The sequence below is a fragment of the Lacerta agilis genome, chromosome 5, assembly GCF_009819535.1.
Source record: "Lacerta agilis isolate rLacAgi1 chromosome 5, rLacAgi1.pri, whole genome shotgun sequence".
NCBI lineage: Eukaryota > Metazoa > Chordata > Lepidosauria > Squamata > Lacertidae > Lacerta > Lacerta agilis.
In genome coordinates this window covers 89,716,134-89,838,029 of record NC_046316.1, presented here as the reverse complement: position 1 = coordinate 89,838,029, position 121,896 = coordinate 89,716,134, and the positions used below count along the sequence as shown (strand labels likewise).

General features: G+C 44.8%; 2 protein-coding genes across 2 annotated transcripts; both read right to left on the bottom strand.

Annotated features, from left to right (window-relative positions):
• Positions 1-460: 460 nt before the first annotated feature.
• Positions 461-56,413, bottom strand: LOC117047551 (cytochrome P450 2J6-like). The gene is made up of 18 exons (XM_033150827.1): positions 56,160-56,413; positions 53,572-53,734; positions 48,411-48,560; positions 48,048-48,208; positions 43,556-43,732; positions 40,936-41,077; positions 39,410-39,597; positions 38,872-39,013; positions 32,022-32,188; positions 18,330-18,431; positions 15,273-15,435; positions 11,072-11,221; positions 10,567-10,727; positions 9,220-9,396; positions 3,613-3,754; positions 2,128-2,315; positions 1,475-1,616; positions 461-945 (listed from the first exon to the last, which is right to left on the bottom strand). Exons 1-18 carry the CDS (start codon positions 56,325-56,327, stop codon positions 758-760), a joined length of 2,871 nt encoding a protein of 956 aa, XP_033006718.1. The 5' UTR covers positions 56,328-56,413; the 3' UTR covers positions 461-757.
• Positions 56,414-86,841: 30,428 nt separating this feature from the next.
• Positions 86,842-107,536, bottom strand: LOC117047554 (cytochrome P450 2J2-like). The gene is made up of 9 exons (XM_033150830.1): positions 107,233-107,536; positions 101,351-101,513; positions 98,840-98,989; positions 98,341-98,501; positions 93,405-93,581; positions 92,482-92,623; positions 90,657-90,844; positions 90,090-90,231; positions 86,842-87,363 (listed from the first exon to the last, which is right to left on the bottom strand). The coding sequence occupies exons 1-9, from the start codon at positions 107,398-107,400 to the stop codon at positions 87,176-87,178; spliced, it is 1,479 nt and encodes a 492-aa protein (XP_033006721.1). The 5' UTR covers positions 107,401-107,536; the 3' UTR covers positions 86,842-87,175.
• Positions 107,537-121,896: the final 14,360 nt, after the last annotated feature.

The window sequence follows — 121,896 nt, the reverse complement described above, 5'->3', positions numbered from 1 at the left end:
TTTCCTGAATATTTAATAGAAGAGAAGGATAGTGGAAGTTGGGTGAACGTCTGTTTCAAACTTCTCCCCCTTGCATTCCTTAACTGTGATAAAGGATGCGAAGCCTTCAGATATTCCATAGTGCCTCCACACAATCTATCCTGATACCATGTCCGGTCCTCAACATGAAGTTCCGGGTTCAATGTGCTGATATAGAGTATATATTTTATAATCAAGCATACATGTACAGTAGCCATCAAAGGAAGTTAACCTTCTTCAACTGGAGAAGCTGACAGTCTTGCTGTTAGGAGTCTATTAATCTTAAAGATGCAATAGCATATCTCAATATCTCAGCATGGGGGGGTGTTGGAAGGGGGCTGGAGAAGAGGGAGGGAGGAAGAGGTGTGGGAATGTGTGTGTAAGGGAGATTTGAAAAAAGTAAGGGGGCGGGGGGGAAGGGGAGCGAGAGTAAGAATGGAGAAGCAAAGAAAGGCGCTGAAGAGGAGGGAGTAAGGAGGCATGGGGATAGGGATGAAGATGAAAGCAGGGGCATGAAAGGGCTTGAAGAAAAGGAGGAGATGGGGTGAAGGGGGAAATGGATGCAAAGCAGAAAATAAGAGAGAAGAGGCTTCAGAAATAGAGCTGCAAAGGTGAAAAGAGACCTCAGTAGTTGCGTGGGATGAGATGGGAAGGGAAGGGGAAATGCTAGGGTGTTCATGTGTCAGGAGCGGCAAAGGGGTCGCTGAGTGGAGGAAGCCCCTAATATTTTCCTGTTTTATTATGTGTTGCAACGAGGAACTGCACAGAGTTTATAAGGATGGGGATGTGTTGTAGCCCCTATTACAGCCTCTTGATTGAGTTCTTTGACTCCTTCTGGCAGCCGGAAGCTGAATGCCCTCAGCAAGCTGGTTAGGAAGATGAACATTTCAATCATTGCCAGCTGCATTCCCAAACAAATGCGAGCCCCTGAAGAGGAGAAAAGGAGAAGGCAGCAAGTGAGCAATAATTTACTTTCCCGTGTTCATTGCTTTGTTGCTATAAACATTCCACATAACACTTTGGCATACTAGAAATAGGATACGGGAATCATCAAGGCTGCTGTCAATTTCCAAGCCTGGTCACTGCTAACCTTTCTTCCTTCTTGTTATACTTAAGTTTTGTTCTGTAATTTGAAGTTCCCTATCTCATATCAAGGAAGATACATTCAGGAAGAGGATGGATGGCAGATGAAGGGCCCTGTGTGAGAGGCAGGGCAGAGAAGATTGTGCAGGGCTAGAAGCCGTGGTAAGAGGGTCTAGCTCTCAAGTGAGAACTGGGAGGGCTCACTTTTCTGTGTGCAGAATAAGGATGAATATTTAATTTTGTTAGAGGACTTTGTAATTTCCTTTATTTCTTTTATTTCATTTCTTCCTTTCCTAATCTTTTTTATATTTTCCCTTTTAGATTAGCATGGTTTATATTGTTTCTCACGGTGAAAAATGTCTTCTGCATTTACCTGCACCAAATGGCAGATATTCTTCTCTGTTCACGAATTGTCCATCCTTGTCCAAGAAATGATTTGGGTTGAACTCTGCAGGTGTCTCCCATCGTGTTGGATCAAAAAGAACAGAGCGCAGATCTGGAAAAATAATAGTCCCCTGCAATGAAGAAACAATTGACTTGGGATGCGTTCAGATCAACACATTTCTGGAATGTCCCACACTAACCCAAGACTAATCCTTGCAGAGACCAATCTGAATAATAATAATAATGCATTCAGATCAATACTTTTTTTGGGGTCCCACACTATCCCAAGACTAATCATTGCAGAGACTGAACTGAATTATTATATTTTTTTGGTGGGTGGCCATAAAAACTTTCTGTACAGGCAGGAACACAGGAGGACCTTCCCCCACCTCTTTTAAAATGAAAGCTGACAGCCAGGCTGAGAGCTCTGGCCACTACATGCTCCTCCCCTGCTTCAAATGCCCCATGGAATGGCACTTGCCAATGGTGAAACATGTCTGCAGGTGGAGCTCCTGCTCTTGCCCTTCAGATTTTTGACTAGACAGGGAATTCCTGTATGGCTGGCTGTATCTCTCAATATGCAACCTTCTGCTGCTCTTTGCTCTTGGGCTACAGGAGTGCAGCAGTATCACACTTTTATACCTTGGGAATGAGAAAACCACGCAGCTTCAAATCCTTTGTACTTTGCCTAGGGAACCCAAAAAAAGGGACATATTTAAAGCGCTGCATTTCATGAATCACAGCATTGGTGTAGGGCAGTTTCTTCTTATCTTGATAGCAGATTGAGTGATCAGACCCTAAAACATCTTCTATTTCCTTCTGCATTTTATCTGAAGAGAATGATGGAAAAGGAAGGTTTATTGTGAATACTGCATTTTATTTCAGATGGACATTTATTTCCCTTCAACATATTCCAAATATCTCTGTGAATGACTCCCAGTTTCTTGCATTTATAGCCCACCTGGTCCTCCAAGGAGCTCAAGTCAGTATACATGGTTCTTACCCACTCTAGATCCCAGGTGTGAAAAGGTTGAAAGTGAAGCTAATCTCAGTTGTTTCTGGGTTATCAGAGCTGGCTGGATTTGCTGAAGGGCTCGGATCCAAGGCTTTTTGTAGTGTGTGTGTGTGTGTGTGTGTGTGTGTGTGTATTCTTCACCCCAGCCCCCAATATTTCCTACTTTGTTTCATTAAGGACCTCTGGGCTGTTAAGTCCAGGAAGGAGCTGAAGGAGCCCATGTTTATTCATAGACAGCTTTCCAGGTCATGTGGCCAGCATGACTAAACCACTTCTGGCACAACTGGACACCATGATGCGTGCCAGAGCGCATGGAAACACGGTTAACCTTCCTGCTGCAGCACTACCTCTTTACTTACACTGGCATGCTTTCCAACTGCTACATTGGCGGAAGCTGGGACAGAGCAACGGGAGATCACCCTGTCATGCGGATTCAAACTGCCGACCTTCTAATCAGCAAGCCCTAGAGGCTCAGTGCTTTAGACCACAGTGCCACCTGCATCCCTCATGTAGTGGAGCACGGGGAGGCAGGGATGAGGCTCTGTTACTTATTTCACAGCAGCAGCATTCTTGTACATTTGCAGCATAAAGAAACTGCTAACAGATTTGCAAAACAAAGCAGGTTGTGGTATGGTTTCAAACTGGATGGGGGAACATGTTGATTCCTGCATTTCCGGGGGTTGTATTAGAAGACATTTGGAGTCCCTTCCAACCCTATCATTGTAGGCTTCCATGACGACAAATGACAGAGCATTGCCATTAAACTCATGTCCAACTATCAACTTCCTAGAGACATTTTTTTTGTTACTTGGCTATTCTGCTCATTCGGTGAATTTAGGGCAAGGCCCATGGTTTCCCCCAGTCCCAGCTTTCTGGGCATTTTACATTTTTGCTTCTGTTATTTATAGGTTCCAGAAACTATGTAGGAAAATGTTGGTGGGGGGAAATTATCTTTCCAGACATGTAATTCAAAAACATTTAGCTTATTTCAATATTGTTTGCCTTCCATAATTTACATCATAAACTCACTTTTAACTCTTTCCGACATGAAACCTTAAAAAAATTGTGCTCCACCATAGTGAACAAGAGGCGTCCTATCTCTTCTCTCTCACCTTGGATATCTGGATGGCTTGCCAGGAAGAGAAGTGCCCATTTCAGAGAACCGGTGGTTGTGTCTGTCCCTGCTACAAAGAGGTCAAAAATGCACTGAGCCAAGTTTTCTTCATCATAGGTGGACTCTGGGTCATTCCTGCTCTGGTGTTGAAAATGGGGAAAGTGACAAGTCATTTACATGCATTACAATCTGTCCTTCAGCACTTACTTTATCTTCTTTCTCCACTTATTACCATATCACCCACACATGCTTCATGAGAGGTGGGGTGTCTTCTTACCCTGCCTGAGTGGGAAGCTCCTGCCACCACCACCCTACTGTTGCTGCCGTCACTCACTGGATCATCACCTTGTCGTGGTGAGTGGGCTTGTATGTTCCTATGACCCTTGTGAGTGAAGCTGTTGGGAATCTTGTACGCCCAGCAGGGTCACCCAAGGCGGTAAGGTCAAAGGGGAGGAGCTAGACAAAGAATGATCCAAGAAGTCGTCAATGGCAGAACAGACGGGTGATAAGTGGTATGTTACAACAGCTGTAAAGGTGGGTGAAGGCTGCAGCAGATAAGAATTTATCGGTCATTGTGACTACTCATGCCATTGGAATAGAGAAACTTGAATTCAAGAGACTCGAAGAGCAGGCAAGGGACAACTGAAGGAAGAAAAAGGAAGTTACACATTCTCCTGGAAAGGTCTATCTGAACAAGAACGTCAAATACATGGAGTAGGCTTCGCTATAAAAAAACAATCTTGTGAAGCTCCTGTCAGAAGTCCCTACCAGACTTCTGGTAAACTCATCAAAAACCAACAGGCTACTATTACCAACACACTCATTTGACAGAAAAATAAATTTAAAACTTCATGGAGGCATCCTCAGTCAAACCACTGGCACCTCTTAGACTATGTAATTGTCCATGCTAGAAATTTCCATGATGTGCTCCTTAGCAGAGCTATGAAGAGTGCCAACGTCTGCTGGACAGATCACCAACTAATACGCTCCACAATAGCTATCAAAATTATACCTCAACACAGGCTTCAAGGAAGGAAACCAAGGTGCCTTTGGCCCAACATTTGTATGGCTCACAAATTGGACTCTGCCAATCTTAAGATTCTCGAAACAGTCCAATCAAAATTCCTTAGATCCTTATTTGGTACCCCTAAGAGTACACCTAATGTAATACTAAGACAAGAGGCAGGACTTCCCAGAGTTGAATTAAAAGTCTGGGAACAAGCAATATCCCTCTGGTTGAAAATTCATTATAACCCAAAGGGAATGTTATCTCATTTCCTGGCCACAACCCCTTATCCACCTTGGTTTACGCAAATTGTTAACAAGATCAAACTAAATCCTGAAGACCTTTTTAATGGAACTCTGAATAAAGCAAAAACAATTATTACCCAGAGACCTTCTGACATCGAATTGCAAAAAGAAGATGCCCCTCTCCCTGAGAATTACAGGTGCCTAAAATCTTGGCTTAACTTTGCAGCTGCCCCTTATTTATCCAATATCACTTATGAATCATACAGATGGGCTTTCTCTAGAGCCCGATTTGAGGCGATGCCTACAGCTGTATTGCACGGCAAATTCTTGCGGGTGCCAATTCATGAGCGTCTTTGTCCATGCATGTCCAATAAGGTGTAATCTGTTACTCACATTCTTCTATTTTGTGAACTTTATAGTGAAGAGCGATCTCGTCTTATACTACCCCTTTTATCAAAATTTATACCCTTGCAATATTATTTGGAATTTTGTCCCGGAATTTTACGTAAATTCCTTTTAGAAGACTCTTCAAGCTCAGTATCTTATGCTGTGGCCAAATTTTGCACCCTAGCTATTAGAAAACGTAAATCTTTTTATTGAATAATATACTATAAATTCTTTTTGTGCTATTTTCTCTCTGGCCTTTTGGATTTTGTCCTCCTGTGATGATGTTGCTCGTCTTTTGATTGGAGTTGTAATAAAACTGAACTGAAGGAAACTGTGCCAATAAGAAAAGAAATCTATGCCAATGCTAAAGCTGAGGTTCAAATAAGAACCAGAGAACAAAAAAACACCTGGTGGATTAAAAAATAATAATCTGAAGAGATCCAGCACTTAGCTGACATTCATGATGCACAGAATTTCTTAAAAGCCACAAAGATCATGTATGGGCCAATAAATCATGGCATATGCCCCCTACGCTCAGCAGATGGTTGTTGTTGTTCAGTCGTTCAGTCGTGTCCGACTGTTCGTGACCCCATGGTCCGTGACACCAGGCACGCCTATCCTTCACTGCCTCTCACAGTTTGGCCAAACTCATGCCAGTCGCTTCATCCTCTGTCGTCCCCTTCTCCTTGTGCCCTCCATCTTTCCCAACATCAGCAGCAGATGGTACCACACTTCAAAAAGATAAAGAAGCTATTGCACTGCGCTGGAAAGAACATTACCAACATCTCCTTAACTGCAACTTCCTCATAGCTGCTGAGGTCCTCTCACAAAAACAAGTTAGAGATGAGCTCCAAATCTGGGAGAGTTGTGTATAGCCATTACCCAAATGAAAAACAACAAAGCCAGCGGACCTGATGGGATAGCTGCTGAAGTCTTCAAAGTGGGTGGAATTGAACTTACACAATAACTTCACAAGCTCATAAAAAAAAATCTGGGAGAGATAAGAAATCCCAGCAGACTTTAGGGATGCCAAAATTATCAATCTCTTTTTAAAAGGTGACAGAATTGATTGCGGAAACTATTGAGGCATTTCTCTATTAGCTGCCGCTGGCAAAATTCTTGCAAGGATCTTAGCAAACCGTCTCTTAACAATATCCAAGGTGACCCTTCCTGAATCCCAAAATGGTTTTTGGCCTTCTAGGGGGAGGGTGGACATGATTTTCACCACTTGACAGCTTCAAGAAAAATGCTGAGAGCAAAACCAACCCGTGTATATGGTGTTTATTGACCTAACTAAGGCTTTTGACACTGTAAATCGTAAAGCCCTGTGGACTGTCCTTCTGAAGATTGGCTGTCCAGATAAATTTGTGAACAACATTCGGCTCCTCCATGATAATATGACAGCAACAATCGGGGATAACAATGGCTCTCAGAGTGATCCATTCACATAGAATCATAGAATCCTAGAGTTGGAAGAGACCACAAGGGCCATCCAGTCCAACCCCCTGCCAAGCAGGAAACACCATCAAAGCATTCCTGACAGATGGCTATCAAGCCTCTGCTTAAAGACCTCCAAAGAAGGAGACTCCACCACACTCCTTGGTAGCAAATTCCACTGCCGAACAGCTGTCACTGTCAGGAAGTTCTTCCTAATGTTTAGCTGGAATCTTCTTTCTTGTAGTTTGAATCCATTGCCCAGTGTCCGCTTCTCTGGAGCAGCAGAAAACAACCTTTCTCCCTCCTCTAGATGACATCCTTTTATATATTTGAACATGGCTATCATATCACCCCTTAACCTTCTCTTCTCCAGGCTAAACATACCCAGCTCCCTAAGCCGTTCCTCATAAGGCATCGTTTCCAGGCCTTGGATCATTTTGGTTGCCCTCTTCTGGACACGTTCCAGCTTGTCAGTATCCTTCTTGAACTGTGGTGCCCAGAACTGGACACAGTATTCCAGGTGAGGTCTGACCAGAGCGGAATACACTGGTACTATTACTTCCCTTGATCTAGACGCTATACTCCTATTCACAGTGGGATCAGGTGTTAAACAGGGTGGTGTTATTGCCCCAACTCTATTCATTATTTTCATTGCCATGATCCTACACTTTGTTGAAGGGAATCTCCTTTCCAGAGTAGATATCATTATCAAACAGATGGAAAGCTGTTTAATCTGAGCAGGCTGAAAGCAAAGATCACCAGTGTTGAACCAATGATTCTTCAACATCAATTTTGTTGGACTGGTCATGTTGTGCGGATGCCTGATTATCATTTTCCAAAGCAACTACTGTATTCTGAACTTAAAATGGAAAGTGTAATGCTGGTGGTCAACAAAATAGACTGTCTTAAGACAAATTTTTAAAAATGTAGTATTAACACCAACAATTGGGAAACTTGCCTGCCTGCAAGCGCTCCAATTGGAGAACAATTGCCACCCCTCCTCGCTGGCCTGCCCCTCTCCATGCCCCGGCTCCGCAAGCCAGCCAGCGGCGGAGCTCGGCATTGAGGCAAGGGGTGGGTCAGTGAGGAGGGGGTGGCACCCCTCCGCGCTGGCCCGCCCCTTGCCTCCATGCCGCGGTGAAAAAAGCCGCTGGAAGGGGGGACTATTTTCGGCGCTGCCGGGGTGGAGCTGCAGGGGGGGCCAGCGAGGGGGGGTGACACCCCTCCTGGCTGGCTGCCCCTGCAGCTCCACCCCGGCAGTGCTGAAAATAGCCTTTAAATTTTTTTAAAAAAAAATTAAAGCCCAGGGGCGAGGCCACCGCCCGAAGTGTCAGCCCCAGCAGGGAGCTGCCGCCCCCTTGCTACGCCCCTGATGGGATGCAAACAAAGCGGTCCTGAGTGTGAAGGATAACAGAGCTTAAAGAGTTAACAGCTCTGCTATGACGCTCTGGCCACTGGGTGGGGCTGTTCACAGTTGACAGTTGGAAACAGTTACTGGTTTCTTTTGGCCAGGAGAAAGCAATGTCAGAAAGTTCTACAGGAAGTATATCATGTTACTAATAGAAGTTAACAGTTTGGAATAAACTGTGTCAGCGTTGTATTGCTGAGAACTTTTCACACAGGGAGGCTGCGAAACGCTGCGGTTAAAGGCTGCTGAGATAGAAGTAACTCTGCTACGTTTTATGAGCCAGCAAACATGAGAGGCGCAGGAGAAACGTGCGGGCGACATTTTTAGGTTCCAGTTTTCAATCTTTATTTAAAAACTTTCACTGGTTATGGCTGACACAGTTTATTCCAAACTGTTAACTTTTGTTTGTGTAGATTTTTCATTTTTGTGACTGTAGGTTGTTTCTTGTTTTATGATTGGTTGATTTGTGACTGTGGAAATGGATGAAAGCCCGCCATCCAAACAATGACTATCATCAGTGCAGGTAAGAAATAAATTTAATTTTAATTTTTTATCAGCTACAATAGTGTCTTATTTATTTTATAGTACAGTACATTGATTATTGCTTTCATTTTATGAATCAATGGCCGCATTAGATAGTAAAATTCATATTAAATTGCTGTTTTAGGGGTTGTTTATAAAAGTCTGGAATGGATTAATTCGTTTTCAATTACTTTCTATGGGAAAGTGTGCCTCGGTTTTGGAACGCTTTGGTTTTGGAACAGTCTTCTGGAATGGATTAAGTTTGCGAACCAAGGTACCACAGTACTGGTTTCCAGCCTAGGGATTAGTATTCACATATAACAGGGAATATAATGATTCCTTGAATGAGCACTCTACAGTTTTGAAGCAGATACGCATTCACATTCACATTTGTACATGAAAATATCTATCCTTTCCTGGCAATTTTAGTAAATGCCTATGTAAGGATGTCAACTCACTTTAGCAATTAAAATGATTCTGAGGGATTTTTTTTTGGGGGGGGGAGATATTGGTGTCCTGGCAAGATATTAGTATTCATTTATAACACGGAATATAATGATTCCTTGGATGAGCAGCATTCAGTTTCAAGCAGATACTTACTTTCTCCATCTGAAATAGATAGAAATCAATGAGATCCTGTGGCTCATGCAGAGACTGATTCTCCTTATGCTTCTCTATCTCCTCCTTTGCAAAAGAACGCACTATCTCCAGGCAGGTGAAAGCCTTCTTGTGGGGCCCTGGGAGATGATTCATGAGCCATGGGAGCATTTCATAAAGCTAAAGGGAAGATAGCAGAAATGCTGCCATTACCATGAGGAAGCTTGGTCACATTGTTTGTGCTTTGGGTTAGCACTTTAAAAACATGATCTGCATTATTCTTCAGGGCTAGCATATTAGTTTGAGTGTCACTAAGAAGAAGAAAGGTGTCTATAGCTTCTCTGGAATCCCACAATGATTGGATTCTGTGATTGGTATCTGAAGAAGTGTGTATGCACACAAAAGCTCACAACAATAACAAACTTAGTTGGCCTCTAAGGTGCTACTGGAAGGAATTTATTTATTTATTTATTTATTTATTTATTTATTTATTTATTTTTCAGCTACGGCAGACCAACCCAACTGTAACTGGATTCTGTGAATTATCACTAGCTGAAAATGTGAAAGAAAACTAAGGCTCAAAGTATTTTCCCAACTCCTAGGTATCATTCCAAAACTGGGCAGAATCACAGGACCCCTCCTGGAACAATTTAGTGCCATTTTCTGGTAGGTGGAGGTGGGTGGAGAATAGGGATGAGGGGAAATTCAAGTAAGTTTCATGAGTACTTTTTTTTTTTACTGATTATTAATGGATGTAGAAATGTGGAGAGCTGAACCTAAATTTGTGTAAAGGGTTTAGTTGGGTCATACAGAAGGGGGCTGCTTTCCTCAGCAGTAGGGATAGTGCTTGAGTTGCTGGTCTCCCTTTCATAAAAAAATAATTCCAGCCAAGGTGGGGGCTGCAAGGGCCTCACCATGGACGCCATCATGATTGCCATTGCTAAGTGGGTAGAGAGTAGACACGTTTAGTTTTACATGATGGCAACAAAACTATGTAATTCCCTTCTTGAGATTATTTTGTTCACCTCTGTTCCCCTTGGTGGGCTCTAGATGACCTGTTCTGAAGGTCATTGTTCCATTTTTATCCCATCTTTTCTCCAAAGAGTCTCCTGTGGTGGAAAAAGTCTTCTTTTGTTTGGGCGGGGTTGTTGTGTGTGTGTTTTTATCTCAATGATTATCATGAGAAATTGATCAGGCTGTGAGATAGTAAGTAGCCCTTATCTCAGATCAATTTAAACCTGATCTCACTTCTCCAACCCTCTATCCTCTATCATAATGGATTCCAAAATACTGCTGTGTGGTATTAAGGGAGATCTGTTTGGCTTAATAGGAATGGAAATGACTACTCACAGCATGAACGAAGCCACATATAAATTTTAGGAGAAAATCCATAGCTTCCATCAGCTTCTGGAACCTTTCATCTTCAAGAGCAAACCGGTGCCCAAAAGCCACAGCACATATGACATTTGAGACTGAATTAGCGATGGGCATGGAGGGGTCAAATGGTTGACCTGCAAAATAAAGTTATACTTACGTTAGTTCAGAGAAGGGGACAACAGAGGAGGAGATAGTTGGACAGTGTTCTCGAAGCCACTAACGTGAGTTTGACCAAACTGCGGGAGGCAGTGGAAGACAAGAGTGCCTGTCGTGCTCTGGTCCATGGGGTCATGAAGAGTCAGACAAAACTAAAAGACTAAACAACAACAACAACAAGTTAATTCAGCTGCTCGTGTTCATACTGAGAGTGGGATTTCATGGTGGCCATGGGAAACTGCTGGGATCTCTATTAGGACAGAGGTAGTACACCAATACATCTCCATATGCCAGCTCAGTACCATCACCCATCATCACATACCCTTTGAACGTGCAAAAACCTCCACAAGCTGATGGGCCTCCTCTGCTACTTGGTGCTCCATGCCTTTCTTCCCCAGCCCCAGCTTCCGCATAGTAACTACACCAAAGCGTCTCTGTTGCCTCCAGGTGTGACGATTTGAAAATATAATACCTATGCAAAATCAATGATAAATAATTACTTACAGAAAAGTTACCATCTCATAACAAATAATGTTTACTGAAGTTAATGCCCTTGCATTTAAGAGCTGTTTAGTCTCTCTAAAGCAATAAATTACAATATGATGCAGAATCTGTCTTAATTTATTACAGAAGTATTTCTATGAAACAGGCCAGCATTACTTGCTTTACACAATGCCTACCAGAACCTCACTTTCTATTGCCTTTTATCATTCAGAAACTTCATCACTGGTTCATGCAAAAGTTTTGGCTTTCCCAAATAGAACAGAAGTCAAGTGGTCCCAGAAGTTCCTGCACTTTACAGTATCAGCAAAAAGTGAGATTTCTCAACAGCTGTACCATTTTGATTTTTGAAGAGAAAACTGGTATCTGATACAGTGGTAATTCCCCCCCCCCCCCGGGTAAAATCCGCACAGGACTGTGCCTCAAGTAGCTTCCTTTTTTAATGAATAATTTTGTATTGCCATACATACCGGTATATGAAATCTTTACATAATAATACATATACATTATATTTGGACATTTACATTGCATTTATAGATTTACAATTTCACATTCCCTCCCCCCCTCCCCCCTTGTTTCTTCCCCTGTACCTTCTTTCCACCCGTGTGTGACTTCCTTATTGATTTATGGTCTTCTTATTGAGATTATTTATTGTATCTTAATAATTTAGACATAAATTGTGTATGGTTGCTTAGCTTAACTTAACTTTGTGAACTCAGTCTATACATATCAATAAATTCTTTTTGGAGCATCTTTTGATCATGTATTCATCTACACACTTCCATTCTTGTTTGAGATTTTGATTAGATTGCATTGTAATTGCTGCCATCATTCTTGCTAATTCAGTCATTAAAAAAATTATTCTGCCAATCTTCCAATGTTGGTACTTCTTCTGATTTCCAGTTTTTTGCAATGAGTAGCCTTGCGGCAGCTGTTGCATATTGAAAAATTCTCTTCAAGTCTCTGGGGATGTCATTTGTTATGATTCCTAAAAGGAATGTTTCTGGTTTCTTACCAATTTTTTTAAAACATTTTTTTTCAATTATTCATGTATAATTCCCCCAAATTTCTTAATTTTATCACATCCCCACCAGACATGATATAGGGATCCCTCTGATACCGTGTATCTCCAACACAAATTTGATGTTAATTTATAGATTTTTGCCAGTTTTACAGGAGTTAAATACCACCTGTAAAACATCTTCATTATGTTTTCTTTGATAGCAATGCATGCAGTGAAGTTAATATCTGATTTCCAGAGTTTTTCCCATTGATCTAATGGAATCACATATCCAAAATCCTGTTCCCATTTAATCATTACTTCTTTAATCTGCTCATCTTTAAGTTCCCATTCGAGTAATAAATTATACATTTTTGAGGGGGGGGGATTATTCAGAAGTTCTGACTGGAATTTGGATTCTTCTTTTTGGAATCCTACTTTGTTGTCAGAATTAAATTTATCATATAATTGATAGTATTGTAGCCAGGTGATACAAAACTGTATAAGTTCTTCATATGGTTTCAAATGGAATTGACCTTGCTCCTCCCTTACGAGTTGTTTATAATATTGATAAAGGTCTGCCAGAACATGAGAGTGGAATGGAAAAGCGGGGGGCAGCAGATGAAGAAACGGAGAGAACCTCCACACAGGTGCCTGGAGGAGTGAAAGAGTCAAGTGATGGAGCTGTGATGTGAAGGAGAGGAATGAAACCACTGACAGAGAGATCAAGAAATATTCTGAGAGTGGAGAGAGAAAGGATTCTGTGCACAATTTGGAGGGAATTTAGAGGGAAAACCTATCAGGTTTCTGGCGATGCTATTGGGAAAAGAATGGAAGTGGTGGAAATGGAAGGAGCTCTTTTCTTTCTCTCTTGCTAAATTAGGATGGAAAATCACTGCCTACAGGAAATGGGATCACAAGATATAAAACTGGGTGTAAAATAATGAACATACAACAAGTAAATAACTATGGATTATTTTTTAATATTGTATATGACTACAGTGGAGAAATTCCTATTTAAATAAAAAATGAAGGATTTGTTTTTTAAAAACATAGAGGAATGGTTGGAATTTTTTGGGAGATAAAGTCACCATACTGGAATGGAGGAAGACTATTGGGTACATGCATGAAGGGGATAGCTGGCCTGTGTGAGAGGCAGAGAAAGAAAGATCTCCCAGAGTGGCAGACTGGGAGAAGAAAGGGAAGCACCCAGGTGAGAGCTGGGAGGGTCCACTCCCTTCTGTGTGAGACAAGAGTTAAGACCTACCTTTAAGAGAGGGCTTTGCATTTCTTTCTCTCTTTCACTTTATTTATTTATTTATTTATTTATTTATTTATTTATTTATTTATTATTTAGATTAGTTAGTGTTGCTGAAAAGTTTCAATAAAAAAATATGGAAAAAGAAACAAACCAAAATCAGCCAATTATTCCACACTGTTTTTAAGGATATAATGTGTGCTGTCAACCAGTTACTACTTCTACTGATCCAACCAGACAGTTTTTGTTTTTGTTTTTAACTGAGGATGGATTCTGCACCATATTCTTTACAAGAATGTAGTGCATCAATGGTGAATTTATTCTGCTTTGTTAGTTCTTCTGCAACGCTTCCTGAACACTACCACATTATTGTTGTCTGGGGAAACTATATGTATTGCAACAAAAGTGGGACAAAAATAAATTTGTGCATTTGTAGTTTTCAGCAGAAAGTTAAAGGATGTGACAGAATGGAAATGAAACTGTATGACCACTTCAGAATCTTTGCAGGCATAAATAGTATTGAAAATGGAGTTGGATATAACCACCTTGAAAGTATCATGTGCATAAATCATTATGAATGTGTAATCAAAAAGTTTTCTGGGGGAGCCCTTATCACCAGCAACAAACTGTGTAGTTAGTGATGGGAATTATTGGGAAAGCCAGCCCCATGGTAGTAACTCACATCAGGGCTTTCAGAGTGACTGTCCCTGTTCTTTGGAACAGCATTCAGAATATGACAAGCACCCGCTCTCTGTACTTTCAAGAGAGAAATGAGGACATTTTTGTTTCAACAAGCTTTTCCAGCTGGGTGAAAAGGTCTCTTCAGTAGGTGTATACTTTGTGAGAGTGTGTGAGCTTTCAAGGTTAAAAGCTCAGCAGTGCGTCCTGCGTCACAGGGTGTCGTTTCACACATCCGGGTATTATGTACAGGTATCTGTGTAATGTGAGATGCTGTATGATAGTCTGTTGTCGGCTCTCAGCCAGGATTTAAGTGTTTTTGCCTGGCTGAGTGCATTTTTACTGCTTTTAATAAATCTTTCGTTTAACGAGCTGGGAGTTGCCGTGATTTATTGAAAGAGCAAAACACAGATGCAAGCTGCTGCTTTCGCTCAACTCTGCTTTGAAGGAGAAAGGAGAAAGACTTTAAGGCACAGCGGAATGGGCAGGACATGTAGTGTGTCGCAGCTAAAATGCCGGTGCTCATGGAGGTTTTTTCATCTCATGGCTCTGCTGGCTGCATCGTTAACCAGGAGGGTTAACGCCAACATACTTTGTATGGTTTTAACCCATATTTAGGTGTGTGTGTTTTTGCACTGTTTTAAAACCTTTAAACTGTTTTTATATCTCTGTTAGTTGCATTGAGACATAGATGCAAAAGGCAATTCATAATTTATAATGATGATAGTAACTATGTGATTGCAAAGTTCACATGTTATGTTTGCCACATGAGTCCATTCCCCAAAACATGTTGGAAGAGCTTGCTGAGAGAAGCAGTGTTTTGTGCTTCTTAGAGATGTCACAATCAACCAAATCTTCACATGTGCTGAAGCCAGGTTTTCATGCACACAAACGAATGTGTCCTTTGATAGCATGAGGACTAGCCACTCTGAATGACCTCAGCCCCTAGGTGTTGGCTCCTAGGTAACCCATTTCCTGTTGTGTGTGCAACAATAACAGAGAACCTTTGTTCTGTTTTTCTGGACAGCCCTTTGAAATTTCATCTTGGGAAAATACCAATAGAAATTCTCATTCTTCACTACTTACCCTTTCCTTTAGCTATAGTCATAATGAAAGGAGTCTGCGGTCTCTCATCAAATTCTTCAGAGTGGTCAATGAGAGCTTCTTTCACTGCTTGGAATCCAGACAGTACTACAACGGGTAGATGTCCTATCCATAGGGTGAAAATATTTCCGTGTTGCTTTCCCAGCTACCATTTGGGTCAAAAGAGAGGAGAGAAATGATGTGTTCAAAAGACATAGTTGGATATTTCAACTTAATACGTGAGCTTGAGCCTCCCTCCCCTCTGCAGCTTCTCACTATGTGCAGTTCTCTTGCTATAGATTGAGTGTTGGGCGGGGGGGGGGGGGAGGCTCAGTTAATTTCATTGTACACAGGTTGTATATTGTACATTGACAATAAGGGTATCATCATCGTCATCGTCATCTTTTCCCTTCCTCCTCCTCCTCCCCTGCCTGCCTCCCTCCCTCCGATAATTCCAACCCATTTGTTTTACTCCCTCCTTTCCATGTTGCCTCTGAATAGGATCAGAGCAGCAGAGACACTTCATAGTGACCAGCCCTCCAAAGACAGACAAGTAGATGCACAAGTCATTGCCAGAAAATGATCTTGCCACAATCTTTGTGTGCGCAGGGATGTGGAACCTGTAGCCCACCATATGCTTTTGAACTATAACTCCCACCATCCCTGACTATTGGCCACGATGGTTGGAGCAGATGGGCATCATAGTCCAAAACATCTGGATGGTATCAGGTTGGCATAGGATGGGCTAGAGCACTGGGTCAGTTTTCAGACCTACAGTGGATCATCACTACAGTGGAGCATCACCACCATACAAATATATGGCAAGGAATTAAGATGATACATGTCTGGGCTAGAGATTATTACCAATTCCAATGTTTTAAAAGTGAATATGTTTATATCTGACGGTTGAGTAATTTTGTATTTTTTGAAGAATTTTCACTGAAAAAAGGCTCATAATTGTATTAAATAAACAAACAAATAAAATAAACTATGGTCTGACAAACAGAAAATGCTTGTGGAGGAGGCAGTGTAAAGGTGCCTGTTCTGTTTGTCTCTTGTCTTCTCTAGTTACATGTGAGCTGCTGCTGGGAAAGGCTGATGTGCTCCTGCTTCATTGCCAGTTGAACTTGTTGCCCTTCCATCTGTTGGAAGGGGAGAAGTACAAAGTGTAATAAAAAAAAATTAAGGTCTTATATATATAATAAATGTTCATAAATGTACCAAGCAAACACATACATAAATATATAAACCACATGTCTGAAGCAGCACAGGAAGGCAGTCCTGAAACCATTTTGACTCCCAAACTGACCAAATGTTTCTCTGCAAGGAGGGAGGGGGTGAGGGAATCTTCCCATTGTCTCAGGAATTAAAGTGATTACCATGTCAAAGGAATGGCCAGACTACCAGGAAAGGCAATCAGATAAGGCATTATCAGATAACCTGACTGACAGGAGGTAAGCAACACACTCAAATTTCTGTTGTAGACCGCCTTTTCTGTGATGTAGGTATGATGTATATGGTGGAAGTGGTCTAGGGCTACACCCCTTCTGTGATGTATGTATGATGTTTCTGGGGGTGGTCTTGGACTCCAGGGCCAGCAATTTAAATGTCTATATAAAGGCAGGCACACCTTTGTTCTGGGTCCTTCTCCAATCTCCTGTGTGTGAGGGGAGCACTCTATTGCAACAGCTTTAATAAAGATCAGGCTTACTAGTTGCTTTGCTTCTTGATATTCTCTGGTTGGGCTCTGTTATTTTTGCCTACTGATGGAGAACCTACAAAGGACTCTGTAAGGGCTTTTTTGTACCCCATAAGGGAATAAGGGCAGATTTTGTTTACAACAGCAGCATTCTAGGCCATGTGGCAATATGCAATAGAACAGAAGGAAGACAAGATCAAGAACATATTGTAATAAGCTGTTTTATTAATTCAGCTTCTTGTGTTTTGTGTTTTGGAGATAAATGCCCTTCAACCAGCAGCTATAAACAACACACATAATGACATTAAAACTAATATAAAGGGGCAAGATTCTGAATAATACTGAAAAGCACAAAACCATACAAAGTAGGATAATGGCAGCATGGGTAGCTATGGGAAATCAGGGGAAACCACAAGACAACATAAAATACAAGTTCAACTTTAAGTGGTAGCAAGACTTCCTTTCCAAGTGCCATTAGTTTCAATGCAGTTGGTGCTTTCTAAATGGCTCTCTCACAGCCCTGCCCTTGTAATCTTGGTGAGAGTATTGCCTGGAGATTAGCACTTACTGTAGGCTTGCCATACATCAGGAAAATTCCTGACATTTCCTGACAGGAATCGGCAAAATGTTAGGGAACACCCAAATGTATGGCAACCTGATCAAAAAAGCTCAACAATTTCCTAAAATATGGCAACTCTAGTTTACTGCAGAGATCCTTTAAGAAGAATTTGGTATTTTAGTTTATAATTTGTTTTTTAAATGTGCTTCTGGTTTGAGTGAAAAAGGTTAAAACTTCCCCAGGCTTAAGAAATTGAATAGCACATGAAGGTTGGTACCTGCTGAGAGGCTGCCATGAATAAATGCTGAGAAATTATGTAGTCAGTCTTTTTTGTAATAATAATGTTTTTAAATATATTCAGCTGCTTTCGTACACTTCAAACCCCACTGTGGTCTTTGCATATGGGAAATAACTTTTTTATATAGACTGGGAAGGATTTCCAGTCTTCTTTAAAAGATTCTAAAGTTGTATCTTTTATCAATTTTTGCTATCTCTGCATATTCCAAGATTTTCATAAACCATTCTTCCTTTGAGGGTGTTCTCTCCTCCTTCCTCAGTTTAACAGTATACAATAAATATTTTGATCAGTAATTTTTAATGTGTATTTTCAACTTTTATATGGTTTGTGCTTTTCAATATTATTAATAATATTATTTATATTATTACTATTACCGGTATTACTTACCACTTCTGACAATGAAGGCTTATGGCATTTACCATTTTAACCCATGCTATTGTTTAAGCTGAAATATCACAATTGTTGGGGGAAATAGATAAAACAATTACTGACATCAATAAGTACCTGAACGAGAGTATTTTCATGAATCTTGAATGCAAACAGCCACATGGCTCCAACGAGAGGAAGCTGGAGAGGTCCTGGAGGGTAATGTCTGCGGGACCAAAGCTGTTTCAGGTAGTGCAGAATCAGAAGAACCACCAGCAGAGCAATGAAAAATGCCCACATCTCCATCCTTCTCTTGCTGTCTCTTTGTCCTTAATTCTTTCTTGGTTGCCTGCTCAGGTTCAACTCTCTTTCTCTAAGGGCTTTTTGCTTTCCTCAGAGACATCAGCAGTACTCTCTGTTTATATTAGCTCAGTTATTAAAAACAAATAAGCAATAAGGGGTGTGACACCATATGCAAGGAGCCTTGGAATGTGATTGCAAGTCATGTAATACAATCAAACACTATAATCATTCTTATATGAGTCACGCAGATAAGAGGGAGTGTGATTTACACCGGGCACGTCAAACTCCTAAGAGACGGTGATCTACTCCCATCATTAAAAAAAAACTGTCATTGGAGGGAGGTGGGGTGGGTGGGTGGAAGGGAAGGATTGCCCAGAGTTGTCAAGCTTTGTTGGGGGTGGATTGACCAGGCTTTTGGGGAGGATGCAGACATTCATTGCCCACTTTGATTCATCCCGCGACCAACCAGGTTCAGCAGGGCATCTACCAGTTGGACAGGACTGATTTATATGAATTGCAATGAGAATGCAGGCTATCTTAAGACTGATTTTGTGACACAAATATTTGGGAAATTATTTTGTACCAACCATTCATGTAATAAAAATGAATATGAGAAAAGCCTTGCCAGATTACACCACAATCCTCACTAGTGCAAATGCCCATGGGAAGCTCTCAGGCAGGACTATAGAACTCACCCACTATTGCTCCCCAGTATTGGGTGCTGAAAGGCATCAAGTGTCTGATCCTGGAAGTCCAGCGTTGTCCATGGGTGCGATGGGAAGCCTGAGCCCTTTGGCCCCTCCCCCCTCTTGCTGCCTCCTTGGTCTCTTTTCTCCCTTGAAAAGTGCATAGAGCTGAAGGAGGAATTTGAAAGAGTGATAGGATTTCCTTCTTCCTCTTTCTGATCCATATGTACTGGATCAAACTTTTACCCAGACTCTTAGGAAAAGCAAAGTGTGCATGTGTACATTGTCCCTCCCTCCCCCTCTTTGGAGGGGTCTCATCTGGGAGAGTGGGGACTGACTCAAATGCATGGTTCCCACCACACTAAATTCACTACGCTAATTCATTTATTCCCTCTTTATTCAAAATTCCAAATGTGCTCATTGGCTTTAAAAAGTTGGTGATTCCCTGCTCGAAGTGGAAGAGTAACACCCCTGAATAATTTCACTCCTTATAAAAATTAGATCTCCTTTTATTCCTGAGTTACACCAAGATTCCGAATGTTCCTTATTTGTCAAGGCTTCTATCGCTAAACATGGGGAAAAAAATGTTTGTTAATATAGTTCAGAGAAATGATGGGTAAGAAGCATAGGTGCCAACATCTATTGGACCCCCCTAATAAAATATTTTGAGGGACCTTCTCCACCCATGTTCACTATACACCTTTAGGCGCCAGGCAAAAACATTCCTTTTCAACCAGGCCTTTGACTGACTTGATCTACATGCGGGGTCAGCAAACTTTTTCAGCCATGGGCCAGTCCACTGTCCCTCAGACCTTGTAGGGGAACAGACTATATTTTGAAAAAATATATGAATGAATTCCTATTCCCCACAAATAACCCAGAGAGGCATTTTAAATAAAAGGACACATTCTACTCATGTAAAAACATGCTGATTCCCGGACCGTCCGCCGGCCACATTTGGAAGGTGATTGGGCCGCATCCAGCCCGCGGGCCTTAGTTTGGGACCCCTGATCTACATCTTATACCCTTTTAAAAATGCTGGCTCTTTGGGGGATTTTATTGGGTTGTTTGGTTTTGTTTTCATTTTATGTATTTGATATTTTATGTGAACTTCCCTGAAACCTTTAGGTATAGGGTGGTATAGAAACTGAATGAATGAATGAATGAATGAATGAATGAATGATGTTGACCATCAGGGGTGGAGAAGGCTGAGAAGCTCTTCCTCCTACTGCAGTGGAGGGGAAGGGTGGAGGAAGCAGTCTTGATGACCTAGAAAGTCCAGGAGTGGTCAAGGAGAATTAACAAAGACACATTTCCACTGTCTCTCTCCTGACAGAGGTCACCATACAGGGCAAAACAAGCAGTTTGTGTGCCAAAGCTGTGCCTAATCCGGGATTGGAATGGATCTAGAAAATCAGTTTCCCCCAAGAGCTCCAAGTGAACCATAAAAAAGGAATGAAACTGATAAAAGGTTAGTGGGACAAAAAATAGTTTTTAGGGACTTCTTAAGAACTCCAAGAAAGTGGGTCAAGCAACAATCAATTGTGGGGCCACCACTGAAAATGTCATTTGTCACTGGTACTCATCAAGCTGATTGACCTTAGTGCACAATATCTAAATCTGGGAGGTTCTAAGGCCATGGTGACCTTTCTAGCTATGTCTCAGGGAGCCACCCAGCAATAAATCACGTAGAGTATGATAATAACTCTTTACTAGAAGATAACTCCTATTAGAATAATTGGAATATTAGAAGAAGCAAGGCCTGCTGACAGGTGCCAGGCCACAGCAACTCTCTTCAGTAGGACTTGCCCCCATGAGGCAGTTGTGGAGGATGAAGACCCCCTCCTTCCCACAGCTGTTTAGCTCACGTCCTTCCCCAGGTCCTTTCCAAGCAATCTAAGACTCCACTGATGCGCCTGTCTCTGCTCCTGCCTCTTCATCCCTCTTCTGGTCCTGGGAGACACCAGGAGAGGGGAGCTTGTTGCAGCCGGAGGGGGAGACACCCTGACTCCCTCACTTGCCTAACTCATCTCTGCCTCTTGGCCTCCCCTGTCTCCTACTTCTGCCTCTTCTGCTTCTGGACTTCTCTCTGCCACAGAGTCTCCCTGACTCACCACCAATCCCCGGGCTCTCAGTCTTCATCCCTTGGTGTTCAGCTACTGCATGCCATCCTGCCTCAAAACTCTCAGTGATCCCTGGCCTATGGACTTGTGCCCATAACATATGTGCTTGACTCACGGTTTATTATGTTCCAATGAGAAACAGAGATTGTACTAATTCTTACTATGGTTACTACTTCTTTGTGGGGTGGGACTTCCGCATTTGAAAGATATTTTGATTATTATTAATATTTCACCTCCTCCATTTTGGCCCTGCATATTATAGATCAGATTCCAATTTGCCATGTTGATTTGGTAGTTTGGGCCAGCTACAGGCCTTCTTGATTGGCACAGGTCTTGTTAATCCTTGTAAATCTGGTTCTTGGGATGGGTTGGCACAGGTCTTCTTAATCCTTGTAAATCTGGTTCTTGGGATGGGTTGTGGATGGAAAGTGCCTCTGATTCCATGTTAGAGTACAGCAGTAGAGAAGTACAAGGACAGTGCTTCTCAGAGAGACTCCATCAGGCAAGGCCTCCTTCCACCTGCCTTCCTTCCACCTGCCTTGCTCCACCCCTGCCATGGGACTCTTCATAAGGGAACTGTTCCTGAAGGAAGAACTGTGAGGGGAGAGACTCCATCAGGCAAGGCCTCCTTCCACCTGCCTTGCTCCGCCCTCTAGTCTTTGCTTCCCAATTTCATGTACTGTGGCTTGCCGTTGTTTTATTTATTAGTTTAGAAATTGTTTGTTGTAAATGTTGAGTGGATTTCTGTTTAACTTTTATATGTTGATATTATTTTATATTACTCTAATAATTGTTGAATGTTACTTTTTGATGTAGGTTGCTTATTTTAAAGTTTTGTTTTATTATCACATTTTTGTATTGCATTAGATTGTTATAAGATGTACATGTTTTGTTTCTTCTGATTGTAAACCGCCTTGAGTATAGTATGCAAATAATAATAATAATAATAATAATAATAATAATAATAATAATAATAGAAACTGGCTTCGAGCAGAAATATTAGTATTGTAATCACTCTGTGAAAGCAATGTATGATCAGAACTGCCTGCATGCTGTGCTGACCCCAGTGGGTCTCTACATTTGGTTTTATGTCATGGCATTCACCTGGGTCCCAGTGAATTGCATTGTAAACTTCATATAGGGAAATTCCTTTGGTGAAAAATGGCACTCCAATGCGCCATCTAGTGTCATAGTGTTATAATGCATAGAAAGAGCTTTATCTTTACAAATGTAGCTGAGTCCCAGGAAAAAAATATTTCTTCCCTTGATCTGGACAGTGGTACCTCTGGTTACGTACTTAATTCGTTCCGGAGGTCTGTTCTTAACCTGAAACTGTTCTTAACCTGAAGCACCACTTTAGCTAATGGGACCTCCCGCCACCGCTGCGCCACCAGAGCACGATTTCTGTTCTTATCCTGAAGCAAAGTTCTTAACCTGAAGTGTTATTTCTGGGTTAGCGGAGTCTGTAACCTGAAGCATATGTAACCCGAGGTACCATTGTATTTCTGTTGATGCAGCGTAGAACAGCATTAGCATTTTTGTTGCTGCATCACACTGCTGACTCACGTTAAGCTTGTTGTCCACCAAGACCCCAAGTGAAAGAGACAGTGTTGTTGCAGAGAGTTTCAGAAAAGCAAACTGTTTTACACTTTTATTTTTTTCAGCCCCAAAATTGTGAAACAGGAGACATGACCATGTCTTGCCATGATAAAGTGTACATGAGAAAGTTGCTTTGCAAATGTGCTTTGCCAACTGCAAGCAGCAAGTTGCATTCAGCCCAGGGCAAATTCATTTGCTTCACAACTTAACTGTTACCTGGTCAAGAATCTAATATAAATTGCACAAAACCGAGAAAGACACTACAATATGAACTACGAGAATATTATGAAAATATTTAAACTAGAAATTATTTATATCAACAAATAGACTGAAATCATATAAAACATGTATACAAGTATCTACTCGAAGGCATGATCTATGGCTTATTATCCAAACTATCAGCTCTGAAGGTGCAGAGTTTGATGTGCAATATTTATATACTGTAAAGTGATAGTGCAAAGTCTCTCAGGCGTCCTCGTCTGTCCTCCGACAGGTGGCTAGCTTGTTGTCCCCCGTTTCATGGGTACGGTTTCATCAAGGAACGGACTTCATCAAGAGGTATTCAAGATTAACCCTGACTAAACAACTCCAACACTTCAATGGTTCATTTCACTATCAAAGGCTAGTGTTCCTCCACCCATTCACTATTCTAGGCTCTGCCGGAGTTTAAAACCCCACTTATCTCAGTTTTCCTCCATCTCCATTTTACTCAAACTTCTTCCATTGAAGGAAAGGATAGTGGAAGTCAGGGGAATGTCTGTTTTAAACTTCTCCCTTTTCCATTCCTTAACTGTGATAAAAGATGTGAAGCTTTCAAATATTCCATAGTGCCTTCACACAACCTCTTTTCACTCCTGACACTATGTCTTGTCCTCAACATGAAGTTCCGGGTTCAATGTAGTGATTTAGAAGAGATATTTTATTAACAAGCATACATGTACAGTATCCATCAAAGGGATTTTACCTTCTTCAACTGGACAAACTGACAATCTTGCTCTTAGGAGTCTACTCATCTTAAAGATACAATAACATAGCATGGGGGGGTGTTGGAAGGGGGCTGCAGAAGAGGGAGAGGGGAGGAGGTGTGGGAATGTGTGTGTAAGGGAGAATTGAGGAAAGTGGGGGGCAGGGGTGGGGGAAAGGGAGCGAGAGTAGGAATGGGGATGCAAAGGAAGTTGTCAAAAAGGAGGGAGTAGGAGGCCTGGGGATAGGGATGAAGATGAAAGCAGGGGAATGAAATTTAGCAGTGAGGATGTGTGCTGAATCTCTGCAGGAATAATATTCTTTTGAGCAGGGCCGGTGCTAGGGTTTTTGGCGCCCTAGGCGAGATCACCTTCTGGTGCCCCCCTCCCCCCAGCCAATCATATTGTAAACACAGATGTATTATAGGAAGAATGAAAAACACAAAATTTGAAATTGTTAATTTGTTTTTTTAAAAAAAAAATCGTGAAAACAAGTCATAAAACAATTTCTGATTTATTTTCTCAAACGGAACACAGTTTTAGCACAGAAATCAAATCACTTTGAAGAATGTTAAACGTGATGCTGAAATTTAAGTCAAAATGAAGCAATAATTTTGGTGTGCATAGAGTCCCATTCCTCACACATAAATGCATTTTGAACCCAGAGGTCTTAGGTCAGCCAAATTATATACTGGAGGGAATGAGAGAAGCAGCCTGACGACCCAGCATGCAGCTTCTAAAATGAGCTCATTTTATAGCACATCTCTATGTAGTTCTTGGGGGGAGGCACCCTACCACCCAGGGATGGGGGCAGAGTGGGCATCGCCGCTTCCCCCGAGGGGGCAGAGATGGGGGCAGGGTGGGCAGCAGGGATGGGGGCAGGGTGGGTCGGTGGGCTGTGGCTGCTTCCCCTGATGGTGCAGGTGCTGGTTGCTTCCCCCGAGGGGGCAGGAATTGGTGCATGGTGAGCTGCAGGTATTGTTGCAGGGTGGGCAACGTTTCTCCTCTTTCCATCCCCCCACAACCAGCATGTAATCTTCCCTCAAACCAGCTGAGCTGGGGATCTCTGGGCAATGCTTCTACTCCCCCCCCCCCAAAAAGCACACAATCTTTTGATCTCTCCCCTCAAACCAGCTGAGCTGGGGTTCTCTGGGTAACGCTTCCCCCCCCCAAAGCACACGATCTTTCAATTTCTTCCCTCCAGCGGTGGCAGAGGGATTCTTCGCTCCCAGCTGCAGCAGGGGCAGCGGGTTTATCAGCTCCCAGCTGCACTGACAGGGCGCTTCCCCGCTCCGCTCACAGATTCCGCAGGGAGGCATGCAGGCAGCAACACAGCCAGAGAGGGGCGCCCCGTGCCTGCCCCCGATCGTGCCATCAGGCACCCAGGCAGGAGATGCAAAGGGGCTTCCCTGAGCTGGACGCAGCGGCTGAGAGGAAAATGTCATTTGCCACTGGTACTCATCAATGAAGGAGCGTCTCCACCCCCATCATTCAGCCCGGACACTGAGATCTAGCGCTGAGGGCCTTCTGGTGGTTCCCTCACTGCAAGAAGCAAAGCTACAGGGAACCAGGCAGAGGACCTTCTCGGTAGTGGCGGCCGCCCTGTGGAACTCCCTCCCTTCAGATGTCAAAGAGATAGGCAACTACCAGACATTTAGAGGACATCTGAAGGCAGCTCTGTTTAGGGAAGGTTTGATGTGTGATATTTTAATGTATTTGATTTTTGTTGGAAGCCGCCCAGAGTGGCTGGGGAAATCCAGCCAGATGGACGGGGTACAAATAATAAATATTATTATTATTATTAAGCTGATTGACCTTAGTGGTGCAGATCAGAGAGCAGAACATCTAAGTCTGGGAGGTTCTCAGGCCATCTTCAAGCCTCAGCTGGTTGACATGGGTAGAGGTAGCCTTTCCAAGGTCTGCCCTTATGAGTGCCTGGCTGACCTTTCCAGCTATGTGTCAGGGAGCCATCCAGCAATAAATCACATAGAGTATAATAATAACTCTTTAAGGTAAAGGTAAAGGGACCAGTCGTGTCCGACTCTGGGGTTGCGGCGCTCATCTCGCTCTATAGGCCAAGGGAGCCGGCGTTTGTCCGCAGACAGCTTCCAGGTCATGTGGCCAGCATGACAAAGCCACTTCTAGCGAACCAGAGCAGTGCACGGAAATGCCGTTTACCTTTCCGCTGGAGCGGTCCCTATTTATCTACTTGCACTTTGATGTGCTTTCAAACTGTTAGGTGCAGGGCTGGTGCTAGGGTTTTTTGCGCCCTAGGCGAGATCACCTTCTGGAGCCCCCCCCCCATGGTTTAAGGGGGGGAGGAATGGAAGGCAATAGTCCCCCCTCCAGCTAGCCCTCTCTTTCTCTTTCTCATTCTCTTTCTCTCTCTCTCTCTCTCTCTCTCTCTCTCTCTCTCTCTCTCTCTCTCTCTCTCTCCCACCTGCATGTTTTATGTTTTCCGGCTTCCTGTGTGTCCCTGGAATGCTTCCCCGGATGCAGCAGAAGCAGCACCAGAGCACGGAGAGGAGGAAGAGGCAGCTGCAGGTTGCAATCAAATGTTGTTGGAGAGGAGTTGGAGTTGGAGAGGAGTTGGAGTTGGAGAGGAGTTTTAAGTGGGGAGGAAAGGAAAAACACTGAAGGGACAAGGAGCACGCGTGGGGTGTGTGGAGAAGGAGGTGGCTAACGATGCAGGAGCGGGGTTTAAGGGGAGGGAGGAAAGGAAGGCAAAAGTTCTCCCCCCCCCAAGCCAGTTCTCTCTCTCGGAGCACGGAGAGGAGGAGGAGGAGGAGGAGGAGGCAGCTGTCAGTTGCTGAGCAATGGAAGGGGGAAGGATCGTGTCCGCCTGCTAATTCCTTCCTAGCCGCGATCTGAGCAAACACAGCAACCGAAAACACAAGTGGGTGGGCAGTAAGACCCTGAGGCAGAGGCAGGAAAGGAATTCACTGCAGCTGTGTGCTCCCTATCGAGGCGGCGGGGCAGCAGGCAGCAGAGGCTGCAAAACGGAGGTGCAGGGGAAGGCGGCGGGGCTGAGTGGGTAGGGGCGCCACCCCTCGACGGAGGCAGCTCCTCTGCCACCGCTGCCAGGAAAGGCCAATGAGAAAGATGCCCCTGCAGGCTGGCCAGCGCCCCCTCCATTTTGGCGCTCTAGGCAATTGCCTAGTTTGCCTTAATGGACGTGCCGGCCCTGGCTAGGTGGGCAGGAGCTGGGACCGAGCAACGGGAGCTCACCCCGTCGCAGAAGATAACTCTTATTAGAATAATTGGAATATTAGAAGAAGCAAGGCCTGCTGACAGGTGCCAGGCCACAGCAACTCTTTTCAGTAGGTTTTTCCCCCATTAGGCAGTAGTGGTGATGCTGTAACCAATCAGTTACTAAATGTCTTATATCATCAGTTTTTTCTTCATTTTTATTACTGATATCCTTCTCCACTTAAACGCATTGTAAATGATATACATGGAAGTTCCTTTGGCGAAAAATGGGACTCCACTGTGCCATCTGGTGTCATAGTGTTATAATGCATATAAAGAGTTCATCTTTACAAATGTAGCTGAGTCCCAGGAGAAAACTATTACTTCCCTTGATTTGGACACTATACAGTGGTACCTCACAAGACGAATGCCTCGCGCAACGAAAAACTCGCTAGACGAAATGGTTTTACGATTGTTTAGTTGTCTCGCAAGACAAATTTGTCTATGGTTGTGCTTCGCAAGACAAAAATGAAAGCAGAAAATGCTAAGAGATCAGCAGGAGGGGAGGAGCGCATTCTCCAGCGAGTGCGGGGAGAGAAAGAGAGGACGCAGGGACTCTCCTTCACTCCTATCACTATGGCTTATTTCTCGCAAATGTGGAAAAAACCTGCTACTGTACTGTATGGCTTACTTTATGACTACAGTACAGTGGTGTCTCGCAAGATGAAATTTTCGCAATACGAATCGACGCGCGGAACGAATTAATTTCGTCTTGCGAGGCACCACTGTATTTTTGTTGATGCAGCCTAGAACAGCATTAGCATTTTTGTTGCTGCATCACACTGCTGACTCATGTTAAGCTTGTTGTCCACCAAGACCCCAAGTGAAAGAGACAGTGTTGTTGCAGAGAGTTTCAGAAAAGCAAACAGTTTTACACCTTTATTTTTTTTCAACCCCAAGGTTGTGAAACAGGAGACATGACAATGTCTCACCAGCATCTTAACTGTTCTCAGGTCAAGAATCCAAGCAGTTTTCTTGGAACACCCCCAAGAAGAAATGGGAATTTGCTTTCTATCATCATCTTCATCATCATCAACCATCATCATCATCATTGAATTTATATATCGTGCAGTGCCTGAGGTCTCAAGGCGATTCACATAAAAAGATCATTTTTTACATTCTCTGCATTACAGAGGGATGCCCTGGATGAACCTCAGGAGTCTCTTCCTGTTCTGCAGTTTTCTTGATTGTAGGATGACAGGCAGAAGAAAGAAAGAAATTTGTCTGGATAAAAATCCAGTGTAAAAACAGCTTCATGAAGTAGCCAGCTTTTTGCCACACCCTTAGCCTTCTCTCCATGAGAAGCATCAAAGGGATATAGGGAGGTGGGATAGGTTTCAGAGCCCAGGACTGTGTTTAGAAAAGCTCATAAGATACCCTAAACCAGGCACAGGCAAACTCGGCCCTCCATATGTTTTGGGACTACAATTCCCATCATCCCTGACCACTGGTCCTGTTAGCTAGGGATGATGGGAGTTGTAGTCAGTGGTGAAGCTGCATGCTCCGACACCGGGTGCAGGGGCATGGCTGGCTCATGTGCTGGGGTATGGCACACGTCCTGAGGGCATAGCACATCGCCCTGTGAGGCGCGGTGCACATCCCAGGGGCGTGGCATGCCGCCCGCGGGCACATGAGGCACTGCCAGCGGGGTGTTGTGTGCTCGCCGGCTGGGGCATGGTGCCCGACACGGGGAGACACGGTGCTACTCTGGGCGGCGGCCATGATGGTACCCCACTCCCAGATGGTGCCAGGGGCAGTATGCTCCCCCTGCCCCCCGTCCCTCCACAAGTGGTTATAGTCCCAAAACATATGGAGGGCTGAGTTTGCCTATGCCTGCCTAAACACACATAACTCCCCTTCCCCGGAAGACATTTGAACTGTAACTTTGTATGTGTATCCAGAATGGGAAAAGACAGGCCGCCTGTCTGACCCAGAAACTGAATAGCTAGAGGCCAACAACCTACATCTTGAAAGACTGACTCCTGTGACTAAAGGATTAAAAGAGCAGCAGTTACTGCTCTTCTTGAGAAAAGCACTGAGACACCACTCAGTGTGTTTTGGCATGTAGGTTCTAGACTTCCCTGTCTTCCAAGAGCAGGTAATGTTTGGCTTACTAACTAACTAAAACAAAATCGAAAATTCTTTCTAGTAGCACCTTAGAGACCAACTGAGTTTGTTCCTGGTATGAGCTTTCGTGTGCATGCACACTTCTTCAGATACACTGAAACAGAAGTCACCAGAACCTTAAATATAGTGGGGGAGTGGGGAGGGGTATTACTCAGAAGGGTGGTGGGAATTTCTGTTTCAGTGTATCTGAAGAAGTGTGCATGCACACGAAAGCTCATACCAGGAACAAACTCAGTTGGTCTCTAAGGTGCTACTAGAAAGAATTTTCGATTTTGTTTTGACTATGGCAGACCAACACGGCTACCCACCTGTAACTGTAACTAACTAAAATGAGAGTACCTCTAAACATTTCTTTAGAAAATAAGCACTGCTTATTTTGCTCAGTGTTCCTCCATCCCTCCATTATTGTAGGGTCTGCTAGAGTATAAAGCCACAGTCATCTCAGTTTTCCTCCACCTCCATTTTACACAAACTTCTGCCATTGAAGGAAAGGATAGTGGAAGTCAAGCGAACATCTGTTTCAAACTTCTCCCCCTTCCATTCCTTAACTGTGATAAAGGATGCGAGGCCTTCAAATATTCCACAGTGCCTCCACACAACCTATCCTGATACCATGTGTGGTCCTCAACATGAAGTTCCGGGGTCAATGTAGTGATATAGATTATATATTTTACTAGCTGCCCGGCCACGCATTGCTGTGGGTTTTTTTTGCTTTTTTAAATTCTGACCCCGAAAGTATTCTGGAATCTCCTGTTTTCGTTCTTCCCTGTCTCTGTAGAGTAGGGGTCAGCAAGGGGCTGGTCCGGTCCGGTGGTATTTATCACTTGGGACTTTGTGTGTTCATCCAGCGAAGTTGCGGTGGCCATTTTAGGTGAGGGCACTTGGGAAATTTTAAAATGCCTGTGAATGTGCAGTGGCCATTTTAATTGAGGGCACTGGACACTTTATGGAGGCCTACTGCGGGGCTTGCTCTGGATTTTTTTAATGTAAAAGCGCACACACACACCCCCACACACCCTCCTCACAATTAACTGGCCCCATGCTCTACGCCATTAAAAAGAGCATTCTCCCCCACCCCAGTCCCAAAATTACGCACCCCAGCGACAAAATCCCCTCAGAGCCGGTCTTACTCACTGCGACCTCTCAGGCAGCCTTGGGCTTATTTTGCTCCCGCATCCCCCCCCCCTTCCGTAACTGCCCTGCCTCCTGCTCCATCTTTTTTCCACATTTCCACTAAGCAGTTTGTGTCAGAAAGTCCTTGGGTGCTTACAGATGGCAGTTATAAAATGTTGGACGGGGTTTTCTTTTTGGCGCAGGTCTGATGACGTCAACAGGCAATCCACCTTTCTATTGAGAGCCAGTGTGGTGTAGTGGTTAAGAGCGGTAGACTCGTAATCTGGGGAACCGGGTTCGCGTCTCCGCTACTCCACATGCAGCTGCTGGGTGACCTTGGGCTAGTCACACTTCTCTGAAGTCTCTCAGCCCCACTCGCCTCACAGAGTGTTTGTTGTGGGGGAGGAAGGGAAAGGAGAATGTTAGCCGCTTTGAGACTCCTTCGGGTAGTGAAAAGCGGGATATCAAATCCAAACTCTTCTTCTTCTTCTTCTTCTTCTTGGGTGCTGTTGGAGTCTTCATTCCTTTTGCTGGTGAGGTATAATAGGCGCACCATTTTTTGCCTTTATTCTATATTTTAGGCATGACAAGTGTGTGTGTTTTTTTAATTTTTATGATGCCAGATCCTTCCTCCATGGTCATGTTACGCTTTGTCCTAAATTTGATGTGATTTGGTCCAGTGGTTACGGAACAAGGTGGTGTCGGGTGCGCAAGCAATGGGAACATTTTAATATATACAGATAATCAAGCTTACATATACAGTATCCATCAAAGGATACACAAAGTAGCTGACAGTCTTGCTATTAGGAGTCTACTCATCTTAAAGATAAAATAACACATCTCAGTATCTCTGCATTAGGGGGGGGGTGTTGGAAAGGGGCTGCAGAAGAGGGAGAGAGGAGGAGGTCATAGAATCATAGAGTTGGAAGAGACCACAAGGGCCATCCAGTCCAAGCAGGAAACACCATCAAAGCATTCCTGACAGATGGCTGTCAAGCCTCCGCTTAAAGACCTCCAAAGAAGGAGACTCCACCACACTCCTTGGCACAAATTCCACCATCGAACAGCTCTTACTGTCAGGAAGTTCTTCCCAATGTTTAGGTGGAATCTTCTTTCTTGTAGTTGGAATCAATTGCTCCATGTGCACTTCTCTGGAGCAGCTGAAAACAACCTTTCTCCCTCCACTATATGACATCCTTTTATATATTTGAGCATGGCTATCATATCACCCCTTAACCTTCTCTTCTCCAGGCTAAATGTGAGGTGTAGGAATGTGTGTGTAAGGGAGATTTGAGGAAAGTGGGGGGGGGGAGCGAGAGTAAGAATGGAGAAGCAAAGAAAGGCGCTGAAGAGGAGGGAGTAAGGAGGCAAGGGGATAGGGATGAAGATGAAAGCAGGGGCATGAAAGGGCCTGAAGAAAAGGAGGAGATGGGGTGAAGGGGAACATGGATGCAAAGCAGAGCTGCAGAAAATAAGAGAGAAGTGGCTTCAGAAATGGAGCGGCAAAGGTGAAAAGAGACCTCTGTAGTTGCATGGGATGAGATGGGAAGGGAAGGGGAAATGCTAGGGGGTTCATGTGTCAGGAGTGGCAAAGGAGTTGCCGAGTGGAGGAAGCAGGGGTGCAGTCCCTAATATTTTCCTATTTTATTATGTGTTGCAATGGGGAACTGCACAGATTTTATAAGGATGGGGATGTGTTGTAGCCCCTATTATAGCCTCTTGATTGATTTTTTTTACTCCTTCTGGCAGCTGGAAGTTGAATGCCCTCAGCAAGCTGGTCAGGAAGATGAATATTTCGATCTTTGCCAGCTGCATTCCCAAACACATGCGAGCCCCTGAAGAGGAGACAAGAAGAAGGCAGCAAGTGAGCAATAGTTTGCTTTCCTGTGTTCAATGCTTTGTAGCTAAAAACATTCCATATAACACTTTGGCAAACTAGACATAGGATAGGGAAATCATCAAGGCTGCTGTCAACTTCCTCCTTCCCTCCCTCCCTCCCTCCCTCCCTTCCTTCGTTCTTTTTAAAAATCCATTATTAAACATATTTCACAAATTTATACAACAATCTACTATATTATAGTATGTATCCCATCCCCTACTAGAAAAAGGGAAATTTTAAAATACAGAACATTTAAAGACATACAATGACCTAAAATAGACATCCGATTGTTCTAAAAACAAACAAGCCAGATCATACTTATTATATCTTACACAGTATCGTGTTATCATATTACTTCCTGATATAATATAAAAAACAAAAAAGGACCAAGATTAAATAGAAACATTTGTTTTTTAAATATATTAACATTGCAAGACTCATTCAAGATCTGCTTGGAGGTTTTTGCAATCACAGTAATTCTTCATATATTCTTTAAATATAATCCATTCTTGGTTTACTTTTTTGTTGAATATCATCTTACCCTCCCCGTCATGTTTGCCATTTGCAGATATTCTAACAATCAACTTGCTATTCTGATTTTGTAGGTATAGTTTCATTCTTCCAATTAGAATTCTAGCTGCAGATGTAGCATACATAAAGAGTGGTCTTACTTCTTTTTTAATTTCAGTTGACAATATCCCTAATAAGAAGGCTTCTGGTCGTTTTGTGAATGTGATATTTAACATCTTTTTTAGTTCGTTATACATTTCACCCCCCCCCCTTCATGGATCACTGCCTTGTCGTGGCGAAGGGGCTTGAATTACTCAGGCAAGCTATGGACAGGTCAAGATGGACAGGTCATAGCGGAGAGTTTGGACCAAACGTGATCCACCTGGAGAAGGAACTGGCAAGCCGCTCCAGTATCCCTGCCAAGAAAACTCCATGGACAAAGACAACAGGCATATAAAAGATATGACGCTGGAAGATGAGCCCCTCAGGTCGGAAGGCGTCCAACTTGCTACTGGGGAAGAGCGGAGGACAAGTACAAGTAGATCCAGAGCTGATGAAGCGGCTGGGCCAAAGCCGAAAGGACGCTCAGTTGTGGATATGCCTGGAAGCGAAAGGAAAGTCCAATGCTGTAAAGAAAAGTATTGCATAGGAACCTGGAATGTAAGAACCATGAACCTTGGTAAGCTGGATGTGGTAAAAAATGAGATGGCAAGAATAAACATTGACATCCTAGGCATCAGTGAACTAAAATGGACAGGAATGGGTGAATTCAGTTCGGATGACTATCATATCTACTACTGTGGGCAGGAATCCCGTAAAAGAAATGGAGTGGCCCTCATAGTCAACAAAAGAGTGGCGAAAGCTGTACTGGGATGCAACTTCAAAAATGATAGAATGATCTCGATACGAATCCAAGGCAGTCCTTTTAACATCACAGTAATCCAAGTTTATGCACCAACTACCAGTGCTGAAGAAACCGAAATTGATCAATTCTATGAAGACTTACAACACCTTATAGAAATGACACCAAAGAAGGATGTTCTTCTCATTATAGGGGATTGGAATGCTAAAGTAGGAAGTCAAGAGATAAAAGGAACAACTGGCAAGTTTGGCCTTGGAGATCAAAATGAAGCAGGGCAAAGGCTAATAGAGTTCTGTCAAGAGAACAAGCTGGTCATCACAAACACTCTTTTCCAACAACACAAGAGACGACTCTACACATGGACATCACCAGATGGGCAACATCGAAATCAGATTGATTATATTCTCTGCAGCCAAAGATGGAGAAGCTCTATACACTCAGCAAAAACAAGACCTGGAGCTGACTGTGGCTCAGATCATCAGCTCCTTATAGCAAAATTCCAGCTTAAACTGAAGAAAGTAGGAAAAACCACTGGGCCAGTAAGATTCAATCTAAATCAAATTCCTTATGAATACACAGTTGAAGTGAAGAACAGGTTCAAGGATTTAGATTTGGTGGATAGAGTACCTGAAGAACTGTGGATGGAGGCTCGTAACATTATACAGGAGACAGCAACGAAAACCATCCCAATGAAAAAGAAATGCAAGAAAGCAAAGTGGCTGACCAATGAGGCCTTACAAATAGCGGGGGAGAGAAGACAAGCAAAATGCGAAGGAGATCGTGAAAGATACAGGAAATTGAATGCAGATTTCCAAAGAATAGCAAGGAGAGACAAGAGGGCCTTTCTAAACGAGCAATGCAAAGAAATAGAGGAAAATAACAGAATGGGAAAAACCAGAGATTTATTCAAGAAAATTGGAGATATGAAAGGAACATTTCGTACAAAGATTACCACAATTAAGGACAAAAGTGGAAAGGACCTAACAGAAGCAGAAGACATCAAGAAGAGGTGGCAAGAATACACAGAGGAATTATACCAGAAAGATATGGAGGTCTCATACACCCCAGGTAATGTGGTTGCTGACCTTGAGCCAGACATCCTGGAGAGTGAAGTCAAATGGGCCTTAGAAAGCCTTGCTAACAACAAGGCCAGTGGAAGTGATGATATTCCAGCTGAACTATTTAAAATTTTAAAAGAGGATGCTGTTAAGGTGCTGCACTCAATATGCCAGCAAGTTTGGAAAACTCAGCAGTGGCCAGAGGATTGGAGAAGATCAGTCTACATCCCAATCCCAAAGAAGGGCAGTGCCAAAAAATGCTCCAACTACCGCACAATTGCACTCATTTCACACGCTAGCAAGGTTATGCTTAAAATTCTACAAGGCAGGCTTAAGCAGTATGTGGACCGAGAACTCCCAGAAGTGCAAGCTGGATTTCGAAGGGGCAGAGGAACCAGAGACCAAATTGCAAACATGCGCTGGATTATGGAGAAAGCCAGAGAGTTCCAGAAAAACATCTACTTCTGCTTCATTGATTATGCAAAAGCATTTGACTGTGTCGACCACAGCAAACTATGGCAAGTTCTTAAAGAAATGGGAGTGCCGGATCACCTCATTTGCCTCCTGAGAAATCTGTATGTGGGACAAGAAGCTACAGTTAGAACTGGATATGGAACAACTGATTGGTTCAAAATTGGGAAAGGAGTACGACAAGGCTGTATATTGTCTCCCTGCTTATTTAACTTATATGCAGAATACATCATGCGAAAGGCTGGACTGGATGAATCCCCAACCGGAATTAAGATTGCCGGAAAAAATATCAACAACCTCAGATATGCTGATGATACTACCTTGATGGCAGAAAGTGAGGAAGAATTGAAGAACCTTTTAATGAGGGTGAAAGAAGAGAGCGCAAAATATGGTCTGAAGCTCAACATCAAAAAAACTAAGATCATGGCCACTGGTCCCATCACCTCCTGGCAAATAGAAGGGGAAGAAATGGAGGCGGTGAGAGATTTCACTTTCTTGGGTTCCATGATCACTGCAGATGGTGACAGCAGTCACGAAATCAGAAGACGCCTGCTTCTTGGGAGAAAAGCAATGACAAACCTAGACAGCATCTTAAAAGCAAAGACATCACCTTGCCGACAAAGGTCCGTATAGTTAAAGCTATGGTTTTCCCAGTAGTAATGTACGGAAGTGAGAGCTGGACCATAAAGAAGGCTGATCGCCGTAGAATTGATGCTTTTGAATTATGGTGCTGGAGGAGACTCTTGAGAGTCCCGTGGACTGCAAGAAGATCAAACCTATCCATTCTCAAAGAAATCAGCCCTGAGTACTCACTAGAAGGACAGATCCTGAAGTTGAGGCTCCAGTACTTTGGCCACCTCATGAGAAGAGAAGAATCCCTAGAAAAGACCCTGATGTTGGGAAAGATGGAGGGCACAAGGAGAAGGGGACGACAGAGGATGAGATGGTTGGACAGTGTTCTTGAAGCTACTAACATGAGTTTGGCCAAACTGCGAGAGGCAGTGAAGGATAGGCGTGCCTGGCGTACTCTGGTCCATGGGGTCACGAAGAGTCGGACACGACTGAACGACTGAACAACAACAACATTTCACCCCAAAACTTCCTGATTTTTCCACATTCCCACCACATGTGCATATATGACCTTCTCTCCTCCTTGCATCTCCAACAATTTTCCGATCTGCTCTTATACATTTTAGCCAGTCTGGCTGGGGTGAGGTGCCACCGATATAGCATTTTCATAATATTTTCCCTCAGGTTGTAACATGCTGTGAAACTGATGTCTTCCTTCCATAATTTTTCCCATGGGTTCATGTAAATGTTTACATATAGAAAGCTGCTGTCAATTTCCTGCAGCTGACGACAACGACAACCGAAGGCCCCATGATGGGTAACGATCTTCTGTGCCTCAGCATTGGGGTCGTCCACCGGCAGCTGCTGGTATGCTTGAGGAAGGTCGAGTTTCGCAAAAACCTTGCCTTCTCCCAGCAAGTGCAGTAAGTGTTGGATGACTGGGACGGGGTATGCATGCTGTTGGAAGGCCTTGTTTATCATACACTTATAATCAGCACAGATGCATGCTGACCCATCAGCCATGATGGGCCTCACAATAGGAGTCTCACACTTAACTTTGTCTACAGAATCCAGGACCCCCTGTGCAATCAGCTTGTCCAATTGTTCATCCACTTTAGGCTTGAGGGCGAACGGTACTCGTTGAGGCTTGACTCGGATGGGTGTCACTAGCGGGTTGAGATTAAAGGATATGGGCGACCCCACATACTGTCCCAAGGTTCCATCGAACACCTCCGAAAACTAGCCTCTATTTCTGATTGTGGCATCTATTTCTGGTTGTGAAACGCTGTAGATACCTGTAATTCCCAACCCCAGGGACGCAAACCAGTCCAATCCCAGTAAGCTGGGCTGATTCCCATCGACCACAACTAGCCCCAAAAAGTCTCTGAAGGCCCCAAAAAGTCTCTGAAGGTCACTCTGAACCTCCCCACACCTACAACTGGAATGTTATTTCCCTGAAAATCTCTCAAGTGTAGGTGGTGGGAGTCCAGTTGTTTCTTGGATACTTTGGGAATCAACCTTTTTGATGGTACTCCAAGAGACGATGGACAGGGAAGAGCCCGTGTCAACTTCCATGTCACATGGTTTGCCCTGAATAGTCATGGTGACATAGATTTTCCAGTGCTCAGACCCATCAGCCCGGACAACTGTCAGCTCAGCCGAATAGCGGCAGTTGGTGAAGGTGTGGCAGTCCTTGTTAGCATACCTTGCCAATGATTTCTTGTTTCCTGGTGTCGGTAGCATATCTGCTGGCATAGGCGAGCGGCAAACCCTTGCCATATGACCCTTACGAGAACAACGCCGACAGATGGCATCCCTGAAATGGCATTTGGACTGAGGATGGTTGCCACCACAACCCACACAGTCTGATTGGTCCATTGTTCGCGGTTTGACCTTTCCATGTTCCTGCTTGATGTGGCAGATGTCATCCTCTTCGTCTGAGCAGCTCTTGGATTCGCTGATCTCTCCATGGTGGACCGGCTTCTTTGGAATTGTTGGGCTGTTGCCCTTGCGGATCTCTGTTGTTGAATGTTTCGCTGCCTCCACGGCTTGGGCTTCCTCGCTGGCTTGTTTGAGAGTAAGATCAGACTTGGCGAGGAAACAGCACTGTAATTTTTCATCCCTCACACCACACGTGATTCAATCCAGCAGGGCATCAACCAACTCCCGGAATTCACAGTGGTATGCAGCCTTCCTGAGAGAAATTCACAGATTGTCTCATCCCTCAATTTGGATTTGATGATGGAACACGTGATGGGCAGTGATTCTGGAGATTTTGGGCACATAGTGTCCCTTGAGTTTCTCCATCAGCGTGTCCCAAGGTGCAGCCTGCACAGCAAGTGGGGCAACGAGAGCCCGAGCCGTCTTGAAGACTTCTGAGCCACAGACAGTGAGGAAAAGAGCTCTCTCCTGATTGTCTGTCAGATTGGTGAAAGCGTTTGCCTTGAGGTAGCATTCGAATTGTTCAAGATAAGACTCCCAGGACTCCGTTGTTGGAGAATATGAGGGTAGAGGCAGTAGTGAATCCATGGTTTCCGATGCATATAGGATGGTGAGGAATGGATATCTCAGCGATATCTCAGCTCTTGAGTGTTCAGCTCAGTAGTTCAGTTCTGTGTCCTGTTTCATCTGATCCCATCCTTGTTGCCAGTGTTAAGTTGTGGGAAAGATGGACGAAGAACACAGCTCTTTTAGATCAACATCTCTGTATTACAGCAGTTAGAACTGCTCATTGTTCCACTGACAACAGCTTCGCTGGCGGCTTTATATAATATCTCATGAAAAGATAGCTGTAGCCTTGCTGCCTGAAAAGACGTTGGATGACTTTCAAGGGTGATGTGAGACAGGGAACAGCAGTATCCTGGTGCTGGCAGTGCTGCCTCTCTCAGGGACAGGGCAGGGGTGAAAAATGTAGGGAGGTCCAGATGGTAAACAATTGAGGCCCCATAGATGTATGTGCACTTGTGGGTCCCAAGCCACCGACCCAGAGATCACCTTAACATGCCACTGCCTTGCCCCATTCTGCTGACCAGCAGTGCCACTCCAGCCAGAAAGACACTGCTTCTGCTCTGGCCAACTCCCTCATGTGCTGCTGCTGATGTCATTTCCTGAAAGCAGACAGATAAGTACATCTGCAGATCACAACAAAGCTTGGTCTTCTGCATTTACCTTCACCAAATGGCAGGTATTCTTCTCTGTTCACGAATTGTCCATCCTTGTCCAAGAAATGATTTGGGTTGAACTCTGCAGGTGTCTCCCATCGTGTTGGATCAAGAAGAACAGAGCGCAGATCAGGAACAATAATAGTCCCCTGCAAAGAAGAAACAATTGACTTTGAATGCATACAGATCAACACATTTCTGGAATGTCCCACACTAACCCAAGGACTAACCATTGCAGAGACTGATCTGAATAATAGTTGTTATTATTATTATTATTATTATTATTATTATTATTATTATTATTATTTTGGTGGGTGGCATTGTATTCATCACCGTAAAAACTTTCTGCACAGGCAGGGACACAAGAGGACTTTCTCCCACTTGCCAATGGTGAAACATGTCTGCAGATGGAGCCCCTGCTCTTGCCCTTCAGATTTTTGACTAGACAGGAAGTTCCTTATGGCTGGCTGCATCTCTCAATATGCAACCTTCTGCTGCTCTTTGCTCTTGGGCTACAGGAGTGCAGCTGCATCACACTTTTATACCTTGGGAATGAGAAAACCACGCAGCTTCACATCCTTTGTACTTTGCCTAGGGAACCCCAAAAAAAGGACATATCTAAAGCGCTGCATTTCATGAATCACAGCATTGGTGTAGGGCAGTTTCTTCATATCTTGATAGCAGATTGAGTGAGCAGAACCTAAGACATCTTCAATTTCCTTGTGCATTTTATCTGGAGAGAATGATGGAAACAAAAGGTTTAATGTGAATACTGCATCTCAGTTGTTTCTGGTTACCAGAGCTGGCTGGATTTGCTGAAGGGCTGTGATCCAAGGCATTCTGTGATATATATATATATATATATTCTTCACCCCCGGCCCTCAATATTTCCTACTTAGTTTCATTAATCTTCATCTCCTCACCTGATCTTTGGCTAATGTAATGGTAAAAGTAAACCACCTCTGGACAGTTATGTCCTGTCAAATGAAGGAGCTGAAGGAGCCAGTGTTTGTCCACAGACAGCTTTCCAGGTCATGTGGCCAACAAGACTAAACCACTTCTGGATTCAGGTAGGAAGCCATGTTCATCTGACACAGTAGAAACATATATATATATATATATAATATTTTTAAAAATGTCCTGTAGCACCTTAAGGCAAAGGTAAAGGGACCCCTGACCACTAGGTCCAGTCGTGTCCGACTCTGGGGTTGCAGCGCTCATCTCACGTGACTGGCTGAGGGAGCCAGCATACAGCTTCTGTGTCATGTGGCCAGCATGACTAAGCCACTTCTGGCAAACTAGAGCAGCGCATGGAAACACTGTTTACCTTCCCACCGGAGCGGTACCTATTTATCTACTTGCACTGTGTGCTTTCAAACTGCTAGGTTGGCAGGAGCAGGCACCGAGCAACTGGAGCTCACCCCGTCGTGGGGGTTTGAACTGCCGACCTTCTGATCGGAAAGCCCTAGGATCTGTGGTTTAACCCACAGCGCCACACAAAAGCTCATACCAAGAACAAACTACGTTGGTCTCTAAGGTGCTACTGGACAATTTTTAAATATTTTTTATATATAAACCACTTCTGGCGCGACTGGACACCATGATGAGTGCCAGAGTGCACAGAAATGATGTTTACCTTCCTGCCACAGTGGTATCTATTTATATACTTGCACTGGCATGCTTTCAAACTACTAGGTTGGCAGAAGCTGGGACAGAGCAACAAGAGCTCATCCTATCACATGGATTCAAACTGCGTACCTTCTAATCAGCAAGCACAAGGGGCTCACTGGTTTAGACCACAGCGCCACCCATGTCCCTCATGTACTGGAGAACGGAAAGACAGGGGACCCTTGGGGTCCCATCCAACCCTACAATTATAAGTTCCATAAACTATGTGAGAAAATCTTGGTGGGGGAAAATGATCTTTCCAAATATGTAAGTCAAGAAACTTTAGTTTATATCAATAACATTTGCCTTCCAAAACTCTCTTTTAACTCTTTCCAATATGAAACCTTTAAAGAATTATGCTACACCCTATTGATCAAGAGAAGCCCTGGCTTTCCTCTCTCACCCTGGATATCTGGATGACTTGCCAGGAGGAGAAGGGCCCATTTCAGAGAACCGGTGGTTGTCTCTGTCCCTGCTACAAAGAAGTCAAAAATGCACTGAGCCAAGTTTTCTTCATCATAGGTGGATTCTGGGTCATTCCTGCTCTGGTGTAGAAAATGGGGAAAGTGACATGTCATTTACAGTACATGCATTACAATCTGTCCTTCAGCACTTACTTTATCTTCTTTCCCCCACTTATTCCCATACAACCCACACATGCTTCATGAGGGATGGGGTGTCCTCTTACACTGAGGTGAAGTGGGAAGGTGCTACCACCACCGCCCTACTGTTGTTGCTGCCGCCTGCCTTACCTGGGTTGCACAGCAGTGCCCACAAACTGGCAACAACAACCGAGGGCTGGGTGAGATTTTGGTGAAATCTTGCCAGATAAGCTGCCCCCTTTGCTTCTCCACTAGCAGCTGGCTAGGCAGCACACAAAGAGAGATTCCTCCTGTTGGCATTCCACTGCCCAAGGCAGCTGCCACAGCCTGCCTCATGGGTGGACCGTCCCTGTGCTTCGTAGCTGGTTATGATAAGAAACACACACACACACTTTCCTGTATTTACAGTGGTAGCTGCTGGTGCTAGATTTCAGGATTTGCGTGTCGAGACCCCAAAGCCGCCCTCCCGGGAATGAAATAAAACACCAGGACACAGAATATAAGGTTAATGTGCTTGGGGAAAAATTTGGCCACAACTTTATTGGTTACAGCATGTGAGCGGTATTGGCTTAGGCATTGAGTAGACCTGACTATATCTGACTCCTGCCCGCAGAGCAGGAAGTCCAGTAAGGGTAAACCACTGATAAGGGGAGCCCCGTCGATTCAGACCAACTCGAGATCCCCTTGGGTTCCAATGGGGTCGTGGCATGGCCCTAGCCCCGCCCCGGGCTTCGGACAAGATCCCATACCCCCGGATTCCTTTAACGGACTACCCTTAAGCTTGGAGGGGCAGGCGATGGCCAGGCCTCCCCTCCCCCAACATTAGGTCACTCAATGCCTAACCGCCACAAGAGTCCCGAAAGGGGCTCGCCGCCACATACCCTCACAGCTGCAACCAATACTTCAATCCCTCCGCTATATCGGCCAGCCAGATGTCATTTCCCCAATCAGAGAGGTGAACCCCATCGTCATGAAACAAGGCCATCTTGCTGTAAACTATTTCAGGATGCGTAATCACTTGGCCACCAAACATGTGCACCTTTTGTGCCACTGAGCGATTTATGCGCTTTCGAGCATGGTCCGTTGCAGCTGGGTTAGTGCTGTCGCGCCAGAAGCGCCTCTCCAACATCTGTGACCAGATAACAGTCATTTTTGGGAAGGTCACAGCCAAATAGTCCAAGTCCTTCTTAATATTCAGAAGCAAGTCCACGCCCTTTTGGCCAGGCAAGTCGTTCTCGCCCAGCTGCACGACCAGCGCATCGGGGGGGGCCTTCGGCATCAGCCCTAGCCGTCACAATTGGCAACATCTCCCTCCATCGCATCCACGCCCCCAGCCGGCTGATTGGCCGGTTGCCTGCTGACGCGACCGGGGACTCCTCCGAGCAGCGTGGGACAAAGTCCCCCGCCCACAAGAAGTGGGGAGAGCGGCTCCGCGGTCCACCGCAACTCCTCCCCACGAAGAGGTGGAGCGGATCTGTGGGTTGGCGTAAAAACCCAATACTGGCATGAAGAGAGGGATCCAACGGAAACTCTGGCAGCAGATATTCCAAATGTGTGCTACCATATTTCACTACCTAGTGGTCAACACCTCATAATAGTCGAGATCCATTATTCAAGCCTTAAAATCAGTCCCAAAGCATTTACCACATAATAGTCACAGGGCATTTTCAGTGTGCATGAGTTTGCCTTGCCCTGATTTGGACTACCTTTACCTGTTCACAAGTATTCTGTGCATCCTGATCACACCAAAAACAGTTAGTAACAAGTAATAAGCAATGTTAACATAAGTATGTTTGTTAATAAAAACCATTTCCTCGCATAAGGGTCATGCCTTGGTTTTTCACCACATAATTGTCACAACTCCCTTTTTTGGAAAGAATAATTGGCATAAAAATGTGACAATTGTGTGGTGAAAAATCGTACTTCCCACTAAACATATTTAACCATTCTTTTGTCACCATAATAAGCATTGTTCAAAGAGGGAAAGATGAAAATATATTTTGTCGTTTCTAGTAAATGAAAATGGATGAGACAAAGATTTGAAGTCATACTCTAGTTTAAGAGCATTTTGTTTAGGATTTTCTGTTTTATCAGTCCACATCTGAATATGAGATGAACATCAATCCAAAATAATTTATGTACAGAAGGAATTCTCCAAAGCAAGACCTTAACACACTTAAGTTTCTACTCCTTTAAGCTCACATTTCTTAACCATTTCTATACATGCTTATGGATGGATGTCAACCCACTTTAGCAACTAAAATGACTATGAGAAATATTTGGTGGGAACTCAATGCCATTTTCAACTGAGATTCAGGAAAAAGGATACTTTTTTCCAGGCAAGAGATTAGTAGTCACTTATAACAGGGAATATAATGATTCCTTGGATGAGCAATATTCAGCTTCAAAGCTGATACTTACTTTCTCCATCTGAAGCAGATAGAAATCAATAAGATCCTGTGGCTCATGCAGAGACTGATTCTCCTTATGCTTCTCTATCTCCTCCTTTGCAAATGAAAGCACCATCTCTGCACAGGACAAGGCCTTCTTGTGGGGCCCTGGGAGATGTTTCATGAGCCGTGGGAGCATTTCATAAAGCTAAAGGAAAGATAGCAGAAATGCTGTAATTACCATGAAGAAGCGTGGTCACAGGAAGGTGGCTATAGCTTTTCTGGAATCCCACAATGATTGTATTCTGTGAATTATCCCTAGCTGAAAATGTGAAAGAAAACTATGACTCTAAATATTTTCCTAGCTCCGAGGCATCATTCCAAAACTGCACACAATCACAGGACCCCTCCTGGAACAAGTTAGTGGCCTTTTGTGGTAGTTGGGGGTGGGTGGAGCATAGGGATGGGGGAAATTCATGTCAGTTCACATTTAAAAGCAAATTTGCCTAGTACACAAATGGAGAGCCATCGTTCAAAATGTACACTTCTCCAGTTTTTAATTTTTTAATTGTATTTATTAAATCCTCCAGTTCGCCAGTCATTTAATGCTGATCTTTCCTCTCAAAAGATTAAACCTTGAAGAAAGGTGTTTTTTCCTCCTTTTTTTAATTAAAGATCAGTTATATTCATTTTTCACATGGTCTAGACCTCATCTGAAGACTGCACAAAACAAAGCCATGCTTCCCCTACCTGACCCCCTAATATTCTTAAGAGTGTCTCTTCTCCAGTCTTCAGAGAGTGGCTGGAAGTGGGGAGGAAGAAAAGATTCCCCCTTTCCTTCCATTCTGCAGTTTTAATCTGAAATCTTAGCCTTAGTACTGTGCCCAGAGCTCAGAAACTGCTCACGCTAATAAAATTCATTTTGCAAAATGCGCGTTGAACACTGATACATACATACATACATATCCTTTATTCGACCGATAGTCAGAAAGGAAAAAAAAAAAACATTTCTCAATACAAAATTATAGAACTAAAAAAAATCAGATGGATACACAATTAAAATAGGACAGCACTAGTAAACCTCATACACCCTACATCGCCTACAGACAGCCACCCAATCTCAAACAGCTCCTCACCCACAATAATACTACAACAGGACTCAACATGGACACTGGTACCAGAGCCTGCAATAAACCCAGATGCCAACTTTGCTGCCACATAAACCCGGACAACACCATTACTGGTCCCAACAACATCAAACATACCATCTCAGGACTATTTAATTGCTCATCTTCCAACATTGTGTATGCAATCAAATGCCAACAGTGCCCTTCAGCTCTCTATATTGGACAAACAGGCCAAACCCTACGCCAAAGGATAAATGGACATAAATCTGATATCAGGAATCACAAGACAGAGAAACCAGTAGGAGAACACTTCAATCTCCCAGGACATTCTATAAAAGATCTCAAAGTAGCTGTCTTAATACAAAGAAATTTCAGAAATAGACTGGAAAGAGAAGTGGCTGAATTACAACTAATCACCAAACTTAAAACCACGGAGAAACCTGGTCTGAACAAAGACATTGGATTCTTATCTCATTATACATAACAAAGCTATCTTTAGCCATCTCACCACTTGCCTTTCCCTGCAAGACTAATTACAGCCGTTAAGAGTCGTCAACAGGTTTTCCACACCTATCAGCTGATCACCCATTCCCACCACCCTTCTGAGCAATACCCCTCCCCACTCCCTCACTATATTTAAGGATCTGGTGACTTCTGTTTCAGTGTATCTGAAGAAGTGTGCATGCACACGAAAGCTCATACCAGGAACAAACTCAGTTGGTCTCTAAGGTGCTACTAGAAAGAATTTTCGATTTTGTTTTGACTATGGCAGACCAACACGGCTACCCACCTGTAACTGAAACCTCATACAGATAACCCACATCGAGGCATTCGATTTTGCGCTTCCGACACTTGAGCGCCAGGAAGAGGAATTTAGCTACAGATATGGCTATTTTCCCAGTGGGCTTATTCAGCAGATATGCTACCTGCCTTTCTCTTAATCGAGAGCTAAACTGAGATAAATATGGGGCTAGAAGATATTGCCTTAAATCGTTATAAAAGGGACAACTCAGTAGAATGTGTTCTGTGGATTCTACCTCTCCTATGTCCTCGTGTCTGGCGATATCCCCCAATCTCTGAGTGATCATCGCTTTAGCATGTCTATACGTCATGGACTCTTTATAAAGGGAGGACAGTCCGCACTTCTGCACTTCCTCCACCACCTCCCCTTCCCATGGTGATTTAAAATTATCCCTCAGTATCAGAGGGGCCAAACCCCCCAAACCGCGGGTGCGATCTGAAGCATAACTTGAGCCATAGACATAATTTCGCTTTCAGGGCCACATACTTAAAGGCTTGGCAGCCGGTCTCTAATCTCATGACCGCACCCGCAACAGAAAGGGGGATCCTGAGAATGGCCCTGAGGAATTGCGATAGGATAGATTCCAATCTTACAAAGTCTCTACGTGAACCCAAAGCAATGCCCACCAGTAGTAGTGGAAGGACTTTCATTTGGAAGAGTCTCCGGGCAACTTCCACTGTTTGTGCCTGTTTCTTGGCATACAGGGATCTAATCAGCAAGGCTGCTTTAGATGCGGCTATGTATTCTCTGTGTGCCAAGAAAGACCTGTTTGATTGTACTACCTGGCCCAGGTATTTGAAGCAACTAACCTGTTCTAGAGGAATACCATTAATCGACCACGAATGGAGTTTCGGTCGAGCAGCAAAGACCATTATTTTGGTCTTGGCATAATTAAGTTGGAGCTCGTGTTGGATCTCGTATTCATGAAGTGCTTGAAGCATCCTCCTCAGCCCAATGGGGGAGATAGCTAAAAGGGCAGCATCGTCTGCATACAGGAGGACATTCAAAGCTTGACCTGCTAGTTTTGGAGGATGGAAAGCAGCATTGGCCATATGAGCCACTAGCGAATTAATATAAAAATTGAACAGGGCAGGGGCAAGCAAACAGTCCTGTCTTACCCCCCTGGTGGTGGCAACCGGATTGGAAATTAACCCCTTATTATCTAACCTAATTCTCAAGAAGGTATTTGTATGCAGGTTGATAATCAGGAGAAGAAGACGGCGGTCGATAGATGTCACTGCCAGTTTTGTCCATAGCTGGTTCCTGGGAATTTGGTCAAAGGCTTGCTTATAGTCGATAAAGGTGACATGGAGGGCTTTTGGGCCTTTGCCAGCATACTTGTCAGCCAAATGGTTCAGGATTAGAAAACCCACCTGTTCCTCTGCGATGATATTATTGCTCTCCATCCAGATCGTTAGTTTGTTGAGCAAATATCTTGAGTAAATCTTCCCAATAACGTTCAGCAGGCTGATTGGCCTAAGTATAGAGTGCTGCTAAGAGTGGGCACCACCAATCATTGTTGGCTTTGATGGCATCAATGGATATAAGGTCATCTCCAGGTGCCTTGCCCATCTTAAATTGGTCTATAAGTGTTTCCACTTTAGAGCGGGTACCTGGGTCCCACTCAGGCAAAGGGGCCAATTCTATCCTTCCTCCGCCAGCAGCGTGAACGCTGATATAAACTTGTCTGTAGTTTCCCAGCCAAGTGATGCTTACAAAAATGGAAATGCAAATATATGGTCATGTGTGCCTTAAAATGCAAATATTAGTGAAAATAATACACAACCCTACAATATATTGCTTTGGAAAAATGTGTATATTAGGCAAAATTGAACAGAATGTGTGCATTAGGAGAAATTAGCACAAAATGCTGATGAAGTTTAATAAGTAATTTTTTTTAAAAAAGAAAAGATCAGAAATGGATGTAGAAATGTGGAGGTGAATGGAGAATAGAGATGAGGGGAAATTCAAGTAAGTTTCATGAGTACTTTTTTTTTTTACTGATTATTAATGTGGAGAGCTGAACTTAAATTTGTGTAAAGGGTTTAGTTGGGTCATACAGAAGGGGGCTGCTTTCCTCAGCAGTAGGGATAGTGCTTGAGTTGCTGGTCTCCCTTTCATAAAAAAAATAATTCCAGCCAAGGTGGTGGCTGCAAGGGCCTCACCATGATTGCCACTGCTAAGTGGGTAGAGAATAGACACATTTAGTTTTCCATGATGGCAACAAAACTATGTAATTCCCTTCTTGAGATTATTTTGTTCACCTCTGTTCCCCTTGGTGGGCTCTAGATGACCTGTTCTGAAGGTCATTGTTCCATTTTTATCCCATCTTTTCCCCAAAGAGTCTCCTGTGGTGGACAAAGTCTTCTTTTGTTGTTGTTTTTATTGGGGGGGGGGGAATTGTGTGTGCTTTTTATCTCAATGATTATCATGAAAAATTGATCAGGCTGTGAGATAGTAAGTAACTCTTATCTCAGATCAATTTAAACCTGATCTCACTTCTCCAACCCTCTATCATAACGGATTCCAAAATACTGGTGTGTGGTATTGGGGGAGATCTGTTTGGCTTAGTAGGAATGGAAATGACTACTCACAGCATGAACGAAACTACGTATAAATTTTAGGACAAAATCCATGGCTTCCATCAGCTTCTGGAACCTTTCATCTTCAAGAGCAAACCGGTGCCCAAAAGCCACAGCACATATGACATTTGAGACTGAATTAGTGATGGGCATGGAGGGGTCAAGTGGTTGACCTGCAAAATAAAGTTATACTAATGTTAGTTCAGCTGCTCCTGTTCATACTGAGAATGGGATTTCATGGTGGCCACGAGAAACTGCTGGGATCTCCATTAGGAACCAAGAAAAACATATCACATTTCTTTCTAAAATGGACAGAGGTAGTACACAAATATATCTTCATATGCCAGAACAGCACCATCACCTAGAATCACATACCCTTTGAACGTGCAAAAACCTCCACGAGCTGATGGGCCTCCTCTGCTACTTGGTGCTCCATGCCTTTCTTCCCCAGCCCCAGCTTTCGCATAGTAACTACACCAAAGCGTCTCTGTTGCCTCCAGGTGTGACCATTTGATAATGCAATGCCTATGGAAAATCAATGAGAAATTATTACTTACAGAAATCAATGTGAAAAGTTGCCATCTGAGAACAAACTGTGTTTACTGAAGTTCATGCCCTTGCATGTAAGAGCTGCTTAGTCTCTCTAAAGCAAAGAATTACAAGATGATGCAGAATCTGTCTTAGTTTATTACATGGGTATTTCTCTGAAACAGGCCAGCATTGTTTGCTTTACACAATGCCTATCAGAACCTCACTTTCTATTGCCTTTTATCATTCAGAGACTTCATCACTGGTTCATGCAAAAGTTTTGGCTTTCCTAAATAGAACAGAAATCAAGTGGTCCCAGAAGTTCCTGCACTTTACAGTATCAGCAAAAAGTGAGATTTCTTGACAGCTCTACCATTTTGATTTCTGAAGAGAAAACTTGTATCTGATACGGTGGTAATTTATGCAATATTTAGTTGTTGTTTGATTTTTATTTTTGATATTTAGTCGTTGTAGTTTTAGTCATTGTTTGAGGACTATCCCTGCCTCCAGGTCTGGTCCTGACTGGACAGATACTGGAATCAGCAAGGGATACCCACATGACCTGAAGGTGCTGCTGTGCAATGCCAGGTCAATGATGAATAACACCACTGCCATCTACGACTTGATTGTGGATGGAGGTCTTGACCTGGCATGTGTAACAGAGACTTGGTTGGATGAAGCAGCTGGGCCTGTCCTTGCCGCTGCTTGTCCACCAGATTTCTCTTATGCACAGCAACCCAGGCCTTGTGGGTGGGGGGGGGGGTTGCTGTGATTTTTAGAAAGTCATTAGTTTGCACCAGGCGTCCTATTGGGAAGACCCAGTTTTCGGAGTGCATGTTCTGGAAGTTGGGCAATAGGGGCAGTACAGGATTCCTCTTGGTGTACCGACCTCCCCTCTGCACCAAGGATTCCCTGCCCAAGCTGCTTCAGGTCATGGTGGATGTTCTCCTGGAGACACCTAGTGTGGTTTTTCTAGGAGATTTTAACATCCATGCCGACATGCAGCGTACGACTTTAAGAGCTTGCACGTGCTCCGTTGAAGCACCGGATGGAGATGAGGACACACCTGCTTCACTCCCCCTTCCATTGGCCTCTTTCTGAGCAGCACAACGATCTTGCTCATTAAGCAACGTCGAAAAGACTCTGGCAACGGTTAAGTTTTGAGCATCCAAAGCGCCAAGCTGCGATGCAATAGCACTAAAACCGTCATGTAGGCTGTTTAAAACCATGAAACAAAACACATCTTCATTCAGTTGCACGTTACGCTGTGCCAGTTCACTTCTTAACTCCTTCATGTGATTAAGATGCGAACGCAAATTGTCTCCGATTTTTATTCGAAGGTTTGTGAGACGCTGAAAATGCAGCATTGAACTTCCAGCCGCAATTCTTAAATGTTCAGCTTGTAAAGCAATCCAAAAATCATTAGCGTGAGGCAAATCTCTTACTTGAATCAACTGAGACGTGTCTAGATGCAAAACTAAAGTTGCTTTTGCCTGTTGGTCCCTGTTCAGCCAACGTGGCACAGGAAACAGTGGAGGGGCATTAATCACGACATCAAGCAGATTTTGCCTGGTCAGCACTGCCTCCATTTTAACTCTCCAGGTCTGATAATTCTCATCAGTAAGCAACGGACACAATGAGCTGTTCTGCTTCCGCTCTTTTGCCATTGTGGAGAAAAGAGCTTTTACTCTCTGATTTCAGAAAGCACTTCATTGTCCAAGCAAACAACCCTGGCCTTCAGAGGTTTATTGCCTCGTAAATCAGTCCGGTTACTCACAGCTCCAATAACGCGCCTCCTTCTCAAGCGGGATATGGCTTGCTTCAGCACGAACTCCCCCAGAACTCAGGAACGCTGTTTTCGGCTGCTTTCTTCCCAGCAGACAGCATCAGTCAGAGGTCTCCGACGTCTCCGGAACTGTAACTCTGCTACCAATGTCAGCAAACGTCCCGCGGGGGCAAGTTGTGAGACTGACCCCCAGGTAGGGACGAAGCCTGCGTGCACTCCTGGCTACTCGAGTCCAGGGGCACATTGATATGCGATTGTTCCCCAGCGTGAAGAACAACACACACAAGCCATTAAGGCTAAACTACTTTATTATAGATAAAATGCAGAGTATGTCTCTGCTTGCCAGCTCATTAAGTCAGAGCTGTGCATTAGCATGTCCGGCATCTCTCGAGCCAGAAACGAAAGTAAAATACAGTACAATAACATCACATGTGTGAGAAAGGACTGGTGGCTTTCTCACAGGATGAAAACAAACACATAGTCACATGAGCCTCGCTGCTGCAGCTTTTGCAGCTCGGCGTGTAATAATATCCTGACAACAAGGGGCCGCTCGGGACTTCATGGAAAGCATGGCCTCCATGGGGCTGTCCCTGAATAAGTCTGGCCCAACTCATAGCCGAGGACATGCCTTAGACCTGGTATTCACTTCTATAGATGCTGGTGATCGGACATTAAAAGAAAGTGAAACTAAAGAAGTGCCATGGTCAGATCACTTCCTGGTGCAACTGGACTTCTCCACGGCCCTTCCCCTCTGCAGGGAGGTGGGACTGATTTGGATGGTCCGCCCCCGCCATTTAATGGATCCAAATGCTTTCCAGAGATTGGTAGGGGATGCTTTATCCCATGTTGATGGCCTTTCAGCTGATTCCCTGGTGGACCGCTGGAATGTGGAGTTAACCAGGGCTATTGACTGTTTTGCTCCAAAGCGCCCTCTGCAATTGCATGGAGCCTGGACAGCCCCGTGGTTTTTGCCGGAGCTGAGGGTGATGAAACACCCTCAGCTCCGGCAAAACTGAGCGCCGGTGGCGGAAAACTCATTCTGAATCAGACCGGACATGGGCTAGAGCTCAACTTCGAGCCTACCAAGTGGGAATGGCAATGGCAAAGAGGAGCTTCTTCACTGTTTCTATTGCATCTGCAGAAAACAGCAGCAGGAGACTCTTCCAGGTGGTTCACAATCTATCAGAACCACCTTCATCACCGGGACCCCAAAATCTCCTGCAATGCTTTTGCAAAGTTTATTTGCAGATAAAGTTGCTCAGATTCGGAAGGAAGTAGACTCCATCGTGGGAGCAGGGCCGGGGCAGGAGAGTGCTAGGGCTCTGTCTAGTCATGTTTCATGGGATCAATTCCAATCTGTTAACGTCTGAGGATGTGGACAGGCTGCTTGGATGAGTGAAACCGACCACCTGTTTCCTTGATCCTTGCCCATCCTGGCTAATGAAAGCGAGCCGGGAAGGGCTTGGCGATGGGCTTTGCAGGGTGGTGAATGCTTCTCTCTGCAAGGGAGTCTTCACAGACCCGCTGAAAGAGGCGGTCATTAAACCACTTCTAAAAAAAATCTTTAGACCTGGCCAATATGGCCAACTATCGCCCAGTCTCAAATCTACCATTCTTCAGCAAGGTAGCTGAAGCGGGTGGCAGCTGAACAACTCCAATCACACCTGGAGGATGCGGACCATTTGGATCCCTTCCAGTTCGGATTCAGGCCTCATCATGGGACTGAAACTTCCTTGGTCGCGCTGGTCAATGATCTCTGATGGGCCAGGGACCAATGTGAGAGCTGTTTCCTAGTTCTGCTGGATCTCTCAGCGGCCTTTGACACCATTGACCATAGCATCCTTCTGGACCATCTAGAGTGGTTGGGAGCTGGGAGCACTGTTATACAGTGGTTCTGCTCCTTCCTGCTGGGCCGTGTTCACAAAGTGGTGGCTGGGGGGTGAGTCTTCAGACCCCTGGGCTCTCACTTGTGGGGTGCCTCTGGGTTCCGTCCTCTCCCCCATGCTTTTTAATATTTATATGAAGCCGTTGGGAGAGATCAGGGGGTTTGGGCTGGGTGTTCATCACTATGCGGATGATACCCAGCTCTACCTCTCTTTCAAATCAGAACCAGTGAAGGTGGTGAAGGTCCTGTGTGAGTGCCTGGAGGTGGTTGGAGGATGGATGACGGCTAACAGATTGAGGTTGAATCCTGACAAGACAGAAGTACTGTTTTTAGGGGACAGGGTGTGGGGGAATCCCTGGTCCTGAATGGGGTAACTGTGCCCCTGAAGGACCAGGTGTGCAGCCTGGGAGGCATTTTGGACTCACAGCTGTCCATGGAGGTGCAGGTTAATTCTGTGTCCAGGGCGGCTGTCTACCAGCTCCATCTGGTACGCAGGCTGAGACCCTACCTGCCCGCAGACTGTCTCACCAGAGTGGTACATGCTCTGATTATCTCCTGCTTGGTCTACTGCAATGCGCTCTACTTGGGGCTACCTTTGAAGGTGACCCAGAAACTGCAATTAATCTGGAATGCGGCGTCTAGACTGGTGACTGGGAGTGGCCGCCGGGACCAGATAACACCGGTCCTGAGAGATCTACTTTGGCTCCCAGTATGTTTCCGAGCACAATTCAAAGCGTTGGTGCTGACCTTGAAACCCTAAACGGCCTCGGTCCAGTATACCTGAAGGAGCGTCTCCACCCCCATCGTTCTGCCCGGACACTGAGGTCCAGCGCCAAGGGCCTTCTGGTGGTTCCCTCACTGCGAGAAGCAAAGCTACAGGGAACCAGGCAGAGGGCCTTCTTGGTAGTGGCGCCCACCCTGTGAAACGCCCTCCCACCAGATGTCAAAGAGATAAACAACTACCAGTACCTGACATTTAGAAAATACCTGAAGGCAGCCATAGTTTAGGGAAGTTTTTAATCTGTGATATTTTAATGTATTTTAATATTTGTTGGAAGCTGCCCAGAGTGGCTGGGGAGACCCGGCCAGATGGGCGGGGCACAAATAAAAATATTATTATTATTATTATTATTATTATTATTATTATTATTATTATTATTATTATTATTATTTTGACTGGCCACTCTGAATGACCTCAGCCCCTAGGTGTTGGATCCCATGTATCCTGTTTCCTGTACAGCAATAATAGAGAACCTTTGTTCTGTTTTTCTAGACAGCCCTTTAAATGTTTCATCTTGGGAAAATACCTGTAGAAATTCTCATTCTTCACTACTTACCCTTTCCTTTAGCCATAGTCATAAGAAAAGGAGTCTGCGGTCTCTCATCAAATTCTTCAGAGTGGTCAATGAGAGCTTCTTTCACTGCTTGGAATCCAGACAGTACTACAATGGGTAAATGTCCTATCCACAGGGTGAAAATATTTCCGTGTTGCTTTCCCAGCTACCATTTGGGTCAAAAGAGAGGAGAGAAATGATGTGTTCAAAAGACATAGTTGGATATTTCAACTTAATATGTGAGCTTCAGCCTCCCTCCCCTCTGCAGCTTCTCACTATGTGCTATAGATTGGGTGTTTGGGGGTTGGAGGCTCGGTTAATTTCATTGTACAGAGGTTGTACATTATACATTGACAATAAAGGTATCATCATCATCATCATCATCATCATCATCATCATCATCATCATCTTTTCCCTTCCTCCTCCTCCTCCTCCTCCTCCTCCCCTGCCTGCCTCCCTCCCTCCCTCCGATAATTCCAACCCAATTGTTTTACTCCCTCCTTTCCATGTTGCCTCTGAATAGGATCAGAGCAGCAGAGACACTTCATAGTGACCAGCCCTCCAAAGACAGACAAGTAGATGCACAAGTCATTGCCAGAAAATGATCTTGCCACAATCTTTGTGTGCACAGGGATTTGGAATTTGTAGCCCACCTGATGCTTTTGAACTATAACTCCCACCATCCCTGACTATTGGACACAATGGTTGGAGCAGATGGGCATCATAGTCCAAAACATCTGGATGGTACCAGGTTGGCATAGGATGGGCTAGAGTACTTGGTCAGGTTTCAGACCCACAGTGGGTCACAGCAGGAACATCACCACCATACAAATATATGGCAAGGAATTATGATTATACATGTCTGGCCTGGAGATTATTGCCAATTCCAATGTTTTAAAAGTTAATAAGTTCTTATCTGATGGTTGAGTAATTTTGAATTTTTTGAAGAGTTTTCTCTTTAAAGAGGTTCATAATTGTATTAAATAAATAAACAAACAAATAAAATAAACTATGGTCTGACAAAGAGCAAATGCTTGCGGAGGAGGCAGTGGAAAGGAGCTTGTTCTGTTTGTCTCTCCTCTAGTTGCACGTGAGCTCCTTCTGGGAAAGGCTGATGTGCTCCTGTTTCATTGCCAATTGAGCTTGTTGCCCTTCCTTCTGTTGGAAGGGGAGAAGTACACAGCCTTCTAGAACAGAAGGAAGACAAGATCAAGAGCATATTGTAATCTGTTTTATTAATTTAGCTTCTTGTGTTTTGTGTTTTGGAGATAAGTGCCCTTCAACCAGCAGCTAGAAACAACACACATAATGACATTAAAAGTAGTATAAAGGGGCAAGATTCTGATTAATACTGAAAAGCACAAAATCATACAAAGTAGGATACTGGCAGCATGGGTAGCTAAATCAGGGGGAAACCCAAGGCAACATAAAGCAGTGTTTTTCAACCTTTTTTGGGCAAAGGCACACTTGTTTCATGAAAAAAATCACGAGGCACACCACCATTAGAAAACGTTAAAAAAGTTAACTCTGTGCCTATATTGACTATATATAAAGTAATTCTCTTGAATTTTTCAATTTTTCCCACGGCACACCAGGCAACATCTCGCGGCACACTAGTGTGCCGCGGAACAGTGGTTGAAAAACACTGACATAAAGTGTTGTTGTATTTTCTATAGGTCAACTTTTAAGTGGTAGCAAGACTTCCTTTCCAAGTGCCATTAATTTCACTGCAGTTGGTACTTTCTAAATGACTCTTTGAAGCTGATTTCACAGCCCTGGCCTTGTAATCTTTGTGAAAGTTACCGGGAGATTAGTACTTACTGTAGGTTTGCCATACATCAAGAAAATTCCTGACATGTACTGACAGGAATCGGCAAAATGTTAGGGAACAACCCAATGGCAACCCAATAGAAAAAGATCAACAATTTCCTAAAATATGGCAGCCCTAGTTTACTGCAGAGATCCTTTAAGAAGAATTTGGTATTTTAGTTTATAATTTGTTTTTAAAAAGTGCTTCTGGTTTGCGTGAAAAAGCTTAAAATGTCCCCAGGCTTAAGAAATTGAATAGCACATGAAGGTTAGTACCTGCTGAGAGGCTGCCATGAATGAATGCTGAGGATCTATGTAGTCAGTCTTTTTTTGTAATAATAATGTTTCTTAATATATTCTGTTGTTTTTTACACTTCAAACCCCACTGTGGTCTTTGCATATGGGAAATAAATTTTTAAAGGATTCTAAATTGGTATCTTTTATCAATTTTTGCCATCTCTGCATATTCCAAGATTTTCATAAAGCATTCTTCTTTTGAGGGTGTTCTGTCCTCCTTCCTCGGTTTAACAGTATACAACAAATATTTTGATCACTAATTTTTAATGTGTATTTTCAACTTTTATATGGTTTTGTGCTTTTCAATATTAATATTATTTAAATTATTACTATTATTTGTATTGCTTATAGCTTCTGACAATGGAGGCTTATGGCATTTACCATTTTAACCCATGCTATTTTTTAAGCTGAAATATCTCAATTGTTGGGAAAATAGATAAAACAATTGCTGAAATCAGACTGAGTTATTACTAAACAATAAGTACCTGAAGGAGAGTATTTTCATGAATCTTCAATTCAAGCTTCCACATGGCTCCAACGAGAGGAAGCTGGAGAGGTCCTGGAGGGTAATGCCTGTGTGACCAGAGCAGTTTCAGGTAGTGCAGAATCAGAAGAACCACCAGCAGAGCAATGAAAAATGCCCACATCTCCATCCTTCTCTTGCTGTCTCTTTGTCCTTTATCCTCTCTAGGTTGCCTGGTCAGGTTCAACTCTCTTTCTCTAAGGTCTTTTTGCTTTCCTCAGAGACATCAGCAGTACTCTCTGTTTTTACATGCTCAGTTATTAAAAACAAATAAGCAATGAGGGTTGTGACATCATTTGCAAGTACCCTTGGAACATAATACAATCAAACACTATAATCATACTTATATGAGTCACACAGATGAGAGGGAGTGTGGTTTATATCGGGCACATCGAACTCCCAAGAGACTGTGATCTACTCCCAGTATAGAAAACTGTCATTGGAGGGAGGAGGAGCGTGTGTGGGGTGGGTGGGTGGATGGGAAGGATTGCCCGGAGTTGTCAAGCTTTTTGGGGGGTTGATTGACCAGGCTTTTGGGGAGGATACGGACATTCATTGCTCACTTTGATTGATCCTGTGATCGACCAGGTTCAGCAGGGGATCTACCAGTTGGACATGTCTGATTTATATGAATTGCAATGAGAATCCAGGCTATCTTAAGACTGATTTTGTGACACAAATATTTGGGAAATTATTTTGTACCAAATGTTCATGTAATAAAAATGAATATGAGAAAAGCCTTGCCAGATTAACACCACAATCCTCACTAGTGCAAATGCCCATGGGAAGCTCTCAGGCAGGACTATAGAACTCACCCACTATTGCTCCCCAGTATTGGGTGCTGAAAGGCATCAAGTGTCTGATCCTGGAAGTCCTCCTCCCTCTTGCTGCCTCCCTCGTCTCTTTTCTCCCTTGAAAAGTGCATAGAGCTGAAGGAGGAATTTGAAAGAGTGATAGTATTTCCACCTTCCTCTTTCTGATCTATATGTACTGGATCCAACTTTTACCCAGACTCTTAGGAAAAGCAAAGTGTGCATGTGTACATTGTCCCTCCCTCCCTCCTGCCTCTTTGGAGGGGACTCATCTGGGAGAGTGGGGACTGACTCAAATGCATGGTTCCCACCTCACTAAATTCACTATGGTACCGGTAATTCATTTATTCCCTCCTTATTCAAAATTCCACATGTGATTCCTTGTTCGAAGTGGAAGAGTAACACCCCTGAATAATTTCACTCCTTATAAAAATTAGTTCTCCTTTTATTCCTGATTTACACCAAGATTCTGAATCTTCCTTGTTTGTTAAGGCTTCTATCGCTAAACATGGAAAAAAAGGTTTGTAAATATTAAAATAGTTTAGAGAAATGATGGGTAAGAAGCATAGGTGCCAACTTCCATTGGACCCCCCAAATAAAATATTTTGAGGAACCTTCTCCACTCATGTTCACTATACACCTTTAGGCGCCAGGCAAAAACATTCCTTTTCAACCAGGCCTTTGACTGACTTGATCTACATCTTATACCCTTTAAAAAAATGCTGGCTCTTGCGGGGGGGGGGGTTAATTGGGTTGTTGGTTTTGTTTTCATTTTATGTATTTGATATTTTATGTGAACTGCCCTGAGACCTTTGGGTATAGGGTGGTATAGAAATTGAATGAATGAATAATGTTGACCATCAGGGGTGGAGAAGGCTGAGAGGCTCTTCTTCCTCCTGCAGTGGAGGGGAAGGGTGAAGGAAGCAGTCTTGATCCAATGAGAAACAGAGATTGTACTAATTCTTACTATGGTTACTACTTCTTTGTGGGGTGGGACTTCTGCGTTTGAAAGATATTTTGATTATTATTATTGCACCCCCTCCATTTTGGCCTTGCATATTATAGATCAGATTCTAATTTACCATGTTGATTTGGTAGTGTGGGCCAGATACAGGCTTTCTTGAATGGCATAGGTCTTATTAATCCTTGTAAATCTGGTTCTTGGGATGGGTTGGCACAGTTCCTCTTAATCCTTGTAGATCTGGTTCTTTTGGGATGGGTTGTGGATGGAAAGTGCCTCTGACTCCATGTTAGAGTACAAGCTGTAGAGAAGTACAAGGACAGTGCTTCTCAGAGAGACTCCATCAGGCAAGGCCTCCTTCCACCTGCCTTGCTCCACCCCTGGCCCTGGGACTCTTCATAAGGGAGCTCTTCCTGAAGGAAGAACTGTGAGGGGAGAGACTCCATGAGGCAAGGCCTTCTTCCACCTGCCTTGCTCCACCCTCTAGTCTTTGCTTCTTAATTTGTATTGTATTATTTCATGTACTGTGGCTTGCCATTGTTTTATTGATTAGATTAGACATTGTTTATTGTAAATGTTGAGTGGATTACTGTTTAACTTTTATATGTTGATATTATTTTATATTACTCTAAAAATGGTTGATTCTTACTTTTTGATGTAGGTTGCTTATTTTAAAGTTTTGTTTTATTATCACATTTTTGTATTGCATTAGATTGTTATAAGATGCACATTTTTTGTTTCTTCTGATTGTAAACCGCCTTCAGTATAGTAAGATAGAAAGGCGGTATACAAATAAAATTATTATTATTATTATTATTATTATTATTATTATTATTATTATTATTATTATTATTATTATTATTGTGTCGTGGGTTCTGGTAGCAATAAGTCCAGTAACACTTCTTAGTGAACAGCTCTTTATTAAAAGGATTGGACAAGACTGGGGAATAGGGGGTAGGGAAAGCTCTATTTATAGACACATTGGGACAGAGGGAAAAGATACATTTTAGCGGGAACCAATAATATTCAAACTTTCCGGCGGGACCCAATCAGGCTGTGGATTGTGATTGTACTCTTCAAAATGACCAATAACATTACTTTACCCGGCTGACAGAATATCTTATTTAATACACAACACTCCCCCACACCCAGTTGATACTATACACGTAATCTTTCAAGTGTTGCGGAGGTCTTCGAATCCTACCGGATCGCCTAACCCCCGGTGTGTCACTCCTTGGACTATCCGTGGTCAGACTTCTCTCCCCAATAACATCGGGTACCTCAGCTGGAACTGTGTCACTAGCTGACTCCCTAGGCTGACTAGTTGTCACCGGGTTTGATTCATCAGTGGTGATCTCAGCTTCTTGACTCTCTGAGCCCTCCACCACCTGTGGCCCGGAGCCATCCTGGCCAGACTGCTGCGATTCACTGAACGCCGGCATAGTTGTGCGCGGCTCCTCCCCACTCGGGCTTACCCTGCTTGGAACCCGGCGCCTTAGCTGGTCAATGTGGCGGCGCATTACTCTGCCATCCTCTAACGTCACAAAATATGACACTGGCCCACTGGGTCGGGTAACCACCCCCGGCACCCATGCTGGTCCCCTTGCATAGTTCCGGACCCAAACCAAATCCTCTGTTGTCAGGTATCGGGTTCTATCAACCTCGGCAGCCGGTGGCTCTCTTGCATCGCGGCCCGGCACCTTGTCAGGGTGGACGTAGTCTAGGATTGTGGCTAACCTCCTCCCCATTAATAACTCAGCTGGGGACTTGCCTGTAGATGCACACGCCGTTGTGTGCTGCAGGAACAACATCCTCGCAATGCGAGCAGAACAATCCCCTATTGCACCCTTGGCTGTGCGCACCATCCGTTTGGCTTGTCCGTTCGAGGATGGATGAAAGGGAGCTGAAGTTACCCCTCTAATGAAGTTATCGGCCAGGAATGCCCTGAACTCTTGGGACACAAAAGCCGCCCCGTTGTCTGATACAATGGTCTCGGGTAACCCATGCGTTGCAAACAAAATGCGAAGGGGCCTGATTACAGCAGCTGAGGACATGTTAGGAACAATTGAGACCTCCAGCCATTTCGAGTAGGCGTCTACTACGATTAAGAACACCTTTCCCTGATACGGCCCTGCAAAATCTACATGGAGCCGGCTCCACGGGTTCTTGGCCCACTCCCACCAATGCACTGGTGCCCTGGGCATTTCTGGGTGCACCTCCTGGCACGCTCGACAGGTGCGCACCCATTGTTCAATGTCCTTGTCCATGCCTGGCCACCACACATAGCACCTGGCTAAAGATTTCATCTGAACCATGCCCGGATGACCCATGTGTAATGTGTCTAACACCTCATTCTGTAGAGACCTTGGAATAACCACCCTATCGCCCCACAATATGCAACCCTTATGGATGTGGGAATGTTTAGGAGTGTGGATGAGTATATATTATTTATATATCTCAATCCCAGCTTGTGTGAGCAAGCTCCAAACTTAGCAGAGTTTACATTCCCTTTTAAAACACAGCAGAAAACGTTTGCATAGGCTTGCTTAAGCCAGCTATATTCCTGGTATATTCCCCTTGTTCCCTCTTAAAAGTAAAGATACAAGACAGCACTGATTATTAGATTTAAAAGGAGTTTACTTACAGACATCCAAGAGTTACAGTACATGCTTCAAGGAGGCAGACAAACTTAGATAAATGTATTTACATGCAGTGAAGCTGCTTCCATGAGGGAACAGGCTTCACCTCTGCTTCTCTCAGCTGCAGGCTGAGAGAGAGCATGCTGCTTCTTCAAAGGATGAGGCAAAAAAGGAGAGTGATCTTTGGGATGTTGTTCCCAGGTAAGACCACACCTACTTCTGGTTCCTGTAACTCAGTCCAGGTAAACAGGAAGTTAAGCCTGGAGGACTGAGTTACCTTCATGTCCTCTCTAGGAGTGTTGTGTTTGGCTGCTCTGTGTTTACATCCCACAATGGAGGGACAGCTCATTTTGTCTTGCCATGAAATTTCTCTTCCTGAGTCCCACTTGGCCATCCCCTCCCCACCCACACAAGGACACGGGCGAGGACAGGGTCCCTTTTTGTTCTCGCAGCGATTTCGACGGCAGTCACGGGTGGTCCGGGAAGTGTCTCCATCATCATGACGTGCTCGGCCGGAGCTGGGTCGTAGTCAGCTGCTCCAGGTAGTGGTAGACGACTCAGCGCATCCGCATGGCACAACAGCTTACCCTTCACATGACACAGTTCGTATTGAAATCCATTCAAAAAGATGGACCATCGGAGCATACGTGGAGACAAAATTTGAGGCATTTGTTTATGCGGGCTGAACAGACCCAGCAAAGGCTTGTGGTCCGTTTGAATTGTGAAAGGGCGGCCGTACACGTAGTCATGGAACTTCTTGATTCCTGTGACTATAGCCAGTGCCTCCTTATCAATCTGGGCGTAGTTCTGCTCTGTGGGGCTCAAGGTTCTGGAATAGAATGAGATTGGACGCTCCGACCCGTCCGCCTCCCTGTGACTCAAGACAGCCCCCACGCCATATTGTGAGGCATCACACGCCAGCACCAATGGTTTAGCAGCATCGTAGTGGGCAAGTGTACTTTCCTTTGACAGCACGCCCCGCAGCGTTTCAAAAGCTCTCTGTTGCGGTTGCCCCCAACGCCATGCACACTTCTTTTGTAGTAGCCGATGCAATGGTTCGGCTATCGATGCCTTGTGTGGCACAAAGGCGTGATAGAAATTGACGAGGCCCAAGAAGGACTGCAGCTCAGCCTTGTTACTAGGTGTCGGTGCTGCGGCGATAGCCTTAACCTTGTCTTCCATGGGGTGGATGCCAGCAGCATCAATTCTGTATCAATTCAAGTTCACAGCTGCTACCCCAAAACTACATTTCTCTTTTTTTAGTTTTAACCCCGCATCCCTGAATTTGCATAGGACTGTCTGGATGCGTCCCAGTAGCTCTTGAGCATCCTTGCCCGCGATTAACACATCATCAAAATACGGAAGGACGCCTGGCAGGCCCCGTAACAGGCGCTCCATAAGACTTTGAAATATGCCAGGTGCCACGCAGACTCCAAACTGTAGCCTATTCACCTTAAAGGCGCCCTTGTGCGTCACAATTGTCTGGATTTCTGCGGACGCTGGAGTCACTGGAAGCTGCTGGTATGCCTGTGCCAAGTCAATCTTTGCAAACACCTTGCCCCCAGCCAGCTTCGCTAATAGTTGGGACACTACTGGAATTGGATAAGAGTTGCCCCTGATGGCCTTATTAATCGTACATTTGTAATCCGCACAAATTCGTATTTCCCCATTAGCCTTCAGGGGTGTGACAATGGGTGTTTCCCATTTAGCAGAGTCCACTGGTGAAAGCACCCCTTGCTGTATTAGCTTCTCCAATTCAGTCTCTATTTTAGGCTGTAGGGCAAATGGAACCCGCCTGGGTTTAAGGCGGATTGGCGCAACCCCCGGGTCCAGTTCTAAGTCAATTGAGGCCCTTTATAACATCCTAACTCTCCATTAAATAGCTCCCCAAATTCCATGTACAGGGTGTCAAATGTCTCGGAAGCTATCTGGACCGTGTTGAGCCCTGAGATTCCCAACCCTAAGGCCGGGAACCAGTCCGTACCCAGCAGGCTAGTGTGCTTCCCTTTTGCGATCACAAGCTTTAATACGGCCTCCCTCTCGCGGAACTGTACGTTAACTGCGCACATACCCATAATGTCTATGCGGCCGGCGGAATAGGATTGTAGAGTAGCCGGGAAGGGCTCCAATCTCGGAAGCTTACCTCTAGGGAATAACGATCTGACCGTGTCCTCAGAGACTATGGAGAATCCGGATCCGGAATCCACCTCCATGTTACACGGCTTCCCTTCTATTAGGACCCGCACAGTTGGTTTCCCTTGGGCTGGAAAGGGCACAGTTTTGCCCTCGATTTGCGTGAGGTAGTTGCAATCGTCGAGTTGGTGCGTCGCTGTGGATGTCCTCTGACCTCTTGGTTTCGCGGACCCCGATGTGCCAATCGACTTGCAGACCCTTGCTATGTGCCCCGTTTTCCCACAAGCATGACATGTTGCTTCTCGGAACCGGCACTTTCTTCTCTCATGTGATCCGCCGCAGCCAGGGCATACCCCCCGACGATCTTTATTTGCTGTGCTCTCCTGTCGCACCATCTCTATTCTCCGCACCGGGCTTTGGTTGGAGCTGACATCCTGGTCGTCCACGGTGTGGGTTGACTCTCCAGCTCTCTTTTCGGCTCGCTGGCCCGGGTTTTGCTCCTCTCTCTCAGCGCTTTCTGTCGCAATGGCCTCTCGGAGCGCTGTCGTGAGATCCATGTCTTGTTTTGCTGCAATCCGCCTGCGGCCCTTGCTGCTGTGAAGACCGCACACAAACCGATCCAGCAGGGCCTCTTCCAAGTTGGCGAACTTGCAGTGTCTCGCCAGCTTCCTTAATTCGGTGAGAAAAACTGCTACCGTCTCTCCAGGTCGTTGATGTCTCTTATGGAATTCGATGCGCCATGTCATCTTAGATGCTGTAGGATTAAGGTGTTTCGAGAGGTGTTCCGTAATACTCGCGAACGACGCCTCCCGCAGTGTTGTGGGGGCCAGAAGTGCCCGAGCCAACTCAAAGGTCTCTGCCCCGCAGCAACTCAGGAACAACGCCTTCTTCTTATCCTCGTCAGTGACCCCTTTTGCAGCCACGCTGAATTCAAAACGCTCGAGGTAAGCATCCCACGCCTCAGTTGCTCCAGGATGAAATGGTTCCATGAACCGTGACGCAGCCATCTTAGTGGACTGATCTGTCCTGTCAGTCACAGGGAGTCTTGTCGCCAGAATCAGGTCGCTAGGGTTGACAACCCTCAGACGGCCTAATTCAATCCCACCTTCGTCGCCAGTATGTTGTGTCGTGGGTTCTGGTAGCAATAAGTCCAGTAACACTTCTTAGTGAACAGCTCTATATTATAAGGATTGGACAAGACTGGGGAATAGGGGGTAGGGAAAGCTCTATTTATAGACACATTGGGACAGAGGGAAAAGATACATCTTAGTGGGAACCAATAATATTCAAACTTTCCGGCGGGACCCAATCAGGCTGTGGATTGTGATTGTACTCTTCAAATTGACCAATAACATTACTTTACCCGGCTGACAGAATATCTTATTTAATACACAACAATTATTATTATTATTATAGAAACTGACTTAGAGCAGAAATATTAGTACTGTAATCACTCTGTGAAAGCAATGTATGATCAGAACTGCCTGCATGCTGTGCTGACCCCAGTGGGTCTCTACATTTGGTGCTCGGTCATGGCATTCACCTGAGTCCCAGTGAATTGCATTGTAAACTTCATACAGGGAAATTCCTTTGGTGAAAAATGGCACTCCACTACGCCATCTAGTGTCATAGTGTTATAATGCATAGAAAGAACTTTATCTTTACAAATGTAGCTGAGTCCCAGGAAAAAAACTATTTCTTCCCTTGATCTGGACAGTGGTACCTCTGGTTACATACTTAATTCATTCCGGAGGTCCGTTCTTAACCTGAAACTGTTCTTAACCTGAAGCACCACTTTAGCTAATGGGACCTCCCGCCACCGCTGCGCCACCAGAGCACGATTTCTGTTCTTATCCTGAAGCAAAGTTCTTAACCTGAAGCGTTATTTCTGGGTTAGCGGAGTCTGTAACCTGAAGCGTATGTAACCTGAAGCATATGTAACGCAAGGTACCATTGTTTTTTTGTTGATGCTGCCTAGAACAGCATTAGCTTTTTTGTTGCTGCATCACACTGCTGACACATGTTAAGCTTGTTGTCCATGAAGACCCCATGTGAAAGAGACAATGTTGTTGCAGAGAGTGTCAGAAAAGCAAACTGTTTTACACTTTTATTTTTTTAAGCCCCAAAATTATGAAACAGGAGACATGACAATGTCTTGCCATGATAAAGTGTACATGAGAAAGTTGCTTTGCAAATGTGCTTTGCCAACTGCAAGCAGCAAGCTTCATTCAGCCCAGGGCAAATTCATTTGCTCCACAATTTAACTGTTGCCAGGTCAAGAATCCAATATAAATTACACGAAACCGTGAAAGACACTACAATATGAACTATGAGAATATTATGAAAATATTTAAACTAGCCAGTGTGGTGTAGTGGTTAAGAGTGGTAGACTCGTAATCTGGGGAACCGGGTTCGCGTCTCCGCTCCTCCACATGCAGCTGCTGGGTGACCTTGGGCTAGTCACACTTCTCTGAAGTCTCTCAGCCCCACTCACCTCACAGAGTGTTTGTTGTGGGGGAGGAAAGGAAAGGAGAATGTTAGCCGTTTGAGACTCCTTCGGGTGGTGATAAAGCAGGATATCAAATCCAAACTCTTCTAAACTAGAAATTATTTATATCAACAAATAGACTGAAATCATATAAAACATGTATGGAAGTATCTACTTGAATGCATGATCTATGGCTTATTATCCAAACAATCAGCTCTGAAGGTGCAGAGTTTGACTTGCAATATTGATATAGTGTAAAGTGATAGTGCAAAGTCTCTCAGGTGTCCTCGTCTGTCCTCCAACGGGTGGCTAGCTTGTTGTCCCCTGTTTCATGGGTACGGTTTCATCAAGGAACGGACTTCATCAAGAGGCATACAAGACTAACCCTGACTAAACGACTCTGACACTTCAATGGTTCATTTCACTAGCAAAGGCTAGTGTTCCTCCACCCATTCACTATTCTAGGCTCTGCTGGAGTTTAAAGCCCCACTTATCTGTTTTCATCCGTCTCCATTTTACTCAAACTTCTTCCATTGAAGGAAAGGATAGTGGAAGTCAGGGGAATGTCTGTTTTAAACTTCTCCCTCTTCCATTCCTTAACTGTGATAAAAGATGTGAAGCTTTCAAATATTCCATAGTGCCTCCACACAACCTCTTTTCACTCCTGACACTATATCTTGTCCTCAACATGGAGTTCCAGGTTCAATGTAGTGATTTAGAAGAGATATTTTATTAACAAGCATACATGTACAGTATCCATCAAAGGAATTTAACCTTCTTCAACTGGAGATGCTGATAGCCTTGCTCTTAGGAGTCTACTCATCTTAAACATACAATAACACAGCAAGGGGTGTGTTGAAAGGGGGCTGCAGAAGGGGGAGAGAGGAGGATGTGTGGGAACATGTGTGTGTAAGGGAGATTTGAGGAAATTGGGGGCAGGGGGTGGGGAAATGGGAGCGAGAGTAAGAATGGGGTTGCAAAGGAAGTTGTCAAAAAGGAAGTAGTAGGAGGCCTGGGATAGGGATAGGGATGAAGATGAAAGCAGGGACATGAAAGGGCCTGAAGAAAAGGAGGAGATGGGGTGAAGTGGAAAATGGATGCAAAGCAGAGTTGCAGAAAATAAGTGGCTTCAGAAATGCAGGCCAATCGGGTTGCTGATTCACTTCCACCAGGAGCTGGATTGGGTGGCTCCTGCGGACCAATCAGACTGCTGCATTCTGGATCCTCTTGTTCTAGGATTCAGCTCAGTACATAACAAGATGGGAAGGGAAGGGGAAATTCTAGGGGGTTCGTGTGTCAAGAGTGGCCAAGGGGTCGCCAAGTGGAGGAAGCATAGCTGCAGCCCCTAATATTTTCCTGTTTTCTTATGTGTTGCAACGGGGAACTGCACAGAGTTTATAAGGATGGGGATCTTCTATAATCCCTATCATAGCCTCTTGATTGAGTTCTTTGACTCCTTCTGGCAGCTGGAAGCTGAATGCCCTCAGCAAGCTGGTCAGGAAGATGAATATTTCGATCTTTGCCAGCTGCATTCCCAAACAAATGCGAGCCCCTGAAGAGGAGACAAGGAGAAGGCAGCAAGTGAGCAATAAGTTACTTTCCCGTGTTCATTGCTTAGCAGTTAGAAACATTCTCCATAATACTTTGGAAAACTAGACATAGTTAGGATAGCAAGATCATCAAGGCTGCTGTCAGTTTTCCAGTCTAGTCTCTCTTCTTGTTATACTTATGTTTTGTTCTGTAATTTGATGTTCCCTATCTCATATCAAGGAAGATACACTGCGGAAGGGGGTGAATTGATAATGAATGGCTAGCAATTGGGGGAATTCCCTTCTTGAGAAGATTATTTTGTTCTCCTCTGTTCCCTTTGGTGGGCTCTCGATGACCTGTTCTGAAGGTCATTGTTACATTTTTATCCCATCTTTCCTCCAAAGAGCCTCCTGTGGTGGACAAAGTCTTCTTACTCTTGTTTTTTGTCAGGATTATGATGTGTCTCTCACACCAAGACACAGGAAGCTGACAGGTTTATTACTCTTAGATTTATTGAGTATTTACACAGTAGCTCAGTGAGAGCCCTCCCGGCTCAGTCCTTTCCCGATGAGGTACGTGGACCCACTGGATGATGCTGTCAACGCCAGCAGGATATCCTCCACCGGTTGCTCCACCTCCTGCTGGCTGGCATTAAGTCTCTGCTCTACTCTTTTACCTACTCTGAGGAGACTCTAGGGCAGCCTCCTCCTCCTCCTCCTGATCTTACTTCTCCAACCTGATCTCACGTCTCCAACCCTCTATCCTCTATCAGAATGCATTCCATAATACTACCAGTTGCCCCCAACATAGAGAAAATTTATGTAGAGGTACAGATAGAGGGGGCCCCGTGCCGCATGGAGCTGGACACAGGTTCAACCCTATCCATAATCTCGGCACAGACTTTAAGGAAACTATGCCCTAGTGGGGGTCCCAAACTCAGGCCGGCCCCATTCACCCTCCGGGACTTCCAGAAACGTAAGGTCCCCACAATGGGGGTGGGGACCTTCAGGGTGCAATATTGAGGGCGGACGTGGCAACTGGACTTGCTCGTGGTCAAGGGCTCCTACGTTAGCTTACTAGGATTGGCATGGTTTGGACCACTGGGGCTAGCCGTCACCGGGGTGAACCGCACTAGCTTACAAGTGGATGTAGACGCCATATGCAAGGAGTTTCTGGCAGTTTTCGATGGGAAATTGGGACAGTATACGGGCCCCCCCATTGCCCTACAGCTGGACCCCGCAGTACGACCTGTCAGGCTCAAGGCCCGCCGGGTCCCGTTCGCCCTGAAACCCCGTATAGACGAGGAATTGGACTGGCTCGTGGAGCAAGGAGTGCTGGAGCCTGTGCCTAATGCCACCTGGGAAACCCCGATCGTCACACCCGTCAAGCCTAATGGTTCGGTCCGCATCTGCTCAGACTACAAATGTACCATAAACAAGGCCCTCATGGCCCACGCATACCCAGTGCCAGTGGTCAGCCATGTCCTCGCCACCCTGGCTGGGTCAAAAAAAATTGGCAAGCTGGACTTGGCCCAAGCCTATCAACAGCTGCCAGTAGATGAAGCCACAGCAGAGGCACAGACGATTGTGACGCACAGGGGAGCGTTCAAGGTAAAGCGGCTGCAATTCGGTGTCAGCGTGGCACCAGGCATATTCCAGAATCTAATGAACTCGCTGCTTAAAGGGATTCCTGGCGTCACCCCCTTCTTCGATGATGTGTTGATTGCCGGGCCCACGGCAGAGGAGTTTGAGGACCGCCTTCGCACCGTTCTGCACCGTTTCCAGATGGCGGGTCTCAAGGTGAAGCGGGAAAAGTGTCTACTAGGAGTGCCTCAGGTGGACTTTCTGGGATTTATGGTGGATGCAGAAGGGGTCCACCCGACTGGGGACAAGGTACGGGCCATTTGTGATGCCCCAGCGCCCAAGGGCAAGACTGAACTTCAGGCCTTCTTGGGGCTATTGAACTTTTACCATGCCTTCCTTCCCCATAAGGCAGCAGTAGCAGAGCCCCTACACAGACTCCTGGACAAGCGGGCCCCTTGGGTGTGGGGCCAGTGCCAGGAGGCCGCATTCCAGGCAGTCAAGGACTTGTTCGTCTCAAACTCGGTCTTGGTACACTTCGACGAGAGGCTGCCGGTGGTGCTAGCATGCGACGCCTCACCCTACGGCATCGGCGCTGTCCTTGGACACCAACTCCCAGATGGAAGAGAGGTGCCAGTGGCATACTTTTCCCAGACACTCACCGCAACTGAGCGGAACTACTCGCAAATCGACAAGGAAGGTCTGGCAATCGTGAAGGGAGCAAAAAAATTCCATGATTTCTTTACGGGCAGCCCTTTACCGTGGTGACTGATCACAAGCCATTGCTCGGTTTGTTTGCCCCCGAAAAGCAGACCCCCCAAGTGCTGTCTCCTCGCGTCCTCAGGTGGTCAATTTTCCTTGCCGGCTACCAGTATGCACTGATTCACCGCCCTGGGAAAGCGATGGGCCACGCAGACGCCCTCAGCAGGTTACCACTACCAGAAACAGGCCCCGACCCAGCACCCGCACAAGAGGTTATGAGCCTAGAGCTGCTTCCCGACCGCCCTATTCAGGCACAAGAAGTTGCACACCATTCCAAGAAAGATAGGGTCATCTCCCGGGTCCTGGACTGGGTATGGAGGGGGTGGCCCAGCAGCAGCCCCGGACCAGAATTCGCTGGCTACACAACCCGTAAACATGAACTGTCGGCCCACAAGGGGTGCCTGTTATGGGGAAGCAGGGTCGTCGTTCCAGAGCCCCTTCGCAAAAGGGTCCTTGCAGCTCTACATGAGACAGAGCCAGGGGTAGTGAGAATGAAGGCCCTTGCCAGGAGTTATGTATGGTGGCCAGGGATTGACGGAGAGATAGAGACCTGGGTCAAACACTGCCAGGCCTGCCAAGAATCCTGCCCAGATCCCCCAAGGTCCCCAGTGCAGTCCTGGGAGTCCACCCGAGCACCATGGTCACGCCTGCACATGGACTTTGCAGGCCCCTTCCTGGGGAAAACATTCTTCATAGTGGTGGACTCCTACACCAAATGGCTGGAAGTCGCACTGGTACCATCCACTTCTACGTGCGCAGCCATCCGGGTACTACACAGGCTGTTTGCAACCCATGGACTCCCTGACACTCTCGTCTCAGACAACGGAACCGCATTTACGTCAGAAGAATTCCAGACCTTCACAGCGCAGAATGCCATCCGCCACATCCGCTCAGCACCATTCCATCCTGCCACCAATGGCCAAGCAGAGTGCATGGTGCGGACCACCAAGGACACCCTACGCCGCATGACGCAAGGGGACTGGGAGTACCGCCTTGCCACATTCCTTCTAGCACAGCACAGCACCCCCAGCTCAACGACTGGCCGGAGCCCCGCTGAACTACTAATGGGCCGGCGCCTCGCAATCAGACTGGACCGCCTCCACCCCGACAGAGCTCAGGATGAGGTAGTGGTGGGTGAAGGCAGGAATGCCCGGACTTTTGTGGTCCAGGATCCAGTGTACGCAAAGGCCCGGCATGGGTACCCGCCACAGTCACCAGGGTGACTGGCCCCGTGTCATACGAGGTGCTAACAGAGGGGGGGCAATGCTGGCGCCACCACTGCAACCAGCTACGGCGACGATTCCCAGGAGAAAACCAGGAGGACAGGTCAGAGGAGTCCCAAGGAAACAGTGGGGCATTGAGACCCGTAGAGCAGGAGGGGCCGGCAGGGGAGGCAGAATCAGTAAATACTGAGAGGACCCGCGAGGCCGAAAGGGCACCGGAACCAGAGCCACGACAGAACGAGCTGGTTGCGCCAGACCAAACAGCCCCATCACAACCAGCAGCCTTGGAACACGAGCCAGAACCAGAACCCCTGACTAGGGAACAGCCCAGGCCGCAACGCACACGTAGGCGGCCAGCGTACCTTGAGGACTATGGATGCAACCTCCCAGGCAGGACTGGAACTTAGAGGGGAGGGGTGTTATGTACTGAGTTGAATAGGATCCAAACTGCAGCAGTCTGACTGGTCCCAGAACAATAGGATTGAGATTGCAGCAGTCTGATTGGTCCCAGAACAATAGGATTGAGATTGCAGCAGTCTGATTGGTCTGCAGGAGCCACCCAATCCAGCTCCAGGTGGAAGTGAATCCACACTCTGATTGGCATACAGGAGTATCCCGGAATTAGCCAATCACGTGGGGCCCATTGTGTAAATAGTGTATATAAAGCAAACGTTTTGGGGGAACTATATTCCTCACTACTATGAGCTGAATAAAGAGCATGAAAGTCACACTGGACTCCGAGTATCTTTCAAAATGACTACAGTGGAGAGTTTCCTGTTTAAATAAAAATGAAAGATTTATTGTTTTCAAGCATGGATGGAGGAATGGTTGGATTTTTTTGGGGGGAGATAAAGTCATCATACTGGAAAGGAAGAGGACTATTCTTGACACGTAGCAATGTCTGGAGCTGAAGATGGGGAAAAAATAACACCTAGCAGAACAAGAAACAGCTGGATATTATCTCGGAATACAACTGCATATCATACTGGAATGAACATTTGGAATATTTTGAATACACACATGAAGTTGATAGCTGGCTGGTGAAAGACCCTGTGTGAGAGGCAGAGAAGGAAAGATCTCCCAGGATGGGAGACTGGGGGAAGAAAGGGAAGCACCCAGGTGAGAGCTGGGAGGGTCCACTCCCTTCTGTGTGAGACAGGAGTTAAGACCTACCTTTGAGAGAGGGCTTTGCATCTCTCTCTCTCTCTCTCTCTCTCTCTCTCTCTCTCTCTCCCCCTCTTCCTTATTTGTTTTTGTTTTTGTTATTTATTTATTTTGATTAGTCACTATGCTGAAAAGTTTCAACAAACAAACCCAATTCAGCCAATTTTTCCACAGTGTTTTTAAGGATATACAGTGGTACCTCAGGTTACAGACGCTTCAGGTTACAGTAGCTTTGGTTACAGACACCGCTAACCCAGAAATAACGCTTCAGGTTAAGAACTTTGCTTCAGGATAAGAACAGAAACTGTGCTCCTGCGGTGCAGCGGCAGCGGGAGGCCCCATTAGCTGAAGTGGTGTTTCAGGTTAAGAACAGTTTCAGGTTAAGAACGGACCTCCAGAACGAATTATGTTCTTAACCCGAGGTACCACTGTAATGTGTAATTTCAACCAGTTACTAGTTCTACTGGTCCCACCAGACGGGGTTTTCATTGAGGGTGAATTCTGTGCCATATTCTTGACAAGACTGTAGTGCATCAATTGTCAATTTATTCTGCTTTGTTAGTTCTTCTGCAATGCTTCCTGAACACTCCCGCATTACTGCTGCCTGGGGAAACTATATATATTGCAAAAATGCGAGAAAAATAAGTTTGTGCATTTGTAGTTTTCAGTAGCAAGTTAAAGAATGTTATAGAATGCAAATGAAACTGTATGACCACCTCAAAATCTTTGCAGGCATAAATAGTATTGAAAATGGAGTTGGATATACAGTGGTACCTCGGGTAACAGACGCTTCAGGTTACAGACTCCGCTAACCCAGAAATAGTACCTCAGGTTAAGAACTTTGCTTCAGGATGAGAACAGATATCACATGGCAGTGGCGTGGCGGCAGCGGGAGGCCCCATTAGCTAACGTGGTACCTCAGGTTAAGAACGGTTTCAGGTTAAGAACGGACCTCCAGAACGAATTAAGTTCTTAACCCGAGGTACCACTGTAACCACCTTGAAAGTATTATTAGCACAAATCATTATGAATGTGTAATCAAAAAGTTTTCTGGAGATGCCCTTAGCACCAATAATGTGATGGCCTGGGAGTCAGACTCTGATGCTGAACCTGAGGGATCCCAGCCTGCACGGGATTCCCCGCCTCCAGAACCAGCTGAGCCGGGGCCAGGGCTTGAGCCTGAAGGATCCCCACCTGTGCTGGATCCCCAGGTGCAGGCATCAGCAGAGTCTGCTCTGGCTCCTGATGGGAGGGAGGACCCATTGCCTGCAGGTGCTCCACTCCCAGCCTCTTCAGAGGAAGCTGAGGCATCTCCTGGGTCCAGTAACCCACCATCCTCTCCTGAGCTACAGAGGCTCAGGGCAGAGAGGCGAAGGGAGTTAAGTGTCTGCAGGAGGAGTGCTCGCCTCCAGGCCCGGAGGAGAGGCGAGTCTCTGGAGGATCGGGACCGCCCTAAGCATAGGGCCAGATAAAAGCCAGCCAGACCCAGCCCAAGTTGCGTGAGCAACTTAGTTGCAAGCGTGTGCTCAACCTGCAACCTTGTGCCTGAACCTGCCTTGGACCTTGATCTGCTCCCTGCCTCGCTCCCTGCCGGATTGACCTCCTTTGGACCCCTAGACCCAGGACTGGATTTGGACCTCGCTTCATGGACAAACCCTTGGGGCCAGCACAGTTTGCTCACGCCACACCCGCACTCCCCCTTCGCTGGGGTGCGTTCGGGAGGAACTAGTAGCCATGGCTGACCAGGCGGCTGCGCTGGTGGCATTGGCCCAGGAGAACCAGGCCTTGACCCACACCGTGCAGCAGCTAAGCAATGCGGTTACGGCGCTTCAGCAGCGTTTGGATGCCTTACTGGCTCCTGGGGCCGCCGCCCCAGCTCCTGGCAAGTACCCAGTGGCCCTGCCAGAGAAATTTGATGGGTCCCCAGCCAGCTTTCCCATGTTTCTCGCCCAGGCCAAGCTGTATATTCAGGGGCGAGCTCGGGATTTCCCTGACGATCGCACTAAGGTGCACTTCCTGATCAGCTTGCTGAAGGACCAGGCGGCCAAGTGGGCGTTGCCGCTGCTCCGGCAAGACTCCCCCTTGCTGACAGACTATACGGGGTTTTGCAATCATCTGGAAACCACGTTCGCCAACCCTCAGAAGGGGAGTCAAGCCAATCGGGCAATTCGGCGGTTGAAACAGGGCAAGTCCACAGTGGCCACCTATGCCACGGAATTTCGGCTGCTGGCGCAGGACTTGACCTGGAACGACTCTGCCCTGCGGGACCAGTATCTCGAGGGACTTTCAGACGAGATACTGGATCAGCTGGCCACGTTGGATCGCCCTGCCACACTGGATGCCCTCATCCAACGGAGTCTGCAGATAGACGATCGGTGGGAGGACCGTCGCCAGGCCCGGGGCCGCCGGCACTCCGGCCTCCCGGCGCCGGTGCTTCCCTGCAGTTCCGTGGCCAGAGCTGAGTCATTGGAGGAGCCGATGCAGCTCGGGGCAGCGCGGCCTCGCCTCTCCCCCTCGGAAAAGACTCGGCGTCGGGAGGGGAACCTGTGTCTCTACTGCGGTGGGAGTGGACACTACGCCCAAACCTGCCCTGAGAAACGCCAGCCGCAGGGAAAACGGCCAACCCCAGTAGCCGATGGCCCAGGCTACCTGGGGTCCCAAGCATCGCATGATGGGCCCTCACCAGTGGAATTGCAACACCTCATGATACCGGTGCGTCTATACCCCCCGGTGGGCCCTGGATTCTCACCCACGCTCTGGTGGATTCGGGGGCAACCCGCTCCTACATGGACTCTGCCTTCGCCACTCAGCATCAGGTGCCGCTTCAGAACAAGCCGGAACCAGTACAGGTGGAGGCAATTGACGGACGGCTCCTACGCTCGGGCGCTGTTACTCGGGAGACCCAGCCCTTGGTCCTGTGCTACCAGCAGCACCGGGAGGTGCGAACCCTGGACATTGCCACCATGCCCCGGTTTCCCCTGGTGCTTGGGATGGACTGGCTGGAGTCGCACAATGTTCAGATCGACTGGGTCAATCGGACGGTACGCTTCCCAGACCCGGGTTCCCATGCTCAGTCCGAGTTAGTAGCAGCTGCCCCCATGGGTCAGGCTTTGTCAACGCTCCCTGCTGTGTACCAGGACTATTTAGACGTGTTCGAGGAACAGGGAGCAGACAAGCTGCCGCCTCATCGGTCCTTCGACTGCGGCATAGACCTACAGCCTGGGGCGCCCCTGCCTGTGAGCCGCTTATATTCTCTTTCGGAGCCAGAGCGTGAAGCCTTGCAGGACTTCCTTCGCAAGAACCTGGAACGCGGGTTCATTAGGCCCTCTACCTCACCCACTGCCGCTCCTGTACTCTTCGTTAAGAAGAAGTGTGGGGAGCTTCGCCTCTGCCATGACTACCGGGCCCTGAATAAGATCACCATCCCAGACCGGTACCCCTTGCTGCAGAATTGCTGGAGCGGGTGCAGGGGGCGCAGATGTTCACCAAACTGGACCTCCGAGGGGCCTACAACCTGATTCGGATCCGTGCCGGGGACGAGTGGAAGACTGCATTCGGGACCCGGTATGGGCAGTTTGAATACCTGGTTATGCCGTTCGGATTATGCAACGCGCCCGCCGTGTTTCAACGGTACATCAACCACGTGTTCCAGGACTTGCTAGACAAATACGTGGTGGTGTACCTAGATGATATTCTGGTTTATTCCCGTGACCCAGCCCGTCACGAGAGTCATGTTCGGTCCGTGTTGCAGCGCTTGCGGGAGCACCGACTGTACGCCAAGCTCAGCAAGTGCGAGTTCCACCAGCGGTCAGTAGACTTCCTTGGACACCGACTCTCCCCTGACGGGGTGCAGATGGACCCTGGGAAGGTGGCTGCGGTTCGAGAGTGGGCAGCGCCCCGGAACCGCAAGGACTTACAGCGGTTCCTAGGGTTCGCCAACTATTACCGGACCTTCATTGCAGATTATGCTCATCGCACCACCCCATTAACCCGACTGCTGCGCCCCAAGACGCCCTTCTCCTGGGATGAGGAGGCTGAAGTGGCATTTCAGGGGTTGAAAGCCTGTTTCCAGAGGGCGCCGATTTTACAGCATCCTGATCCCTCTCGTCCCTTCATGGTGGAGACTGATGCCTCCAGTACGGCTCTCGGTGCCATCCTGTCTCAGCAACAAGGACCCGATGCGCCACTGTTACCCTGCGCTTATTACTCCCGGCAGCTCCTTCCGGCGGAGCGTAACTATACCGTGTGGGAGCGGGAACTACTGGCCATCAAGGTGGCCTTTGAGGTCTGGCGCCATCATCTTGAGGGGGCACGACACCCGGTGGAAGTGAGAACGGACCACCGGAATCTGGAGTACCTCCAGACCACCCGCAAGTTGAACCAAAGGCAGATCCGGTGGGCGCTGTTTTTCTCCCGGTTCCAGTTCCGGATCCGCTACATCCCTAGCTCCCAAAACCGGAAAGCGGATGCCCTGTCCCGGAAACCTGAGGACGTCGCAGACACTGTACAGCAGGCAGTACCGACGACTATCTTACCACCAGCCGCATTCCTGGCCACTCAGGAGGCCAAGCCGCTGCAGGCTCGGGTGCGAGAACAGCAACGGGTCGACGCTTGGGCACAGGAACGGCTCCGGGAACTGTCTGACGGGTCATGCCCTCGATATCCGGGGCTGGCCCTGCACCAGGGCCTACTGCTGCACCAGGGTCGTCTATACATCCCACCAGGACCATTGCGGGCTGAGGTTCTCCAGATGTCCCACGATGCCCCAGCAGCAGGGCACTTTGGGCGGTACCGGACCACCCATCTGGTAAGCCGGGAGTTCTGGTGGCCCCGCCTGAAGGCTGATGTGGCACGCTATGTTGCTGGTTGCGATGTCTGCCGGAGGGCCAAGGGTCCTACCGGGCGACCCCCCGGTCTGCTCCAGCCATTACCAGTCCCACCGCGTCCCTGGCACACGGTCTCGCTGGACTTTGTGGTGGACTTGCCCCCATCTCGTCACTGTACCTGCCTCCTGGTTTTCACGGACCATTTCACTAAGATGGTGCACTGTGCCCCCTGCCCGTCCATACCCACAGCTAAGGAAACGGCTCAACTGTACTTGCAGCACATCTTCCGCCTGCATGGCCTGCCCGAGCGTGTGGTTTCTGACCGCGGCGTCCAGTTCACATCCCACTTCTGGCGAGCCCTGCACCAGACCCTTGGGACGGAGGTCTGTCTATCTTCGGCCCACCACCCGCAGACCGATGGCCAGACGGAACGGGCAAATGCGGTGCTGGAGCAGTACCTCCGGTGTTACTGCAGTTTCCAGCAGGATGACTGGGTCGATCACTTGCCATTGGCGGAGTTCGCCTACAACAATGCAGTGAACGCCTCCACCCAGCAGACCCCGTTCCAGGCCTCCTACGGCTACCATCCTCGTTTGTTCCCGGACGTGCTGCCAGCTTCCGCGGTCCCCGCAGTGACAGACTGGCTTCAGGAGCTTCAGTCCCAGCAACAATTATTGATGGAGCAACTGCGCCAGGCCAAGGACGCATACAAGGCCCAGGCTGACCGACATCGTCAGGAGGGGCCAGAACTCCATGTTGGCGATCGGGTGTGGCTCTCTACCCGTCACCTGCATCCTTCTCGGCCCTCACGAAAGCTGGATGCACGGTTTGCCGGCCCATTCACCATCACTGCGCAGGTGTCGCCGGTGGCGTTTCGCCTCCAGTTACCTCCATCGCTCAAGGTTCACCCAGTGTTCCACCGGTCCCTACTTAGTCCAGTCGCCCCGCCCGACGAGTTCCACCCAGACAATCCACGACCGCAGCCAGTTTTGGTTGAGGGGGAGCCTGAGTACGAGGTGGAGCGCATTCTCGACTCACGATACCGCAGGGGGAAGCTCCAATACCTCATCGACTGGAAGGGGTATGGGCCTGAGGATCGTTCATGGGAACCAGCGGAAAACGTCCATGCACCTGCCTGCCTCCGTGATTTCCATGCAGCTTACCCCAGCAAGCCTGGTCCGGCCCCTCGGTTGAGGGGGGGGCCTGGGAGGGGGGATGGTGTGATGGCCTGGGAGTCAGACTCTGATGCTGAACCTGAGGGATCCCAGCCTGCACGGGATTCCCCGCCTCCAGAACCAGCTGAGCCGGGGCCAGGGCTTGAGCCTGAAGGATCCCCACCTGTGCTGGATCCCCAGGTGCAGGCATCAGCAGAGTCTGCTCTGGCTCCTGATGGGAGGGAGGACCCATTGCCTGCAGGTGCTCCACTCCCAGCCTCTTCAGAGGAAGCTGAGGCATCTCCTGGGTCCAGTAACCCACCATCCTCTCCTGAGCTACAGAGGCTCAGGGCAGAGAGGCGAAGGGAGTTAAGTGTCTGCAGGAGGAGTGCTCGCCTCCAGGCCCGGAGGAGAGGCGAGTCTCTGGAGGATCGGGACCGCCCTAAGCATAGGGCCAGATAAAAGCCAGCCAGACCCAGCCCAAGTTGCGTGAGCAACTTAGTTGCAAGCGTGTGCTCAACCTGCAACCTTGTGCCTGAACCTGCCTTGGACCTTGATCTGCTCCCTGCCTCGCTCCCTGCCGGATTGACCTCCTTTGGACCCCTAGACCCAGGACTGGATTTGGACCTCGCTTCATGGACAAACCCTTGGGGCCAGCACAAATAATAAACCGTGGAGTTAGTGATGGGAATTATTGGGCAGGCCACCCGACAGTAACTCACATTGTGTCTTTCATAGTGACTGTCCCTGTTCTTTGGAACAACATTCAGAATATGACAGAACATCCATTCTCTGTACTATCCACACACAAAAAGGAAAACATTTTTGTTTCAACAAGCTTTTCCAGTCGGGTGAAAATGTCTCTTCAATAGGTGTATACCTATTAATTTTTCATTAGTAACATTCCAATTAATAACATATCAAATATTACCACATCATACCCCCCTAAAAAAACCAAACCCAATTATACATTCCAAATTGAATAATTTAATCGGGCGTCCCATATTCAGGCTGGTCCGGAGGAAGTCTTTTTGTTCCTTTGTTTTCTCTCTTGTTTATTCCCAATATCATAGTTCCGATCTTAAGCTCTTCTTGTCATCACAATCACTGGTATGGGACTTTTCCATTGTACTTAATGAATCCATATTTTGTTGGCATGCAAGAGGAATTTTATCCATATCGTTTTTATTCTTCAATTGTTTTTTTTCTCTCCTCAGTCCCTCCACTGAATCCCCACTTTTTCATTCCAGTCTTATCTCTAACATTCTAGGCTGTCTTCTAGCTTTCCCTCATTTAATGAAGTTTAAAAATTGTTTAATTAAGTTTCAGGTCTTTTAACGAACTAGTATTTCCAAATCCAAAAGTCTTCCATAGAAGCAATTCCATGGAATATATCCACAATTCATAATTGTTTGGCTCCTCTAAAATCCTAGCTTTACTCCCCCTGGCCCCTAGGGGGAGCTTGCCCCAATCAAAGATCCACCATAACTTTGTCATTGATCCATATGCAACAGAGATCTATGCAAGCAAATGCTGCTTTTTGTGTGAGAGATATCTCCCTGTTCTATCCTGCTGAAGCTTATATTACTTGTATTGTAATGCATCAATTGTCTTGAGCACCCCTAAAGGGAACCCTTCTCCTTTTTCTTTTTTCAGCTGAGCACTATTTTCACATCTTTATCTTCCCAAACCGAAAGCTCAAATAATTGTTTTCTTGCCAATTTTAATATTTATTAGGGCCCTCCACAGTTGTTGTTGTTCAGTCATGTCCGATTCTTCGTGACCCCATGGACCAGAGCACGCCAGGCACCCCTATCCTCCACTCCCTCTCGCAGTTTGGCCAAACTCATGCTAGTAGCTTCGAGAACACTGTCCAACCATCTCATCCTCTGTCGTCCCCTTCTCCTTGTGCCCTCCATCTTTCCCAACATCAGGGTCTTTTCCAGGGAGTCTTCTCTTCTCATGAGGTGGCCAAAGTATTGGAGCACAGTAGATCATGCCAATAAGTATCCAATTATCCAATAGTCATTCCTCTGCATTCCTTTAGTTAATTAAAACTTTCTCAGTGAGGCTTGCCAAGTCATGAAAAAGAAAGTACAAATAAAGACAGCTGCTCACCTCACATCCACCGTAACAAAGCAACAAAAAGTCCTTTTTAAATCAAAACTTTAGCACCCAGTGAATGATTTGTTTAGCAGGTCTTCTTTGTTTCTCCTTCTTTCCAGAACACACCTATTTCTTAAGTCCAAATTTTCATAATTTTTGAAGTACAGAGTCAGCTCATGGCGCTGACTCTGGAGAGTTTCCAATTCGTGCAGTGCTCCGCATGCCCATGCATTCTATAGTGAGCAGCAGTTATCAGACAAATCACGGGTGACTGCCAGTTCCCCCCTAATGGGGGGTGCGGCAGGGTTAATTACCCCCACATTAACCCTGAAAACCTGCATGATTGGGGTTCCGTGCCCTGGGAAAGCAGCCAAACGTCATAGCCAGAAACCGGTATTGGTGGGAAAGCCAGCCCCACAGTAACTCACATCAGGGCTCTCAGAGTGACTGTCCTTGTTCTTTGGAACAGCATTCAGAATATGACAAGCACCCACTCTCTATACTTTCCCCCCAAAAGGAAGACATTTTTGTTTCAACAAGCTTTTTCAGTTTGGTGAAATTGGTCTCTTCAATAGGCGTATACTTTGTATGGTTTTTAACCCATATTTAGTTGTTGTTCTTTGCACTGTTTTAAAACCTTTTAAACTATTTTTATATCTCTCTAAGTTGCCTTGAGACATACATGCAAAAAGCAATTCACAATTTATAATGATGATGCTAACTGCCCACTGCCCACATGTTGGAAGAGCTTGCCAAGAGAAGCAGTGTTTTGTGCTTCTTAGAGATGTCATAATCAACCAAATCTTCACATGTGCTGAAGCCAGGTTTTCATACACCCAAACAAATGTGTCATTTGATGGCATGAGGAATAGCCACTCTGAATGAAACAGATATCTGATGAGGAAATCCAACTGGGAAAGGAGTCACTGCTTTTTCTCTCATTAACATTCTGCACTTGCTCCTCAGGCTTCCTGCCATGCCTTCTTCCTCTTTGATGTTACACGGAATGATTGATGCTGATATTATTATTTTAATTCCTTCTTCTGCTGATGAGGAATAAACATCCTGAGTCAGTTGGGAGATTCTCAGCCTATTGTGATTCATTCACAGGAGTGACAGAAGCAGCAAGTCCTACAACAAAATTTGGGATCTTTGGGGCTTATTTAAGTAAGATCATGCTTGCTCACAGTACACTCTTAATGGTATATGAACCTGTTCTCTCAGGGGGAGTTAAACCCCATCCATAGCAGTAAACAGAACAATTGTCTAGAATCCACCCACCATGCTTCCGTCTTACCAGGATTCAGACTCACTTTATTGGCCCTCATCCAGCCCACCACCTCATTCAGCCCACGCAGGTCCCAGTCCAGGGCTTGCATGGGCTCTCCAGATTCAGATGCTATAGATCAACAGAATGATAGAATCATAGAACTCCAGAGTTACAAGGGACCCCGAGAGTCATCTGGTATTTATCTGTGTATCTTTGCCTCTTATGGAATTGCTACTCCTTGCAACCTGTGCCTTGGCAAGATATCAATCTGTTGTAGGCATCAAAGTCTTCAGCAGAAAGAACTTGGAGTTCAAGCTCTTCATCCAGCACTGAGGGCCAGGATAGTAAATGCATTACAATTGCAACAGGCAACAAACTTCTACCTGTAGTTGAATCTAACCACAGTGAAGTCCAATTGCTATTTCGACAAAGCACTTTCTAGTTGCAATCTATCAGGGGTGCCAACTTGAATAAAATATGGGGAAGGGGGCAAGTGAGCCCCACCTCACATAATCAATCACATGCTGTGCCTCACGCACACCATTAGAATGGCAATTGCCATGAACTTTGGGGGATCCAGGGCCCCTCAAATATTTTAGGGGGGCGCTGAAGGGACCTCAACCCCTAGGTGTTGGCTCCTAGGTAACCCATTTCCTGTTGAGTGCGACAATAATAGAGAACCTTTGTTCTGGACAGCCCTTTAAATGTTTTCTCTTGGGAAAATAACAGTAGAAATTCTTATTCTTCACTACTTACCCTTTCCTTTTGCCATAGTCATGGGGAAAGGAGTCTGCGGTCTCTCATCAAATTCTTCAGAGTGGTCAATGAGAGCTTCTTTCACTGCTTGGAATCCAGACAGTATTACAATGGGTAGATATCCTATCCATAGGGTGAAAATATTTCCATATTGATTTCCCAGCTACCATGTGGGTCAAAGGAGAGCAGAGGAATGATGTGTTGGATATTATTATTATTATTATTATTATTATTATTACTGTTCTTCTTCTTCACTTTAACACACCCAAAAGAAAAGAAAAATATTCATCAACACTAAGCAAAAAGAACATTAATACATTGACTAATAATCTCAAAACCTTAAAATAAAAATTGTCTTTTTCTATAGACCCGACTTCCCATCTACTCCTTACTTCAGTTTCTCATCATTTGTACACTGCCATAACATAACAGGTTTTCAAAACAAAATAACAATAAAAAAATTCCTTACAGTAGCACCTTAGAGACCAACTAAGTTTTTTCTTGGTATGAGCTTTCGTGTGCATGCACACTTCTTCAGATACGACTACGGCAGACCAACACAGCTACCTACTTGTAACTATAACAGGTTTTGTTAGAGTTTAATAATCTTTAGTCTATCTTAAATTTTACATCAAACTTCTACTGAAATTATTCAAATGCTGCAACAGACTTTAGACTACAATTGTTATTTTTCAGATAAATTTTAAAGACTTCCCATTTTGAGATAAAAACCTGTTTTGGTTTATTTTTTTATTTTTTCTGACAAGCTATCTAGTTCCACATATTCAGCCAATTTTTGTATCCATTAATCTTGATGGAACTTTGTCACTCTTGCAATTTGACTCATAGCATATAAAAAGATCTCTCTTACATTTTGGGGAATGTCCAAATCTGTAATTCCCAAAAGGAAAGCTTCTGGTTTTTTATTAAAGGATATTTTTAACAGTTTTTCGAATTCTATATGGATACCCTCCCAAAACACCTTGATTTCTTTGCACTGCCACCACATGTGGAACAGAGTACCTGGCTTTTCTTTACACCTCCAGCAATTGCAAGAAGAATAGCAAGCTGTGAATTTCCAATATATTTTCCACAGGTTTTCCCACTAATTCATAGTTATTGTGTACCCAAAGTCTTGCGGCCACTTAACCATAGCTGCTGTGACCTCCTCTTCCTTGACTTCCCAGTCAAGGAGGAGTTGGCATACTTTAGAAAGTGTTTTAGTTTTGGAGTTCACCAAATCAGATTCAAATCTGGAAATCTCTGTGGAAAAACCCTTCTGTTTATCGGTTTTGAATGTCTCAAAAATTGGTGGTATTGGAACCAATCAGATATGTACTCCCTTATTTCCTCGAAGCTTTTTAACTTCAATTGGTTGTCTTCTTCCTTTGTATGTTGGCAAGGTTCCCTGAGTATATTTCCTCTTTACTGCACAGGCCTCTATTGGCAAGATCTACCAAGGGACTTGGGTTCAAGCAAGTTTTTTATATTTCTTCCAGACCATGAACAATGATTTCCTGATAATATGGTTCGAAAAACGTCTATGAACCTTAGCTTTCCCATAAGCCAGGTACTCATGCCATCCCCATCAGTTATCAAAACCCTCCAATGCTAAGAGTTCCAGGCCTTGCAGCATACACCACTCCTTTAACCAGGTGAAGCAGGCTGCCTCGTAGTATAAATTCAGATCAGATCGGAATGGATATTTCAACTTAATACAAGAGCTTCATCCTCCCTCACGTCTGCAGCTTCTCACTATGTGCAGTTCTCTTCATATCATCTTTCCCCCTCTCCCCTCCCACCCATAATTCCAACCCATTTGTTTTACTCCTTCCTGTCCATATTGCCCCTGCCTAGGATCAGAGCAGCAGAGACACTTCATAGAGACCAGCCCTCCGAAGACAGACAAATAGATGCACAAGTCATTGCCAGAAAATGATCTTGCCACAATTATTTTGTGTGCAGGGATGTGGAACATGTAGCCCACCAGATGCTTTTGAACTGCAACTCCCACCATTGTTGACAATTGACCATGGTTGTTGGGGCAGATGGGCATCATAGTCCGAAACATCTGGAGGGTACCAGGCTGCCATAGGCTGGGCTAGGGCACTGTGTCAGGTTTCAGACCCACAGTGGATCACAACAGGAGCATCGCCACCACACAAATATATGACAAAGAATTAGGAAGATACATGTCTGGACTAGAGATTATTACCGATTCCAATGTTTTAAAAGGTAATAGGTTCATATCTGATGGTTGAGTAATTTATATTTTTAAAGAGTTTTCACAGCTGCAGTTGCTGCTTTCTAAATGAGAGTATTACCTGGAGATTAGCATTTGTTCTAGGTTTGCCATACATCAGGGAAACTTCCCCAGGCTTAAGAAATAGAATAACATATGAAGGTTAGTACCTGCTGAGAGGCTGCCATGAATGAATGCTGAGGACCTACTGTTATGTAGTCAGTCTTTTTTGTAATAATAATGTTTCTTAATATATTCTGCTGTTTTCTTACACTTCAAACCCCACTGTGGTCTTTGCATATGGGAAATAACTTTTTATATTGACTGGAAAGGGTTTCCAGTTTTCTTTTAAAGATTCAAAATTTGTATCTTTTATCCATTTTTGTCATCTTTGCATATTCCAAGATTTTCATAAACCATTCTTCCTTTGAGGGTGTTCTCTCCTCCTTCCTCAGTTTAACAGTATACAACAAATATTTTGATCAGTGTTAATGTGTATTTTCAACTTTTATATGGTTTTGTGCTTTTCAATATTATTACTAATATTACCTTCATTATTACTATTATTAGTATTGATTACAGCTTCTGACAAAGGAGGCTTATGGCATTTACCATTTTAACCCATGCTATTGTTTAAGCGTAAATATCACAATTGTTGGCGGGAATAGATAAAACAATTGCTGACATCAGACTGAGTTATTACTAAACAATACGTACCTGAACGAGAGTATTTTCATGAATCTTCAATTCAAGCCTCCATAAGTTTCCAACGAGAGGAAGCTGGAGAAGTCCTGGAGGGTAATGTCTGCGTGACCAAAGGTGTTTCAGGTAGTGCAGAATCAGAAGAACCACAAGCAGAGCAATAAAAAATGCCCATATCTCCATCCTTCTCTTGCTGTCTCTTTCTCCGTAATTCTTTCTAGGTTGCCTGGTCAGGTTCAACTCTCTTTCGTCAAAGACAACAGCAGTACTCTCTGTTTCTATATGCTCAGTTATTAAAAACAAATAAGCAACGATGGTTGTGACATCATTTACAGGAAGCCTTGGAATGTGATTGCAAGTCATGTAATACAATCAAACACTATAATCATTCTTATATGGGTCACGCAGATGAGAGGGTTTGATTAATATGAATTGCAATTAGAATCCAGGCTATCTTAAGACCTATTCTGTGACAAAAATATTTGGGAAACCATTTAGTACCAAATGTTCATTAAATAAAAAATGAATATGAGAAAGGCCCTGCTGGATCACACCAAAATCCTCTCTGTTGCAAATAGAGGGGATTACCTCTTTTCTCCCTTGAAAAGTGCATAGAGCTGAAGGAGGAATTTGAAAGAGTGACAGTCTATCCTGCTTCCTCTTTCTGAACTATTTGTACTTCATCCAACTTTTACCCAGACTCTAAGGAAAAGCAAAGTGTGCATGTGTACATTCTCTCTTTCTGATTCTGTTTTGGTTCTCTCTCCCTCTCTCTCTCCCTCTCTCTCTCCCTCTCTCTCTCTCTCTCTCTCTCTCGGGGGGGGGGGGGAACTCATTTGGGAGAGTGGAGACTGATCCAAATGCATGGTGCCCACCACACTAAATTAACTAATTCATTTATTCCCTCCTTATTCAAAATTCCATATGTGCTCACTGGCTTTAAAGAGTTGGTGATTTGGAATGCGGTTTATGAAGCGCTTAAAAAATTATTTAAGATTTTGTTTAGTAAAAAACCAGAGGCCTTTTTGTTAGGCCTATTACCTAACGACATCCCCAAAGAAAAGAAAAATGTATTCCTATATGCGAAAGCGGCGGCCAGAATATTGATTGCAAAGAACTGGAAAGGGGAGAGAATTCCATCGATATCAGTATGGCAAAACAAGCTCTGTGAGTTTTTAAAAATGGCGAAATTGACAGCAATTATTAGGGGCCACGCAAATCAAAGAATAATTAAAGAATGGGAGGGAGTGAGGGAATACATGAAACAATATGGTTCCAGAATGCATTAATAGATAATATGTGAAACGTGCTGGGATGAGTAAGATTAGAACAATAGAATAAGAGAATTGTTTATCAAAGGGTGATAACACAACAATGAGAAGAAATAAAAAATTGAGGTCGTGCATGGGTGAGGGGGTGTGGGGGTTAAGAGGGAATTTATTATATTGGGTGTGATATTAAGTTTGGATGTGTGTTGAAAAATTAAGATGGATGTTTGATGTTTGTAAGTTTTTATTGTGTGTCTGTATTTTGCTTTGGTGAAAATTTAATTTTAAAAATATATAAAATTTGCCAATCTGCTGTACTAGGTATTGTTGGATTTTTTCCAGTTTCTTGCTAGTAAGATTCTGGCTGCTGTTATCCCATACATGAACAATGTTCTTTTTTATTTCCCTACTTCTTTTGGCAATATTTCTGGCCTTTTTAAAAATGTAAATTGAAATAGTTTATTTTTTTAAGTTCTTTGTATATATTATTCCAAAATACACAGATGTCTGTACAACTCCACCGCATATGCAAGTAAAACCCAATTTCTTTGTTACATCTCCAACATACCGGTTATCTATTTTTATACATTTTGGAAAGTTCTTCTGGAGTATGGCGCCATCTGTACATCATCTTCATTATGTTTTTCCTAAGGTTGTAACAGACTGTAAATTTTATATCCACACGCCATAATTTTCCCCATTGTTCTGGTGCTTCCGGGTTCAGTGCGTCTGTAACCTGAAAATGCGCAACCCTCGGCGAGTGCAACCTGAGGTATGACTGTACTGATTTAGAAGACCTTTTTTTATTAACAAGCATACATACATATACAGTATCCATCAAAAGAACTTAACCTTCTTCAACTGGACAAACTGACAGTCTTGCTCTTAGGAGTCTACTCATCTTAAAGATACAATAACATAGCATGGGGTGTGTGTTGAAAGGGGGCTGCAGAAGAGGGAGAGAGGAGGAGGTGTGGGAATGTGTGTGTAAGGGAGATTTGAAGAAAGTGGGGGAAGGGGTGGGGAAAGGGAGCCAGAGTAAGAAAGGGGATGCAAAGGAAGTCATCAAATAGGAGGGAGTAAGGAGGCATGGGGATAGGGATGAAGATGAAAGCAGGGGCATGAAAGGGCCCGAAGAAAGGGAGGAGATGGGGTGAAGGGGAAAATGGATGCAAAGCAGAGCTGCAGAAAATAAGAGAGAAGTGGCTTCAGAAATGGAGTGGCAAAGGTGAAAAGAGACATCAGTAGTTGCATGGAATAAGATGGGAAGGGAAGGGGAAATGCTAGCGGGTTCAGGTGTCAGGAGTGGCAAAGGGGTCACTGAGGAAGCAGGGGTGCCGCCCCTAATATTTTCCTTTTTTCTTATGTGTTGCAACGGGGAACTGCACAGATTTTATAAGGGTGGGGATGTGCTGTAACCCCTAATGATGCCTCTTGATTGAGTTCTTTGACTCCTTCTGGCAGCTGGAAGCTGAATGCCCTCAGCAGGCTGGTCAGGAAGATGAAAATTTCGATCTTTGCCAGCTGCATTCCCAAACAAATGCGAGCCCCTGAAGAGGAGACAAGGAGAAGGCAGCAAGTGAGCAATAATTTACTTTCCCGTGTTCATTGCTTTGTTGCTATAAACATTCTTCATAACACTTTGGCAAAATAGACATAGTTAGGACAGGGAAATCATCAAGGCTGCTGTCAATTTCCCAGCATGGTCACTGCTAACCTTTCTTCCTTCTTGTTATACTTACATTTTGTTCTGTAATTTGAAGTTCCCTATCTCATAACAAGGAAGATACATTCAGGAAAGGATGGATTGCAGATGAAAGGCCCTGTGTGAGAGGCAGGGCAGAGAGGATTGCCCAGGACTAGAAGCCGCGGTAAGAGGGTCTAGCTCTCAAGTGAGAACTGGGAGGGCTCACTTTTCTGTGTGCAGAATAAGGATGGAGATTTAATTTTGATAGAGGACTTTGTAATTTCCTTTATATCTTTTCTTCCTTTCCTAATCTTTTTTCTATTTTCCCTTTCAGATTAGCATGGATTAGCAAGGTAATGGCAACCTTGGGGTAGCAGTTACAGGTAGGTAGCCGTGTTGCTCTGCCGTAGTCAAAACAAACAAACAAAAAATTCCTTCCAGTAGCACCTTAGAGACCAACTGGAGAAGTGTGCATGCACACGAAAGCTCATACCAATAACAAACTTAGTTGGTCTTTAAGGTGCTACTGGAAGGCAACGCAGGGCGTTCGCTCCAAGGGTGGATCGAACACTTGGATGGGGAATGAAAAGAAAAGGGGGGAGGAACAGTCAGGCGGGAGAGGAGAGGAGAGAGTGGAGATTTGCCTTGAGCATCAACAGTTAAGTTATTATGCTATGGTGTGTGACTTCTGCGGACACGCACAAACGCGCCCTCGCGAAAACTGGCTAAGTTACAAATCAGCCCATGCTCTCCTGTCTGAAATGAAACATTCCAAGCAGGGGGGGCTCATCGGCAATCCAGTAGCCTTTCTGAGACAGGGAAAGGTTTTGTTTCCGACTTCCATCTATTTTTACGGAATTCCACAGTGCAAATGGCATTACTAGCAGTTTATGCTTTTTCTCATATGATGTGGATAGAAATATTGTTTTCCAAGGTTGAATAGCCTTCTCACAGAGAAAGAGGGATGGGGGAGTCCAACACTTACAATATGAGCAGAAAATAGGGTGGTAGTCAACTAAGCTTTACTCAGAGTAGACCCATTAAAATGAAGGACTATGACTAAGTGAGGTCCATTAATGTCAACAGTTAACCTTCTCTGAGCTGACTACTGTCTGGGGTTTCTTTCAGATGAATAGACTGTGATCCTGTGTCCTTGTATGGCTCCACTTTGAAGGAGGGAGCAACATAGACTCTACTGTAAGGTTACCAGATTTTTTTCAAAGAATCCGGGAACACTTTTCAACTTCCTACTAAATTGATGGATTTTGTCAGGGGACTGATCTGTAAATCCAGGGAATGTCCCCATGAAACAGGGACGTCTGGTAACCTTACTCTACTGATGTGCATCAGCTGATTTAATTTGAAACGTGCACTATAGGGTTCACTGAAAGCAAAATCTATTTTGAGAATAAAAGTCCTATATGTTTCCGAAAGGTCACGTTCATGCCTTAGAATCTAAGGTGGCCCCCAGATGCTGGTGGGTTCCAACTCCCATCAGGCCCAGAGAGCACAGCCAAAGGCACAGATGATGGGTGTTGTAGTCCAAGAGCCTCTGAAGAGCATACAAAAGCAAAGCAGGTCTGGTCTGATCAGAACTTTTCAAATTGCTGAATACTCAGTTCCTACTGAACCAATGATATCTGTGTAATATTATTTAGCACTTGAATACTGAGCAGTTAGGCATAATCTAATCCACAAATATCCTTCCAATGATCAGGTCAGTCAAGTGCCAAGCCAGTATCCTAAGACCCAAACATATCTCTGGAAATCGTTGAACTCAGTTTCCTAAACTACTTAGGATCAGGTATGAGTGAAACCAGACTAACAAATCTAGTAATCTTGTCCATCGAGTATGATCTAGTATCAAAAATAGGCTTTGATGAAATTATTACTGAGTCTTCTTTGATTAAAGCTAGAAAAATAAAGTTCTTAATCACATCAGACTTCATTGAGGAAATTGCTGCTTAAAGCCAGAGTTGGCCTAACTTTACTTTTTAAAAGTTTTCAAATAACAACTAATGTGAATTAGAATTTGTAACGTGAATAGAATTACAATATAAAGTTATCATTGTGGAACAAATAAGTATGATATTTTTCTACGGTTCATTTAGGCCTATCAGTATATTGTTTTACAATTTAATTACATTTTTAAAAACTGTCAATTGGCCTCTAAATGTTATTTGCTTTGCAGAAACCTTTTATTAAGACATAACAAATTAAATATTGGATTCTATGTGAAAGAATTCAATACAAGGTGACGTGTGTTAGGAACTGAATGGGGAGGTAGATTTGGAGGAGAGGCGGAAAGAAGAGCTAATTTATCTATGGCTAAGGGGTGCAATCTGGACAGTTCTGTCAGGGGCGCAAGATCACCTAGCTACGGCTCTGGTCCCAAGCCACCAACCCAGAAATCCCCTTAACATGCCACTGCCTTTCCCCATTCTGCTGACCAGCAGTGCCACTCCAGCCAGAAAGACACTGCTTCTGCTCTGGCCAGCTCCCTCATGTGCTGCTGCTGATGTCATTTCCTGGAAGCAGACAGATAAGCAGATCTACAGATCACAACATAGCTTGAACTTCTGCATTTACCTTCACCAAATGGCAAATACTCTTCTCTAGCCACATATTGTCCATCCTTGTCCAAGAAATGATTTGGGTTGAACTCTGCAGGTGTCTCCCATCGTGTTGGATCAAGAAGAACAGAGCGCAGATCAGGAACAATAATAGTCCCCTGCAAAGAAGAAACAATTGACTTGGAATGCATTCAGATCAATACTTTTTTATTTTCCCACACTATCCCGAGACTAATCATTGCAGAGACTGATCTGAATTATTATATTTTTTTGGTGGGTGGCCGTAAAAACTTTCTGTACAGGCAGGAACAAAGAAGGACCTTCCCCCACCTCTTTTAAAATGAAAGCTCACAGCCAGGCTGAGACCTCTGGCCACTACATGCTCCTCCCCTACCCCAAATATCCCATGGAATGGCACTTGCCAATGGTGAAACATGTCTGCAGATGGAGCCCCTGTTCTTGCCCTTCAGATTTTTCACTAGACAGGAAGTTCCTGTATGGCTGGCTGTATCTCTCAATATGCAACCTTCTGCTGCTCTTTGCTCTTGGGCTACAGGAGTGCAGCTGTATCACACTTTTATACCTTGGGAATGAGAAAACCACGCAGCTTCACATCCTTTGCACATTGCCTAGGCAACCCAAATAAAAAGACATATTTAAAGCGCTGCATTTCATGAATCACAGCATTGGTGTAGGGCAGTTTCTTCTTATCTTGATAGCAGATTGAGTGAGAAGAACCTAAAACATCTTCTATTTCCTTGTGCATTTTATCTGAAGAGAATGATGGAAACAGAAGCTTTATTTTGAATACTGCATTTTATTTCAGATGTACATTTATTTCCCTTGAACATGCTGCATAAATATCTGTGAATGAGTCCCAGTTTCTTGCATTTACAGTATAGCCCACCTAGTCCTCCAAGCAGCTCAAGTCAGTGTACATGGTTCTTCCCCACTCTAGATCCCAGGTGTGAAAAGGTTGGAAGTGAGGCTCATCTCAGTTGTTTCTAGTTACCCGAGCTGGCTGCATTTGCTGAAGGGCTGTGATCCAAGGCTGACTGGTATGTATGTGTTCACACACAAACACAAACCCTCGGCCCTCAATATTTCCTACTTTGTTTCGTTAATTCTGATTCCTCGCCTGATCTTTGGCTAACATCACTCATATAAAGAGAAAGGCAAAGGACCCCTGGATGGTTAAGTCCAGTCAAAGGTGACTATGGGGTGCCTCGCTCATCTCTCTTTCAGGCCTAGGGAGCTGGCGTTTGTCCACAGACAGCTGTCCAGGTCATGTGGCCAGCATGACTAAACCACTTTTGGCACAACTGGACACCATGATAAGTGCCAGAGCACACGGTAACGCCAATTACCTTCCCACCGCAGCACTACCTGTTTGCTTACACTGGCACGCTTTCAAACTGCTTACGTTGGCAGCAGCTGGGACAGAGCAACGGGAGCTTTCCCTTTGACGTGGATTCGAACTGCCAACCTTCTAATCAGCTAGCACTAGAGGCCTAGTGCTTTAGACCACAGAGCTACCCACATCCCTCATCTACTGGAGCATGGAGAGGCAGGAATGAGGCTCAGTCTCTTACATCACAGCAGGGACATTCTTGTACATTTGCTGCATAAAGAAACTGCTAGCAGACTTGCAAAGCAAAGCAGGTTGTGGTATGGTATCAACCTGTTTGGGGGAGCATGTGTTGAGATTCCTGCATTGCAGGGGGTTGTATTAGAAGACCCTTGCGGTCCCTTCCAACCCTACAATTGTAGGCGTCCATGATTACAAATGATGGAGCATTGCCATTAAACTCATCTCCAACTATAAACCTCCTAGAGACATTTTATTTTGTTACATGACTATTCAGCTCAATGAGTGAATTTAGGGCAAGGCCTATGGTTTCCCCGAGTCCTAGCTTATCATGCTTGCAAGAACCCTAAGAAGTGACTTAGACTGCAAGTGAGTGACTGACTCATCACCACTGCACTGCCCATTGCTACACTAAGCCATTCCTTCAGAACACCTTTCATTGACTCATCTTAGTTTCACAACGGAGCCCCATCCACTGCCCCAACCCTCTTCTATCCCAATTCCACCACACATTCAGACCCATCATCTCTTCCTGCCCCAGTAATCATAGATTGGAAATATCCTATGGGGACAGGACAATCTGGGCATTTTACATTTTTGCTTCTGTTATTTATAGGTTCCAGAAACTATGCAGGAAAATATTGGTGGGAAAAACTGATCTTTCCAGACAAGGAAGTAAAAATCATTAACTTATTTCAATAATGTTTTGCCTTTCAAAACCTGCATCATAAACTCGCTTGTAACTCTTTCTGTTATGAAACCTTTAAAGAATTATGCTCCACCCTAGTGATCAAGAGAAGCCCTGGCTCTCCTCTCTCACCCTGGATATCTGGATGATTTGCCAGGAGGAGAAGGGCCCATTTCAGAGAACCGGTGGTTGTCTCTGTCCCTGCTACAAAGAAGTCAAAAATGCACTGAGCCAAGTTTTCTTCATCATAAGTGGACTCTGGGTCATTCTTGCTCTGGTGTTGAAAATGGGAAAAGTGACATGTCATTTACATGCATTACAATCTGTCCTTCAGCACTTACTTTATCTTCTTTCCCCCACTTATTCACATTCCACCCACACATGCTTCATGAGGGGTGGGGTGTCCTCTTACACTGCCTGAGGTGAAATGGGAAGCTGCTGCTACCACCGCCCTACTGTTGCTGCCGTCACTTGCTGGATCATCACCTTATTGTGGTGAGTGGGCTTGTACGTTCCTATGACCAGTACCACTGTACTGGTTTCCAGCCAAGGGATTAATATTCACATATAACAGGGAATATAATGATTCCTTGAATGAGCATAACACCGAAAAACACCCCCAAAAAACCAGGTCACGTACAGCGATATACCAACCACACAAAAAACCGTAACCGGCTGATAAATTAGTCTCAATATTGCACAATTTGTACATTTTTGCTGTGTTTTATATGTAAAAATAATACAATATTGAGACTAATTTATCAGCCGGTTACGGTTTTTTGTGTGGTTAGTATGTCCTTGAATGAGCAGTCTACACTTTTGAAGCAGATACTCATTCGCATTCACATTTGTACATGAAAATATCTATCCTTTCCTGGCTATTTTAGTAGATGCCTATGGAAGGATGTCAACTCACTTCAGCAATTAAAATGACTATGAGGGAATTTGGGAGGGGGGAAGATATTGGTGCCCTGGCAAGAGATTAGTATTCACAGATAACATGGAATATAATGATTCCTTGGATGAGCAGCATTCAGTTTCAAGTAGATACTTACTTTCTCCATCTGAAATAGATAGAAATCAATGAGATCCTGTGGCTCATGCAGAGACTGATTCTCCTTATGCTTCTCTATTTCCTCCTTTGCAAATGAAAGCACCATCTCTGTGCAGGACAAGGCCTTCTTGTGGGGCCCTGGGAGATGTTTCATAAGCCATGGGAACATTTCATAAATCTGAACGAAAGATAACAGAAATGCTGTCATTACCATGAGGAAGCTTGGTCACATTGTTTGTGCTTTGAAAAATTATCTGCATTATTGTTCAGGGCTAGCATATTAGTTTGAGTCTCACTAAGAAGAAGAAAGGTGTCTATAGCTTTTCTGGAATCCCACAATGATTGGATTCTGTGAATTATCCCTAGCTGAAAATGTGAAAGAAAACTATGGCTCAAAATATTTTCCCAGCTCCCAGGCATCATTCCAAAACTGGACACAATCACAGGACCTTTCCTGGAACAAGTTGGTGCCCTTTTGTGGTAGGTGGGGGTGGGTGGAGAATAGGGATGCGGGGAAATTCAAGTAAATTTCATGAGTACTTTTTTTACGGATTAGGAATGGATGTGGAAATGTGGAGAACTCAACTTAAATTTGTATAATAGGTTTAGTTGGGTCATACAGAAGGGGGCTGCCTTCCTCAGCAATAGGGATAGTACTTGAGTTGCTGGTCTCTCTCTCATTAAAAAAAAAAATCCAGCCAAGGTGGTGGCTGCAGGGGCCTCACCATGGACACCATCATGATTACCACTGCTAAGTCTGTAGAGAATAGACATATTTATGTTTTCCATGATGGCAACAAAACTATATAATTCCCTCCTTGAGAAGATTATTTTGTTCACCTCTGTTCCCTTTGGTGGGCTCTAGATGAACTGTTCTGAAGGTCATTGTTTCATTTATTCCCATCTTTTCCCCAAAGAGTCTCCTGTGGTGGACAAAGTCTTCCTTTGTGGTTTTTTATTTTTGTGGGAGGGGAATTTTGTGTGTGTTTTATCTCAATCACGAGAAAATGATCAGGCTGTGAGATAGTTGTTGTTGTTGTTCAGTCGTTCAGTCATGTCCGACTCTTCGTGACCCCATGGACCAGAGCACGCCAGGCACGCCTATCCTTCACTGCCTCCCGCAGTTTGGCCAACCTCATGTTAGTAGCTTCGAGAACACTGTCCAACCATCTCATCCTCTGTAGTCCCCTTCTGCTTGTGCCCTCCATCTTTCCCAACATCAGGGTCTTTTCTAGGGAGTCTTCTCTTCTCATGAGGTGGCCAAAGTACTGGAGCCTCAACTTCAGGATCTGTCCTTCTAGTGAGCACTCAGGGCCGATTTCCTTAAGAATGGATAGGTTTGATCTTCTTGCAGTCCATGGGACTCTCAAGAGTTTCCTTCAGCACCATAATTCAAAAGCATCAATTCTTCGGCGATCAGCCTTCTTGATGGTCCAGCTCTCACTTACATACATTACTACTGGGAAAACCATAGCTTTTACTCTACAGACCTTTTTCAGCAAGGTGATGTCTTTGCTTTTTAAGATGCTGTCTAGGTTTGTCATTGCTTTTCTCCCAAGAAGCAGACGTCTTCTAATTTCGTGACTGCTGTCACCATCTGCAGTGATCATGGAACCCAAGAAAGTGAAATCTCTCACTGCCTCCATCTCTTCCCCTTCTATTTGCCAGGAGGTGATGGGACCAGTGGCCATGATCTTAGTTTTTTTGATGTTGAGCTTCAGACCATATTTTGTGCTTTCCTCTTTCACCCTCATTAAGAGGTTCTTCAATTCCTCCTCACTTTCTGCCATCAAGGTTGTATCATCAGCATATCTGAAGTTGTTGATATTTTTTCCGGCAATCTTAATTCCAGTTTGGCATTCATCCAGCCCAGCCTTTCGCATGATGAATTCTGCATATAAGTTAAATAAGCAGGGAGCCAATATACAGCCTTGCCGTACTCCTTTCCCAATTTTGAACCAATCAGTTATTCCATATCCAGTTCTAACCGTAGCTTCTTGTCCCACATAGAGATTTCTCAGGAGACAAATGAGGTGATCAGGCACTTCCATTTCTTTAAGAACTTGCCATAGTTTGCTGTGGTCGACACAGTCAAATGCTTTTGCGTAGTCAATGAAGCAGAAGTAGATTTTTTTCTGGAACTCTCTAGCTTTCTCCATAATCCAGCGCATGTTTGCAATTTGGTCTCTGGTTCCTCTGCCCCTTCGAAATCCAGCTTGCACTTCTGGGAGTTCTCGGTCCACATACTGCTTAAGCCTGCCTTGTAGAATTTTAGGCATAACCTTGCTAGCGTGTGAAATGAGTGCAATTGTGCGGTAGTTAGAGCATTCTTTGGCGCTGCCCTTCTTTGGGATTGGGATGTAGACTGATCTTCTCCAATCCTCTGGCCACTGCTGAGTTTTCCAAACTTGTTGGCTTATTGAATGTAGCACCTTAACAGCATCATCATTTAGGATTTTAAATAGTTCAGATGGAATGTCATCACTTCCACTGGCCTTGTTGTTAGCAAGGCTTTTTAAGGCCCATTTGACTTCACTCTCCAGGATGTCTGGCTCAAGGTCAGCAACCACATTACCTGGGGTGTATGAGACCTCCAAATCTTTCTGGTATAGTTCCTCTGTGTATTCTTGCCACCTCTTCTTGATGTCTTCTGCTTCTGTTAGGTCCTTTCCACTTTTGTCCTTAATTGTGGTAATCTCTGTACAAAATGTTCCTTTCATATCTCCAATTTTCTTGAACAGATCTCTGGTTTTCCCCATTCTGTTATTTTCCTCTATTTCTTTGCATTGCTCGTTTAGAAAGGCCCTCTTGTCTCTCCTTGCTATTCTTTGGAAATCTGCATTCAATTTCCTGTATCTTTCACTATCTCCCTTGCATTTTGCTTGCCTTCTCTCCCCCGCTATTTGTAAGGCCTCATTGGACAGCCACTTTGCTTTCTTGCATTTCTTTTTCGTTGGGATGGTTTTCGTTGCTGCCTCCTGTATAATGTTACGAGCCTCCATCCACAGTTCTTCAGGCACTCTATCCAACAAATCTAAGTCCTTAAACCTGTTCTTCACTTCAACTATGTATTCATAAGGAATTTGATTTAGATTGTATCTTACTGGCCCAGTGGTTTTTCCTACTTTCTTCAGTTTAAGCTGGAATTTTGCTATAAGAAGCTGATGATCAGAGCCACAGTCAGCTCCAGGTCTTGTTTTTGCTGAGTGTATAGAGCTTCTCCATCTTTGGCTGCAGAGAATATAATCAATCTGATTTCGATGTTGCCCATCTGGTGATGTCCATGTGTAGAGTCGTCTCTTGTGTTGTTGGAAAAGAGTGTTTGTGATGACCAGCTTGTTCTCCTGACAGAACTCTATTACCCTTTTCCCTGCTTCGTTTTGAACTCCAACGCCAAACTTGCCAGTTGTTCCTTTTATCTCTTGACTCCCTACTTTAGCATTCCAATTCCCTATAATGGGAAGAACATCCTTCTTTGGTGTCATTTCTATAAGGTGTTGTAAGTCTTCATAGAATTGATCAATTTCAGTTTCTTCAGCACTGGTAGTTGGAGCATAAACCTGGATTACTGTGATGTTAAAAGGTCTGCCTTGAATTCGTATCGAGATCATTCTATCATTTTTGAAATTGCATCCCAGTACAGCTTTCGCCACTCTTTTGTTGACTATGAGGGCCACTCCATTTCTTTTACGGGATTCCTGCCCACAGTAGTAGATATGATAGTCATCCGAACTGAATTCGCCCATTCCCGTCCATTTTAGTTCACTGATGCTTAGGATGTCAATGTTAATTCTTGCCATCTCATTTTTGACCACATCCAGCCTACCAAGGTTCATGGTGTGGAGAACTAGCCCAATGCCAGGTAGGGGTTAACTTTTCTGACAGTTAGAACCCTCAGGGGCGGGCTTAGCCTGGGTATAAAACACCCCTCCCAGTGGGCAGTAGGAGTTGAAGTGTGGGCAGGAGGAGTTAAAGTTGAAGTTAGAGTTAAGTGCGGGGAGTTAGAGTTGGAGTTGAGCAGTGTGAGTCAAGAGATAGAGCTGGGAGTTTAGAGTCTTAGGTGGATGTTAGCAGAGAGGATAAAGAGATTGTGAAACGCATTGTTATTGCTATTTAGTTAACATTTAGAGGTATTAGGCCGGTAACATTTAGAGGTATTAGGCCGGTATAGGACAACTGTTATAAGCTTATTGAACAACCGTTATTTTATCAGCAACCACAAGCTTTGTACGCAATAAACATCTTTTTAGTTCACAATATCCTCGTCTGTGGTGAATGAAGTAAGCAGGATCCAGCTAGTAGTCTGAAGGGCTGCTGCTGGGAACTGTTTGTCGTTGGTGCAGCACTCATAGACCGTAAAACGTCCGGGGGTGGGCTGTACAGGGCGAAGGGCCCGCGACACATGGTTCTTACATTCCAGGTTCCTATGCAATACTTTTCTTTACAGCATTGGACTTTCGCTTCCAGGCATATCCACAACTGAGCGTCCTTTCGGCTTTGGCCCAGCCACTTCATCAGCTCTGAAACTACTTCTACTTGTCCTCCGCTCTTCCCCAGTAGCATGTTGGATGCCTTCCGACCTGAGGGGCTCATCTTCCAGTGTCATAACTTTTATATGCCTGTTGTCTTTGTCCATGGAGTTTTCTTGGCAGGGATACTGGAGTGGGTTGCCAGTTCCTCCTCCAGGTGGATCACGTTTGTTCCAAACTCTCCACTATAACCTGTCCATCTTGACCTGCCCATAGCTTCCCTGGGTAATTCAAGCCCCTTCGCCACGACAAGGCAGTGATCCATGAAGGGGTGTGAGATAGTAAGTAGCCCTTATCTCAGATCACTTTAATCCTGATCTCACTTCTCCAACCCTTTATTCCAAAATACTGGTGTATGGTATTAAGGGAGAACTGTTTGGCTTAGTAGGAATGGAAATGACTACTCACAGCATGAACGAAGCCACATGCAAATTTTAGGAGAAAATCCACGGCTTCCACCAGCTTCTGGAACCTTTCATCTTCAAGAGCAAACCGGTGCCCAAAAGCCACAGCACATATGACGTTTGAGACTGAATTAGTGATGGGCATGGAGGGGTCAAGTGGTTGACCTGCAAAATAAAGTTATGTCAGTTCAGAGCAGGGGACGACCGAGGATGAGATGGTTGGACAGTGTTCTTGAAGCTACTAACATGAGTTTGACCAAACTGCGGGAGGCAGTGGAAGACAAGAGTGCCTGTCGTGCTCTGGTCCATGGGGTCATGAAGAGTCGGACACAACTAAAAGACTAAACAACAACAACAACAAGTTAATTCAGCTGCTCCTGTTCATACTGAGAGTGGGATTTCATGGTGGCTACGAGAAATTGCTGGGATCTCTATTAGGACATAGGTAGTACAAAAATATATCTCCATATGCCAGCTCATTACCATCACCCATCATCACATACCCTTTGAACGTGCAAAAACCTCCACGAGCTGATGGGCCTCCGCTGCTACTTGGTGCTCCATGCCTTTCTTCCCCAGCCCCAGCTTTCGCATAGTAACTACACCAAAGCGTCTCTGTTGCCTCCAGGTGTGACCATTTGATAATACAATACCTATGGAAAATCAATGAGAAATAATTACAGAAATCAATGTGAAAAGTTGGTATCTCAGAACAAACTGTGTTTACTGAAGTTCATGCCCTTGCATGTAAGAGCTGCTTAGTCTTTCTAAAGCAAAGAATTACAAGATGATGCAGAATCTATCTTAGTTTATTACATGGGTATTTCTCTGAAACAGGCTAGCATTGCTTGCTTTACACAATGCCTATCAGAACCTCACTTTCTATTGCCTTTTATCATTCAGAAACTTCATCACTGGTTCATGCAAAAGTTTTGCCTTTCCCAAATAGAACAGAAATCAAGTGGTCCCAGAAATTCCTGCACTTTACAGTATCAGCAAAGAGTGAGATTTCTTGACAGCTCTACCATTTTGATTTTTGCAGAGAAAACTGGTATCTGATACATTGGTAATTTATGCAACAAAGAGTGAAGTTGCAGGTATTACATGAGTTTTCTCATAACTTTTAACACCAGCAAACCCCCACACTGTTCTCATGATATAAATTTACTTCTTACATCTTTCCATGGAAGGTTGTCACAATCAAATTTCGCTTCTCATTTGGGAGACAACTGGATGGCAGGTGTCGTAGAAGGATAAAGGACTTATTTTGCTTCTGGCGACCCTGACCTGGCAGATCAGTTTCTTAGCCAGAGTAACAGACCACACCTGAGGATATCATGTGTCTATTGACAACCCTGCTGTACAAGATCAACATTTAGCTTTTTGTAAGCAAGCATTTAACCGTAGAATAGGTGTGTTGATTCACCAATTATTCCAAGCAAAGCTAACAAGGGAATTGGGTTTATCCTTATAACAGTGGTGATTTCTGCAACAGGGAGTGAACTTGCAGGGTGGGAGACTTGGGGGAGAAAGGGAAGCACCCAGGTGAGAGCTGGGAGGGTCCACTCCCTTCTCTGTGAGACAAGAGTTAAGACCTACCTTTGACAGAGGGCTTTGCATTTCCTTCTCTCTTTTCCCTTTTCCCTTTTGTTTTATTTATTTATTTATTTATATAGATTAGTTCGCATGCTGAAAAGTTTCAGCAAACAAACCCAGTTCAGCCAATTATTCCACACTGTTTTTAAGGATATAATGTGTGATTTCAACCAGTTACTACCTCTGCTTGTCCTGCCAGACGGGGTTTTTATTGAGGGTGAATTCTGCACCATATTCTTGACAGGACCGTAGTGCATCAATGGTGGATTTAATTCGTTTTGTTAGTTCTTCTGCAATGCTTCCTGAACACTCGCACATTATTGCTGTCTGGGGAAACTATATATATTGCAACAAAAGTGGGACAAAAATAAGTTTGTGCATTTGTAGTTTTCAGCAGAAAGCTGTGACAGAATGGAAATGAAACTGTATGACCGTTTCAGAATCTTTGTAGTCATAAATAGTATTGAAAATGGAGTTGGATATAACCACCTTGAAAGTATCGTGTGCATAATTCATAGAGTCATAGAATCATAGACTTGGAAGAGACCACAAGGGCCATCCAGTCCAACCCCCTGCCAAGCAGGAAACACCATCAAAGCATTCCTGACAGATGGCTGTCAAGCCTCTGCTTAAAGACCTCCAAAGAAGGAGACACCACCACACTCCTTGGTAGCAAATTCCACTGCCGAACAGCTCTCACTGTCAGGAAGTTCTTCCCAATATTTAGGTGGAATCTTCTTTCTTGTGTAATCAAAAAGTTTTCTGGAGGAGCCCTTATCACCAGCAACAAACTATGGAGTTAGTGATGGGAATTATTGGGAAAGCCAGCCCCATGGTAGTAACTCACATCAGGGCTTCAGAGTGACTGTCCCTGTTCTTTGGAACAGAATTCAGAATATAACAAGAATCCACTCTCTGTACTTTTGAGAGAAAAATGAGGACATTTTTGTTTCAACAAGCTTTTCCAGCTGGGTGAAAAGGTCTCTTCAATAAGTTTTAACCCATATTTAGGGGGGGGTTGCACTGTTTTAAAACCTTTTAAACTATTTTTGTATCTTTGTAAGTTGCCTTGAGACATACATGCAAAAGGCAATTCATAATTTGTAATGATGATAGTAACTAAGCGATTGGAAAGTTCACATGAGTCCATGCCCAAAACATGTTGCAAGAGCTTGCTGAGAGAAGCAGTGTTTTGTGCTTCTTAGAGATGTCATAATCAACCAAAGCCTAGTTCTCATACACCCAAACGAATGTGTCATTTAATAGCATGAGGACTAGCAACTCTGAATGACCTCAGCCCCTAGGTGTTGGCTCCTAGGTAACCCGTTTCCTGTTGTGTACGACAATAATAAGACAGCCCTTTAAATGTTTCATATTGGGGAAAATACCTGTAGAAATTCTCATTCTTCACTACTTACCCTTTCCTTTAGCCATAGTAATAAGGAAAGGAGTCTGTGGTCTCTCATCAAATTCTTCAGAGTGGTCAATGAGAGCTTCTTTCACTGCTTGGAATCCAGACAGTACTACAATGGGTAGATGTCCTATCCATAGGGTGAAAATATTTCCGTGTTGCTTTCCCAGCTACCATTTGGGTCAAAAGAGATGAGAGAAATGATGTGTTCAAAAAACACAGTTGGATATTTCAACTTAATACATAAGCTTCAGCCTCCCTCCCCTCTGCAGCTTCACAATATGTGCAGTTCTCTTGCTATAGATTGAGTGTTTGGGAGTGGGAGGCTCGGTTAACTTCATTGTGCAGAGGTTGTACATTATACATTGACAATAAAGGTATCGTCGTCGTCGTCATCATCATCATCTTTTCCCTTCCTCCTCATCCTCCTCCTCCCCTTCCTTCCTTCCGCCCTTCCTTCCTTCCTCCCTCCCTCCCTCCCTCCAATAAATCCAACCCATTTGTTTTACTCTCTCCTTTCCATGTTGCCTCTGCTAATACATATCTGGGCAAATGCTTGTGGAGGAGGCAGTGGAAAGGTGTCTGTTCTGTTTGTCTCTTGTCTTCTCTAGTTACACGTGAACTGCTGCTGGGAAAGGCTGATGTGCTCCTGTTTCATTGCCAATTGAGCTTGTTGCCCTTCCTTCTGTTGGAAGGGGAGAAGTACGTAGCCTTCTAGAACAGAAGGAAGACAAGATCAAGAGCATATTGTAATAAGCTGTTTTATTAATTCAGCTTCTTGTGTTTTGGAGATAAGTGCCTTTCAACCAGCAGCCATAAACAACACACATAATGACATTAAAAGTAGTATAAATGGACAAGATTCTGATTAATACTGAAAAGCACAAAACTGTACAAAGTAGGGTAATGGCAGCATGGGTAGCTATGTGAAATCAGGGGAAAACACAAGACAACATAAAGTGTTGTTGTATTTTCTATAGGTCAACTTTTAAGTGGTAGCAAGACTTCCTTTCCAAGTGCCATTAGTTTCACTGCAGTTGGTGCTTTCTAAATGACTCTTTGAAGCTGATTTCACAGCCCTGGCCTTGAAATCTTGGTGAGAGTCACCAGGAGATTAGCACTTACTGTAGGCTTGCCATACATCAGGAAAATTCCTGACATTTCCTGACAGGAATCGGCAAAATGTTAGGGAACAACTGAATGTATGGCAACCTGATGGAAAAAGCTCAACAATTTCCTAAAATATGGCAACTCTAGTTTACTGCAGATTCTTTAAGAAAAATTTGGTATTTTAGTTTATAATTTGTTTCTTAAAAGTGCTTCAGGTTTGAGTGAAAAAGGTTAAAACTTCCCCAGGCTTAACAAGTTGAAAAGCACATGCAGGTTAGTACCTGCAGAGAGGCTGTCATGGATGAATGCTGAGGAATTATGTAGTCAATCTTTTTTTTTTTTTTGTAAAAATATTGTTTCTTAATATACTCTGCTGTTTTCTTGCACTTCAAACTCCACTGTGATCTTTGCCTATGGGAAATAACTTCTTATCTTCTTTAAAAGATTGAAAATTTGTATCTTTTATCAATTTTTGCTATCGTTGCATATTCCAAGATTTTCATAAAGCATTCTTCTTTTGAGGGTGTTTTCTCCTTTCAGTTTAACAGTATACAACAAATATTTTTATCAGTAATTTTAAATGCGTATTTTCAACTTTTATATGGTTTTGTGCTTTTCAATATTATTAAAAAATATTAATTTCAAATGCCAACAGTACCCTTCAGCTCTCTATATGGGACAAACAGGCCAAACCCTATGCCAAAGGATAAATGGACATAAATCTGATATCAGGAATCACAAGACAGAGAAACCAGTAGGAGAACACTTCAGTCTCCTAGGACATTCTATGTTGTTTGTTGTTGTTGTTGTTGTTGTTGTTGTTGTTGTTGTTGTTCTGTCATTCACTCGTGTCCAACTCTTCGTGACCCCATGGACCAGAGCATGCGAGGCATGCCTATCCTTCACTGCCTCCCATAGTTTGGCCAAACTCATGCTAGTTGCTTTGAGAACACTGTCCAACCATCTCATCCTCTGTCGCCCCCTTCTCCTTGTGCCCTCCATCTTTCCCAACATCAGGGTGTTTTCTAGGGAGTCTCAGGGCTGATTTCCTTAAGGATGGATAGGTTTTATCTTTTTGCAGTCCATGGGACTCTCAAGAGTCTCCTCCAGCACCATAATTCAAAAGCATCCATTCTTCGGCGATCAGTCTTCTTTATGGTCCAGCTCTCACTTCCATACATTACTACTGGGAAAACCATAGCTTTTACTCTACAGACCTTTGTCGGCAAGGTGATGTCTCTGCTTTTTAAGGTGCTGTCTAGGTTTGTCATTGCTTTCCTCCCAAGAAGCAGGCGTCTTTTAATTTCGTGACTGCTGTCACCATCTGCAGTGATCATGGAGCCCAAGAAAGTAAAATCTCTCACTGCCTCCATTTCTTCCCCTTCTATTTGCCAGGAAGTGATGGGACCAGTGGCCATGATCTTAGTTTTTTTGATGTTGAGCTTCAGACCATATTTTGCACTCTCCTCTTTCACCCTCATTAAAAGGTTCTTTAATTCCTCCTCACTTTCTGCCATCAAGGTTGTGTCATCAGCATATCTGAGGTTGTTGATCTTTCTTCCGGCAATCTTAATTCTGGTTTGGGATTTATCCAGTCTAGCCTTTCGCATGATGAATTCTTTTTTGTTTTTAATTTTTATTAACTTTATTACATCAAATACAGAAAGAAAAAGAAAAAACAATAGATAAAGAAAAAAATTAAAAATTCCATGTTGAATTTCTTCATAGAAAAAACCATAAAATACATTCAAGTGTGAAGGTTACAGGTGGGTAGCCGTGTTGGTCTGCCATAGTCAAAACAAAATCGAAAATTCTTTCTAGTAGCACCTTAGAGACCAACTGAGTTTGTTCCTGGTATGAGCTTTCGTGTGCATGCACACTTCTTCAGATACCTGCATGTGCATGCACACGAAAGCTCATACCAGGAACAAACTCAGTTGGTCTCTAAGGTGCTACTAGAAAGAATTTTCGATTTTGATTCAAGTGTGAAGGATAGGCGTGCCTGGCGTGCTCTGGTCCATGGGGTCACGAAGAGTCAGACATGACTGAACGACTGAACAACAACAATAAATACATTCATATATTCCAAATAATTCAGTTCTATATTAAAAATAATAAAGCAAAACATAAATAATAATGTCAAAATTCAATAATCGCATAAATCAATTTCTACTAACCTTTAGTGATATTTCATTCTTCCATCCTTCTGTATATTCTTGTCTATTTCTACTATATGTTATTTCTCCCGCCCATTTGGCTTCCACTTGTCATCATCCCGGGATATCGGTCTTTCCCTTCTTTTTTACTACTATAATATTCCTTATAATCCTTCTATCTTATTTACTTCTATCCTTCCTTCCTAACTTTGGTTCACAATACAGAATGTTTAGAAATGGATCCAGCATTTCACAGCTTTTTCAAGTAGTCTCCAAATTTCCCCCAATTTTGTTGGAATTTTTGGTCGCTTCATCCTCCGATTGTGTCAGTTAATTTAGCCAACTCTATATAATTAAATAATTTTTCCTGCCATTCTTTAATTCCCGGTACTGTACTTCTTTTCTTTTCCAGTATTGAGCAATCAGAATTCTAGCCGCAGCCATAGCATATAAGAAAAGTTTCTCATCTTGCTTATTTATTTCTTCATCTACTATCCCCAGTAGGAATAGTTCTGGGTTTTTCTTTATATTATATTTCAACATTTTTTTAATTTCTTCCAAAACCTGGCTCCAAAATTTTTGAATAACCCCGCAATGCCACCACGTATGTATGAAGGTCCCCTCTTCTTTTTGACATTTCCAGCAAGAGTTGTTTTTTGTTTTATACATTTTATGTATTTTACTTGGTGTAATGTACCACTTGTAAAACATCTTAATCATGTTCTCCCTAATCCCTTCCGCCGCTGTAAACTTCCATGATTCCTTCCACGGTCTTTCACATTTCTCCAATTCAATTGGCTTCCCCAAGTCTCTCGCCCACTTAATCATAGTTTCTTTAACCACCTCATCTTTAACTTCCCATTCCAGTAATATGTTATACATGTTTGATATTATTTTATTTCTGCTTTGTAACAGATGTATTTCTAATAAAGAAGGTTCATTTAAAAACCCTTTTTTTGTCTTGTCTTCATTGAATTTACTATTTATTTGATGGTATTGTATCCAACCCGTTAAGTAATGTTTAATATCATTATATTCCTTTATTTTCAGTTTCCCCTCCTTTTGCTCTGTCAAATCCTTATATTTACCCCAATTTCCATTTGAATTCACTTTTTTAACTGTAATTATTTCAATTGGGGATACCCATTTAGGTGTTTTAGGTTCCAGTAATCTTTTATGTTTTTCCCAAATTTTCAATAGAGATTTTTTAATGATATGGTTATTGAACCCTCTATGTACTTTGAGTTTGTTTTCTACCAGGTAAGCATGCCAGCCAAATTTGTTCTCATATCCCTCAAGATCTAGCAATTCATGATTCTCTAATAATATCCACTCTTTTAGCCATAGAAAACCTACCGCATCATGGTAGAGCTCTAGATTCGTTAATGCCAGGCCTCCTCTGTTCTTGATATCAATCAATAATTTAATTTAATTTGAATTTTGCAGGCTTATAGTTCCAAACAAATTTTGTGATTTCCTTCTTCCATTGTTTAAAGATAGTTGTGCATGTTCCCAATATTGGTAGCATTTGAAACAGGAACAGCATTTTTGGAAGAATATTCATCTTAATAGTTGCGATACTACCTAGAAGAGATAAATTTAACCTGTTCCAAATCTCTAGCTCTTTCTTTATTTCCTTCCATGCTTTAATATAGTTATATTTAAATAAATTATTTGTATTATTGGTGATCCAAATTCCCAAGTATTTCGTTTTACTTATCATTTTCAAACCAATCTCCTTCTGTAATCTCTCAATCTCTTATTTGGTCAAATTTTTGGTCAAAATATTGGTTTTATTCTTGTTTAAACTAAAGCCTGCCAGGGTCCCATATTCTTCAACTTTTTTTATAATCTGCTTGATACTTTCTATTGGGTCTTCTACCATAATAATAACATCATCAGCAAACGCTTTAGTCTTATGTACATCTCTTCCGTTCCTGATGCCTTTAATCTTATCATCATTTCTCATATTTTCCAATAGATGAATTCTATACAAGATCTCATTCTATACAAGATCTCAAAGTAGCTGTCTTACTACAAAGGAATTTCAAAAATAGACTGGAAAGAAAAGTTGCTGAATTGCAACTAATTACCAAACTTAAAACCATGGAGAGACCAGGTCTGAACAAAGACATTGGATTCTTATCTCACTATAGGCTACATGACAAAGCTATCTTTAGTCATCTCACCCCTTGCCTTTTCCTGTAAGACCAATTGCAGACGTTAACAGTCGTCAGCAGGTTTTCCACACCTATCAGCCAATCACCCATTCCCACCACCCTTCTGAGTAAAACCCATCTTCACTCTCCCACTATATATAAGGGTCTGGTGACATCTGTTTCAGTGTATCTGAAGAAGTGTGCATGCACACGAAAGCTCATACCAAGAACAAACTTAGTTGGTCTCTAAGGTGCTACTGGAAGGAATTTTTGTATTTTTTATATTGTTTTGATTATTTTCATTATTACCAGTATTTGTATTGCTTACCGCTTCTGACAATGGAGGCTTGTGGCATTTACCATTTTAACCCATGCTATTTTTTAAGCTGAAATATCACAATTGTTGGGGAAATAGATAAAACAATTGCTGACATCAGACTGAGTTATTACTAAACAATAAGTACCTGAACGAAAGTATTTTCATGAATCTTCAATCCTAACAGCCATATGGCTCCAACGAGAGGAAGCTGGAGAGGTCCTGGAGGGTAATGCCTGCATGACCAAAGGTTTTTCAGGTAGTGCACAATCAGAAGAACCACCAGCAGAGCAATAAAAAATGCCCATATCTCCATTCTTCTCTTGCTGTCTCTTTCTCCGTAATTCTTTCTTGGTTGCCTGGTCAGGTTCAACTCTCTTTCTCTAAGGGCTTTTTGCTTTTCTCAGAGACATCAGCAGTACTCTCTGTTTATATATGCTCAGTTATTAAAAACAAATAAGCAAGAAGGGGTGTGACACCATATGCAAGAAGCCTTGGAATGTGATTGCAAGTCATGTAATACAATCAAACACTATAATCATTCTTATATGGGTCATGAAGATGAGAGGGAGTGTGGTTTATATCAGTCATTGGATGGAGGAGCGTGCGTGGGGTGGGTGGGTGGGTGGAAGGGGAGGATTGCCCAGAGTTGTCGAGCTTTTGGGGGGGTGGATTGACCAGGCTTTGGGGGAGGATGTTGTTGTTGTTCAGTCGTTCAGTCGTGTCCGACTCTTCGTGACCCCATGGACCAGAGCACGCCAGGCACGCCTATCCTTCACTGCCTCTCGTAGTTTGGCCAAACTCATGTTAGTAGCTTCAAGAACAAGAACTTGTTCCCGTATCCTTGGGGAGGATACGGACATTCATTGCCCACTTTAATTCATCCCGTGATCAACCAGGATCAGCAGGGGATCTACCAGTTTGACATGTCTGATTTATATGAATAGCAATGAGAATGCAGGCTATCTTAAGACTGATTTTGTGACACGAATATTTGGGAAATGATTTTTTACCAACTGTTCATGTAATAAAAATGAATATGAGAAAAGCCTTGCCATATCACACCACAATCCTCACTAGTGCAAATGCCCATGGGAAGCTCTCAGGCAGGACTATAGACCTCGCCCACTATTGCTCCCCAGTACTGGGTGCTGAAAAGCATCAAGTGTCTGAACCTGGAAGTCCAGCATTGTCCATGGGTGCGATGGGAAGCCTGAGCCCTTCGGCCCCTCCCCCCTCTTGCTGCCTCCTTGGTCTCTTTTCTCCCTTGAAAAGTACATAGAGCTGAAGGAGGAATTTGAAAGTGATAATATTTCCTGCTTCCTCTTTCTGATCTATATGTACTGTATCCAAGTTTTACCCAGACCCTTAGGAATAGCAAGTTTGCATCTGTACATTCCCCCTCTCTCTAGTTCTATTTTGGTTCTCTCTCTCTCTCTCTCTCTCTCTCTCTCTCTCTCTCTCTCCGTTTTGAGCTGTGAAAGCCTCAAAACAGTGTAGCACTTGGAAAATGGTGTCCAGCAGCGCTTCCACTTCTCTGCTTATCTGCTTACCAGCAGTATTCAGCAAACTTCTTCTGCACAACGCTGTGTGTGCCTTCTTACCAGCATTATAAAATCCACAGACTCAAGCTTGTTCCTAATCTAGCAAGCTTTATTTACAAGCATAAATCACAGACACTCCTGGAGATACTCCTGAGTGAAACCTTTGGCTACTAACCTAGCCTTGTGCTGCAACTCTCCAGTTGCTGTCGTCTCGGGTCTGTTCACACCCAAAGACCTCATTGAGCTTACTTTCTCTCCCATGGCATTGTGCCATTTCTGGGCTTCCGCTTGAGGCAACTGTTGAACCTTCTCAAGGCTCTCTGGTTCACACTGAGCCAGACAAGCACTTGTGCTAGTGGCAGTGAACCTTTTGGGCGGAATTCCTTCAGTGGATCGTGCAGACTGCTGTGATACCACTTTAGGTTTCCCCTCTGCTCCAGTCGCACTGGATTCTGCCTGTACATCCTTGACGTCAGGCATCTCACCTACTAACTTGCTGCACCTTCGCACCCTAGCTGAACTATCTAAGGATGACGTTGGCATGCCTTTGGGTTCCTTCTTCACTACTGAAGAACCCCCCTTTTGCTCCGGGATGAGACCTGATCAGGCTCCCCTGGAGAAGATTTGCCACGCATGGCCTGCCTCCCAGTCCTAGACACTGGAGTTGTGGGTGCACTCCTAGGCTCCTGCCTTGGAGTTGCCCCTAGCTGCGCTGCGCCCTGGTCATGGCTAGTCCGGGGCTGGTCCACCTGGACCACCGCCATCAGCAGGTGGTGCACCTGCCTGTCCAGCATTGACATGATCATCCAGAACATCTGAAAGAACATCAGGACTTCCAGGGATGCGTTCCCATCCATTCTGCTCACAGAATTCAGCACTACTGCTGACTAGAACCCGTGTTTGATCTCCATCTCGGTAAGCAAATCTCTAGCTATGCAAGCTGGGCTCGTACCCACAGAAAATCATTTCCTGCACCTTGGGACCACCTTCCTTGCGCTCGGCACGTGGTACAGAGACCATCGCTTAAGAACCAAAAACGCGAAAGAAGTGTACCTTCGGCATCTTGCCATGCAACAGGAAATAGGGTGTGTTCCCTACATCAGAACAATAAACCCTGTTAAAAACAAAGCTGGCAGTCTGCTGTGCCTCTCTCCAGAACCTTTGGGATAGACCTGCTTCCGCGAACATGGCCTCAGTGGCTGCCTGGAGCGTCCTGTTCCGATGCTCGGCAAGTCCGCATGTTGTTGTTGTTCAGTCGTTCAGTCGTGTCCGACTCTTCGTGACCCCATGGACCAGAGCACGCCAGGCATGCCTATCCTTTACTGCCTCTCGCAGTTTGGCCAAACTCATGCTAGTAGCTTCGAGAACACTGTCCAACCATCTCATCCTCTGTCGTCCCCTTCTCCTTATGCCCTCCATCTTTCCCAACATCAGGGTCTTTTCTAGGGAGTCTTCTCTTCTCATGAGGTAGCCAAAGTACTGGAGCCTCAACTTCAGGATCTGTCCTTCTAGTGAGCACTCAGGGCTGATTTCTTTGAGAATGGATAGGTTTGATCTTCTTGCAGTCCATGGGACTCTCAAGAGTCTCCTCCAGCACCATAATTCAAAAGCATCAATTCTTCGGCGATCAGCCTTCTTGATGGTCCAGCTCTCACTTCCGTACATTACTACTGGGAAAACCATAGCTTTAACTATACGGACCTTTGTCGGCAAGGTGATGTCTTTGCTTTTTAAGATGCTGTCTAGGTTTGTCATTGCTTTTCTCCCAAGAAGCAGGCGTCTTCTAATTTCTAAGTCCGCATACCTGTGAAGAAAGTGGGTTAGTCACTCTGTGCTTAATCCCCCCTCTCACAGAAGAAAGCTTTCAGCAAGGACCCAAGGAACTCCTCGCATCTGTCAATCTGAAAACAGCCTACTCTGGTAGAGAACTGCTGTTCCACCTGTGAAACCCAACCTTCAATCAGCGACGCTGCTTCACTCGGCTCCTTGAGCAACGTAATCCACCCGTGGTGAGTAAGCGAGTCAACCACACACAAAGAATAATACACTCCCCCCAGGCTGGCCTCTGGCATCCGTGCAGAGATGTCAACATGAATTAGGGCAAAGGGTCAAGTGGTAACCCTTTCGGACCTGGGGTAGCTGGACATCTTCACTTTGACTTTGCACACCCTGCAATCAAGAAAGTCGTCACATGCCCTCAATTTGCACCTTTCAGAAAACTCAGGCTGCTTCAGCACACTGTCCCAGTGGCAATGTGCCAGCCTCTTGTGTCACAGATGTGCGCACATGTGGTGCATGGGCACAGTGGTGCACTGAGCCTGTACCGCATCAGTGCTACCTCCACCTGTACCTGCTTGAGGCGTCTCAACAGCAAACACCCCATCTTCGCTGCATTCCACTCGAACCAGCAACTTTCCACTCCTGGAAATATAACAGCTGTTAGTTTCAAAATAGACAACAAAACCATCAGACAGAAGGGTTGACACAGACAACAAACACACTTCCATGCCAGGAAGCACAAAAGCTTGCAGTTCTGTCCCTAGAAAACTTGCATAGACAGTCCCCATAGAGTCAGGCATTGTCTTGCGTCCATCAGTCAGTTCCACGAACTGCTCTGTAGAAATGGACCTGCAGTTCCTCACATGTCCACCGGATGGGACAATGTGGTGGGACGCTATACTGTCAATCACCCATTGTAGCTGACTGGTGTTGGCCTTAGACACCGTTGACATGGCAGCTGAAGTAAGATAGCAGGTATTATCTTCCTTCTGGCCTCTGAAGCTCTCTCGAGTCCCATGCTCAGCCTCACGCGTGATCTGCCGGTTGCCATGAGAAACGACCTTGGCACTATCTCTAGCCGGACACTGATCTGGAGAAACACATCCAAAACAAAGCTTTGCAGCATTGGCCTTCACAGTGGCTTCAGACTTGAAAAAAAAAACCCTTCCATCTCTGGGAACATAGCCTGTGGCTACCTGACCCCCCTGCTTTCCTTGTCATCATTGCTCTACACCAGCCATACGACCCGACAGGACATTAAGCCCATCTGGGGGCAGGTCTTCCAAAGCCTCTTCAGCCGGTCCCTCATGGACACGGGCTAGAGCTTCCCACACCTCACGGGCGCTGCCCAAACCATCAATGTGGTGGTATTGGGTTGCATCAACACTCTCAGCAAGCATCCCTCTGGCCCTCTCATCTCTGTGTTGAGTAGCAGCTGTGACCTCCCATGCCTCTGGATCTGTGCCAGGAAGCAGTGAGGGTGGTGGTGCTTGTTCCATTCTCATGGCCCATGGACTCCCTGTTGTGATATCAGTACAAGCCGAGCTGCGAAGAGCCTCATCAGCGAGGTCACCTGACCAAGAGTCATGTTTCACGTGTGGGAATCACGGCAGCTATACCAGCTCCCACACAAGTGATGTCATTGTAATTTACTGTTGTATTCCTTACTTTCAGTCCTGCGTCAGGAGATGCAGACGCTTTAATAGACAGCTCGTAAATAACAAGCTGGCTACGCAGAGACATTCTGCTCTTTATCTACAATAAAGTAGGTTTTAGCCAAAAGGCTTGTGTGTGTTGTTTTCAAGCTGGGAGCAACCGCATATTACATTGTGCCCCTGGACTCCAGAAGCCAGAGGGCAAGGAAGCTTCGTCCGCCTTGGGGTCAGTCTCTCAACCTGCCCCCGCGGGAAGTTTTCATAACACTCCCTCCATCTTCCCAGGGATTGTAGCGTACTCACAGTTCTGTAGCTTTCCACCCAGCTCCAAAGATAGGGAGTTTCACCAGAGAGGTACCACTGCTTTCTGCAGGCCTCTATCTGGGCTTTGCTGCCTTTGTAGTTCTGGCAGCAAGTTGCAGACAGCCAAGCCATTTAGCAGACTGCTGGCTGCTTCTGCGAGCACAGCAACAATCCCTGGACACTGCAACAGAGTCCCAGTCCAGGGTAGTTTCTCTGGACCTCCTCAGAACTAGGAAAACGTAAAGAGTCCATAACCTGTGTACGTTTTGAGCTGTGAAAGCCTCAAAACAGTGTAGCACTTGGAAAATGGTGTCCAGCAGCGCTTCCACTTCTCAGCTTATCCGCTTACCAGCAGTGTTCAGCAAACTTCTGCGCAACGGTGTGTGTGCCTTCTTCCCAGCATTATAAAATCCACAGACACAAGCTTGTTCCTAATCTAGCAAGCTTTATTTACAAGAATAAATCACGGACACTCCCGGAGATACACAAGACATGTCTCCGGTTTAAAACCGAAACCAGAATGTACAAAAAAACAAAGGTGTCACATATCACATAGGCTTCTGTATAGCAATACCCGGATGTGTGACATCATCCTCCCTGTGGGCGGGGTGAATCTCTTGGGCTTGTTAACCCTATAAGCTCCAAACCTCTCTCTCCCTTTCTCTCTCTCTCTCTCTCTCTCTCTCTCTCTCTCTCTCTCTCTCTCTCTCTTTGGAGCAGACTTGACACTGTACAACAGGGCTGTTCATAGTCTCATGATATGCTCAGGTGTGGTCTGTTGCTCTGGCTGAGAAACTGACCTGTCAGGTCAGGGTGGCCAGATGCAAAATAAGTCCTTTATCCTTCTACAACACCTGCCATCCATTTGTCTCCCAAATGAGAAGCGAAATTTGATTGTGACGACCTTCCATGGAAAGATATAAACTTGTTGACATCACACAGAAGTCAAATTATATCCTTAAAAACAGTGTGGGGATTTGCTGGTGTTTAAAGTTATGAGAAAACTCATGTGATATCTGCAAATTCACTCTTTGGTGCATAAATTACCACTGTATCAGATACCAGTTTTCTCTTCAAAAGTCAAAATGCAGGAGGCTTTAGGAGCAAAGAGTATTGTTTTACATCAGCCCCAGGAGCTTGTAGACCACCTTTTTTCCATCAAAGGTTATCTCACTGGCCAGGGCATTTTTGCACCACTTTAGTGGTGGTGTTCGTCATATTCAATGTGGGAATGTTGTGGGTAGCAGTAGACGATATATTGATTAAATATTATCCCTCCTAACTCAAGCTAGTGGGAATATTCATACAGCAGGGTACATTCCCCTCTTTACACAGCAGGAAGCTAGTTGCAGATTCGTTAGAATTTCTCAAGTTCTATTATTCCTGGTAAGACCCCTTTGATTCCCTCCTAAAAGAATAAAGACACAACAGTCTTGTTCAAAAGTAACAATAAGAAGTTTACTCACGGTCAGAGCACAGTGTGATCCCTGAAGGCAGGCTTTAAGCTTTAGGCTTCAGTGGATTTACCCATATGGATATATCCCTGTACTGCTGGCTAGGAACCAGCAGTGCAGTCCAGGAGGCAAAAGGAGGCAAAAAGAGGGGGAGATGGCTTCGTGACTGGCCCTTTTGTGGGGTCTGGAAGGGTCATGTCCACCTACCTGGTCACATTGCAAGAGGAGGATGCTCCAGACCAGGTGTAACAGGAAGTTCAATTGGCTGGAGTAACTTCCCCTGCCTGTGTCCACTCTAGGCAAACAGGAAATGTTGTATTTGACTGCTTATGTTACATCCCACATTCAAGTCTCCATTGGTATGCAGGCTGACTTGCAAATGTGGCTAGAATTCCTTTCTGACTATCATGAGGTGTCATTCTGCACGCAGGCACTCTTGCTCAAAGCTGAGCTACAGGTTATGTCAGCCCCTGCAGGTGGCCATGGCTTTGGGATACTAATCCAAGACCAATGCTGTGCAGGAAAAAATGGCCTGATTACAGTGGTACCTTGGTTCTCAAACTTAATCCATACCGGAAGTCCGTTCCAAAACTAAAGCATTCCAAAACCAAGGCATGTTTTCCCATAGAAAGTAATGCAAAATGAATTAATCCATTCCAGACTTTTATAAACAACCCCTAAAACAGCAATTTAACATGAATTTTACTATCTAACGAGACCATTGATCCGTAAAATGAAAGCAATAATCAATGTACTATGCGGGGCTTTTATCCATTTCTGCTTTCACACAATCAGTCGATCAGTAGCTGAATTGGGTTCCACACAGTCACAAAAACAAATTAACTGAAAAAGCCTCAAAAACAAAAACGCAAAATAAATAGCAAAAACAAAAGCGCCAAACTTAATCCATTCCGGAAGCCCGTTTGACTTCAGATATGTTCGAAAACCAAGGCACAGCTTCTGTTTGGTCCAGGTGCCCTCGAAACAATCGTCGACAACCACATCGGACATCCAGCTTCCAAAAATCATTCGAAAACTGGAACACTTCCAGGTTTTAGGAGTTTGAGAACCAAGGCGTTTGAAAACCAAGGTAGCACTGTATTGGCCTGGGAGCGATATAACCAGGAATCTCACCTTCCTGAAGATTTTCCCTTTGCTGCGGGCAGTTACATTCTGGGCAGAGGTATTTCATAACAGGTCTGTTAGGTTCTGGTGCCAAAACCAGGCTGCTGTATTTACAGTCATACCATGGGTTATGGCCGCTTCAGGTTGTGCGATTTCGGGTTGCGCACCGCACCGAACCCAGAAGTAACGGAATGGGTTAGGTTTCGGCGCTCACACATGCGCAGAAACACTAATTCACACTTTGTGCATGCACAAAAGCCTCGAATTGCATCACGCACATGCGCAGACACATCGGCACAGGTTGCAAACGCACCTCCCACACGGAACGCATTGCAACCTGAGTGTACACTGTATTGTGAATTCACAAACATCCTGCCCCCCCCCCCCCCCCGGGTAATGCACCTGGTGAAGGCTTTCGATATAGTGTCTGTGGCTTAGTGTTCTTTTCATAGTTCAACACATGTCCAGCCTTAGGAATAATATCCCTGATGCCTTCTGTTGGTTCTAGATGGAGCAGTTCCAGGAATTGGCCCCAGGCACATCTCACAATCCAATGCCAAACAGCTTTTGGAAGCTTGGAAGATGAATGCTCAGAGCACTTACTCTCTGACTTGGCACACGGCCCTGGGAGGCTTATCAGCGGGGTTTCAAGGACTTCAGGGGAGCTTAAAAACTCCCAACCTTATTGCCCCTCCCAGTTTCACATTTAATGCATTTCTTGGTTTCCTTGAAAGAGAAGGGACGGGATGTGAACACCATGCCTGGGCATCTTTCTGCATTGGCATTCTTTACCCAAGCTGGAGGAGTGGCAAATTTCACATCCAACTTCCAATTATGTAAGATGCTCGAAGGTTGAACCAGGTTCAACCCTTTCACCCCAGATGGGTGCAAACCTATTACACTCACTTTGTTATTGCTCCTGCGCCAGCAATTCCAGGAACTGTGTTCATCCAGTTATGAGAGTTTATGGTTTCTACTGCAGCCTTGTTGGCACTTTATGGAACCTTTTGCCCCAGAGAATTGATGGCAAGCTGCAAGTCTGATGTCTTTGGCACTGCTTTTTAGAGATGTGACAACCTGTCAGACTCAAGGGGTTCTCTCCTCCCCCGGCAGCATCAAGGATCGAAGAAGAAACAAGAAAGTTCATATTTTGCGGGGTTTTTATTCAGCAATTGTAGCGCTAGACAAGCAGCTCCATCTTAATTCCATAGTGACATTGCTCACTCTGATCCCTCCCCTTCCTTCCCCAGCAACAGCCTGTGGCTCTACAGGAGGCTTCAGGAGTCAATTGTCCTTGGGCCCTTTGCTCTTGAATTCTGAGTAAGTGACGAGTGTGAGCTTCTATGCTCTCCAAGGAACTCTCTGTTGGCAGTTCTCCAACTCCCCCTCCTTCACCTATGATCTCAAAACTTGGCAGCTCAGCATTCTGCCGTAAAACAATCTTGTCTCCCTCTTCTCTGGAAACTACAGGGGAAGGGGGGCTGATTCCCCCCCACACCAGGGGTGGAGCCGGGGGCGGGGGGCAGTCCGCCCTGGGTTCCAGGGGAGGGGGGTGATACTTTGGCCGGCCCTGCCACGCCCTGCCGACGGTCCATGGATGGGCCGTGGGGCAGAGCAGGCTCAGCCCGCAGCCTGCTCACAAACCTGCTCAGCGGCATGCAAGCAGGCTGCAGGGCGAGGCCACTCCACCCCGCGGCCTGTTCGGGGCCCACCTGGCGGCACCACTATGGCACAGCACACATGCGCAGTGCTGCTGGTATGGTTAGTATAAATCAAATGAGATGTCTGAGAAGAGTGTGCGAACAGAAGACTGTCTTATCTCTTCCATCTGAGCGTGTTATTGTACTGTACTTTCATGCAACAGTTGTTCTGCCAGAGGTTGGAGAACACAGAGATGATTATGGGTTGTCTGTACAGAATGTAAATAAAACATAGTTTAGATCTATGGATGTTTCCTTCTTCTTGCTATGTGATGCCAGAAGACTTGTGTGCCCTTTTCATAAGAGAGGCACTCTGGAGTGAAGGGACATGCCATTCCAGAGATGTGCCTACTGGGAGATTCTCAGAGGTTCTGGGGGTTTGCCGCCTCCCCAAGAGCATTTGCCAACAGAATGGTAGCAGAGGATGGTTACGATCCATCACCTACTCTAGAGTAACAATGGTGATTCTTCATTCTGGGGGGAGCCTGTGGCTGCTGCGTTGAAACTGTGTTCCTGCCGGAGGAGAGAATGAAGTTAGCTGTGTGCTGCTGCACTGTGTGAGTACCCTTTGATATATGAGGCCAATGAACCTCCAAAAAATGCAAGCCTTAATTGCCAGGAGTCTTCCGGAGCTTGCTGGAAGATTTATTACTGCATACTGATAGCTGCTGTAGAAGCTGCTGTGGGACCTTTGGCTGCAAATAAAAGCCAAAATGGATTCCAGGCAAGGAATCGGTATGCTGTCCAGTCCACCGTTGATGGACGACAATTATGCTGGTTGGTCACAGAAAATGGAGGTTGTTTTAGTGAGGCAACAGCTGTTCCATGTGATCGAAGACCCAATCCCACTGCAACTGGATAAAGTATGGCGTGACCAAAACAGACAGGCAAGAGCTGTAATTACCCTGTCTTTAGCTGATGACCAGCTGATTCATGTCCGGGATTTAGTCACCGCACAGGGGGTGTGGGAGTCTTTGAGAGATGTTCATCTCAGAGTAGCAGCAGGAAGCGCTTTGTTGCATTTCCAACTGCTTTCCAATTTGAAGCTGAAAGCTGGAGATAGTCTCCAAAAAAATCTCACGCAGATGAAATATTTGCGTGACCAGTTGATGCAGAGGAACTTTGATCTTCCAGCAGAGTTCTGGAGTACTGACCCAGAAACTGAATAGCTAGATGCCAACAACCTATGTCTTGAAAGACTGAATCCTATAAATAAAGGATTAAAGGATCAGCAGTTACTGCTCTCCTTGTGCAAAGCACTGAGACACCACCTAGTGTGTTTTGACATGCAGTTTTTTTTGACTTCCCTGTCTTCAAAGAGCAGGTAATGTTTGGCTTACTAACAAAAGGCTTATCAAGTGAAGGTGTTGTTAGTGAAAATTCACAGGTGTAAAGTGGAAACAAGCCATATATTCAGAATTTTGAACTGGGAAATATCACCAATTAAAGTCTTTTTGCAAAAAAGAAGAAGTAAACATTTAATTAGGGACGTGGATGGCTCTGTGGGTTAAATCACAGAACCTAGGGCTTGTCAATCAGAAGGTCAGCGGTTCGAATCCCTGCAACGGGGTGAGCTCCAGTTGCTCGGTGCCTGCTCCTGCCAACCTAGCAGTTTGAAAGCACACAGTGCAAGTAGATAAATAGGTACCGCTCCGGCAGGAAGGTAAACAGCGTTTCCGTGCGCTGCTCTGGTTCGCCAGAAGTGGCTTAGTCATGCTGGCCACATGACCCAGAAGCTGTATGCTGGTTCCCTCAGCCAATAAAGCAAGATGAGCGCCGCAACCCCAGAGTTGCCCGCGACTGGAACTAATGGTCAGGAGTCCTTTTACCTTTACTTTTAAACATTTAATGAAGTGTAAAAAAAATTTAAAAGTATAATTTAATGAACTAAACTTTGAGACTAAATTGTGCCAGGAAGTTCAACAGACATGGATCAAGGGCTAAATCTGTATGAACATCCTTTACTGTGCTGAGTTTAAGTTGCTAGTTTCTGGGATTGACTTCAAAATCTTCTTACTGCTCTCTAGTACCGCCTGCTGGCCATGACTGAGCCCATAACTTTGTTAGCTATTTGTGATTTTAAAAAGTCTTACACAAATAGTTGAAGTTACAGGTAGGTAGCCGTGTTGGATCACTGCCTTGTCGTGGCGAAGGGGCTTGAATTACTCAGGGAAGCTATGGACAGGTCAAGATGGACGGGTCATAGTGGAGAGTTTGGACCAAACGTGATCCACCTGGAGAAGGAACTGGCAAGCCACTCCAGTATCTCTGCCAAGAAAACTCCATGGACAAAGACAACAGGCATATAAAAGATATGACGCTGGAAGATGAGCCCCTCAGGTCGGAAGGCGTGCAACATGCTACTGGGGAAGAGCGGAGGACAAGTACAAGTAGATCCAGAGCTGATGAAGCGGCTAGGCCAAAGCCGAAAAGACGCTCAGTTGCAGATATGCCTGGAAGTGAAAGGAAACTCCAATGCTGTAAAGAAAAGTATTGCATAGGAACCTGGAATGTAAGAACCATGAACCTTGGTAAGCTGGATGTGGTAAAAAATGAGATGGCAAGAATAAACATTGACATCCTAGGCATCAGTGAACTAAAATGGACAGGAATGGACGAATTCAGTTCGGATGACTATCATATCTACTACTGTGGGCAGGAATCCCGTAAAAGAAATGGAGTGGCCTCATAGTCAACAAAAGAGTGGCGAAAGCTGTACTGGGATGCAATTTCAAAAATGATAGAATGATCTCGATACGAATCCAAGGCAGACCTTTTAACATCACAGTAATCCAAGTTTATGTACCAACTACCAGTGCTGAAGAAACTGAAATTGACCAATTCTATGAAGACTTACAACACCTTATAGAAATGACACCAAAGAAGGATGTTCTTCTCAATATAGGGGATTGGAATGCTAAAGTAGGGAGTCAAGAGATAAAAGGAACAACTGGCAAGTTTGGCCTTGGAGTTCAAAATGAAGCAGGGCAAAGGCTAATAGAGTTCTGTCAAGAGAACAAGCAGGTCATCACAAACACACTTTTCCAACAACACAAGAGACGACTCTACACATGGACATCACCAGATGGGCAACATCGAAATCAGATTGATTATATTCTCTGCAGCCAAAGATGGAGAAGCTCTATACACTCAGCAAAAACAAGACCTGGAGCTGACTGTGGCTCAGATCATCAGCTTCTTATAGCAAAATTCCAGCTTAAACTGAAGAAAGTAGGAAAAACCACTGGGCCAGTAAGATACAATCTAAATCAAATTCCTTATGAATACACAGTTGAAGTGAAGAACAGGTTTAAGGATTTAGATTTGGTGGATAGAGTGCCTGAAGAACTGTGGATGGAGGCTCGTAACATTATACAGGAGACAGCAACAAAAACCATCCCAATGAAAAAGAAATGCAAGAAAGCAAAGTGGCTGTCCAATGAGGCCTTACAAATAGCGGGGGAGAGAAGACAAGCAAAATGCGAGGGAGATCGTGAAAGATACAGGAAATTGAATGCAGATTTCCTAAGAATAGCAAGGAGAGACAAGAGGGCCTTTCTAAACGAGCAATGCAAAGAAATAGAGGAAAATAACAAAATGGGAAAAACCAGAGATTTGTTCAAGAAAATTGGAGATATGAAAGGAACATTTCGTACAAAGATTACCACAATTAAGGACAAAAGTGGAAAGGACCTAACAGAAGCAGAAGACATCAAGAAGAGGTGGCAAGAATACACAGAAGAATTATACCAGAAAGATATGGAGGTCTCATACACCCCAGGTAATGTGGTTGCTGATCTTGAGCCAGACATCCTGGAGAGTGAAGTCAAATGGGCCTTAGAAAGCCTTGCTAACAACAAGGCCAGTGGAAGTGATGATATTCCAGCCGAACTATTTAAAATTTTAAAAGATGATGCTGTTAAGGTGCTACACTCAATATGCCAGCAAGTTTGGAAAACTCAGCAGTGGCCAGAGGATTGGAGAAGATCAGTCTACATCCCAATCCCAAAGAAGGGCAGTGCCAAAGAATGCTCCAACTACCGCACAATTGCACTCATTTCACACACTAGCAAGGTTATGCTTAAAATTCTACAAGGCAGGCTTAAGCAGTATGTGGACCGAGAACTCCCAGAAGTGCAAGCTGGATTTCGAAGGGGCAGAGGAACCAGAGACCAAATTGCAAACATGCGCTGGATTATGGAGAAAGCTAGAGAGTTCCAGAAAAGCATCTACTTCTGCTTCATTGACTACACAAAAGCATTTGACTGTGTCGACCACAGCAAACTATGGCAAGTTCTTAAAGAAATGGGAGTGCCGGATCACATTATTTGTCTCCTGAGAAATCTCTATGTGGGACAAGAAGCTACAGTTAGAACTGGATATGGAACAACTGACTGGTTCAAAATTGGGAAAGGAGTACGACAAGGCTGTATACTGTCTCCCTGCTTATTTAACTTATATGCAGAATTCATCATGCGAAACGCTGGGCTGGATGAATCCCAAACCGGAATTAAGATTGCCGGAAAAAATATCAACAACCTCAGATATGCTGATGATACTACCTTGATGGCAGAAAGTGAGGAGGAATTAAAGAACCTTTTAATGAGGGTGAAAGAGGAGAGCGCAAAATATGGTCTGAAGCTCAACATCACAAAAACTAAGATCATGGCCACTGGTCCCATCACCTCCTGGCAAATAGAAGGGGAAGAAATGGAGGCAGTGAGAGATTTCACTTTCTTGGGTTCCATGATCACTGCAGATGGTGACAGCAGTCACGAAATTAGAAGACGCCTGCTTCTTGGGAGAAAAGCAATGACAAACCTAGACAGCATCTTAAAAAGCAAAGACATCACCTTGCCGACAAAGGTCCGTATAGTTAAAGCTATGGTTTTCCCAGTAGTAATGTACGGAAGTGAGAGCTGGACCATAAAGAAGGCTGATCGCCGAAGAATTGATGCTTTTGAATTATGGTGCTGGAGGAGACTCTTGAGAGTCCCATGGACTGCAAGAAGATCAAACCTATCCATTCTTAAAGAAATCAGCCCTGAGTGCTCACTAGAAGGATAGATCCTGAAGTTGAGGCTCCAGTACTTTGGCCACCTCATGAGAAGAGAAGACTCCCTGGAAAAGACCCTGATGCTGGGAAAGATGGAGGGCACAAGGAGAAGGGGATGACAGAGGATGAGATGGTTGGACAGTGTTCTCGAAGCTACTAACATGAGTTTGGCCAAACTGCGAGAGGCAGTAAAGAT

Excerpts from the sequence above, each read along its gene's own strand:
- LOC117047551 (XM_033150827.1), bottom strand. The coding sequence starts at position 56,327 with ATGGAGATGTGGGCATTTTTCATTGCTCTGCTGGTGGTTCTTCTGATT. Across the intron at positions 41,078-43,555 it reads ATCTGCTTCAGATGGAGAAA|AGCAGGAATGACCCAGAATC; the intron begins GTAAGTATCAGC and ends TTTCTACACCAG. Across the intron at positions 2,316-3,612 it reads AAGCCATCCAGATATCCAAG|ATAAAATGCAGAAGGAAATA; the intron begins GTGAGAGAGAAG and ends CATTCTCTTCAG.
- LOC117047554 (XM_033150830.1), bottom strand. The coding sequence starts at position 107,400 with ATGGAGATATGGGCATTTTTTATTGCTCTGCTGGTGGTTCTTCTGATT. Across the intron at positions 98,502-98,839 it reads GGTTTTTGCACGTTCAAAGG|GTCAACCACTTGACCCCTCC; the intron begins GTATGTGATGAT and ends TTTATTTTGCAG. Across the intron at positions 93,582-98,340 it reads CATGTGGCTTCGTTCATGCT|ATTTATGAAATGTTCCCATG; the intron begins GTGAGTAGTCAT and ends TCTTTCGTTCAG.